This window comes from Scyliorhinus torazame, chromosome 7, assembly GCF_047496885.1.
Source record: "Scyliorhinus torazame isolate Kashiwa2021f chromosome 7, sScyTor2.1, whole genome shotgun sequence".
NCBI lineage: Eukaryota > Metazoa > Chordata > Chondrichthyes > Carcharhiniformes > Scyliorhinidae > Scyliorhinus > Scyliorhinus torazame.
In genome coordinates this window covers 94,106,294-94,228,189 of record NC_092713.1, presented here as the reverse complement: position 1 = coordinate 94,228,189, position 121,896 = coordinate 94,106,294, and the positions used below count along the sequence as shown (strand labels likewise).

At 46.8% G+C, this 121,896-nt stretch overlaps 1 protein-coding gene across 3 annotated transcripts; it reads right to left on the bottom strand.

Moving 5' to 3' along the window:
• Positions 1–496: 496 nt before the first annotated feature.
• On the bottom strand, positions 497–75,854 carry LOC140426386 (SERPINE1 mRNA-binding protein 1-like). 3 transcript variants are annotated; one of them, XM_072511082.1, is made up of 9 exons: positions 75,491–75,854; positions 65,734–65,890; positions 26,973–27,107; positions 26,487–26,570; positions 26,302–26,376; positions 23,216–23,396; positions 22,777–22,818; positions 18,839–19,051; positions 497–830 (listed from the first exon to the last, which is right to left on the bottom strand). In XM_072511082.1, the coding sequence occupies exons 1-9, from the start codon at positions 75,741–75,743 to the stop codon at positions 774–776; spliced, it is 1,197 nt and encodes a 398-aa protein (XP_072367183.1). In that variant the 5' UTR covers positions 75,744–75,854; the 3' UTR covers positions 497–773. The 3 variants fall into 3 exon arrangements, with proteins under 3 accessions (XP_072367183.1, XP_072367184.1, XP_072367185.1); XM_072511083.1 differs by having other exon boundaries at positions 22,777–22,821; positions 26,487–26,558; positions 75,491–75,853; XM_072511084.1 differs by having other exon boundaries at positions 22,777–22,821; positions 75,491–75,852.
• Positions 75,855–121,896: the final 46,042 nt, after the last annotated feature.

Sequence of the window (121,896 nt, the reverse complement as noted above, 5' to 3'; positions counted from 1 at the left end):
GGTGGTAAGATTTGAACTCGTACCTTTGGATCATTAGTCCAGGCTTCTGGAATACTAGCCCAGTAACACAACCACTATGTAATCGGATTCATAATACTTATAACAACACTTTAAAAACTGGTAAGAAACAATGCTCCATTAGCCAAAATATTGGGGAAGGGAATGGAGATGGGAAGGCATTGGAATCCTAGCTCTTGCAATGTCAAACCAAAAAGGACAATTTATTTGCCAAAAAATCTGAGACAGTTAGCACCTTTCCATTCTTAAACAGGGGTGCATTTCCTTGGAATTGCACCAGGTGAGTAACAGATCAGCAGCATTCTAAATTGCATTAGGAGATAATTCACCCAATAAAGGCAAGATGATTTGAAATGCTTTGAAATAAACCACCCTACTGGAATTCATTGATACACACTCTTCACACCTATATTTCAAGCTTGGAAATGCATCATTTTCAAGCAGCAATACAAAAAAGTATCAATCCATGAAGAATGAATAATTTCTGAAAATTTATTATGAAAACAGCTTTTTTTCCTCTGCTACCATTTACTTTATTGTGGATATAAAACCAGCTACCAATATTTGTTGCTTCTGTGTAGCAAGAGAAGTCCATTTCAACAATTCCTTGTGGACAGTTTGTAGGTGTGAATGGCATGGATGACAGTCTTTTTTTTCCATTTTTCTATTAATATAGTTGAGAAGGGTTCCTTAAGCATGCAAGCCTCATAGAAGGGGGCCCACCGAGGACTTCAGGCCAGGCTGAGAACATCCACTTAGGCCAGAGCTGGGAAAGCTTCTGGGTCATCGACATTTGGAACAGAGATGCTAGACTGCAAAATGAAAAAGAAATGTGATCAGAAAACTGTAACAGGTGTGAAAGAAAACTATTATAGAACACAAATTCAGAAACACTTTCAAGAAAACACTAAATGCAATCTTTGAGTCGCCCAGGTTTCCAGTGCTTTATTTCGCAAATCTGATCAGCAAATTTCACTGCAACTATCATACCAAGAACTTGAGGAAAGTAACAAGTGTTTATATAATCAATATCTCTGCAACAATTTAGTACCAATAAATGATCAGAGTGCATTACAATAACAAGATGAAGAAAAACTTGCTTGTACACTAACATTCCGAGCACCAACGTCGAGTAACGAAAATGTTAACCCAACAAGTTCATTGGCTTTAGTTTTTTTAAATTAATTTATGGGATGCAGGCATCGGTGGTTAGGCCAGCATTTATTGTCCATCCCTAGATGTCCTTCAGAAGATGGTGGTGAGTTGCCTTCTTGAACCACTGCAGTCCTTTGAGGTGTAGCTACACCCACTGTGCTATTAGGGAGGGAGTTCCAGGATGTTGCCCCAGCGACAGTGAAGGAAAGGCGATATATTTCCAAGTCAGCATGGTGAGTGACTTGGGGAGGGGAACCTCCAGGTGGTGGGGTTCCCAGGTATTTTTCTGCTCTTGTCCTTCTAGATGGTAGTTGTCGTGGGTTTGGAAGATGCTGTCTAAGGAACCTTGAGTTACTGTAGTGCATCTTGTAGATGGTACACATGGCTGCCACTGTTCGTCGGTGGTGGAGGGTTTGAATGTTTGTGGAAGAGGGAGCAGGAGCAATCAATTGCTCCTCCTTTCACAAACATTCAAACCCTCCACCACTGATGAACAATGGCAGCCATGTGTACCATCTACAAGATGCACTACAGTAACTCACCAAGTCAAGTCACAGGATACTGATTTATATATTTTGATGAAAATAAATTACACTGCCCACTCTTATTACAGGGAGCATAAGATGTGTGCTTTGTGCTGGATAGTGTTGGGCTTCTCGGGTGTTGTTGGTTGGCTGTACTCATCCAGGCAAGTGGAGAGTATTCCATTACACTCCCGACTTGTGCCTTGTAGATGGTGGACAGGCTTTTTTGGGGGGGGGGGTTTCGTCAGAAAGCAAGTTTCTTGCCATAGGATTCCTAGCCTTTGACCTGCCCTGGTAGCCACAGTATTAATATGCCTCATACAGTTCAGTTTCTGATCAATGGTAACCCTCAGGATGTTAATTGTGGGGGTTCAGCAATGATAATGCCATTGAATGTCATTGGGCAATGGTTAGATCCTCTCCTATACAAGATGGTTATTGCCTGGCACTTGTGTGGCACAAATATAATTTGCCACTCACCAGCCCAAGCCTAGATATTGTCCAGGTCTTGCTGCATTTGGACATGGACTGCTTTATTATTTGAGGAGTTGCAAATGGTAAACATTGTGCAGCAATCCGCAAACATCACCATTTCTGACCTTGTGATGGAAGGGAGGTCATTGATGAAGCAGCTGAAGATGGTTGGGCCTAGGGCACTACCCGAGGAACCACTGCAGTGATGTCCTGGAGCCATGATTGACATCCAACCACCACAACCATCCTCCTTTGTGCGAAGTATGATTCCAACAAGCAGAGTTTTCCCCCGATTCCCATTGACTCCAGTTTAGCTAGGGCTCCTTGATGCCATACTTGGTCAAATGCTGCCTTGATGTCAAGGGCAGTCACTCTCAGCTCAACCCGGGCATCAGCTACTTTGTCCATGTTTGAGCCAAGGTTGTGATAAGGACAGGAGCAGTGACCAAACGGAGTGCCCGTGAACAAGTCATTGCTGAGTAAGTGCCACTTAATAGCACTGCTGATGACTCCATCACTTTGCTAATGGATGTGGAGATGCCGGCGTTGGACTGGGGTGAGCACAGTACGAAGTCTTACAACACCAGGTTAAAGTCCAACAGGTTTGTTTCGATGTCACTAGCTTTCGGAGTACTTTGCTAATGGAGAGTACAGTGATAGGGCAGTAACTGGCTGGCTTAGATTTATCCTGTTTCTTGTGCACAGGACACATCCTGGCAATTGTCCATATTGCCGGGTAGATGCCAGTGTTGCAGCTGTATTGGAACAGCCTGGCTCGGGGTGCGGCTTGTTCTGGAGCACAAGTCTTCAGTACCAATGCTGGGATATTGTCAGGGCCCATAGCCTTTGCAGTTTCTAGTGCTCGGAAAGATCCTAGACCTGAATGCTTGCAAGTTCACCTTGAAAGTCAAGTCAGATTACTAATTTACATATTTTGATGAAAACAAATTAGATTGTCCACTCTTACTACAGGAAGCATAAGATGCGTGCTTGACTCAATTTTTCAAAAAAATCTGTTCAACCCAAGAAAATAATTATTAAAGATGCAATTTTGGTATTCCAAGTGTTAAAATATTAAGGCACTATTGAGCAGAACAGGAGAGTTATCCCCAGTGTCCTAACCAATACGTGTTTCTGAATCAATGTCACAAAAGCAGATGTGGTCATTATGATGTTGCTATTTGAGAGAGTTTGGTGTTTGCAAATTGGCTGTTATGTTTCCTACACGTGACTACACTTCAAAAAAGCACTTTCTAAAAATTAGTTCACGGGATGTGAATATCACTGCTAAGCTAGCATTTATTGTCGATTGAGAAGCACAATTCGCTGTAAAGCGCTTTATGATATCTGGTAGCTGTGAAAGGCTCAATACAAGAGCAAGTAAGCAGTAAGTCATGAGAACAAAGGGACTGCTGAGAAAACCAAGAAATCCGTGCAAGTTTCCAAGATGAAAACAAAAATATTATTTGTTTGAGAAAATGTCATCACTAGCACTGATGCAAGCTAAGCAGTGTGAAAACAGCTTTCCTACATGCTGAACGCCAATTGAGATGTTAAGAATGTAAAGGATATTCATTTGGATCGCAATTAACAAAAACAAGCTTGGTGCATATTCAAAAGTAGCAGAACATGCCTCAAAATCAAAAACTTCATGCTCACTAAATTCGAGCTCAACTTGCACCCCATACAATGAACTAGAAAATGAAAATGTTTTTACTATGGGCACCCAATGTCAGGCCAGGTACTAAATCAATAACTCTCCTCCTGTTCAATCCCAATAAGGGTCTTAACCCCATTTTAAGAGGAGCGCATGCTGCACCAGTGCAACATTCCATTTCACACACCAACAATCCAGTTTCTCCAAGTACAATTTTAGTACCAAATTATGGCCATTAAATAGACTGATGCTCATTTCAATGATGCACTTTACTACTAAAAGAGACTTTCACATCCCGGACCTGGATTCAAAAATCAACCTAGACAGGTGGGACATAAAGGCAATGAATAATTTTTAATACCAGTAGCCTATTTTTCATTTCCGTCTCTAATATAATAAATTGTGAAGAATTTTCAGAAATGTCATTAACAGCTTAAGCTGCATCACATCAGCCAGCAACTCTTGAATCTGAAAGCTCAGGCCATGAGGCCTAATATAAAGCGGCCTAATATGATGCACCTTTAACGTAACATGGCAGCATCAAAACACTGTTGTGTCAAACAAGGCACCTTGGTAACTAATCCAAGAGGGTTTTTACCTTCTTTGACCATACTAACATTCTTTAGCTCCTGAATAAATCTGCTAATGTATTGCATGTTTCGAGTAGCTCAGCAGTTCTTACTACATTCATTTTAAAAAAAATTTTTTTAAATTTTTTATTTTTTAAGAGGACCCAATTATGATTTTTTTTTTCCAATTAAGGGGCAATTGAGCATGGCCACTCCACCTAACCTGCACATCTTTGGGTTGTGGGGGTGAAACCCACAGACACGGGGGTAATGTGCAAACTCCACACTGCAAACTCCACACGGATAGTGACTCAGGGCTGGGATTCGAACCCAGGTCCTCAGCGCCATAGTCACAGTGCTAGCCACTGAGCCCCTTACTACATTCATGAGGAATTCGAATTGAACTTGCAAATTGACATGGCTGTCTGTTTAGGTTTTCACTCCATTGCCATGAACTGGATTTGAAGCCAGCTTACTGGAGGTGAAAAGATACTGTGCTAACCAACTTATGCTAGCCTTAATTGGGTTTTTTTAAAACTTGCATTGCGCGGCACAAAGTTATGACTGGAATCCTTTGGCATGGCTCAACAATATGCAAGGATTTTTGTATCTGATAAATTAGACTTTATTCAAGGTATTTGTTCAGAAATCACACCGACTCTCCTCTGATCTTTGCACAACACATACCATATCCAAAGCGGTTATATGTCTGCTCTCCTGGGAGTGAGGGCAGAGGAGGGCCAGGTGGGACATGTCTGCTGCCCAGACAGGGAGGCAACTGTGGCCATGAAAGAGGAGAGGGCTGGGAAGTGAGAGGGGGAGAGGGGCTGGGGAGGGAGGGACAGGTGCGTGTGAGGTGCGTGGCAGGGCTACCAGTCCTTACCGGAAGGGGCCTGCCCCATTGCCATGGCATTACCAGGGCTGGTAATTACCAGGATCTGCACTGTTACCATGGTGTTACCAGGGTATGGGGAGGGACTTTCTCCGTTAACATGGTGTTACCAGGGTTGGGGAAGGGCCTGGCACCATGGTGTTACCAGGGTTGGGGGAGGGGCCTGACTTGTTACCATGTGGTGACATTGCTGTGCGTTCTGCAGTTTAGCATCACCCATGCTGAAATTGACAACATGAAGTTGCTCTTCATTTGTTTGTCTTCAGAGCTGTGGAAGTTTGCAAAACCTAGTAAAGGAGCAATAAACAACAATCCATGCACATCTCTTCAGCATAAGGCCACACTTGTGGAAAATCATCCCAAGCAGGTTCGTATAATCAAGAGTTAGATCCACAGAATCACAAATAATATAGCCCAGAAGAGGCCCTTCGGCCCATCGAGTCTGCACTGAAATGAAAAACAACTGACCTACCTACCTAATCCCATTTGCCAATACTTGGTCCATAACTTGAATGTTATGACGTGCCAAGTGCTCATCCAGGTACTTTTTTTTAAAAAGAGTGTTGAGGCATCCTGCCTCTACCACCCTCCCAAGCACTGCATTACAGACGGTCACCACCCTCTTTTCCTCAAACTACACGACCCCCCCCCCCCCACCCACCCAAACCTCCTGACCCTGAACTTTGAACTTACGTCCCCTTTTAACTCACCCTTCAACTAAGGGGTACAGTTGCTCCCTATCCACATTCATCAATCCTGTACACCTCGGTCAGGTCACCCCTCAGTCTTCTCTGCTCCAAAGAAAACAACCCAAACATATCCAACCTCTCTTCATAACTTTGTTCCATCCCAGGCAGCATCCTGGTGAAACACCTCTGTAATTGCTCCAAAGCAATCATTCTTCCTATAATGTGGCGACCTGAATTGCACACAGTACTCCAGCTATGGCCTCACCAAAGTTCTATATAACTCCAACATGACCTCCCTGCTTTTGCAATCTATGCCCTCAATTGATAAAGGCAAGTGTTACCCTGCGGAGAGTGAATGCATCCTTATCATGTGCCAGGCTCAGCCCGATCCAATTCAAGGTGGTCCACAGGGCTCATATGACGGCGGCCCGGATAAGGTTTTTTGAAGGGGGGGGGGGGGGGAAGAGAGAGAGGACAGGTGCGGGGGAAGTCCTGCGAACCATGTGCACATGTTCTGGGCATAGACGAGGTTGAGGGGCTTTTGGCAGGGATTTGCGGACGTCATGTCGGAGGCCCTGCAGGGGAGGGTGACTCAGTCCAGAGGTGACAATATTCGGAGTATCAGAAGATCCTTTGCGTTAGCGATATGGCAGGGTTGCTCAGGTTGGAGAAAATAAAATTCGCCTTAAGGGGTTCGCTCTGAGGTGGCAGCCATTCATCGAGTTCTTTAAAGAAAATTCTGCGAGCGGGGGGGATGGAGGGCATGGAAGTGACGAATAAGGGTAGCAAAACCAACAACGGGAGGGCCGTGAGATGGGGTGTTTATATGGACCATGTTGGTTGGGGTCTGTGTTTGGGGGGGGGGGGGGCTATGTTATTGTGGGTTTTTTGTCTGTTGGATCGTTCCATTTGAAAGTGCCTTAATGAAATATTTTCTTTTTAAAAAAAAGATAAAGGCAAGTGCCCCTTTATTCCTCAGAACTTCCAGGTGTCAGGCCATTCATTGAATACATCCTTGTCACATTACTCCTTCCAAAGTATATCACCTCACATTTTTCAGGGTTAAATTCCATCTGCCACTTTTCTGCCCATCTGACCATCCCGTCTATTATCTTCCTGTAACGAAGACACTCAACCTCATTGTTAACCAGTGGCCAATCTTTGTGTCCCACACAAACTTACTGATCCTACCCCCACAGTCATCCATGTCATTTATATAAATGAAAACAACAGGGGACCCAGCACAGATCCCTGTGGTACACCACTGGACAATGGCTTTGTGACTAAAGCAGCCATCTGTCATCACCCTCTGTTTCAAAATTGGCTTGGCTGTAGGAAACAATCTTATCGTTACCCTGTATCCCATATGCATTTGCCATCTTTACAAGTCTCTCATGTGGACCTTGTCAAATACTTTGCTGAAATCCATGTACACTACCTTCATCTACACACCTGGTCACATGCTCAAAAAATGCATCAAATTTGTTACTCATGACCTCCCTCTGACAAAGCCATGCTGACTATTCCTGATCAAACCTTGCCTCTCCAAGTGGAGACAGATTCTCTCCTTGAGAATTTTTTCCAATAATTTCCCTAACACGGAGGTGAAACTCACTGGTCTGTAGTTCCCTGGCTTATCTCTACAACCTCTCAAGTGGTGGGACCACATTAGCTGTCCTCCAGTCCTCTGGAACCTCCCCCGAGATGAGGGGAATTAAAAATTTGGGTCAGAGCCCCTGCAATCTCCTCCCTCACTTCCCACAGCATCCTGGGACAACAGGCCTGGAGATTTGTCCACTTTTAAGCCTGCCAACACTTCCAATACTTTGTCACACCCTATGACAATTTGCTCAAGAACCTCAGTCTCTCTCCGCGAGTTCTATATCTACTTCCTCATTTTGTTGGGTGGAGCACAGACATGAAGTCTTCTTTCAACACTCTACCAATGTCAACACAGAGATTTCCCTGTTGGTCCCTACTCTTTCCCTGGTTTACTCTCTTCTCATTGATATACTTATAGAATATCTTGGGATTTTCCCTACTTTTACCAGCCAGAGCTTTCCTACATCCCCTCTTTGCTCTCCTAATTACTTCCTTAAACCCCATCCTGCACTTTCTGTACTCCACTAATGCCTCCATTGATTTGCTCCCCTTGTACTTGCTAAAAGCCTCTTATTTCCTTCTCATTGTATCCTGAATATCTCTGGTCATCCATGGTTCTCTGGACTTGTTACTCATGGGCAGCATGGTAGCACAAGTGATTAACACTGTAGCTTCAAAGCGCCAGGGTCCCAGGTTCGATCCCCTGCTGGGTCACTGTCTGCGGAGTCTGCACGTTCTCCCAGTGTCTGCGTGGGTTACCTCCGGGTGCTCCAGTTTCCTCTCACAGTCCAAAGACGTGCAGATTAGGTGGATTGGCCATGATAAATTACTCTTAGTGACCAAAAGAGGTTAAGAGGGGTTATTGGGTTATGGGGATAGGGTGGAAGTGAGGACTTAAGTGGGTCAGTGCAGACTCGATGGGCCGAATGGCCTCCTTCTGCACTATGTTCTATATTACGCCTGTACCTCCGCATTTCCTTTTTGAACACCCCCCCCCCCCCCCCACGTTCTTCTGTAGATTTCCTCACAAGTAACTCTTTCCAGTCTACCTTGGCCAGATCCTGCCTTATTTTACTAAAATCCACTCTCCCCCAATCCACAACCTTTTTTTGCAACTTGTCCATTTCTTTGTCCGTAACAAACCTGTGGTCGCTATCACCAAAATGTGACCCCACCAACACATCATCCACCTGTCCGGTTTTATTCCCCAGAATTAGGTCCAGCACTGCACTGTCCCTTGTTGGACCCTTTACATATTGGGCTAAAACTCCACTCCATCCAAGCCCTTAACACAGTGACAATCCTAATTAACGATGGGGGAAGTTGAAATCAACTAATATAATTACCCTATTATTATTTTTACACACCTTTGTGAATTGTGCATATATTTGTTCCTCGATTTCCGGCTGACTATCTGGGAGTCTGTAATAAGCACCTAGCAATGTTGCTGTCCCTTTTTTGTTACTAAGCTCTACCCACAAAGCTTCATTTGATACCCCCTCCAAGATATCATCTGACCGTACCGCAATAACTGACTCCTTAACTAATAATACAATGCCTCTTCCTCCTCTGGCTTGCCTGAAGATTCTATATCCCGGGACTTTAAGCTGCCAATCCTGCCCCTCCCTCAACCATGTTTCCGTGATGGCTACTGTATGACAATTTCACGTGTCAATCCTCTCCCTTAACTCATCCGTTTTACCTGTAATACTCCTGGCATTAAAGCAAAGGCCATCCAGCCTCGTCTTACTCGCTTGAAACTCATTATCGCTGTATTCCCCCTCACTTGTTTGCTTTTCTGTGCTATGCTGTGTCCTATTCTGCTAACGGTCTGCGTCCTCTCCCCCTGCCAAATTAGTTTAAACTCCTCCCAACAGCACTAGCAAACCCGCCAGCAAGAATGTTAGTCCCGGTCTGGTTCAAACGTAGACCGCCTCACTTGTACAGGTCTCCAGAAACTGTCCCAGTGGTCCAGGAATATAAAACCCCTTTCCTGCACCAACTTTTAAAAAAAATTTAATTAAGGGGCAATTTAGTGTGGCCGATTCACCTACCCTGCACATCTTTGGGTTGTGGGGGCGAAGCCCACGCAAACGTGGGGAGAATGTGCAAACTCCACACAGACAGTGACCCAGAGCCGGGATCGAACCTGGGACCTCGGCGCCGTGAGGCAACATGGCCTGCACCAACTCTTAAGCCACGCATTCATCTGCACTATTCTCTTATTTCTGTACCCGCTAGCACACGGCACTGGGAGTAATCCAGAGATTACACCCAAGACTTTTTAAGTCTACTACCTAACTCTCTGAATTCTTGATGCAAGACCTCATCCCTCTTTCTACAAATGTCATTGGTACCAACATGAACAATGACTTCTGCATCATCTCCCTCGCCCTTCAGAATGGCCCTTGACCCTGGCACTAGGGAGGCAACATACCATCCTGAAGTCTCTTTCACGTCCACAGAAGCGCCTAAATGTGCCCCTGACTATAAAGTCCCTTACAACTATTGCTCTTCTGCACTTTGACCCTCCCTGAATAGAGCCAGCCGTGGTGCCATGGCTCTGGCTGCTATACACACCCACCCACACCAGTATCCAAACGTGTATAGCTGTTAGAGAGGGGTACATCCACAGGGGATTCCTGCACTGGCTGCCTGCCCCTTCTAGCTTTGATGTGGCCACGTCTCCAAAACTCCTGTCTATGATGTTTTCCGTCTCCTGCATGCTCCCAAGTGCATCCAACTCCTACTTCAACCAATCCATGCAATGTGTGAGGAGCTACAATTGGGTACACTTAGAACATAGAAAAATACAGCACAGAACAGGCCCTTCGGCCCACGATGTTGTGCCGAACCTTTGTCCTAGATTAATCATAGATTATCATTGAATTTACAGTGCAGAAGGAGGCCATTCGGCCCATCTAGTCTGCACCAGCTCTTGGAAAGAGCACCCTACCCAAGGTCAACACCTCCACCCAACGCTACGGGCAATTTTGGACACTAAGGGCAATTTATCATGGCCAATCCACCTAACCTGCACATCTTTGGACTGTGGGAGGAAACCGGAGCACCCGGAGGAAACAAACGCACACACGGGGAGGATGTGCAGACTCCGCACAGACAGTGACCCAAGCCGCAAACGAACCTGGGACCCTGGAGCTGTGAAGCAATTCTGCTATCCACAATGCTACCGTGCTGCCCTTAAGAACAAATTAATCTACACTGTATCATTCTACCGTAATCCATGTACCTATCCAATAGCTGCTTGAAAGTCCCTAATGTTTCCGACTCAACTACTTCCACAGGCAGTGCATTCCATGCCCCCAATACTCTCTGGGTAAAGAACCTACCTCTGACATCCCCCCTATATCTTCCACCATTCACCTTAAATTTATGTCCCCTTGTAATGCTTTGTTCCACCTGGGGAAAAAGTCTCTGACTGTCTACTCTTATCTATTGCCCGATCATCTTATAAACCTCTATCAAGTCGCCCCTCATCCTTCTCCGTTCTAATGAGAAAAGGCCTAGCATCCTCAACCCTTCCTCGTAAGACCTACTCTCCATTCCAGGCAACATCCTGGTAAATGTCCTTTGCACCTTTTCCAAAGCTTCCACATCCTTCCTAAAATGAGGCGACCAGAATTGTACACAGTACTCCAAATGTGGCCTTATCAAAGTTTTGTACAGCTGCATCATCACCTCACGGCTCTTAAATTCAATCCGTCTGTTAATGAACGCGAGCACACCATAAGCCTCCTTCACAGCTCTATCCACTTGAGTGGCAACTTTCAAAGATGTATGAACATAGACCCCAAGATCTCTCTGCTCCTCCACATTGCCAAGAACTCCACCGTTAACCCTGTATTCCGCATTCATATTTGTCCTTCCAAAATGGACAACCTCACACTTTTCAGGGTTAAACTCCATCTGCCACTTCTCAGCCCAGCTCTGCATCCTATCTATGTCGCTTTGCAGCCGACAACAGCCCTCCTCACTATCCACAACTCCACCAATCTTTGCATCGTCTACAAATTTACTAACCCACCCTTCAACTCCCTCATCCAAGTCATTAATGAAAATCACAAACAACAGAAGACCCAGATCTGATCCCTGCGGTACGCCACTGGTAACTGGGATCCAGGCTGAATATTTGCCATCCACCACCACCCTCTGACTTCTATCGGTTAGCCAGTTCGTCATCCAACTGGCCAAATTTCCCACTATCCCATGCCTCCTTACTTTCTGCATAAGCCTACCATGGGGAACCTTATCAAATGCCTTACTAAAATCCATGTACACTACATCCACTGCTTTACCTTCATCCACATGCTTGGTCACCTCAAAGAATTCAATAAGACTTGTAAGGCAAGACCTACCCCTCACAAATCCGTGCTGACTATCCCTAATCAAGCAGTGTCTTTCCAGATGCTCAGAAATCCTATCCTTCAGTACTCTTTCCATTACTTTGCCTACCACTGAAGTAAGAATAACTGGCCTGTAATTCCCAGGGTTATCCCTAGTCCCTTTTTTGAACAGGGACACGACATTCGCCAATCCCCTGGTACCACCCCTGTTGACAGTGAGGACGAAAAGATCATTGCCAACGACTCTGCAATTTCATCTCTTGCTTCCCATAGAATCCTTGGATATATCCTGTCAGGCCCGGGGGACATGTCTATCCTCAAGTTTTTCAAAATGCCCAACACATCTTCCTTCCTAACAAGTATTTCCTCGAGCTTACCAGTCTGTTTCACACTGTCCTCTCCAACAATATGGCCCCTTTCATTTGTAAATACAGAAGAAAAGTACTCGTTCAAGACCTCTCCCATCTCTTCAGACTCAATACACAATCTCCCGCTACTTTCCTTGATCGGACCTACCCTCGCTCTAGTCATTCTCATATTTCTCACATATGTGTAAAAGGCCTTGGGGTTTTCCTTGATCCTACCCGCCAAAGATTGTTCATGCCCTCTCTTAGCTCCCCTAATCCCTTTCTTCAGTTCCCTATCTTGTATCCCTCCAGCGCCCTGTCTGAACCTGGTTTCCTCAGCCTTACATAAGTATCCTTCTTCCTCTTAACAAGACATTCAACCTCTTGTCAACCATGGTTCCCTCACTCGACCATCTCTTCCCTGCCTGACAGGGACATACATGTCAAGGACACCTAGTACCTGTTCCTTGAACAAGTTCCACATTTCACTTGTGTACTTCCCTGACAGCCTATGTTCCCAACTTATGCACTTCAATTCTTGTCTGACAACATCGATTTGCCCTTCCCCCAAACCTTACCCTGTTGCACGCACCCATCCCTCTCCATTACTAAAGTGAAAGTCACAGAATTGTGGTCACTATCTCCAAAATGCTCCCCCACTAACATAAGATCATAAGACATAGGAACAGAAGTAAGGCCATTCGGCCCATCGAGTCCACTCCACCATTCAATCATGGCTGATTTCAACTCCATTTACCCACTCTCTCTCCATAGCCCTTAATTCCTCGAGAAATCAAGAATTTATCAACTTCTGTCTTAAAGACACTCAACGTCCCGGCCTCCACCGCCCTCTGTGGCAATGAATTCCACAGACCCACCACTCTCTGGCTGAAGAAATTTCTCCTCATCTCTGTTCTAAAGTGACTCTCTTTTATTCTACGGCTGTGCCCCCGGGTCCTAGTCTCCCCTGCTAATGGAAACAACTTCCCTACATCCACCCTATCTAAGCCATTCATTATCTTGTAAGTTTCTATTAGATCTCCCCTCAACCTCCTAAACTCCAATGAATATAATCCCAGGATCTTCAGACGTTCATCGTATGTTAGGCCTACCATTCCTGGGATCATCCGTGTGAATCTCCGCTGGACCCGCTCCAGTGCCAGTATGTCCTTCCTGAGGTGTGGAGCCCAAAATTGCTCACAGTATTCTCAATGGGGCCTAACTAATGCTTTATAAAGCTTCAGAAGTACATCCCTGCTTTTATATTCCAAGCCTCTTGAGATGAATGACAACAAATCTATCACTTGCCCTGGTTCATTACCAAGTACCAAATCCAATATTGTCGGACAAACTACATACTGTGTTAGAAAAGCTTCCTGGACACACTGCACAAACATCACCCCATCCAAACTATTTGATTTAAAGAGCTTCCACTCAATGTTTGGGAAGTTGAAGTCACCCATGACTACTGCCCTGTGACTTCTGCACCTTTCCAAAATCTGTTCCTCCACATCTCTGCTACTATTGGGGGGCCTATAGAAAACTCCTAACAAGGTGACTGCTCCTTTCCTATTTCTGACTCCAACCCATACTACCTCAGTAGGCAGATACTCCTCAAACTGCCTTTCTGCAGCTGTTATACTATCTCTAATTAACAATGCCACCCCCCCCCCCACCTCTTTTACCACCCTCCCATATCTTATTGAAATATCTATAACCAGGGACCTCCAACAACCATTTCTGCCCCTCTTCTATCCAAGTTTCCGTGATGGCCACCACATCATAGTCCCAAGTACCGATCCATGCCTTATGTTCACCCACCTTATTCCTGATGCTTCTTGCGTTGAAGTATACATACTTCAACCCATCTCCATGCCTGCAAGTACTCTCCTTTGTCAGTGTTCCCTTCTCCCCACTGCCTCACTACAAGCTTTGGCGTCCTGAATATCGGCTACCTTAGTTGCTGGACTACAAATCCGGTTCCGATCCCCTTGCCAAATTAGTTTAAACCCTCCCGAAGAGTACTAGAAAACCTCCCTCCCAGGATATTGGTGCCCCTCTGGTTCAGATGCAACCAGTGTCCTGCTTGTACAGGTCCCACCTTCCCCAGAATGCGCTCCAATTATCCAAATACCTGAAGCCCTCCCTCCTACACCATTCCTGCAGCCACGTGTTCAGCTGCACTCTCTCCCTATTCCTAGCCTCGTTATCACGTGGCACCAGCAACAAACCAGAGATGACAACTCTGTCTGTCCTGGCTTTTAACTTCCAGCCTAACTCCCTAAACTCGTTTATTACCTCCACACCCCTTTTCCTACCTACGTCGTCGGTACCAATGTGCACCATGACTTCTGGCTGCTCCCCCTCCCCCTTAAGGATCCTGAAGACACAATCCGAGACATCCCTGGCCCTAGCACCCGGGAGGCAACATACCTTCCGGGAGTCTCGCTCGCGACCACAGAATCTCCTATCTATTCCCCATATCATTGAATCTCCTACTACTATTGCTTTTCTATTTTCCCCCCCTTCCCTTCGGAGCCCCAGAGCCAGACTCAGTGCCAGAGACCTGGCCGCTAGGGCCTTCCCACAGTAGGTCAACCCCCCCAACAGCATCCAAAACAGTATACTTGTTTTGAAGGGGAACGGCCACGAGGGATCCCTGCACTGTCTGCCTGTTTGTTTTCTTTCCCCTGACTGTAACCCAGCTATTCTTGCCCTGTACCTTGGGTGTGGTTACCTCCCTGTAACTCTTCTCTATCACCCCCTCTGCCTCCCGGATGATCCGAAGTTCATCCAGCTTCAGCTCCCGTTCCCTAACACGGTCTTTGAGGAGCTGGAGTTGGGTGCACTTCCCGCAGGTATAGTCAGCGAGGACACCGGTGGTATCCCTCACCACCCACATCCTATAGGAGGAGCATGCAACTGGCCTAGCCTCCATCCCCTCTTACCTTACAGAATATAGCTGCCCTGTGGACCAACTGGACCTCCGGCCTCCAACTATGCTCCCAGTCAGCTGCACTCTCTGCAAACTCCCGGCTCCCTTCACGCTCTTTGAGGAAATGTAGGAAATGGAAATTAAAGGATCACCTTACTCCCTCCTCACCTAACTCCCTCAGTCACCAAACTCTCACTATAGCACTCAAATGCACCAAATTCAACACTCAGTGCAAACAAAGTCTGCACTATAGGGGATCACTTTTATACTTCCTGCAGATGTAATTGTCCAGAATGCTGGAAGTGTCATGGACCTCCCACATCTCACAAGTGAAACACTTTACCCGCCAACAGACATTTCTAGCACTAATTAAATAAAAATACTTATAAAATCAAGTTACAATTACCATATGGTCTTTTTCCACTAGATTTCTACTATAAACATAAAATGAAAGGGCAACACGATGGTACAGTGGTTAGCACTGCAGCCTCACGGCGCTGAGGATCCGGATTCGATCCCGGCCCGTGTTGAGTTTGCACATTCTCTCCATGTTTGCATGGATCTCACCCCCCATAAACCAAAATGATGTGCAGGGTAGGTAGATTGGCCGTGCTAAATTGCCACTCAATTGGGGAAAAAAAATAATTAGGCGCTCTAAATTAAAAAAGGAAAACATCAAATGATAAATACAATATGAAATGAAATGAATGAAAATCGCTTATTGTCACAAGTAGGCTTCAAATGAAGTTACTGTGAAAAGCCCCTAGTCGCCAATTCCGGCGCCTGTTTGGGGAGGCTGGTACGGGAATTGAACCGTGCTGCTGGCCTGCCTTTGTCTGCTTTAAAAGCCCTCTGCCCTCTGGTTTAGTTACCCCTCTGCTTAGTTAATTAGTGGTTCAATTTTTTCAAATTTAGTGCAGTTTCCCTACCAGCCAATCAGATTACAGCTTTCCTGTGATGTCACTTTTTAACGGTTTTACTCACTGCTCTGCCCGCCGAAACTGTTCCCTGAAGACTCTCTCCACGCTCTTTACTGAAGCCTCGTCTCTCTCTCTCCACGCTCTTTACTGAAGTCTTGCCTCTCTTTAGTGAAGTCTCGCCTCTCTCTGCGCTCTTTATTAAAGTCTCGTCTCTCTCTCCATGCTCTTTACTGAAGTCTCGCCCCTTTCACTCCGCGCTCCTAATGAAGGTTCGCCTCGCTCTCCCTGCATTCTTGAATGAGGCTTGCCTCTCTCTCTGCGCATTTTAAAGCAGGCTCGCCTCAGGGCAACATGATGGCGAAGTGGATAGCATTGCTGCCTCACGGCGCCGAGGTCCCAGGTTCGATCCCGGCTCTGGGTTACTGTCCGCGTGGAGATTGCACATTCTCCCCGTGTTTGCATGGGTTTTGCCCCCACAACTCAAAAGATGTGCAGAGTAGGTGGATTGGCCACGTTAAATTGCCCCTTAATTGGAAAAAATTAATTGGGTACTGTAAATTTTTTAAAAAGAAAAAACGCACGCCTCGCTCTCTCCGCGCTCTTTACTGTAGGCTCGCCTATCTCTCAGTGCTTTTTAACGAAGGCTTGCCTCTCTCCCTATGGTCTTTAACAAAGGCTCGCCTATCTCTCCATGATTTTTATCGAAGGCTTGCCTCTCTCCCTATGGTCTTTAACGAAGGCTCGCCTATCTCTCCATGCTTTTTAACGAAGGCTTGTCTCTCTCCCTATGGTCTTTAACGAAGGCTTGCCTCTCGTTCCATGCTCTTGGTCACTCACCGGCAGTTTGTACCTAAGAATTTTGTTCGGCCGCCGTGGATCCGCCATTTTGTTCAACAACATGCAAAGATAACCAGACCAAAGTAATGTGCACAGCATTGATTTAAATAATTGTAATGATTGAATTCCAAACAATTCTCTCTCCCTTGGTTACGGTACAAGCTTCAACTTGGTACAGATGCTCAGAAATAAAAAGAATTTACATTTACATTTCATTTCACAACTTCAGGAGGTTCTTGGATTATTTCATTGGCTATAAAGTGCTTTGGGATGTTCAGAAATCGTGAAAGGGACTATATAAATATTTCAATGCACCCTACAGGCAATGAAATACTTTTGAAGCGCAGTCACTGTTGAAATGTAGCAATCAATTTGCAAACACAAGGTCTCGATTGCAACAAGGTAATGCTCAATTGTGAGTGGAGTACTTGCCTGCTTCTCTTAAAATAGTGCTATGGAGTCTTCCACGCCCAGCTGCAATGTCTAATATTGCATTCAAAAGACAGTGCTGCATTGATAGGGTTATTTTTTTTCTTTTTCAGCCTAGATTAGATGCTCAAGCATAGCATGTGGAAATTGAATCCACATCCTCCTGACACACAAATCTCGAATGATGCTCAGACTGCTAGTATTCGGGGTTCCAGCCAATTTGCCTGAGAAAACCCTAAACATCTGATGCATAGTTCCTTCTCCCCATCTCTCAAAAGGAGTTGGCTCACTTCAGAGACTAGCACTGGTATCTTGAATTTGTTTGTCACGGTTACCAAGGTACAGTGAAAAGTATTTTTCTGCGAGCAGCACATCAGATCATTCAGTACATGAAAAGAAAAGGAAATAAAAGAAAATACATAATAAGGCAACACAAGGTACACAATGTAACTAGATAACACCGGCATCGGGTGAAGCATACAGGGGTGTAGTGTTAATCAGGTCAGTACATAAGAGGGTGGTTTAGGAGTCTGGTAACAGTGGGGAAGAAGCTGTTTTTGAGTCTGTTGTGCATGTTAAAGACATTTGTATCTCCTATCCGATGGGAGAAGTTGGAAGAGTAGGCCGGGTGGGAGGGGTCTTTGATTATGCTGCCCGCTTTCCCCAGGCAGCGGACGGTGTAGATGGAGTCAATGCATGGGAGGCAGGCTTGTGTGATGGACTGGGCTGTGTTCACGACTCTCTGAAGTTTCTTGCGGTCTTGGGCCGAGCAGTTGCCATACCAGGCTGTGATGCAGCCAGATAGGATGCTTTCTATAGTGCATCTGTAAAAGTTGGTAAGAGTTAATGTGGACGTGCTGAATTGCCTTAGTTTCCCGAGGACGTATTGGCGCCGTTGTGCTTTCTTGGTGGTAGCGTCAACGTGGGTGGACCAGGACAGATTTTTGGAGATGTGTACCCCTAGGAATTTGAAACTGCTAACCATCTCCACCTCAGCCCCGTTGATGCCGACAGGGGTATGTACAGTACTTTGCTTTCTGAAGTCAAGTATCTAATCCAACAAACCATCATTCACATGTGAATCGAGACAGGTGCACGCAGCGTTCACGGCGGTCACCGTGCCTCCCTGGCCTTACCGATATCCATTTGGGTGCACATTCCAGCAGATGTCACCGTATCATGATTAACAGCAGAAACTGTAGCTCAATTTGTCTTTCCTCAGTCCAACACACTAAAGCTAATGGTACCATACCAACTGCTTTCTTGACTGAAGTAAATTCAGCAAGAACCATTTTTAAAAACCTAGTTCCTTCAGATCTCTAGTTTGGTACAATTTTGGACAATGCAATTAAACATTAATAACAATGTTTGCGTTTTCTAAATCTTACTCCTATCGAATGATAGATACCCAAGGTGCAGTTTATACCTTATCAGGCCTCATTCCACGGATGCTCCTACCGCCGCCGCTGCCGCCGCCGCCGCCGCCGCCACCACCACCACCACGTCCACGTCCACCTCGACCTCCTCTGCCACCACGGCCAGGGCGACCCAAATCACCAAAATTGATTTCCAGCTGGGAGGTTATATCATTTGCTGGTTTGCGGAAGTGATGTTCCAAACCAGACTCATCAGCAGAGACCTATTAAAAAGATATTCAGTTCTTATTTCACGCCTTAAATGCATTAATTAAATAAATCACTAAATGGAAACCGACTGCATGTCTACCCGCCCAAATTACATGCATATCAGTGCGCTCCATGAAATACATGATCCATCAACTCTTGGGCGAAATTCTCCGGAAACGGCGCGATGTCCGCCGACTGGCGCCCAAAACGGCACCAATCAGACGGGCATCGCGCCGCCCCAAAGGTGCGGAATGCTCCGCATCTTTGGGGGCCGAGCCCCAACATTGAGGGGCTAGGCCGACGTCGGAGGAATTTCCGCCCCGTCAGCTGGCGGAAACGGCCTTTGTTGCCCCGCCAGCTGGCGCGGAAATGACATCTCCGGGAGGCGCATGCGCGGGGAGCGTCAGCGGCCCTGACAGTTTCCCACGCATGCGCAGTGGAGGGAGTCTCTTCCACCTCCGCCATGGTGGAGACCGTGGCGGAGGCGGAAGGGAAAAGTGCCCCCCACAGTACAGGCCCGCCTGCGGATCGGTGGGCCCCGATTGCGGGCCAGGCCACCGTGGGGGCACCCCCCGGGGTCAGATCGCCCCGCCGCCCCCCCCCCCCCCCCCCCCCCCCCGGACCCGCCGGTAAGGTAGGTGATTTAATTTACGCCGGCGGGACAGGCAATTTATCAGCGGGACTTCGGCCCATCCGGGCCGGAGAATCGAGCGGGGGGGGGGGGGGGGGGGGGGGGGGGGGGGGGCAAACCGGCACGGTGCGATTCCCGCCCCCGCCGAATATCCGTGCCGGAGACTTCGGCAACCAACGGGGGCGGCATTCACGCCAGCCCCGTCGATTCTCCGACCCGGCCAGGGGGGTCGGAGAATGTCGCCCCATTTCTTTTTTTAAATTTCAATTAAGGGGCAATTTAACGTGGCTAATCACCCTACCCTGCACATCTTTGGGTTGTGGGGTGGGACCAAGCAGACACGGGGAGAATGTGTAAACTCCACACAGACAGTGAACCGGGACCAGGATCGAACCAGGGTCTCGCCGCTGTGATGCAGCAGTGCTAACCACCGAGCCACCGTGCCACCCCCAAGATCCTTCAAGCTACGTGGAGAACAAAAGACATGAAACTGTAGTGACTAAAAATAATTTTCCTATATTCCATTTTATTTTACTTCAAAAATCTTCAAGATAGTCTTAAGGTTTTGATGAGTGTAGAATTTTCAATGGAAATAGTTTACATTGGTTCTTCAGTATACTTTTATTAATCAGGTTTAAATTTAATCATTTGGAATTATTAGGTAATTTGAATGCAAACTGGGGGGGGGGGAAAGAGAGAGAGAGAAATATTTTTTTTAAATATAAACTTAAGAGTATCCAATTCTTTTTTTCCCCAATTATGAGGCAATTTAGCAAGGCCAATCAAGCCACCCTGCACATCTTTGGGTTGTGGGGGGGGAGAATGTGCAAACTCCACACAAATAGTGACTATGGGATTGAACCCGGGTCCTCGACGCCATGAGGCAGCAGTGCTAACCACTGCGCCACCGTGCTGCCCTAATTTTGAAAACTCAAAACTAATCTGTATTCGCAATTAAATTAATCACAGTCTAGAGCGTGTGCAAATATTCAACTGCTATACAGACAGATAGCTTTTAATTAGTTTAAATTGTACTTAAAGACAACGATTAGTCGGACATAAATTCAAATACTGAATATAATCCTTCACGAGAGTTTGGGTAGTGGGTAGGGGAGGAGAAATTGAGCGAGACCAGAGCAAGCCCAGAGAATTCACTTAGTGGGGCATTCTTATTTCAAGCACCTCAGTGACAGGTAGCAGAAGCAACTTGACTGAAGGCCCTGGAAAATGACAAAAATACAAAATGCAATTCTGAAATATAACGAGTAGAATTGCAGAAGAACTATTTGGCATATCCTTAGTGCGCCAGGATAACATCGTTAACACCACCATTTTCCAAAATGTATGAAGAAAACATGTGAAATCTGCGCAGAAGCTGAAGGAAAAGGATCCAACCGACTGGAAATGCATTTTTTGAAAAACAGTAACCAAATTGGAATTTGACTATTAACTTCAATTAAATGTACCTTGATGCTGAGGTAATAGGCAATTACAGGGCTTGTTTACCACCAGAAATCTATAATATGCAACTGAGTTATAATTGTGCATCATTTCGGATCCCAGCCCTGGGTCACTGTCCGTGTGGAGTTTGCACCTTCTCCCATGTCTGCGTGGGTTTCACACCCACAACCCAAAGATGTGCAGATAAGGTGGATTGGCCACGCTAAATTGCCCCTTAATTGAACAAATAAATAAATAATTGGGTGCTCGAAATTTTTTTTTAAAAATAATTGTGCATCATGACAAACTGTAGAGAGAGAAAAAGGAAGACCTTCAATCTCAAAAATTAAATCTATACTGATTCTCAAGACAGTAGATATGTATTCCCGTCACTGAACATATACTAAAGCTGCTAGATCAAAATATTGGGGGGGGGGGGGGGGGGGGGTTAACCAAAAGGTGTCACTACGTTTTTTTTTAATATAAAGCTAATAGATATTAAAGATGCAGGTACTTCAAACGGTTAAAATAAACTAACAGGGCTGTGACCGATACCCATCTCAGCGTTCAAGTGGGAAACAAATTCAAAAGAAGTTCTAAAATAATGTATTTATCTTAAAAATGAAAATGCTTCCCAGAATGTGTGACGGCAAAACCAAAAAGAGTAATACTCAACTATTGAAACAAATGCAATTTTGGAAATCCCGAGACTATTGCTTTCTTTGTAAATTCAAAACTCATCAAGGAAGAAGATGAGCTGTACTAGTTTTAAGCTCCATATTGACATGGCAACAAAAATAAAATGGGGTTTCCAAATGTCCAGAAGCAGTTAGGCCATCTAATGGTGAGGTTGCAGTACTACTACTCCACAAGCTGTATTGGCAGGGCCTGATTAAAGGCACACGCATATTAAAGAATTGCACTTATATTTCATAGCATCTTCAATTTGAAGCAACAACCTTCAAACAAATATAATGGGGAAGCCATGGTATTAATTGACCAGCTGTCACTTGCATTTCCCCAACACATTCTTAAAGGGGAACAGTACGGAATTACAAATTACAGAAGTTATAATGCATTTGGAAAAAAACATGCACACAAACTGAATTGTGAGCCTTGTGCAATTAAAGGCCATCACCAATTACCACTCATGATTAAATAGGCTTGCCAGATTTCAGCTTACTATGCAGTAACTTTCAAAAGAAAGAATCTGTTCAACTGTAATGCTGATAATCCAAAATTTCTTTAAATAAGCATTTTTAGTGTCAATAGATAGACAAACCCAGGGAGCTTTGCCAGGTTTAATAAGTGCTTTCAAACACTAAACCTGCCCACAGCACAAAGAACACAATGGACAGAACACAATGGACAAGTCTCCAACCATTCATTATGTGCTACATACTGATCCAAAAGGTCTACAGCACCAGCAAGTTCGAGCACTGTTCCAAACATGCTCTTTCTGTATGGTCACAGCTCTAGGAATGAAAATAGTTTCTACTGGTATATTTTGGAATGCAGTTTTTACTCAGCTGCAACTGGCCTTTCTACTGAATTTCAACTACTGCATAAATATCGTGCAAATTGACGGACTTGTAATATTCCAGCCAAAGTACAGCAACAGACATTTTTTAAAATTGGAAAATTACAACAGCATTGGAAATGAATTACCGTATATTCCAAGTTATGGACATCTGCTTCACTTTCAAAACGCTTCTAGTAAATGAAAATATAGTTTAAAAAATGAATACACACTTTTGGCATAGACAGCCAGATAAAAAATACAAGCTATTGTAAAAAGTATAGGACAATGAAAAATCAGAAGTAACATACTGCACAACTGCCTTTTATCATGCAATATTTCTGAACTATGCATCAATTGTAAGTTGTGGTTTTCACAACTACAAATTTAACTTGGTCCATTTCTACAAACTGACATTTTATGATTTGTAAACCAGTTGTATATCTACAATGACACATGCGTACCAAGTAAAACTATGGCATGGCAATATTACATTTTTCAAATAGAACAATAACTGCAAGAATATCTACTCATGATTATCTAATACAAGACCATTTAATTCCACAAACAAAGTTGTGCTATACCAACCTCCTCCGTTTTGGGCTTGCGCAAAACAAAACCCTTTTTCCACTGACTGCTATCGCAACCCTCATTAGGCTTGCGGATATTAAACTCCGCTTTTGCCCGTTCTTTATCTTGCATGGCTTTCCATTCATCCAGGGTCATTTCCTTTGGGCCTTCTTCTTTAACTTCTTCTACTTCGTTTTCCCTGTAGACAGATATGTATTAGACACATGATGCAAACAATAAACATGAATTAGAGCTGCAAATGTTTAAATGATTAGCTTGCATAGACCCCCTCAAGTACGGACATCAATTAACCATGGCTAACCTGTAGCTAGATCCTCATTCTTTAAATATTTACATTTCCACAAAGATAGCCATTTTAAGCAACCAAGCATGATCTCAGTACCTTGTTTTATATTAAGTCAGAAATGTTGACAATAACTCATCTTATCCCAAATGCCTTAAAGTAAAACACATTAGCCTCTTGTATGAATCATAATTTTATAGCACTGCTAGGATCCCATTGCCTCATCACATCTGTGCCACTACACCAGTTCCAGAACCTAAATCTTTTCCCATATCCTTTGAATTTTTTTTTTTTTTTTTTTTTTTAATGCATTTATCCACAATTTAAAAAGTATGTAGATTTGGCTTCCTTTTGGCCCTTATGGTCCAACATTTCAACCCTCTGAAAATTCGCATGTCCCCCAATTTCTGACTCACTGATCATTGGAAACAGTTTCCCCCACCCCTCCAATTTACTCTATTTTGAGCAACCGTTGAAACATCCCCAGACTGTCTACACGCTGTGTTAACAAAACCTCTCAACCCTGTACCATGGTCAATCTCTTCTGCAACCTCTCTCCAGGGTCGTGAGTCTTTCTATTTTTAAAAAATTTAGAGTACCCAATTATTTTTTTCCAACTAAGGAACAATTTAGCATGGCTAATCTACCTAATCTGCACATCTTTGGGTTGTGGGGATGTAACCCACGCAGAAACGGGGAGAATGTGCAAATTCCATACGGACAGTGACCCAGGGCCGGAATCGAAACCAGGTCCTCAGCGTCGTAGGCAGCAGTGCTAACCACTGCGCCCGATCGTGAATCTTTCTAAAGAGAGAAACATGCAACCTAAGCAATTGGTGTATTTCTTTAACACTACCAGAGTTTTGGTTCTCCATTTATAAAGCCAAATACCACATGCTTCTCAATTTATTTTAAGCAATGCTTCATTAACTCGCACTTGTTTTTGGATATTTGTGCAAGTCTCTCTATTCTTCATCATATAATGTACAAACGAGTTCAAACCTTCCACTCAGAATGCATCGCATTTCCCATACTAAATTTCCCCCGTCTGTCTGACCAAGTTGCTAATTTATCTATGCTTTGCTGAAGCCAATTAAACCACACTCCCAATTTATGTCCCGGGCAATTTCTGATCGACATACAAGTTCCATATGCATGCAGAGAAACGCAGCAGTTCCAAAACTGACTTGCTGATAAAACCACTATTTAAATGGTCTCCCTTTCGACTCGACCATTTTTGGTCCTTTGATATCTTCCTATACATGCCGACATTCCCTCTTGTGCCTTGCGCCTTAATCCATGCTGCCATTCCATCTCGCAGGCCTCTAGAATCTTATCCATTAGGCTGACTGGTCCACGATTACCTGGTTTATCTCTTTCTCCCTTTTTGAACAAAGGTTACATTGGCATCCCTCCAGTCCTCTGGCACAATATTATGTAAAGATGCTTGAAAGATTGTTGGGTGCTTTTACAATTTCCTTCTGCCTTCCTTCGGCATTCTAAGAGCATGGATCTGACCTGGTGCATTTTTACTCAATGTTTATAAGCTCTTTTTTCTATAGCTAATGTAGTTGGCCTACATTTCAACTATTACACCCTTCAATGCAGTATACATATATGATCTTAACCATTCCTTTACTGTTTCAAATTTAATCAGCCCTGCTCTACTACTTTACTTACAGGTGCTTTTAAAATCTTTGTACTATCTCCCTTTGCATTACCCGCCAGTCTTTCTTCAAGTCTCCTCTTGGCCATTCTAATCACTCCTTGTGCTTCATCTCTCTTCAATATGCTCAAATCTCTGTTGCATTAGCCCTAGATTTGTTAAAAGTATCATTTTAATTTTATTACTGAAAAAGAAACCACAGATTTCACAGCGCCACTTCCTGCATTACTTTATTGACCAATTTTCCAATACAATTGATCAGTGTTTATTTCTTTTGATCAAATTGAAATTTGGCTTGCTTAGAGTTAAGTGCCTTTATTATTTGGCTATTCTATTTATATTGCATCCAAGAGTTCGATGGTCATCATTTCCTAACATATCCTTCCAGCCTATTCACTTCACATTTCTTGCATGACAGAAACCAATCCCCCTCTTTGCCATTTACAGCTACTGGTCTGTTAAATTATTCAAATCGCCCATTAATATGGCCTTAGAATTTTCCTGCATTTTCACGTTTTCCAGCATATCTTAGTTACTTTCCGTTACCCTGAAGTTAAATATATCTTGTGTAACAGCTCCCTTACAAAAAGACAGATTCAGCTTTTGCACCTTTCCTTGGATCGTCCTTATTTCCAGTGCTGTATGTAGTGAATAACATTCCCACCCAAGTTCCCGTGCCTCTGCAGGAATTCAGCGCAAACCTGTTTAACATATATTCCCCCATCATGTTTTGTTGTTCTCTCATCTTTCCCAGTTTTGGGTGGGGCAGGGAGAGGTAAGCCAGCAAAATGCCCATGATTACCCATTTTCAGTTAACTAATCTCAATAATTTGCAGTAAAATAAATTCACTTTAGAAAGTTTTCTGCCCTCGAACTCTGAACCAGTTTGCGTGATTTACAAGACAATGAAGTTGAATTATAGAACCATTGCAGTACATATGAAAAGTTGAAGCTTAATTTTCAGTTCTACATACCATATACCATTTTCCAGGTGAAAATATTTTGTATGATTACATTTCGACCAGGTTTTTGTAATTCTTAGATTTCTACTTATTCCTGGGATTATTGTAATAGATTTTGGCAGGAAGTTTTGTTAGATTAAGATTTCAAAATCTTATACATTCTAAAACTCACTTGTTCTCAGAGTCGACTACTTGTTGCTCATCTCCTTCAGGTGCCTCTTCGGTAACAGCTGACTGATCAAGTTCACTGATAGGAGAGGAAAACAAATTTAGTTCATAGAGTCAGCATTCAGAGACAAAAAGAAAATTACATTTAAAACTGAACAAAAAAAGGAAGCAGTGTGTCCTTGTACTAACCCAAGTTCATCCTTCACCGTTCCCCAGTTGTGTGATCCACTGCCACCCCGTTTGTCCTCTGGTTTCAGGCCACTGGAAGAGAAACTATTCTCTCTATATATCTGCTGTATATGCATAACCACTCAATTAAAAACTCATTAGCATTTCTACAAGTATAGGCACCCTGCAATATTAGCACACTTTCTATTAATTCACAGCAATGACTTTATTTCAAGTATTGAATTAACTTACATTTACATTCTATCTCCAGCAGACAACTTTGTTATTGAAAACGGAGTACAAGTACTTAAATAAAAGCTACATACGCAAACTCATTTTATCTTTATTTGAATTGGCAAGTTACTGTCAGAGATTTTATATTCATCAATAACCATTTTGTTTGCCGCAGGATTATAATTCATTTTCAGATTAGCATTTTTGGTTCACAAAGCAAACAAGCACAAGCATTTTTTTTAATCACAATAGTTCATCGTTATATCAACTTACGATCGGTCGCTTCCACTATGCCTGTCAAATTCACGTTTTCCACGGGAGTCAAAACCATCACTTCTTCCTACACCACGACCACGGCCGCGTCCCCTTCCACGTCCGCGCAGCGGTCTTTCACGATCAAGAGGCCTACTATGGTAGATAGAACAATGAATTAGACAGAATACAGGAATGCACTATTCAGTGCTACATATAATATACATATAATAATTGTCACCCAAGTTGGGTGCATCACAGCAACGGAGCCAAAAACCAAAATGAAGCAGCTGAACAAATTAAACAAATAAATTTCTAGATTAAATGGGTAAAGTAATTTCCAGAACATAATGCTAGAATTGGACTAAACTCTCATCTCCCATGATGTGGTTCTTGGGTAGGTCTGGGACTGCATTTTTTAAAAACAAAACTTTGGTGTGACAATCTGTTCTTTTTATATGTTGGAATGTGATCTTAATCAGCGGATCCGGTCTTGTCGAAAAAGTCGAATTTCATGATTTACATGTCGTAGGAAAATAGCTTACCGTCTTGGGGCAAATTAAATTTGTAAATGCAAGGTTATTGAGATTCTGTAATTCAGATGTTGCTAGATTATCCATATTATTTACTCAACGGTTCTTCTGTGTACCTACAAGGTCAGAGACAGAAGTGAGGGGCCATAAAATGGCCGGTGTGCCTGTTTCGCCAAGGAACTGAAGACAACAATTTTGAGGAGAATTGCCCCATCTTCGAAAAGAGATGTTAATTACTCAAGTAATTCCACAGATCAAAGAAAGGTTGGAAATGACCTGGTAAATAGGTTAGGTTCATGAAGTAGCCATGTACAGGGTTGGCATGGTAAAGTTAATTAGTCCATCTTCATCTGGATCATCCTGGGGTGCCAAATTGCCATGGGTATAGGTTTCAGGGGAGGCACTTTGATTCTCCTCCGTGTTCCTGCACAAAGTGAATTCCTAGAGCTGCGAGTCCCCTCGGTTTGGTTTGTGGCTCCCTTGGTTTGGTCCTAAGTGTAAGGGCCCTCAAAAATCCTGAAAATGAGGGGGAATTAACAGAATGGGAAGTGATCCGTTAAGATTTATAGGTTTAAAGAATGACGGTTTGCAATATAGCATTCAATTGGTATTACTTGTTTAATTCCCGTAGTAACATTTTTTATTTAAAACTCAAAAAACTTTGAGACCCAATTCTCAATTGATAATTAGGAGTTTGTAATGTTAATAGTCTCCCTTGAGATCATAATACTGACATCACTCAGAAAGTAACCTATTATTACAAGTTTCTTTGATGGGGTGGCACGGTTGCACAGTGCTTAACAACGCCAGGGACCCGGGTTCGATTCCCAGCTCGGGTCACTATCTGTACGTTCTCCCAGTGTCTGCCTGGATTTCCTCCGGATGCGCCGGGTTCCTCCCACAAGTCCCGAAAGACATACTGTTAGGTGAACTGAGCATTCTGAATTTGAACATTCTGAATTCTCCCTCAGGGTACCCGAACAGGCACCGGTGTGTGGCTACGAGGAGATTTTCAAAGTAAATTTATTGCAGTGTTAATGTAAGCCTACTTGTGACACTAATAAAGATTATTTTAAAAATTCAGTCACTTAGCTCAGTTATGAAAAATGTACATCAAATGATTGGTATATACACTAAGAATGACAAATAGGCCACAACATTCCATTTGAAAATGCATTGTAAACTCCTATGTTCCTCGGAGAACTAGAAGTGTGGTGGAGGCAGGTTCAATAAACCTGCCTCCACCAGGTAAGCGTCAATACTTAGTACCTTTTACATCTGCAGATGGTACTATGATAAAGGTTTCCAAATATCAAGTACAATTGGTGCAAAAACTAATTCCTTTTTACTGGTGGCTGCATGATGCTATACATTGGCCACCAAGTGCAATTTAATAGACTAAAATGCAGATTAAGATTATTAGTTATTTTATTACTTTTGACCCAATGGTTTTGTTAACACTGTCTGGCTTACTCCTATGCTTGGATAAATAGTCTGCCTGAAAATTGCCTCCCCAGATTTCCTTGCTGGCTTTGTTCAGACTCTGGCACACAAGGTAGTTCCCGCCAGAGTCCTTGTTTTTTGATCCTTTTAGCTCAGTCCCGGGGGAAACTGGTTGAAAGCCGTGAAAAGGATAGTTGGAAAGAAGGGTACAAGTGGTAGCCCTTCAGCGGAGACGGAGAAGGTGCGAAGCTCGTTGGGAGCAAAGGTGATGGAGGTGACCTAGTCAGGTGGGGTCGCGCCTATCACAGTAGAAACGCTAATGGAGGTAACGACACTAGAGGTAGAGACACAATTCAGCAAGCACTTTTAGAGGTAAGGGAGGGAGATGATGGAGATCCTCAAAAGGTTTGTTGAGGATGCGCTAGGCCCAATGAGAGAGAGATTGGCAAGGACCCTGCAGGCAGTGAAGGAGCATGGAAAGCGGCGGGTTAATCTAGGGGTTCTATCTTTTTGTATGGCTGGTTCCAGCTTTAGGTACTTAGGCTCCAAATAGCTCAGGATTGGGCCCCGTCTCCGTAAACTGAACTATACGAGCTTGGTAGGTAGGGTCAAGATGGGTCTGCGGGTGGGTTCAGGAAATCAAGACTAACATTTCACCAATTTTTTTTGTTTTTGTTCCATTGTCCGACGTCTTTCTCCCCAAATGCTTTTTGGAGGAAGTTGAAAAGCTGTTTACGTCCATTTTATGAGTGGACAAAACCACGAGGATTCATAGGGCAGTCCTTCAAAGGGATACAGAGTAAGAGGGCTTGCCGTTGCCGAGCCTGATATTTTACTACTGGGCAGCTAATGCGGAGGAAGTGTTGGGTTGGTGCAGTGATTCGGGAGCACGTGGATGTAGTTGGAATCAAAATAGTGTAGATGGTCTGGTTCGAGGGCATTAGCGACGGCCTCGTTGCAATTCTCACCAGCAAAGTATTCGGCAAATCCAGTGGTTGCCTCCAGTTCAAAGATATGGAGTCAAATCTGACAGCATTTCAAATTGGGGTCAGTGTCGAAGCTGGCTCCCATTTGTGTGAACCATCTGTTCAGGCCTGCGAGACTGGATGTCATTTTGGAGAGGGTGAGAGGGGAAGGGGCTGGATAGAGTGGGTGATTTGTTCCTGGAGGGGCAAGTCTGGGCGAACTGTCGGCAAGATTTGGGCTCTCACATCTGGACTTCAATCAGATATTCACACAATTTTGCAACTTTGCGAAACAGATTTTCCCCGACATTCCCCGTGACGCCACCAACCTCTCTAATGGAGAGGGCTCTTTCAACAAAGAACAAAGAAATTTGTTTCCGGCTTGGGTCACTGTCTGTGCGGAGTCTGCACATCCTCCCAGTGTCTGCGTGGGTTTCCTCCGGGTGCTCCGGTTTCCTCCCACAGTCCAAAGATGTGCAGGTTAGGTGGATTGGCCATGATAAATTGCCCTTAGTGTCCAAAATTGCCCTTAGTGTTGGGTGGGGTTACTGGGTTATGGGGATAGGGTGAAGGTGTTGACCTTGGGCAGGGTGCTCTTTCCAAGAGCCGGTGCAGACTCAATGGGCTGAATGGCCTCCTTCTGCACTGTAAATTCTATGAAATGTACAGCACAGGAACAGGCCCTCCAAGCCCGTGCCGACCATGCTGCCCGACTAAACTACACTCTTCTACACTTCCTGGGTCCGTATCCCTCTATTCCCAGCCTATTCATGTATTTGTCAAGATGTCCCTTAAATGTCACTATCATCCCTGCTTCCACCACCTCCTCCGGTAGAGAGTTCCCTCTGCGTAAAAAACTTGCCTCGTACATCTACTCTGAACCTTGCCCCTCTCACCTTAAACCTATGCCCCCTAGTAATTGACCCCTCTCCCCTGGGGAAAAGCCTCTGACTATCCACTCTGTCTATGCCCCTCATAATTTTGTAGACCTCTATCAGGTCGCCCCTCAATCTCCTTCGTTCCAGTGAGAACAAACCAAGTTTATTCAACCGCTCCTCATAGCTAATGCCCTCCATACCAGACAACATTCTGGTAAATCTCTTCTGCACCTCTCTAAAGCATCCACATCCTTCTGGTAGCAGAATTGAACACTATACTCCAAGTGTGGCCTAACTAAGGTTCTATACATCTGCAACATGACTTGCCAATTCTTATACTCAATGCCCCGGCCAATGAAGGCAAGCATGCCGTATGCCTTCTTGACTACCTTCTCCACCTGTGTTGCCCCTTTCAGTGACCTGTGGACCTGTACTCCTAAATCTCTTTGACTTTCAATACTCTTTGAGGGTTCTACCATTCACTGTATATTCCCTACCTGCATTAGACCTTCCAAAATGCATTACCTCACATTTGTCCGGATTAAACTCCATCTGCCATCTCTCCGCCCAAGTCTCCAAACAATCTAAATCCTGCTGTATCCTCTGACAGTCCTCATCGCTATCCGCAATTCCACCAACCTTTGTGTCGTCTGCAAACTTACTAATCAGACCAGTTACATTTTCCTCCAAATCATTTATATATACTACAAACAGCAACGGTCCCAGCACTGATCCCTGTGGAACACCACTGGTCACAGCCCTCCAATTAGAAAAGCATCCTTCCATTGCTACTCTCTGCCTTCTATGACCTAGCCAGTTCTGTATCCACCTTGCCAGCTCACCCCTGATCCCGTGTGACTTCACCTTTTGTACTAGTCTACCATGAGGGACCTTGTTGAAGGCCTTACTAAAGTCCATATAGACAACATCCACTGCCCTACCTGCATCAATCATCTTAGTGACCTCCTCGAAAAACTCTTATCAAGTTAGTGAGACACGACCTCCCCTTCACAAAACCATGCTGCCTCTCACTAATATGTCCATTTGCTTCCAAATGGGAGTAGATCCTGTCTCGAAGAATTCTCTCCTGTAATTTCACTTGCAGTGTTGGAGGAAAGCAGCACTTTTGGTATTTATGGACGCATTTCTTTGATCTCAAGCTTGCCACAGTTATAGATAGGGGAGAGGGCAGATACTCTTGCCATTGCTTCCTTTGATAGCCCATAGGCGAATCTTGTTTGGCTGGAGGTCCTCATTCTCGCTCAGTGCAGCAGCTTGGTTCGGAGACCTGATGAAATTTTTACACTTAGGAAAAAAAATCAAGTACCTAATGAGAGGGTCGGCTGAAAGATGGCAGCCATTAATTTCCTTTTTCAGAGTTAGCCACCATCAGATGTGGGGGATATATTGTATGGATCTGGTTGAATACTTTATGTTTGTAAACTGAAAATTTGAATAAAAATATCTTTTAAAAAATTATGGTTGGATGATGTGGGAGGCTTCAGTGTCAATGGTGGGGGGGGGGGGTGGGAGGGGGCGCGGTTTAAGGTCAGGTGGGGAGGGGGGAGCAGTTACGGCCCATATTACATGACGAGGTGTGGATTGAGGTCTTGCGGAGGGTAAACTCCATGTCCTTGTGCACAAGGTTGTGTTTAATTCAACTCAAAGTAGTTTATTGGGCACACCAAAGTCCAAAATGAGTTGCCTTTTTGCCCAGTGCCTCAGTATGGCTGGGAGATCTGCTGGTATTCCTACACCTGAGAAAGTCAAGTGCCCTATGAGGGGAGCAATTGAGGAGTTTGACTGAAGAAAGCAGCTGTTCATTGTTTGCTTTAAGGTTTTGGTCATTCGTCATTTGTTTTTGTTTTTGGGGGGGGGGGGGGGGAGAAGAGGAGAGAGAGGAGACAATGTTTTAGGCTTTATGTTCATACCGGTGTTTCATTCTGTTTTGTTATTTTTGTATTATATAAAGTGAAAAATCTGAATATAATTTTTTTTCTTTTCCTAATGGGAGGTTTTCATGCAACAGATTAAGAGTACAGCATCTATCAGCATATGCCTAAGAAGATAATCATTCTAACATTTAAGGAGGAATTTTAAAAAGTATCAAGAAAATGATGGGTTCAGAGAAATGGAACTAAAAAATAAGTACCCGTGTTGTACAATCAACCTCGTTCTATACTTATATTGCTATGGTTCAGACCAGAATTAATCATCTGATACTATAGCATTAACAAAATCTCAATGCCAGAGTTGTCTCAATCATAAATGCAGCACACAAGTATTTGTTTTTTCAGTGATTGAAATAGGGAACCCATTACTACCCAGATGGATTTCTGTGAAGTGTCTCCTGAAATACTAAAAATACTATACGGTAGTGTTAACTGCTTTTGAAATGCTTAATCATTTTTAGGAGCTGTTTTTTTCAATTAATTGAAAACCAAGTGATAGCAGAGTATGTAGCAACAATACTTCAGCTGAAGCATTGAACCACCTGTATAATATGCCATTTCCTTGACAGCATCCTGCAATGATGAAGTACATTAACACGTGCATAGTGACAGGCATAAAATGCACAGAAGTTCAAAAGTTGGCACTGGGGCCATGGCTGTTAATTTTCACTGGCAAATATAACAGTAGATCCTGAATTGCAACCATAATATAAAGAAATTGTTGATTCAGCATATTAGCATAAAGGCAACTCGTCACCATGTTTTAAATAAAACTGTTGAAGGAATATATTATTTGTTTCATCTTTATGGTGATCACAGGATTGCTATGGCGTAGGAGGCTGCCATTTGGGCCATCGTGTCTGCACGGCTCTCCAAATGAGTATCATGACTTGGGTGTCATTCCTGCACCCCTACACATTTTGAATAGAAGTATCTAATGACGTCTTGAATGCCTTTATTGAACCTGCCTCCACCACACTTCCAGGCAAAGCATTGCGACCCAAACCACTGGGTGAAAACGTTTCCTCTCATCACATTTGCTTCTTTTGCAAATCACTTTAAATCTGTATCTGCTTGTTCTTGATCCTTTTACGAGTGGAAACAGTTTAGTCTCATCTACTCAGTCCAGCTCTCGAGATTTTGAACACCTCCATCAAATCTCCTCACAGCCTTCTTCTCAAAGGAGAACAGTCCCAATCTATCCTCATAACTGAAGTTTCACATCCCTGCAACAGTTCTTGTAAACCTCTTCTGCACTCTCTCCAATGAGTTCATTTTCCTAGTGTGATGCCCAGAACTGTACACAACACTCCAGATGAAGCCCAGTGTCTTGCACAAGTTCAGCATAACCTCCTTGATTTTGTACTCTATGCTTTACTAACTGCTATCCACCTGTCCTGAAACCTTCCATGCACATATATACCTAGGTCCTTCTGCTCCAGCACCTCTTTTAAGACTTTTACCCCTTATTTTATATTGCCTTTCATGTTCTTCTGACCAATGCATCACCCTACACTTCTCCGCAATGAACTTCATCTGCCACTGATCCGCCCACTCCGCCAACTTGTCTATGTCCTTCTGTTCTGCATTGTCCTCTTCAGTTTAAAATACTTCGTTTTCCACCATCCGCAAATTTTGAAATCGGCCCCTGCACACCAAGATCAAAGGGGGTCTTGTGGCATAATGGGCAATGTCACTGTCTGAGCCAGAAGCTCTGGGTTTGAGTGCCACCCCAGAACTTGACGGCCAAAGATGGTGCATTCAAAGCACAGCCAAACAGGTTGAGTGTGAATCTGTGAATCCTACCAACACGTTAATGAATGGCTGCGAGAGTGGGAGACACACCAGGTCAGCCACACTTGATGCAGAGCTGTCAGCATCTGGCGACAGACCTGTTCCATGAATAACTAGCTATGCGAACAGACAAAGGGCTGCCTTAGTGCACCACTAAAAAAAGTTGTTGTAAGACTTCTTATTGTGCTCACCCCAGTCCAACGCGGGCATCTCCACATGGTTATGGGCCAGGGTTTAGAGAATCCCAAAATGTATCATGGAGTTCACCTGACCCACAACTTTTAATAGATTGTGGTATGGGGAGCACACGGCTCACTCTACAGCAGTGTTCTTCAAAGTCGGTGGGCCGCGGAGCCATTGTCCGTGGCGCTCCAGATTGCGCAAATCCCCGCGCAGCAGGCGGCTTTTCATAACGCCGTCTGCACGCGGCCACGAACATGTTTTTAAAAAAAAAGTCGGCCGCACTGCGCACGATGATCGGGCACGCAGCGCAGTGCGGTCGCTATTTTTTTTTTTTTTTTTTTTATAACAGTTGCAGCTTTTTGTTTTACAAGTTCTGTAGTGGTTTTTAATCATTTAATTTTGATTTTTTTCATTTATTTTATTCAAAGTTCGGGGGGGTTTTATTCATTTTCCCCCCATTTATTTTACTCATTTTATTTATTTTTACAAGTTCGGGGGGGGGGGGGGGTTATTTGATAAAATTTTATCGGGAAAAAATGCAAAACTTTCATTTGATGGAGACTCCATACGTTCCGACACCAGAAGGCTTCACCTTCATCCAACAGGTTCCATTGGAGGAGCGTGTATGAGGACCAAAGGGACCCAAAACCATTTTTGTCAGCAGCAAACAAGGTAAGAGAAAATGGTGGGTCGCAAAGATCGGCCGGGTTGGGTCCCGAAGGTAGGCAAAAAATGGGTCCCCGGAAAAAAAGTTTGAAGAACACTGCTCTACAGGTATGGTACAGCAGAAATGGAAACTATTTTTTTAAAGCAAAACAATGTTTATTCTATGAACTCAAGTTAACCTTTCTAAAACAAACAGTGAACATCTTATCAACCAGTAAATCAAATACACCCCCCAAAGAATACAACACTAAGTAATCTGTATGCTGTCCTTTTCACCCAGAAGACTTAACAAACCAGTGGAACTGAGTCCACAAAGATCAGCCATGATCTCATTAAATGGCGGAGCAGGCTCGAGGGGCCAGATGGCCTACTCCTGTTCCTAGTTCTTATGTTCTTTAAAAAGAAGCACATCAGGGTTTACATTCAATACTGAAAACATTTATAGTTCTGAATTTGCTAAATGATCAAGAGATAGTCCTTCATGACAGAGCTCAACAATACAGCTGCTTTGGCTGACTTCAGCTGCAACACACTGCAAAACGAAACAAAACAGACAGACACACCCAAGCTTTTCTCAAAGTGAAACTAAAAAGCAGAACCAGAGCTCAGCTCCACCCACACGCTGACATCACTGCAGTAACATGAGCAGCCAAACATTTCTTAAAGGTACCTTTCTTAAACACCCATTTCTTAAAGGTACTCTCACATGACAACATCATGACCAAAAAACGCAGGCTGCGGCTGGATTTTATATTTTTAAAAACTGTTTTCCAAGATGGCGTCAGAGCGTGGCGACTCTCTGCGAGCTCTCCCCTACAGTTCCTCTTCCTACATCTTTTATAACCATTATTTATAGTATGTTCTATAATTATTATCTTATATTCTAACTTCTTATTATAATATATTCTATGTATTCATGTATGGAGCGAAACAATACTTTTCACTGTACCTCTATACACGTGACAATAAATAAATGCCCGTTTGAATGGCACCTAATCGAGCACCTTTAACATCCTTTCCCTCCAACTTTAAAGCACCTTCCTAACCTGCAACATCTACCACTTAGGCGGACCAGGGCAGCAGATGCATAGGAACACCACCACATGTAAGCTCCCCTTCAATATCCTGACTTGGAACTACATTTCCATTCCGTTTACTGTCACACAGCGTCAAAGTCCTGGACTTTCCTTCCTAACAGCACTGTGGATATACCTACACCATATGGACTGCAGTGGCCCGATGTGATGATACAACCATCACCTTCTGCACTGTAAATTATATGATTCTCAAGGGCAATTAGGGCCAAACAATAAATGGCCTAGCCAGCATACACCTGTGAATGAACACATTTATTCTGGAATCAGAATTTACAGTGCAGGAGGCCATTTATCCCATCGAGTCTACACCAGCCCCTGAAAGAGCACCCTACCCAAGCCCACACCTCCATCCTAGCTCCGTAACCCAGCAACCCCACCTAACTTTTGGACACTTACAGGGCAATTTAGCGTGACCAATCCACCTAACCCGCACATCTTTGGGCTGTGGGAGGAAAACAGAGCACCCGGAGGAAACCCACGCAGACAAGGGGAGAACGTGCAGAATCCGCACAGACAGGTGACCCAAGCCAGGAATCGAACCTGGGTGCCTAGCGATGTCAAGCAATAGTGCTAACCACTGTGCTATCGTGCCACCCCACAGTTTTTTTTTTTTAAAAAGCCTTTCCATGATTATCGACTATTATCTTCCCTCTGGCCCTCCATTAACTTTTTTGTTAAAGTTCATGGTTAAATTTTGCCTTTATGTTGGGGGCAATTACTCATACCCGTCCTCTGGAATAAAGGTCTTGAGCCAAATGGCTGGAGCAGAAACTGAACAGAGTTAAGCGGGTTAGTTTTGGTTGTCACCATTGATGGCTCTTTCCATCACTTTACTGTGATTAGGAAGCTGACAGGATAATTAAAACTCAGTTACCACCCTATTTTTGGGGAGAGTAAACACGCTGGAAAATTTTAAAAATCAGGCAGTTGCAAGTATTACCATGCCTCCACCTTTGTTAGGTCTATACTGTCAGTGGGATATACCCAGGGATGTTGATAGAAATCTCTGATGTTGACCAATAGTCAGGATTCTGTGACCACAGCTCTGTCAGCTTGCCTAGTTTTTGAGACAGCTCCTTCAACCAATCTCAATGCAAGGAATTTGTTGGGTTGACCGCTACAGTCGCATCCTTGTCAGTGTAGGCAAGTCCATCAAACTTCGTTACGGTCATGATTTCTTCCAACTGGTTTGACTGCTAGGTCCCTTTTACGGACCTTAAAGAATCAACGAGTGTGAGATTAGTTCCACAATTAGACCAGATTGGTATTGGTTGCAGGTTCATTTCCCTTGACTATTACTGATCCAGTCAATAAAGCGGGCGACATGGTAGCACAGTGGTTAATACGGTTGCTTCACAGTGCCAGGGACCCGGGTTCGACTTACGGCTTGGGTCACTGTCTGTGCGGAGTCTGCACAATGTCCCCTATCTGCGTGGGTTTCCTCCAGATACTCCGGTTTCCTCCCACAAGTCCCGAAAGACATGCATGTTAGGTGAATTGGACATTTTGAATTCTCCTTCAGTGTGCCCGAACAAAGCACAAAAGCACCAATGTCATTGGAGGCACCATCACCTCCATGTCACAATCCATTTCACCCAGAGCACATATCAACCAGACCTTTGTCAGAATTATCCTGAAACTCCTTGCTCAACACAACTCACTACCAATACTCCTAAACTGAGCAAGCCCCCTAAAGTCACTGTGAAGGTTGCGCACAGGACATCTTTTTAATTATGCACAATTTGTAAGTCACGCGCTTAAATTGCTCACCTGCTCCATAAAAGAAATCGGGAAGGTTTATCAGAACCACAGTTTCAGTTCAAGTCCCACAACCAACGCATGGAAAATAACAATTGGTGAGAAATATGGCCTTGCCAGTATTACCAATATTGTTTTTTTAAAAACCCAATCGCATTACTTCATAAAACTGTACTTCATAAGATGGTGGTGCTACACTACATGGTGGAGGGTGTACTGTGTGTGGACAATAACTCATCTCCCAGAATTATGCAAACTACCTTCTGGACTATAATTCAGTACTCAGCCAGACCAATTGTAAATACCAGCCCAGAAATTCCACTGAACATCCAATAACACCATTGAATTTGTCACTGGCTTCATAACGAGATTTTTGAAACCCACTCCTACTTGCGTTGTAATATAGTTCAAACTCCTTGCTAAAGCAAATAACCTACAGTACTGACTATCATAAAGATTTAAAGTGCCTAGGTGGTTTCAAATTTAAACCCAATGCACTTATCAGCAACCAAATGTTCCAAAATAGATATCCTGAATCACAATATTTACATAGTAATGTCCACATGATCAGACCTAATTTTATACTTCAGGTTACTGTTAAAAGAGCAGTCCACTCACTGATGGCAGCTGAAGCCAAGTAAACAAAGTAACTTGCTACTATAAAAGGCACAATCCCACTAAAGGTCAGAAGTGTTGAAATTTACTCCAGATTGAAGTCTCAAACAAAGCTCATAATAGCATTATGAAAGCTTAATTCCTGTCTCGGGTACTAATGACGAGTTTTCACTTCTTCTCAATTGCCAACCAATTAGCATTCTCTTCTCATGCAGTATAAACTGTTCCCTTTATTGTTGGTTATCTTGTGCAGCTGCCATGACGAGTGCAAGATAACAAGTTTTGATAACATGTCACTTTTCTCAGCAACATTCCAGTAAGAGCCTCCCCGAGCAGGCGCCAGAACGTGGCGACTAGGGGCTTTTCACAGTAACTTAATTGAAGCCTACTTGTGACAATAAGCGATTTTCATTTTTTATTTCATTATCTAAACTTCTAAAATTAAAAATAGTCACAAGTTATTCAGTAAAAGAGTGAAGTCGGCCACGCCCACCATCCATACAGTTGCTTGCTTTTTCAGAAAGAATAGAGTTCAGCTTAGTTCTTGATCATGGGAGCCCACTCCATTACTTGCCTGATTTCTGAACCATTAAAAAAAAAAAAATACATTTTAGAGTACCAATTCATTTTGTTCAATTTAGGGGCAATTTTGCGTGGCCAATTCACCTACACCGCACAACTTTGGGTTGGGGGGGGCGAAACCCATACAAACACGGGGAGAACGTGCAAACTCCACACGGACAGTGACCCAGAGCCAGGATCGAACCTGGGACCTCAGCGCCATGAGGCAGCAGTGTGAACCACTGCACCACGTGCTGCCCAATCTGATTCTGAACCATGAATGAACAATGTATGAACCCTTGCACCATGCTTTCAATTCAACTTACATGGGGACACTTGAGATTAAAGACTAAATCACATTCACTTAATGCAATCATCAGATTGTGTCTGGGCTCAAGTTGGACATTCAGCAAGAACCTCCTTATGAATTAAGAACAGATTCTCTCCTCTGTTCCTCCCCTGAATCTTGAGCAACACTTGTAAGATCACTTCTTGAGCCATGCAAAGCCATTAACTCATTGCTACATCCATAAACACATGAATTACCACATTCAGAAGGCTGGTACACCAATTTAAGATTATTTCTCAGCAATGCTGCTGAGAATAAAAGGATCTTGATGTTTGAAAGGGGTAGACAGCATTTAGGTATAAATTAACTCAATTTCATGGAATAATGAAATGAAAATCGCTTACTGTCACAAGTAGGCTTCGAATGAAGTTACTGTGAAACGCCCCTTTATTAACTCAATTTCATTAAATAACTGATCTGCATTGAGAGCGGTTGAGTGAGTTTTAAATTTCTATCTGGTGTAATTTCTTTTTTAATTTAGTGATTAACTAAAAATTATTCCGAGAGGTTAAGTTTTATTCTAATTTCAAAACAGTGGTATATAAGCTCTCTGAAAGCTGCTGCAGCTTGTTAATTAGGTAGCTAGCTAACTTAAACTGGTTTTTAGAAGCTTGCATCAGTGAGCATAAAAACAGGCCTTCACAGAGCTTTGTCTGCACAAGAGTGCCCTGCTTTGGGTGCACAAGATTGTAAATGGGGGTGTTATATTCTTTGTTATATACCTTTTTAATGGTTGGTTCCTATTTTGTTACAGGGGAAGTACGGGGAACAGTTGATTGGTGGCTAACTACCAAGTTATTCTATTCACTCCAATTGCAATTACAGTCAACGTTCCTGAATTTGCAGGAACAGAACCCCTGCGAAGTGGTAGTTGACTGTAAATAATAAAGTTACGACAGATCTGCTCGGATGAATGCAATACACATGTGAGAAGTCATGGATGAATCCATGCGTCCTAGGTGAACAAATCCATGTGTCCTCGGTAAACACATCAACAGGAAGTATCACCAACTGAGCTTGAGCCCCGGATTTCGGAACAAACAGCAGAGCGGAGACAGTGTGTGCATCTGCAAGGCAGAAGAGTCTTTCTTGCTTGCTAATCGGGTATCCATTTTAGATGCTGGTGTGGGTAATGATTCCCCGGGTTGTTCAGTGAGATCAAAGTTTGTGGCAGCATGAGTGGTTCAGCTTCACGGGAAGGGAGGAAGAGAGTGAAAGAGCAATAGCGATAAGAGATTCCATAACCAGGTATCAAACTGGCATTGCTGTGGTAGTAAACTGGGCTGCAGGAATGTATGTTGCCTCCCAGTGTCAGTCAAGAATGTCACGGAACGCAGAGGTTGTAGTTCACATTGGTACCAATGACATAGTAGGAAGAAGGAGGTTTAGAAAGCAGATTTCAGGGTCTAATTGAAGAAATTGTGTCATGCGAGAGTACCTTTAAGAAATGGGTGTTTTGTTCAGCCCGCTTTTGCTGAGAACCTTCAACGAGGCTAAGGAAAGGGGAACCCTTCCCCCGACGACGTTGAGGGCCTTGATCTCGCTCATCCTTAAGCGAGATAAGGACCCGTTGCAACGTGGCTCCGACAGGCCGATATCGCTCCTTAATGTAGACGCCAAACTGTTGGCCAAGATCCTGGCCACTAGAATTGAGGACTGTGTCCCGGGGGTGATTAATGAGGACCAGACAGGGTTTGTCAAGGGCAGGCAGCTGAACACGAATGCGCGGAAGCTCTTGAACGTGATCATGATGCCCTCGGAGGGAGGGGATGCAGAAGTGGTGGCTGCAATGGATGCGGAAAAAGCCTTCAATCGGGTGGAGTGGGAGTACCTGTGGGAAGTGTTAGGCAGATTTGGATTTGGCGAGGAATTCATAGGGTGGGTCAAATTACTGTATTAGGCCCCTGTAGCGAGTGTGTCCACAAACCGGCTGCGGTCGGAGTACTTAAGGCTGCATCGAGGAACGAGGCAGATGTGCTCCCTGCTATTTGCCCTGGCAATCGAGCCGTTGGCCATGGCGCTGAGGATGTCTAGAAACTGGAGGGGGGTAGTTCGGGGAGGAGAGGAGCATCGTGTTTTCCTGTACGCGGATGACCTGCTCCTGTATATTTCAGATCCGGTGGAGGGGATGGGGGAGGTCATGCAGATCCTAAAAGATTTTGGGGATTTCTCAGGGTATAAATTGAATGCCGGGAAAAGCAAGCCTTTTGTGATACATGTGAGGGGCCAGGAAAAGAGACTGGGAGAGCTCCCGCTCAAGATGGTGGAGAGGAGCTTTCGCTACTTGGGCATACGGGTGGCTAAGAGTTGGGATGCCCTGCACAAGCTCAGCCTAACGCGGCTTGTGGATCAGATGGAGGGGGACTTTAAGAGGTGGGACATGCTACCGCTTTCCATGGCGGGCAGGGTGCAGTCCGTGAAGATGACGGTCCTCCCCAGTTTCTTGTTCGTCTTCCAGTGCCTTCCCATCCTCATCCCCAAGTCCTTCTTCAAGCGGGTGAACAGGATTATCATTGGATTTGTGTGGGCAAACAAGACCCCGCGAGTTAAAAGATTGTTCTTAGAGCGCAGTCAGGGTGGGGGTGGGGGGGCCTGGCATTGCCGAACCTCTGCAGCTATTATTGGGCAGCGACCATATCCATGATTCGGAAATGGGTAGTAGAGGGAGGGGCGGCATGGAAGCGGCTGAAGGTGGCGTCTTGCAGGGATACTAGCTTGGGGACACTGATAACAGCACCGCTGCCGCTCTCGCCGGCACGGTACACCACGAGCCCGGTGGTGATGGCGGCACTGAGGATCTGGGGTCAGTGGAGAAGGCACAGGGGGAGGTAGGGGCCTCAGTCTGGACCCCGATACGAAACAACCACAGGTTCGTCCTGGGTAGAATGGACGGAGGGTTTCTAAGCTGGCACAGAGCGGGTATCAAAAAGGTGGGGGAGTTGTTTATAGATGGGACTTTTGCTAGCCTGAGGGCGCTGGAGGAGAAATTCAGGTTGCCCCCAGGAAATACCTTTAGGTACCTGCAGGTCCACGCTTTCTTGAAGAAGCAGGTGGTGGAATTTCCGCTGCTACCTGCCCACGGGATACAGGACAGGGTGGTCTCGGGTATGTGGGTAGGAGACGCAAAGGTATCAGACATATACCAGGAGCTGCAGGAGGCGGAGGAGGCCTCGGTGGAGGAGCTGAAGGGCAAGTGGGAGGAAGAGCTGGGTGAGGAGCTGGATGAGGGCCTGTGGGCAGACGCCCTGGGCAGGGTCAATTCCTCCTCATCTTGTGCCAGGCTTAGCTTGATTTAGCTGAAGGGGGGGGGAACTATATGGGTTGTGGATTTTTCTTGTAAATTGTAGTTATCCCACCTTGTTTTGTTATATTGTTAATTCATTTTTTAATTTTTTGTTGCCTTCTTTTAGTAGTGGTTTTGTAAAAATTCTGTAAAATTTTGAATAAAAACAAGTTTAAAAAAAAAAGAAATGGGTGTTTATCAGTGATGTCAGAGTGTGGGTGGAGCTGGGCTGTCTGTCAGCTTTTTACTTTTGTTTTAGGCTGTTTGCTGCAGGGTGTGTTTTTGGTTTCATTTTCAATGTTGGAGCTGAAGCCAGACACAGCTGGTGTACTGCTGTTCTCTCTGCCATGAAAAGACTATCTCTTGATCATTTGGTGAATTCAGAATTATAAATGTTCTCAGCAGTGAATGTAAACCTAATGTGCTTCTGTTAAAAGGTGTTTCTTGTCTTCTGGATGTTGTTTGGGATCTTATTAAGGATTACTTAGTGTTGTATTCTTTGGGGGTTTTATTTGAATTGATGGTTGCTAAGATGTTCACTGTATGTTTCAAAAAGGTTAACTTGAGTTCATGGAATAAACATTGTTTTGCTTTAAAAAATACTTTTCCATTTCTGCTGTACCACACCTGTAGAGTGGGCCGTGCTCTCCTCATACCACAATCTATTAAACGTTGTGGGTCAGGTGAACTCCATGATACACTTTGGGGTTCTCTAAACCCTGGCCCATAACAATTGAAAAGCAGGATCTCAAGAACAGTAATCTCAGGATTCTGCCCATGTTTAGAATAATAGAATCTACGCCACAGAGACAGGGCCTTTGGCCCAAACTGGTCCATGCCAATCAAAAGGCCCATCCAAACAAACCCCATTTGCCTGCATTTGGCCCATAACCTTCTAAACCTTTAGTGAGAATAGGAACAGGAGGTTTGAACATGTGGCTGGAGAGTTCATGTATGAGGGAGGGCATTAGATTTCTGAGGCATTCAAACTGGTTTTGAAGCAGGTGGGGCCTGTGCAGGCTGGATTAGGTTACACCTTAACAGGACAAGGGCTAATATCCTTAAAGGGGGATTTGCTAGTACTGTTGGGTAGTGTTTAAACTAGCTTGACCAGTGTTGGGAACCCTAGTAGCTCAAAGTGAAAGGAAGCAAAGCTGTAGCAGGAAGTAGAAAAGTAGCAAGCGAAATTAGAGGGGAGGCGAAACAAAGGCAAGCACATGAGCTTAGCATGTGAAATAATGTAAAAGAAAGCAAGTTAAGGGCACTCTGACTGCACGCAGTATATGCAACAAAGTACATGATCTAAAGGCACAAATAGAGGAAACGGGTATGATCTAATGGCCATTACGGAAACATGATAGCAAGGTGACCAAGACTGGCAACTGAATATTCAAAGATATTCAACATTTAAGATGTTCAGGCAAAAAGGGAAAGGGAGTCGTGTCGCACTTATAAGGGATGAAATCAATACATTAGTATGGGTGGATCTCAGATTGGAAAAACAAAACGTGGAATCTGTTTGGGTAGAGCTAAGACACGGCAAATATTAGGAGTTGTTTGTAGGCCAAACAGTAGTGGTAGTGTGGGATATAGTATTAATCAGGAGATTAGAGATATAGCATGGGTAATACAGAAATCATGGGTGACTTTGATCTGCAATAGGCTAGTCTAATGAATATATCTTCAAATTTGCAGGTGACACCAAGTTGGGTGGGAGGGTGACCTGTGAGGAGGATGCAATGATCCTTCTGTGTGATTTGGACAAGTTGAGTGACTGGGCAAATGAATGGCAGGTGCAATATAAACGCGAGGTTATCCACTTTGGTAGCAAAAACTAAGGCGGAAAACTATTGTCTGAATGGCCATAAATTCGGAGGGAGGAATGTGCAACGAGACCTGGGTGTCCACGTACAAGAGTCACTGAAGGTAAGCAGAAACAGAAAACACTGGACAATTGCAGCAGGTCTGACTGCATCTGTGGAGAGAGAAGGGAGCTAACATTTAGAATCTGGATGACTCTTTGTCAAAGCTGAAGAGAACTAGAAATAAGAGGTAAGCATGCAGGTAAAGAAGGCAAATGATATGCTGGCCTTAATTCAGAGAGAATTAGAGTACAGGAGGAGGGATGTCTTACAAGGGCTTGGTGAAGCCACATCTTGAATATTGTGTGCAGTTCTAGTCTCATCGGAGGAAGGATGTTCTTGTTATAGAGGGATGCAGCAAAGGTTTACCACACTGATTCCTGGGATGGCAGGACCTACGCATGAGGAGAAATTGAATTGGTTAGGTTTGCATTCACTGGAGTTCTGGAAACCTATAAAATTCTAACAAGACGAGACAGGGTAGATACAGAAAGGATGTTCCCAATGGTGGATGTGTCCAGAACCAGGGTCTGAGGATATGGGGCAGACCATTTAAGACAGAGATGAGGAGAAATTTCTTCATTCAGTGTTGAGCCTGTGGAACTCGTTACCACAGGAAGCAGCTGAGGCCAAGACACTTTACAAGAAGCACTTACATATAGCACTTGGGGCGAAGGGGACCAAAGGATGTGGATGGGGAGGGGGGGGGAGAAACAGGAATAGGCTATTGAGTTGGATGATCTTAAGGATGGCGGAGCAGGCTCAAAGGGCCAAAAGGCCTCCTCCTGCTCCTATTTTCTAATCCTGTGGATGACGGGTTTCAGGAGTGTTAAAGATGGTTTTCTAGAGCAACACGGCGGCGCAGTGGTTAGCTCGGGGACTGTGGCACGGAGGACCTGGGTTTGAATCCCGGCCCTGGGTCACTGTCCATGTGGAGTTTGCACATTCTCCCCCTGTCTGCGTGGATTTCACCCCCACAACCCAAAGATGTACTGGTTAGGTGGATTGGCCACGCTATATTGCCCCTTAATTGGAAAAAAAATTGGTTACTTTAAATTTAAAAAAAATTTTTTTTTTTTTTTTTTTTTTTAAAAAGATTGTTTTCTAGAGCAGTTTTGAAGAACTGACTAGAAAACATTTTTTTTAAAGATCTATTATAGGACAAAAAAAAGACTAATTAATCATCCTATTGGAAAACGATTTTGATCAAAAAGTGAGGGAGGGAAATGTGAGGGAGTTCAATCTGAAGCAAAGGAAATTATGACGGTTTTTGTGGTATCACCAGGATGAAGGATGGTACTTCCATAAAACTCTCCAGTTTCTTGACAGAGATTTCCCCCTACCAAGATGGTCGCAGGAAGTCAACCCGGAAGTCACACGGCAAACTGATGGAAACCCCCCCCCCCATCAGGAATCAGTGCAACAAGGATCAGTTGTGTAGCCCTGCTAGACTATACAAGCAGAGCACGGGGTCCTGTTGGCAGAAGTCAACTTGGTGAATGCAAGGAAGATGTTTTAGGGAGTGCAGTATTTGCTGTGTGCATATAATGTGTTTGCTGTTGACATCGGACTCAAACCCCAATTTGGATTGCACTTTTGCCTATATGTGAAGCTGTACTATTAATGGGACTACCGTTGTTATGTACTGTATCAGGTTTTCCCTGGGAAATGGATTAGCCTACCAGGTTTAAAAAGGAATATATCGTGTGCACGGCTTGGCTCAAAGAGCTAGGTGTTTATTTCCTTTCTTTTCTGTTTTACTGAGTGAACTCTACCCCACCTATCATGATTCCCAACCCATTGTGACACCACAGTATGCGGGACAAATTGCCATACAGCAAACACACCGAAGGTTCACCCAACTTGTTCCAGGGATGGTACACTGAATAATGAAGAGATGATCTCATTGAAAGCTACAAAATACTTCAATGGGGCAGATGAGAGTAGATGCAGGTAAGATGTTTCCCCTGGTTGAGGAATCAGGGGACACAACTTCAAAATAAGGGACTGGGATGAGGAGAAACTTTTTTTTAAATCAGAGGGTTGTGAATCTTTGGCATTCTCTACCCCAAAGGGCCGTGGAAGCCCACCATCAAGAATGTTTAAAGTGAGACTTCCGGTGGCGTGGGCGAGCAGGGCGGCCACAGCAACAAGAGCTCCCGCCGGTGGCCGCGATTCGCAGCTATTTTGGGGAAATCCCAAAGCCGTCACACATCCCCCGACTGTCGTTGGTCTTTGGGGCCGTCACGAGCAGCCAGCGGGGCCGGTGTAAAACCGGCGAAGAACCCCCGTCAGGCGGCGGGGGCTGAGGCGCTGGGCCCGGCGCGGCGTCGAGGTCAGAGCAGCGGGGGCGGAGCTACGAGGAGGCTGAGGCGGCAGGCCCAAGGCCAGGGCACTATTTAGGGAGGGTGCTCCACGTCGGATGGCTCCCACCTAGGAAGAAGAAAGAAGGTTGAAGCCTGGTCCCAAGTGAGCTCTCTGGGTGAATGCAGAGGAGAAAGAAAAAAGGTTTAAGGAGGTTTGGTGAAAGTTTTTTTTTCCCTCTCCCCCTTTTTTTTTTTCAAAAAAAGAATGTCAGATTGATGAAGGACAGGAGGGTGAAGGAGGAGAGAGGAGAAAAGAAGGAAGATAAAAAACAATAAGCCGCTAAAGGATGCGAAGAGCAGCGCCGAAGAAAGGAGGAAGAGCGGGTTCGCTGTCGGAGGAGAAGACGAGCAAAAGTGTTGACAGGATGGCGGAAGCCGAACTGCAAGGCGGGGCCGCACTACTTGCGGTGAGAAGATGACCGAGGTGATGGCGGTGGAGCTGGAAAAACAGTTTTTGAGGCACATGGTGGCCTTGAGGAAAGAGACAGCGGTCGTCTTGAGGTCATTGGTGGAGGAGACAATCGGCCCGATGAGGGTGGATGTGGCAACGGTATCGGCCGAGGTGAGAGAGCAGGGCGAGATGAAGAAAGAGGTGGAGGAGGCCATGTCACGACACAGCGACCAGGTCACCTCGATGGGGGACGAGCTGCGGAGGGTGGTGGAGGTTAACAGAGGACTCCGAGTAAAGCTGGAAGACTTGGAAAACCGCTCAAGACGGCACAATTTGAGAATTGTGGGCTTGCCCGAAGGGACAGAGGGCCCAAGGCCAATGCAATACTTCGCTAAGAAGTTGGCGGAGCCGATGGGGGTGAGCGAGAGCCCCACCCTGTACGAGCTAGACAGAGCTCATCGGTCATTAAGGCCGAAGCCCAAAGTGAACAAGCCGCCAAGGGCAGTAATTATCTGCTTCCATAAGTTTTGCATGAAGGAGAAGGTATTAAGCTGGGCGAAGCAGGAGCGTGAGGTGCTGTGGGATGGTACTGCGGTTCGTATCTACCAAGACATGGCGGTGGAGTTGGCAAAAAGACGAGCGCTGTTTTGGCGAGTGAAGGCGGCTTTGTACAAGGCGTGCAATTTGGTGTAGTGTACCCAGCGAAGTTGAAAGTAACATAGAACGACAAAGACTTTTATTTTGAGACAGCGGAGGCGGCTGAGGCGTTCGTGAGGGCAGAAGGCTTGGGACAGACGTGAAGAGCCGAACTGGAAGAGACTGTGGACTGGTGTTTGAGCAGCTGGAAAATGTACAAATGTTACAACTTTCTTTTTACTGATTTGTATTGAAATTTACTTCTCTTTGCATTGTTACAGAGTTCAAGTTAATGGCGTTCTGTGTTGCGACGGTTAAATGTTATGTTAGTGAATTGTAGGGGTTGGATTGTTGGGTTTGTTTTGGTGTTTCTTTCTCTGGGACTGGGTGGAAGGGGGGAGAGAGGTCTTGGTGGTGGGAGCCATCTGCGCTAGCTAACTAAAGTCAGTTAGTGAACGGGGGTGAGGTGAGAGGAGGGCTGCGGACGTTGGAGCCTGGATAGCAGGCTTCAATGGGCCTACGAGGCAAGCAAGAGGGGGTGGAGGGATGAATGTTGGGGGATGTTTTTGTAGGGGGGGGGTTCGATGTTAACAGTGGACAGGGGCGGGTCAGGCTTATGGGGCAGGGCCCGGTGGTATGGTGATGGTGGATAAGAAAGGTGGAAGAGACCCCCAGTAAGGATAGTCACGTGGAACGTGAGAGGGCTAGGAGATCCGGTCAAGAGAGCTTGCACATCTTAAAAGTTTGAAAGCCGATGTAGCAATGCTGCAGGAGACTCACTAGAGGGTGAAGGACAAGGTGAGACTTAAAAAGGGCTGGGTTAGCCAAGTGTTTCACTCCGGATTTGATGGGTAGTGGTGTTGGTCAGCAAAATGGTACGCTTACAGATGGAGAAGGTGGCGGCAGATCAGTAGGGTAGATATGCGATTGTGGCAGGGGCGCTGGAGGGGAGATTATCGGCACTGTTAAGTGTATACGGTCCCAATTGGGACGATGTGGGATTCGCGAGGAAGGTGTTTGGGGCTATTCCCGACTTGGACACGCATAGCTGATTTTTTTGGGGGGGGGGGGGGGGGGGGGGGAGACGGCGACTGGAACTTGGTGAGAAAATTGAAAAGGTAATTAAGGAATATGTAGGCTTCAAGTGTACGGGTGAGGTGTCGAAGGCAGTCATCTTGGAGGCTCTAAAGGCGGTGGTGAGGTACTTTCGTTTAAGGCCAGAGTGGACAAAGTTGGAGCGGCAGAGGGTAATAGATGAGATGTTGGAGGTAGATAGGAGGTATGCAGAGGATGGGGACCCGGCGTAGCTGGAAAAGAGGAAGAAACTACAGGCGAGCTTCGACCGACTGTCCACCGGGCAGGCGGTGCGCCAACTGAGACGAGCAAGGGGTGCAGCGTATGTTAGCAGGTCAGCTCCAGAGGGAGGCAGCGGCAAGGGAAATTCTTCAGGTGAAGGATAGGGCAGGGAAGTTGGTTGTGGCTCCAGTGCTGATTAACAAGGTTTTTGAGTTTTGAGAGAGGTTGTACGAGTCAGAGCCACCCAGGGGAGACCGTGAGATGCAGGAATTTCTAGATGGGTTGGAGTACCCGAGGCTAGGGGAGGGGGACAGGGCTACATTAGAAGGAGCAATAGTGGAGCAGGAGATAAAGGATGCGATTGGGAGGATGCAGTCGGGGAAGGTGGCAGGGCCAGATGGGTTTCCGGTGGAATATTATAAAAAATTCAAGGATAGGTTGGCACCCCTGATGGTGGCGAAGTTTGAGGAGGCGATAGAGATGGGGGTGTTGCCGCAAACCTTGGGGCAGGCATCGATTTCCCTGTTACTAAAAAAGATAAGGATCCGACGGAGTGTGGGTCGTATCGGCCCATATCACTTCTGAATGTGGACGTAAAAGTGTTGCCGAAGGTACTGGCGGGGAGGCTGGAGGAGTGCCTCCCGAAGGTGATAGGAGAGGATCAGACGGGGTTCGTGAAAGGGAGGCAACTGTTTTGCACATTAGGAGGGTTTTGAACGTCGTTATGGCACCGGCGGAAGGGAAGGAAACCGAGGTAGTTGTGGCATTGGACGCTGAGAAGGCATTTGATCGGTGCCTCCCTGCGATGTGTATAGGGTGACTTCCTATTTCCAGAACGTTCTAAAGATTCAGAACAGCCGCGACCATTAAACAACATCATGACGTTTGATGAGTTTGGGAATGTGACGGCAGTGCAGAGATTGAAGCCAAGCCAATCGCCCAGGCAGCAAGTTAGGCCGGTTTTCCAGCTGCTTGACATGGAGCTGGAGCCCGAGATCCATAGGCCCCTTCTGAGGGAGGCCTCGAGACCTTTGGTCTTCCGGGGTGGCAACTTCACTAAAAGCCTCGTCCCTGCCAGGTACAATGTGAGGATGCCTCAGAAGCAGGTTGCCGAGAATAGCGAGGGTGAGCGAAGTCTCGTAGGTGAGAAGGCAGGCCTTCAGGGCTCTAACGCCGACAGGCCACCTGGGCAACCACTGCGGCGGCTGACGCTGAATGACTCACGTGCTGTCTCCAACTCTCCAGAATTTATAGATTTCATTCCCGATGGGGCAAAAGACAGAAACCATTCAAACCTTGGCCATTATCCACAGTATGAGGAGCAACAGCAGAGCAGACGGAGGCCCATCTGCAACAGCCTGTTCAGACCCCCTCTCCTGGTGGAGAATCTAACCAGCAATTTTGTACAGTAAACCCCTCACGCTAGACCTGAACACAACCTCTTACTGCAGTGACCACTCTGTACTCGATAGGTCTTCTTTTATTACCTTTCTGCTCTGTACATTGACTCTGTAGTTTCGACATTTCGCCAGGTGTGACATAACATCTGGAACCCTAGCTAATAAAAGATCGAATTGCTGACAAAAAAAAAACAGAGAAGGCATTTGATCCGGTAGAATGGGGGTACTGGTGGCAGTGCTGGAGCGGTTTGGATCAAGGTTTGTGAACTGGGTAAAGCTATTATACAAGGAGCCGAAGGCGAGTGTCCGCACAAATAATATCAGTTTGAGATACTTTTCTCTCCACCATGGGACGAGACAGGGATGTCCTATGTCCCCCCTGCTGTTTGCATTTGCGATTGAGCCGTTGGCCATCGCATTGAGACGTTCGGGAGCATGGAAAAGAAGAGTGCGCGGGGGGGGGGGGGGGAAGAGATAGAGCATAGGATGTCCTTATATGCCGACGACTTGCTGCTGTACATGTCGGAACAGAGTGCGTCGATAGGAGGAATATTGGAGCTACTGCGGGTATTTGGGTCTTTCTCGGGGTACAAGCTGAACCTGGACAAGAGTGAGTATTTTGTGGTGTCTCGGCCGGGGGTGAGGGCAGGAGTGGGCGGGCTGCCATTCCGTAGAGCAGAGACTAGTTTTAGGTATCTGGGGGTGCTGGTTGCCCGGGGGGTGGGGAGAGTGAAAGTCGATCTGGCAAGGTGGGATGGCCTTCCTGTCACTGGCGGGTCAGGTACAGGCGGCTAAAATGAATGTGTTGCCGCAATTCCGGTTTATTTTTCAATGCCAACCGATTTTCCTGCTAAAGTCTTTTTTCAAGGAGATTGAGGGAAGGGTTACCTCATTCATATGGGATGGGAAGGTGGCCAGAGTGAGAAAGGTGCTGCTAGGGGAAGGCAGGCAGGGGGTTTGGGTCTCCCGAACCTGTTGTACTACTACTGGGCGGCGAATGTGGAGAAGATGCGGAGCTGGGTCAGAGGGGTTGATTCTCAGTGGGTCAGAATGGAGGAGAGTTTGTGCAGGGGGTCGGGGCTGAAGACACTAGCAACAGCGTCGCTCCCGATAGCTCCGGGGAAATATTCAGGGAGTCCGGTAATAATAGCTTCATTGAAAATCTGGAGGCAGTTTCGCCAACACTTTGGGTTGGGGACAGGGTCAAGGGAAATGTCGATTCGGGGGAACCACAGGGAGGTGGGATGGAAGTTTTCGGAAATGGGAAGAGAAGGGGATTAAGATGCTAAAAGATTTGTTTCTTCGGGGTCGGTTTGCAGGATTGACGGAGCTGGAAGCGAAGTATGGGCTAGAGCAGGGAGAAGTGTTTAGGTACATGCAGGTTCAGGATTTTGCCAGGAAGGAGATAGAGCTTTCCAGAGGAACCGGCCTCCACATTGCTGAAGGGGGTGTTGACGACAAGGGGACTGGAGAAGGGGGCAGTGTCAGCGGTGTACGGAGCTATTCTGGAAGAGGATAAGGCACCACTGGAAGGGATCAAAGCAAAGTGGGAGGAAGAGCTGGGAGAGGTTATAGAGGAGGGGGTCTGGTGTGAGGTGCTCCGGAGAGTGAATGCCTCCACCTCGTGTGTGAGGTTGGGGCTGATACAGCTGAAGGTGGTATATAGAGCACACCTCACGAGGGCGAGGATGGGCTGATTTTTTGAAGTAGAGGATGTGTGAGCGTTGCCGCGGGGGGGGGGGGGGGGGGGGGGGGGGGGGGGCGCTAATCACGTTCATATGTTTTGGTCCTGTCCAAAGCTAGGGGAGTACTGGAAGGAGGTGTTTCGGGTAATTTCCAAGGTGGTGTGTGTGAAACTGGACCCGGGTCCCCAGGAGGCCATATTCAGGGTGTCGGACCAGCCAGGGTTGGAAACGGGTGCGGAGGCAGATGTCATAGCCTTCACCTCGTTGATCGCCCGAAGGCAGATCCTGCTGGGATGGAGAGCAGCCTCTCCACCCAGTGCCCTGGCGTGGCGGGGGGACCTGTTGGAATACTTGACCCTTGAGAAGGTTAAGTTCGAACTGAGGGGAAGCTTGGAGGGGTTCTACAAGTCATGGGCACTATTTTTTATGCACTTTCAAGAACTGGATAACGTCGAACATTAGGTGGGGGGGGGGGCTGTGTAGATTAAGGGGGACTATGGGTAATCCCCGATTCCTTTTTGTCATTTGTTTCTGTAAACATGCAGGCTGATGTTTGGGGGTTGGTTGGGGGGGGGGGGGGGGGGGGGGGGGGGGGGAGAGATCGTTGTTATTGTTAAGGGGATTGACATATCTTGCTGATTATTGTTTATGGGTGTAAATGCGGGAGAAAATGTGAAAAAGGAGAATAAAAATATATATATTTTTAAAAAGAATGTTTAAAGTAGAGATTGACAGATTTCTAAATACCAATGACATGTCAACGGGGTATGTGGATAGTGTGGGGAAAAGGCACCGCAATGGACGATCGAACAGTGCAGGCTTGATAGGGCTGTGTTCCCATGATCGAAAATTCAAATCTAAAAAATTGTCAACCTTGGACCTAAGCAGGCATCTTTGAACTCAAAATTCAATATTTCTAAAGTCCTACATTTAATAGTATTATGTCACACGTGGAACTGGCTGAACATAGTAGAGTACAAGCAATCCATACACCAGATGCACCACCTCCCTACAATCCATGTCAAGCAAAACAAACCAAAATCCCGGTGGTTAAATTTATTTCAATTCAACTTGTGATCCCACCACTGTGCAATACACAGCAGGCGGCCAGTGACTCGATACAGATTGGATAAGCACATGACCATATCAAGAGATGGGGTGTACACTTTTTTTTTTTTTTTTTTTAAATGTAGAGTACCCGATTCCTTTTTATTCCAATTAAGGGGCAATTTAGCATGGCCAATTCACCTACCCTGAACATCTTTTTGGGTTAGTGGAGGCGAGACCCAAGCAGACACGGGAAAATGTGCAAACCACACATGGACAGTGGCCCAGGGCCGGGACTGAACCTGGGACCTCAGCACCGCGAGGCAGCGGTGCTAGCCACTGTGCCATCGTGCTGCCCTAGGAGGTTACTCTTTCAGACGATTGTTGTGTAAAACACCTGTACTTTTAACCCTCAAGCACAAATATTTAGTTTTAAACAAAAATATTTACAGTGCATTCCAGCAAAGCCACTGAAATTAGTTCTCCTGCAATGACCTGTAAGCATTAAAGTACAGAATGAGGGCATTTAGTACAAGAAGTAAATACCAAACGTTTATTCTCCACAAGAGCCTCCATCCTCCTTCATACATCTCACCCAATCAATATATGCTTCTATTCCTTCCTCCATGTATTTAACTAGCCTTTCTAAACTCCGACGTTAAAAATTATACAAAATCTCCATTAGCAAATAGAACATCTGGATTTTTAAAAACTGTACTTCCAGTATTCCACTTGTAATAAAAGTATTTTTCCCTGAACAAGCAACCACTAAACAAAATACATTTAAGTACCCTTACTCGGGGGCGGCACGGTGGTTAGCTCTGCTGCCTCACGGCGCCAAGGATTCGGGTTCGATCCCGGCCCCAGATCATGTCCCTGTGGAGTTTGCACATTCTCCGTGCCTGTGTGGGTCTCACACCACAACCCAAAGATGTGCAGGGTAGATGGACTGGCCACGCTAAATTGCCCCTTAAATTGGAAGAATGAATGAATTGGGTACTCTTAAAAAAAAATTTAATAAACTATAATTTCATAATTCACTTTCCTCATGCTGATGTACTGTACCTGCAAAGAATCACAACTGAACGTCTATCAAATACAAGTGAGCAGTGGTTCAAAATTTGAGTATGTTTGGCTGCTTGCCAACACCATCCCATGTGCAATCAGATTACATCCTTCATCAAGCTCATCAGAAGAATGACAAATCTATGGGATGCTGGAAAATAAGGAGGCCTCTAACATGCACTATTTAAGATGTCCTAATTAAACCGCAAGTTCATCCACTGAAAACTTTACTACAACTGACTAACCCAAAGTGATGTAAACTTCAAGCTCAGGTACATCTTGGCCAATTTGACTTGGACAACCTTCTTCATGGGCAATTCTTTGGGATGGAGGTTGATTTACTTTCACTGCAGTTGATGGGTTCAGAGTTGGAATGCGAAATCTACAGACTCTGCCACATGCAGGGTAGGTGGTGCTTGAAGGCTTGGGTAAGGAAATTATTTGGAGATCTGTGCACTTCCAATGTCTCGACTTTGCTTTTGCATACTCCCGGATGAACCTTCCCCATTTTGGTCAGTCAAAGCCAGGAACTCCCATGAATTGACAGCAATGTTTGGCCTCTTTAGGGATCACTCAAGGACATCCTGAAATGTTTCTGATGTCCATCTTGGAGTCTCTTACCACGTCATGAGCAATGAATAGAACAGTTGCTTTAGCGGTCCGGTGTCAGGCACATGAAACACAGGGCCCAACCCACGAAGCTCATTTTGCGTGATTTCACAGAATTTACAGTGCAGAAGGAGGCCATTCAGCCCAGCGAGTCTGCACCAGCTCTTGGAAAGAGCACCCTACCCAAGGTCAACACCTCCACCCTATCCCCATAACCCAGTAACCCCACCCAACACTAAGGGCAATTTTGGACACTAAGGGCAATTTATCACAGCCAATCCACCTAACCTGCACATCTTTGGACTGTGGGAGGAAACCGGAGCACCCGGAGGAAACCCACGCACACACGGGGAGGATGTGCAGACTCCGCACAGACAGTGACCCAAACCGGAATCGAACCTGGGACCCTGGAGCTGTGAAGCAATTGTGCTATCCACAATGCTACCGTGCTGTGATAGGTGCCTTGGACAATGCATAATTATGCTTGCAATTAAACCAACTGAAAGACTACTTTTGTAATATTCACAAAGCTGTAATTAGACTGGATTAAGTATTTAAAAAGTTTAGAACCAGTCTCATGAATTCACTGTAAACACCTTAAATAGGCATTACTTAAAGCTATTATTCACATCTATATTACCTCAATTTAATAAATTTGCTGCAGCATTTTTTCTAATAGAAATTAACATACTATATTTGACTGAAAACACTATTGTAAATGAATCCAATTAGTAACAGGTTAACATGTGACTACGTATTATAGGTCAGCCTGCTAAAGCGGCACCAAGATGTACAGAAGCAAAAGGGGAAAGGAAGAAAACAAATATGGCTCTTTCTCAAAGTGCAGATGCATTGATATCAGATGAGGACAATTGCGATCCACTGAGATTTACAGGTTTCTTAAATTCTACCGCAGATCGCACAGTGGGCTAAACAGCTGGCTTGCATTGCAGAACAAGGCCAGCAGCCCGGGTTCAATTCCATTAACGGCCTCCCCAAACAGGCGCCGGAATGTGGCGACTGGAGGCTTTTCACAGTAACTTCATTGAAGCCTACTTGTGACAAGCGATTATTATAGGGGCTGGTTTAGCACACTGGGCTAAATAGCTGGCTTTTAAAGCAGACCAAGGCAGGCCAGCAGCACAGTTCAATTCCTGTACCAGCCTCCCTGAACAGGCGCCGGAATGTGGCGACTGGGGGATTTTCACAGTAACTTCATTGAAGCCTACTTGTGATAAGAAGTGATTTTCATTCAGTCATATGGAGGGTCCTTAGCTCAGGTACAACCGAACAGCTCACATCCATGGATTGTACTTTTAGGAGAAATAAGTTACTGCAATGAATAAATTACTACTATTAATTTATTGCACGTTTCGCTCACTCCCATTTCACACTGTACATAGGGGTCCTTGTCTTGTCCAATTGCAAGAATAATGTACTCAAGATTTCTAATTGTGAAATGTAGGAGCCAGCACCCTTCGCAGGCAGCACAGTGGGGTTCTCAAAGCGCAACCTGCAAGGGTTGTGCAGGTGAACTGCTGGATGGTCCAAAATGCAATCACCAGCCACAATGTCATTTTAAAACGGAGATTTTAAAAGATCACGGTCTAGTTTCGGGAGCCGTTCGGAGGAGGCGGAGCAGTCTCTGTCAGGGAGAGAACCTGAGAACATCTAAGACACTCAGAAGGTAAGTAAGTGATTTTTACTCATTTTTACTTTTATACCTTTTTCAAATTGTGTGTGTCGGGGGGGAAACTGAAGTGACATCACAGAAAAACTGTGACCCGAGTGGCTGGTTGGGAATCTACACTAAATTAAAAAAATTAAGCATTGGTAACTAATTAAACATAATTACAATTTAGAGGGGTATCTAAGCCAGAGATCGGAGAGTACTATATTTAGCTTTCGCATTTAGATTAGAAATCTAGTGCTAGGAAACAGATAGTTAACAGTAACTTTAAATAAAATTGTTTTTTTTTTTGGGTTTTTTTTAAAACATAAAAAAAGTTTGTTAAACTTTTAATTTTAATTAATTGACACAATGTCAGTTAGAGGGGTGCAGTGCTCTGACTGAGATGTGGCAGGTCCGGAAGGCTTCCAGCGTCCCGGATGGCTTCATCTCCAGAAAGTGCACCCAACTGGAGCTCCTCACAGACCGCATGGTTCGGTTGGAGCAGCAATTGGATGCACTTAGGATCATGCAGGTGGCGGAAAGCATCATAGATCGCAGTTATATAAATGTGGTCACACCCAAGGTGCAGGCAGAGAAATGGGTGACCACCAGAAAGGGCAGGCAGTCAGTGCAGGAATCCCCTGTGGTTGTCCCCCTCTCGAACAGGTATACCCCTTTGGATACTGTCGGGGGGGATAGCCTATCGGGGAAAACAGCAGCAGCCAGAGCAGTGGCACCACGGCTGGCTCTGATGTTCAGAAGGGAGGGTCAAAGCGCAGAAGAGCAATAGTCATAGGGGACTCTATAGTCAGGGGCACAGATAGGCGCTTCTGTGGACGTGAAAGAGACTCCAGGATGGTATGTTGCCAGGGTCCAGGATGTCTCCGAACGGGTAGAGGGCATCCTGAAGGGGGAGGGCAAACAGGCAGAGGTCGTTGTACATATTGGTACTAACGACATAGGCAGGAAGGGGCATGAGGTCCTGCAGCAGGAGTTCAGGGAGCTAGGCAGAAAGTTAAAAGACAGGACCTCTAGGGTTGTAATCTCGGGATTACTCCCTGTGCCACGTGCCAGTGAGGCTAGAAATAGGAAGATAGAGCAGCTAAACACGTGGCTAAACAGCTGGTGTAGGAGGGAGGGTTTCTGTTATCTGGACCACAGGGAGCTCTTTCGGGGCAGGTGTGACCTATATAAGGAGGACGGGTTGCATCTAAACTGGAGAGGCATAAATATCCTGGCCGCGAGGTTTGCTAGTGTCACACGGGAGGGTTTAAACTAGTATGGCAGGGGGGTGGGCACAGGAGCAATAGGTCAGAAGGTGAGAGCATTGAGGGAGAACTAGGGAATAGGGACAGTGGGGCTCTGAGGCAGTGCAGACAGGGAGAGGTTGCTGAACACAGCGGGTCTGGTGGCCTGAAGTGCATATGTTTTAATGCAAGAAGTATTACGGGTAAGGCAGATGAACTTAGAGCTTGGATTAGTACTTGGAACTATGATGTTGTTGCCATTACAGAGACCTGGTTGAGGGAAGGGCAGGATTGGCAGCTAAACGTTCCAGGATTTAGATGTTTCAGGCGGGATAGAGGGGGATGTAAAAGGGGTGGCGGAGTTGCGCTACTGGTTAGGGAGAATATCACAGCTGTACTGCGGGAGGACACCTCAGAGGGCAGTGAGGCTATATGGGTAGAGATCAGGAATAAGAAGGGTGCAGTCACAATGTTGGGGGTTTACTACAGGCCTCCCAACAGCCAGCGGGAGATAGACAGATTTTGGAAAAGAGTAAAAACAACAGGGTTGCGGTGATGGGAGACTTCAACTTCCCCACGATTGACTGGGACTCACTTAGTGCCAGGGGCTTAGACGGGGCGGAGTTTGTAAGGAGCATCCAGGAGGGCTTCTTAAAACAATTTGTGGACAGTCCAACTAGGGAAGGGGCGGTACTGGACCTGGTATTGGGAATGAGCCCGGCCAGGTGGTAGATGTTTCAGTAGGGGAGCATTTCGGGAACAGTGACCACAATTCAGTAAGTTTTAAAGTGCTGGTGGACAAGGATAAGAGTGGTCCTAGGATGAATGTGCTAAATTGGGGGAAGGCTAATTATACCAATATTAGGCGGGAACATAGATTGGGAGCGGATGTTTGAGGGCGAATCAACATCTGACATGTGGGAGGCTTTCAAGTGTCAGTTGAAAGGAATTCAGGACTGGCATGTTCCTGTGAAGAAGGAGGATAAATACGGCAATTTTCGGGAACCTTGGATAACGAGAGATATTGTAGGCCTCGTCAAAAAGAAAAAGGAGGCATTTGTCAGGGCTAAAAGGCTGGGAACAGACAAAGCCTGTGTGGAATATAAGGAAAGTAGGAAGGAACTTAAGCAAGGAGTCAGGAGGGCTAGATGGGGTCACGAAAAGTAATTGGCAAATAGGGTTAAGGAAAATCCCAAGGCTTTTTACACGTACATAAAAAGCAAGAGGGTAGCCAGGGAAGGGGTTGGCCCACTGAAGGATAGGTATGGGAATCTATGTGTGGAGCCAGAGGAAATGGGCGAGGTACTAAATGAATACTTTGCATCAGTATTCACCAAAGAGAAGAAATTGGTAGATGTTGAGTCTGGAGAAGGGTGTGTAGATAGCCTGGGTCACATCGAGATCCAAAAAGACGAGGTGTTGGGTGTCTTAAAAAATATTACGGTAGATAAGTCCCCAGGGCCTGATGGGATCTACCCCAGAATACTGAAGGAGGCTGGAGAGGAAATTGCTGAGGCCTTGACAGAAATCTTTGGATCCTCCCTGTCATCAGGTGATGTCCCGGAGGACTGGAGAATAGCCAATGTTGTTCCTCTGTTTAAGAAGGGTAGCAAGGATAATCCAGGGAACTACAGGCCGGTGAGCCTTACTTCAGTGGTAGAGAAATTACTGGAGAGAATTCTTCGAGACAGGATCTACTCCCATTTGGAAGCAAATGGACGTATTAGTGAGAGGCAGCATGGTTTTGTGAAGGGGAGGTCGTGTCTCACTAACTTGATTTTCGAGTTTTTCGAGGAGGTCACTAAGATGGTTGATGCAGGTAGGGCAGTGGATGTTGTCTATATGGACTTCAGTAAGGCCTTTGACAAGGTCCCTCATGGTAGACTAGTACAAAAGGTGAAGTCACACGGGATCAGGGGTGAGCTGGCAAGGTGGATACAGAACTGGCTAGGTCATAGAAGGCAGAGAGTAGCAATGGAAGGATGCTTTTCTAATTGGAGGGCTGTGACCAGTGGTGTTCCACAGGGATCAGTGCTGGGACCTTTGCTGTTTGTAGTATATATAAATGATTTGGAAGAAAATGTAACTGGTCTGATTAGTAAGTTTGCAGGCGACACAAAGGTTGGTGGAATTGCGGATAGCGATGAGGACTGTCCGAGGATACAGCAGGATTTAGATTGTTTGGAGACTTGGGCGGAGAGATGGCAGATGGAGTTTAATCCTGACAAATGTGAGGTAATGCATTTTGGAAGGTCTAATGCAGGTAGGGAATATACAGTGAATGGTAGAACCCTCAAGAGTATTGAAAGCCAAAGAGATCTAGGAGTACAGGTCCACAGGTCACTGAAAGGGGCAACACAGGTGGAGAAGGTAGTCAAGAAGGCATACGGCATGCTGGCCTTCATTGGCCGGGGCATTGAGTATAAGAATTGGCAAGTCATGTTGCAGCTGTATAGAACCTTAGTTAGGCGACACTTGGAGTATAGTGTTCAATTCTGCTACCAGAAGGATGTGGAGGCTTTAGAGAGGGTGCAGAAGAGATTTACCAGAATGTTGCCTGGTATGGAGGGCATCAGCTATGAGGAGCGGTTGAATAAACTTGGTTTGTTCTCACTGGAACAAAGGAGGTTGAGGGGCGACCTGATAGGTCTACAAAATCATGAGGGGCATAGACAGAGTGGATAGTCAGAGGCTTTTCCCCAGGGTAGAGGGGTCAATTACTAGGGGGCATAGGTTTACGGTGAGAGGGGCAAGGTTTAGAGTAGATGTACGAGGCAAGTTTTTTACGCAGAGGGTAGTGGGTGCCTGGAACTCGCTACCGGAAGAGGTGGTGGAAGCAGGGACGATAGTGACATTTAAGGGGCATCTTGACAAATACATGAATAGGATGGGAATAGAGGGATACGGACCCAGGAAGTGTAGAAGATTGTAGTTTAGTCGGGCAGCATGGTCGGCACGGGCTTGGAGGGCCTGTCCCTGTGCTGTACATTTCTTTGTTCTTTGTTATAAAGAGAGGTTAGAATATTCAGCATTGGAAGACGTCTCACAACCAGACCAGCTTGCGTGTGCGCGGCATTAGTGGCAGAAATGTTGCAACGACAGCGCAGTTTTAAAAGATTTGATACTGTTACAACATAACTACAAGATCAGCTTTTCAACACTTAAGCGGCTGAAAACAAAGAGAAACTGACTGAGCCCAACATTGAGACTGAAGTTTTCAACCTTGGAACAAGACTTCTGTTGCGATTTTGTGCAGCTGCAAGCGAAAGCAAGTGAGGTAGGACCGGTAGGTGGTCTGCAGTCTTGATTTGCAGAGAACCTGCGTGCAGCTTAAACACATGCAACTTAAACACAACACGCCTGTTTAAGACAGAGATTAGCTTTCAAACATTGCTAGCGTGTCAATCATTGTCTGATGTTTTTAAAACAAAGATCAGGATTGCAAACTGTAATTGACAGTTATAAAGTCATGCTCAGGCTTCCTAATTGAACTCCACCTCCCATCTCTCCAATTTGAAGTGTACACCCGTGGTTCACAAATTGAGGTGGACAGAGTCCTTCCAGGAGATCTACAAAATAATCTGTATCTGCTTACTGACTTCACTCAGACCCAAAGTGCCTGAGTAACAGCGGTAACCAGAATAATTACAAGCTGAAAACGTGCCGTGTGGACGTCCCGGGAGTTGGATCAGAGCACGCTCGACTGCCTCGGATGGTGTGGGTCAGCATCATAATATGAGAATGGGAAGGAGCCAGTGATTAGAGCTGGGCAAATGTAGTTAGCAGCATTATTACATAGGCTATATGGCACAGAAACAGGCCATTCGGCTCAACCAGTCCATATTGATATTTATGCTCCACAAGCCTCTTCCTCATCTAAATCTATCATAACCAAATATTCCTTTCTCACATACATTTGTCCAATTTTCCGATAAACGTATTGATATTATTCACCCTGTAAACATATTGATATTATTCACCTCAAACACTATGTGGTAACAAGCAATTCCTTCACCGGTCCATATAGGACTTCTTGGTGACTATCTTATACTGGTGGCCTATAGCTATGCTCTGCCCCACAACTGCAAACTCTTTTTTTCTGTGTTAACTCTGACCAAAATGTTAAAAATTTGGAAGGCGTCCATTAGACCATTCCTCAACCAATTTCTCCCCCCAAGAGAGAAGAAATCCAGCCCATCAATCCTTTCTGATATATAAATTCATGTATTTCTGGTAGCATCCCATCCTTTGTAAGTCCCCATTGCACCCTCTATATCTTTTTAATAATTTGGTAGCCAGAATTGCATGCAGTACTCAAAAAGTGTGGTTTAACGACAGTTTGACACAGACTGAGCAAAACTTCCCTCCTTCTAAATTTTACGTCCCTTATATTATAGACAAGTATTTGGTTTACTTTTTTTTTTTAAATTAATTTCCACGCGTGTCCAATCCACCTACCCTGCACATCTTTTTGGGTTGTGGGGTAGACCCACGCAGTCACAGGGAGAATGTGCAAATACCGCAAGGATACCGGGTCCCTGGCGCCGTGATGCCAGTGCTAACCACTGTGCCTCAGTGCCGAGCTACTTTAGTCTTTTTTTTTTTAATGGCCTTGCGCCATTTAACACAGGTTGGCCTGTGGCGCAACCTTTAGTATATTTGTACTTGGAGATCTCTTTCTTCTGCTCTCTTATTTAGACTTCACTGTCCAAAATAATGTAATCTCCGTAAACCTCTTCACAAAATGTACTACCTCACATCTGTGTTGAAACTCCAATTGCCAATTATTTGTCCATTCTGCAGGTTTTTTCTTGTTATTTTGCTGCAGTGCTCCTCAGCATTGACCCTTCCAATTAGGTGTCATCCGCAAATTTAAAAATTGTATTTTTTATTCCAAAGTCCAAATGTTAATGTAAATTGTGAACAGTAATGGTCCCAACATTGAACACCACTTCTCACCTTCTGCTGCTCTGAATTACTCCCTTATGCTCTCACTGTCTACTTACTGTCTTGAAGCTAGGTAGCACTCCATTTTGCCATTTCCCCAACTGCATTAATCACCTGTAATCTATTGTTACTACACGTTATTGAAGGCTTTTTAAAAACCCAGATAAATTACACCTACTGCATCACCACTGTCTACTGTTACCCGTTTGTCAAGCAAGATTGGTTATTGCGAAATCCATGCTGATATTTTCAGTTTTTAGATGTTCTTCTATTCTCTTTAGTAGGGATTCCATTAGTTTTCCTACCACCAAGCTCACTGGTCTATACTACCATGGACATGTTCTGCCCCCTTCTGGAAGTGCATTAGTCTTTTAACACTACATGTGTTTAATAATCCACTAGAAAAACGAGTGGTAATGCCTCTGCTAACTGATCGAAAACTAGTTTTAATATATACGTTTAGAAGGAAGAAATGCTTCAAAATCAAAATGGTTTAAAGTGATTTAGGCTCAAAATGGCTTCACTGAGGTCACACAGTTCAAACAGACAAACAGGGAAAACTGCTGAATAGCATGAGAATTATCAGGTTAAAACTCCAGACACACACATTCGTTACTATATGCATCTGGGCAAAGTTCCTAGTTCAGTGGTCATGAGAACTGATAAAGTGTGGTGAGAATGAGATGATGGAGTCACCCCATACTAAAAATTTGATGGACAGCCATTTCTTTCGAATAAAATGAACTATATTATGACCCAATCACAGACAGAAAGGGGACAGAACATTAGCAATAACCATAAAAATAGGTGCAGATTATGAGCAAATTAATCCGGAATCATCTTTACTTCCTGTCTTTGACTATTTCCTGCGCTTTGCTCTGAAGATGCCGTTTTGTTTATTTTCAACTTCTCTGTATAGTGTATTTTAGCTTGAAGAAATCATCAAGAACTGTAATTTGTATTGAATTTGACTCAGTCATCTGTATTTGCTTGGACAAATCGAACTTTTAAAAACTCTGTATTTGCAAGCAAACTGACTTGATGAGACATCTACAAACTGACTGAATAAAGCTTGAATTTGCTTCATGCATGAAGCTCAGTTTTAAAGTTCTGTCGAGTGATATATAGTGCAGTGACACACAAGATATATTGACCAAAGTACAGATCCATCACTCTCCCCTAGATTCTTTTAAAGTACAAGCCATCCCGACCAGGGACCTTATCAAGAGTTTGATTCATTTATTCAACATATATCTTTATTATTTTAAATGCACAAAGCTCACTGTGCATAGTATTCAATGCCATGTCTACCATGCTACTTCTCCCCAAGGCTTGATAGAGCATCTGATACAGCAGTGTCATTTCATTTGGCAATTAAAGGTTTCAAATATTGTTCCACAAAACATTTCAGAAATCCTAAATGATTTGGAAGTTGGTGAAATTGTTCATTGATCACGTACCAAAATTTAAGTTTCAGGAACAAACATTTCCAGTTTTGGTTGTCTGTTGCTGCAAAGTAACCAGAATTGGCAAAAGAAGAAATGGAACTGTTGCTAGCTTTTCCAACAATATATTTGTGAAATATAATTTTCTGCAATGCCAGCAGGGACGAAAAAGTCCTGTCCGAAAGCATAGAATGATTTGAGTGCCTATGTCAAATATAAAGATGATAAACAGGCTCTGCAGGTGGCACTGCTACCTCATGTCGCAGACCCGGTTTCGATCCCGGCCCCAGGTCACTGTCCGTGTAGTGTTTGCACATTCTCCCCATGTTTGCGTGGGTCTCAACCCCACACCCCAAAGATGTGCAGGATTGGCCAGGCTAAATTGCCCCTTAATTGGAAAAAAGATGATTGGATACTCTAAATGTAAAAAAATAAATAAACAGGCTCTGTAGTAAGAGGCCTGTTTCATTAAGAGCATTGTTGAAACAAGCTTTGTAACACTTGCGTATTATGATTAGATACTATTATTTAGAAGAGAGTCTGGGATCACTAAACAATTTAAATAGGGGTCCTTTAATCATAAATATTTGTGAATCATTGCTATGCATTCTCTTACATTAGGCTGTATTACTCCTATTCTTCTCAACTGGCCAAACACCATTGGTTTGGAAGTGTAAATGATCCAACATTGTTACAGTTTACAATGAATACATGTCTCCAACAGCTGTAGGGGAGCAAATGTTACAAAAAACGAATAACACATCAACCAACTAGTCTCATCAATTAGATAAGATTTGGCAACCGTTTAATTGTTTTGAACACAAGTTGAAAATCTGAACAATTTTCACTCAGTTGGGCAAAGAATCTAACACTCATGTACACTGGAGTATATAAATAAGTGAGCCTTGACCATCCAAGACATGCAGAAGCATGTCCAGTTAAGTTGGTTTGACAATACTCTATAGAAGACTCAACCCGCAAGAGTAATAATTTCGCTCTGCAAACAACGGTGGACCTTATGGACATTCTGCACATACTTTTCAGTGGAGAATTCGCCCCCGTCAGCTTTTTCTTCAACAGGTCTATCAAAGCGTCGTTCACGAGGTGGTGGTCTCCTTTCTGGCCTCCTTTCACCAGGTTTCCCTTCACCTTGAGACTGCTGCTGCTCAGGCTTTCTGCCAACCCTTCTGACACCTAAAATGCAAGTTTGCAAATAAGAATGTGTTATAACCATAGCCAAGAGATTTACATGATTTGGTGGCAAGACAGATATAATTTCCAAGTAGACAATCTCAGATTTCAGAACAAAAGCAACCACCTCTGTAACACCCTCTGACAGTTTTAAATTAGAGGACTGCACTTTCCAGCTCTTCAAAATCAGTAATTTTCCTTTTCTTCAGTTGTCTACTAGGAATTGCAATACACCAAAAAATACTGAAGTAGGAATGAACTTGACTTTATATTGAGCCTTTCACGAAAGACCTTCAGGATTGCCTTTTAAGGTGTGGCAACTGTTGCACAGGCAAGCAGGACAGCACATATAAAATGTGCCCACAGCATGGTTCAACAGTTAGCAAAAGTTAAACAATCAGAGTAATCTGGTTTGGCAGTTGGTTAAGGCAATATCCTGCTTTGCTGGTTACACAGTTGAAATAGATAACACCAAAAACATTGCTCAGTAACACCCTGAAGCGTTAGCCTTGTGCTTTGGTTCTTCCATAGGACTTGAACCAACAATTGGCTGACTAGGGAGGAATGCTGCCACAAACACAGCACAAATGAAGTCTGCAAGAGGTAGGCATACACTGTTCAGATTTAAAACGAAATTCAAATCTATTGTCAATTAATGAAATGAAAATCGCTTATTGTCACAAGTAGGCTTCAAATGAAGTTACTGTGAAAAGCCCCTAGTCGCCACATTCCGGCACCTGTTCGGGGAGGCTGGTACGGGAATTGAACCGTGCTGCTGGCCTGCCTTGGTCTGCTTTCAAAGCCAGCTCTTTAGCTCTGTGCTAAACCAGCTAATTAGATCAACTTCAAATCTACCCCATACAGAATAAACATTCAAGGAATTCAAATGTAACCACTTTTCCTTGCACAAAAACAGAATTTTACTTTAAGCGAACATGTGCTTCCCAAATGGTAAAACCTACATAAAAACAAAAGTATAAATTTTGCATAACATTGCCTACTTTGTATGTTCGCATCCATTCAGCCTCTCAATCTGCTCCGTTATTTGACAAGATCATGGCAGCGTTTCAAGTTCTACATTCCTATCTTCCCCAATAACCTCGATTCTCTTAATAATAATTTTTATTATTGTCACAAGTAGGCTGACATTAACATTGCAATGAAGTCACTGTGAAAATCTCTAGTCACCAAACTCCAGCAGGTACACTGGGGGAGAATTTGGTTTTGGGTAATGAACCAGGCCAGGTGTTGGATTTGGAGGTAGGTGAGCACTTTGGGGACAGTGACCACAATTCGGTGACGTTTACGTTAAGGATGGAAAGGGATAAGTATACACCGCAGGGCAAGAGTTATAGCTGGGGGAAGGGAAATTATGATGCCATTAGACGTGACTTGGGGGGGATAAGGTGGAGAAGTAGGCTGCAAGTGTTGGACACACTGGATAAGTGGAGCTTGTTCAAGGATCAGCTACTGCGTGTTCTTGATAAGTATGTACTGGTCAGGCAGGGAGGAAGGTGCCGAGCGAGGGAACCGTGGTTTACCAAAGAAGTGGAATCTCTTGTTAAGAGGAAGAAGGAGGCCTATGTGAAGATGAGGTGTGAAGTTTCAGTTGGGGCGATGGATAGTTACAAGGTAGCGAGGAAGGATCTAAAGAGAGAGCTAAGACGAGCAAGGAGGGGACATGAGAAGTATTTGGCAGGAAGGATCAAGGAAAACCCAAAAGCTTTCTATAGGTATGTCAGGAATAAGCGAATGACTAGGGAAAGAGTAGGACCAGTCAAGGACAGGGATGGGAAGTTGTGTGTAGAGTCTGAAGAGATAGGCGAGATACTAAATGAATATTTTTCGTCAGTATTCACTCAGGAAAAGATAATGTTGTGGAGGAGAATGCTGAGCTCCAGGTAAATAGATTAGATGGCATTGAGGTACGTAGGGAAGAGGTGATGGCAATTCTGGACAGGCTGAAAATAGATAAGTCCCCGGGACCTGATGGGATTTATCCTAGGATTCTCTGGGAGGCCAGGGAAGAGATTGCTGGACCATTGGCTTTGATTTTTATGTCATCATTGGATACAGGAATAGTGCCAGAGGACTGGAGGATAGCAAATGTGGTCCCTTTGTTCAAAAAAGGAGAGCAGAGACAACCCCGGCAACTATAGACCGGTGAGCCTCACGTCTGTAGTGGGTAAAGTCTTGGAGGGGATTATAAGAGACAAGATTTATAATCATCTAGATAGGAATAATATGATCAGGGATAGTCAGCATGGCTTTGTAAAGGGTAGGTCATGCCTCACAAACCTTATCGAGTTCTTTGAGAAGGTGACTGAACAGGTAGACGAGGGTAGAGCAGTTGATGTGGTGTATATGGATTTCAGCAAAGCGTTTGATAAGGTTCCCCACGGTAGGCTATTGCAGAAAATACGGAGGCTGGGGATTGAGGGTGATTTAGAGATGTGGATCAGAAATTGGCTAGCTGAAAGAAGACAGAGGGTGGTGGTTGATGGGAAATGTTCAGAATGGAGTACAGTCACAAGTGGAGTACCACAAGGATCTGTTCTGGGGCCGTTGCTGTTTGTCATTTTTATCAATGACCTAGAGGAAGGCGCAGAAGGGTGGGTGAGTAAATTTGCAGACGATACTAAAGTCGGTGGTGTTGTCGATAGTGTGGAAGGAAGTAGCAGGTTACAGAGGGATATAGATAAGCTGCAGTGCTGGGCTGAGAGGTGGCAAATGGAGTTTAATGTAGAGAAGTGTGAGGTGATTCACTTTGGAAGGAAAAACAGGAATGTGGAATATTTGGCTAATGGAAAAGTTCTTGGAAGTGTGGATGAGCAGAGGGATCTAGGTGTCCATGTACATAGATCCCTGAAAGTTGCCACCCAGGTTGATAGGGTGGTGAAGAAGGCCTATGGAGTGTTGGCCTTTATTGGTAGAGGGATTGAGTTCCGGAGTCAGGAGGTCATGTTGCAGCTGTACAGAACTCTGGTGCGGCCGCATTTGGAGTATTGCGTACAGTTCTGGTCACCGCATTATAGGAAGGACGTGGAGGCTTTGGAACGGGTGCAGAGGAGATTTACCAGGATGTTGCCTGGTATGGAGGGAAAATCTTATGAGGAAAGGCTGATGGACTTGAGGTTGTTTTCGTTGGAGAGAAGAAGGTTAAGAGGAGACTTAATAGAGGCATACAAAATGATCAGGGGGTTGGATAGGGTGGACAGTGAGAGCCTTCTCCCGCGGATGGAAATGGCTAGCACGAGGGGACATAGCCTTAAACTGAGGGGTAATAGATATAGGACAGAGGTCAGGGGTAGGTTCTTCACGCAAAGAGTAGTGAGGCCGTGGAATGCCCTACCTGCTACAGTAGTGAACTCGCCAACATTGAGGGCATTTAAAAGTTTATTGGATAAACATATGGATGATAATGGTATAGTGTAGGTTAGATGGCTTTTGTTTCGGTGCAACATCGTGGGCCGATGGGCCTGTACTGCGCTGTATTGTTCTATGTTCTAATTCAGAATGTCCAAATTAAGAATTTTATCTATCTCCGCCTTAAAAATATTCAATGACACTGCCTTTTGTGGCAGAGTTACAACGTCGCACAACACTCAGAAAAAAACTTCTCATATCTGTCCTAAAAGTGTGACCCTAGTTATGGACTCGCCCACAAGAGGAAATGTCCTTTCTACACCCTCCTTGTCAAGACCATTCAGGATCATGTATACTGGAATAAAGTCGCTCTCACTCTTCTGAACTCCAGTGGAGACAAGTCCAGCCTGTCTAACCTTTCATCATAAGACAACTCACTCATTTCAGGTATCAATCTAGTAAACCTCTGAACTGCCTCCAGCATTTTTATATCCTGAGATAAAATGGCACACAATATTCGACATGTGGTGCCCTGTATAACTGAAACATAACATTCTTACTTTTATGCTCAAATTCTTGCATAACAACTTTGAGACTCTTGCACAAGAACACCTAGATCCCTCTACATCTCAGATTCTGCAGTAGTTTCCAATTTTTAAAATCCTGCGACGTGAACAACTTCACATTCCGCTCCATCTGCCAGATTTTTGCCCACTTATCCGACCAAACGATATTTGTCTGCAACCTCCTTACGTCATCTTCATAACATACTTTCCTACACATTTTTGTCTCATCTACAAATTTAGCTAACTCTCCTACCCATCTTGGTTTCATCTGCAAATTTAGCTAACATGTCTTCATTCCCCTTATCCATGTCATTGATATGAATTGTAGAAAGTGGAAGCCTCAGCACATACCCCTGCCGGATGCCACTCATCACACGCGGCAAGTTAGAAAAAGTCCCATTTATGCATACTCTGTTTTCTGCAAGCCTATCTTCTATCCATGTTTATATCAAGCCTATCTTCTATCCATGTTTATATATTACCACCTACTCCATGAGCTTTTATTTTCCACAATAACCGCTAATGACAATCAAATGGTTTGTGTCGCAAGAGTGTACATCTAAAGTAGTTTTTTAAAAAACTATTTTTATTCTTCTTTTGTACATTTTCGCCCAAATTTGCACCCACCAACAATAAACAATAATCAGTAATGAATATAATGTCAATCCCCATATCAATAACACGATCCCATCCTCCCACCAAACCCCAAACATTAGCCCGCATGTTAACATATACAAATGACAAAAAGGAATCAGGAATCACCCATAGTCACCATTAACACACATAGACCCCCCTCCCCCAACTACTAATGTTCGATGTTATCCAGTTCTTGAAAGTGCATAATGAATAATGCCCATGAATTGTAGAACCCCTCCACCCTTAGTTCAAACTTAACCTTCTCAAGAGTCAAGAATTCCAACAGGTCCCCCCGCCACAGGGTGGAGAGGTTGCTCTCCATCCCATCAGGATCCGCCTTCGGACGATCAGTGAGGCGAAGGCTACAACATCGACCCCCGCACTCGTTTCCAACCACAGCTGGTCCGACACCCCGAATATGGCCTCTCGAGGGCCCGGTTTCACATGCACCACTTCAGAGATTACCCTAAAAGCCTCCTTCCAGTAATCCCCCAGCTTCAGACAGGACCAAAACATATGAACGTGATTTGCAGCCCCCCTCGGCAACGTTCTCACACATCTTCTACTCCTTCAAAGAATCGGCTCATCCTCGCCCTTGAGGTGTGCTCTACGTACCACCTTCAGCTGCATCAACCCCAACCTTGCGCACAACGTGGAGACATTCACTCTCACACCAGAACTCCTCCTCCATACCCTCTCCCAACTCTTCCTCCCACTTTGCTTTGCTTTGATCCCTTCCAGCGCCTTCTCCTCTTCCAAAATAGATCCGTAAACCGCCGACACTATCCCCTTCTCCAGCCCCCCTGTCGTCAGCACCTCTTCCAGCAATGTGGAGGCCAGCTCCACCGGGAAGCTCTGGATCTCCGTTCTGGCAAAATGTCGAACCTGCATGTATCTAAACATTTCCCCCTGCTCCAGCCCATAGTTCACTTCCAGCTCCTTCAATCCTGCAAATCGGCCCCCAAGAAACAAATCTTTTAGTGTCTTAATCCCATTTCCATCCCACTTCCCTGGCTCAAATCTGTGGTTCCTCCGAATCGGCATTTCCCTTGACCCTGCCCCCAACCCGAAGTGTTGGCGAAACTGCCTCCAAATTCTCAATGAAGCTATTATTACCAGACTCCCCGTGTATTTCCCCGGGGCTGTGCTAGCATCTTCAATCCCGACCCCTTGCACAAACTCTCCTCCATTCTGACCCACTGGGAATCAACCCCTCTGACCCAGCCCCACACCTTCTCCACATTCACTGCCCAGTAATAATACATCAGGTTCGGAAGACCCAAACCCCCTGCCTGCCTTCCCCTCTGTAGCAGCACCTTACTAACTCTGGCCACCTTCACTCCCCATATGAACGAGGTAATCATTCCTTCAACCACTCTGAAAAATGCCTTTGGCATGCATTGGAAAATAAACAGAAATTGCGGCAACACATTCATTTTAACTGCCTGTACCCGACCCGCCAGTGACAGAGGGAGACCATCCCACCTCGTCAGATCAGCTTTCACCCTCCCTACCAAACTAGAAATGTTGTCCCTGAAGCCCCCACTCCCAGGCTCATCTAAAGTAGTTAAACTATCAATAATGTTGAAATAAGGTTTTCCCAAATTATCCAATATTGTCAATTGATGGCAATAACTACACTAACTCTATTGCCTAATAGGGGTACACCCAGCCAATGGTTAGACTTTTCTCTGAACTCAAGATAAGAACATTAGTGCAGTGAAAGGTCTAATCCACTGTGTGTCACTGTTTGATGATGGGAACCAACAAACTCAATTGGCCATGTGCAGGTGTAATCTGCCACTTCCAAAGTCAATGGCAAAGTTGCAGTATAAAATAAAGCCAAGCGCCAAAGTATGAGCATTTTCAGTTGCAGTTCCAACATATCAGAAACTGGTCCCAATATAAAATGCTTAATTTTTGTAAAACCGAAATTCACGAGAATGAGGTTTTCAGGAAAACTTTGTATTAATAAGTTAGACCACCTCACATTTTGATGTTTGCAGATACTATTGGACGCAACAATATAAAAACATGTATTTTATTGATCCAGATTTTAAAATGGCAGGCCAACATTATCTACTGTTACTTATGGTGCAGAGCCAATGCACACAAGTGAATATGGTTAAAGTTAAGAGATGACCAGTGTCTAAAAAAGCTGAATCAGCTGCTCTCGGGGTTAGAACAAATTTATCATTCTAAATACAGTTAAAATTCAGAGATATGAAGCAAAATTGATATCAGACAGATAATACAAACCCATATGACAACTATTTTTGGTACCCTACCTACAGAACTGATCCAAATTATTCACATGTCGAACCACCCAATTTTATTCGCAATAACTTCACAACGAAGCCATAGCCATTTGGTTTGGTAATGTTCAAGTCAGAAGACCATGAATTCAATCAAATCTCCACATACGACAATCAATTCGGAGTGCTATATTGAAGGAGGGTAGCATTGATAGCAATGGTATCTTTCAATGGATGATGAAGCCATTTTACCTGCCCAAGTAGGTAACCTGCTATTCAAAGTGAGAGAAATTCCTTAACCATTACCATCAAACAGATTAATTGGGGGCAGCACGGTGGCGCAGCGGTTAGCACTGCCGTCTCATGGCACAGAGGCCCTGGGTTCGATCCCGGCCTGAGGTCACTGCCAATGCGGAGTTTGCACATTCTCCCAGTGTGCGGGGGTCTCGCCCCCAAAACCCAAACGGATGTGCAGGGTAGGTAAATTGTCAATGCTAAATGGCACCTCAATTGGAAAAAAAAATAATTGGGTGCTCTTAAAGAAATTTAGAATGAAAAAAAAAGATTAATTGGCAATTTATCTCATTACTAAATTAGCATCTTGTTGTGCACATCTGCCTACAGAAGTTATTATAGTTCAAAGACTGGAAAGCATTCAAGGTCAACCCAAGAAAGTTAGATGTACTCAAAAAAAACTCTAAGCTCAAGAGGTGCTCCTGGAATACATATTACAAACTGAGCTGAAGCTCAATGAACTCCAGGATCTATTTACCATCATTTACTTGCAGATGTCCCATGCCATCCTTGCTCAAAGATAAGGTTTGAAATTTGAGGCCATTTAACATTTTAATTCATTCACATTACTTCTAATTCACATAATTAATTCACAAATTTCAAGTTTCAGAGTTCTGATGTAGCACTTAGTCACCAATGAGTTAACAGTGTGAAGTACCAAGGCCCAAATTCAAATGGAACAAACCAGCAGTACCTGGTATTTAAAGTCCAACTGCAACCCCATCATTTCATCAAGTCTTGCTCTTGAAAGTGTCACAATAAATGTGCAGGGTAGAGACCCAAAACAAACAAAATGGCATACAATTAGTTTTTATTTAAATATACAGACTACACAGCTAAAATTGAATGACAAATAGCCTTACACATTTGATGCTGAATTCTTCACACTGCTAGAAATATTTTTTTTAAATCCACATTTAACCAATAGAAGTCCAAGCGAGAAATAATGCATGAAAAGCTAGTTCACACAACAAAATATTTATCGAGTAGAAAATTAAGTAGACCTCCAATGTGCATTAATGGTTTCTTTCAATCAGTTATCAAACCAAACCCCTTGAGAAAAAAGGATCACAAGGAAAAGTGACAACCTCATCCGGTCTATATTTGTATTTTACAACTGACTTGCACTGTTTCTGTTCCTCTTGTAAACATTTCTGTAAGAACATGCTATTTCAGTACAGGTAGTACATAGGAACTCAGAACAGAGTAGGCAATTCAGCCCGTCAAACCTGCTCCACCATTCAATCAGGTCATGGCTGATCTCTTCCTGGTCTCAAATTCACCTCCCTACCTATTCCTCATATCCAATTGACCAGTTTTGCACTGGTTCTTGGACAAAAAATTAAGTGGCTCAACAAGAGCATAGTGTATCAATGATTATGTGTGCTAGCCATAACTACATACAACATTGTGACTGCTACAATCCAACAAACACAATTAGTATTGACACTGCATTGTGAATCATACTAGATGACAGATTACCCATGATCAATGCATCATATATTCAAACGTTAATTTAAAGTACAATTTTTAAAACCTGACTTATTGTGGGACAGGCTCAAGATTGAAGGGATGTACGTTCTAACATAGAAAGGTCAAAACTGAGTTCCACGAAAAAACATCAATATAAAGCACACTAGAAACTAGAGGAGAAAACATGGTCGCTGAGACACAAGATGGAGGCCATTGCACTGAAGTCCCTACAGCAAAAAGTTTTATTGTATTTGGAACCAAACAACAGCACGTCAAAATGTGGAAGATTTTGGGCGACACCCAAATGCTCACTTCTGCCCAAATCGAACTGATCGAAGCTCCACACCCCACGTGCTTCTCTGGTTTGCAAGCTAGCGTGCAAAGTAGGATGTGTCTACAAACTATAGACATGCAGACTCCACCTGCATGAACCACACTTAAATTACTCATTTAAAATACTGTTTTAAGACATATAGACTTAGTACACGGCAAATAAAAAGGTGGGTTTAACGTCTGCGAGAAAAGAGGCGTGAAGAGGTATCACCCAGTGATCACTCCAAGCCTGTTGCTCTGCCATGAGTGACGACGGAAACTGAAAGCACAGCGTTAAATTGTTTTAAACAAGTTGCATTCTTAAAAACCAACGCTTCGTCTCTCAAAATATTGCGAGACGTGAAGGGATTCAAACGTGCCTCACTGGTGTGCATTGAGCAACAGTTTTGAGGGTGAAGCTGAAACACGCGGATTTGCAGGGACAATCCCTCCCGATCACCACCCCGCCAATCTCTCCACTCAGGCAAAGGCCCAGCCCGAAGGGAGAAGCCCAACTCGGGAGTGCAGGAATAATGCTCGGGAATATCTTGCAATGGTCAGTTCTTCGCGATTCCCAACCACGTTATCGGCTGACATCAAGTAATAAAATTAAAACAACCGCAACACCTTTCCCCATCACCAACCCACCCCTCCGCCGATTAATGCATGCAATAAGAGCAGTCCCGCAGATGTGCCAATACCTTCTTTTCTCAAGGTCACAGGAGCCTGGGACTCCGGTTTAATGTCGCTGGACGTTACGGGTACTTTCCGGTCCTTCTGAGATTCCTTCTTGGGCTGCTGTTTGGACGCAGCCGTCTTGTTGTCTTTCTCCTTCTTGTCTTTCTTGATTTCAGCCTCCTTTAAAATCTCGAACGGATCGGACTCATCGTCAAATAGTTGGTCGAACCGATTGGTCACGACGCAGCCGAAGCCTTCCTGTAAGTTCCCGGGCATGATGGGCCCCCTTAAGTGTGGATTCTCCTCGGATGCTACAAGGCTACAAAAAACGCTCTGATCAGCCTCAAAATGGCCGGTTAGAGACGGTCTTCTTGCTCGCGCTGCATGATGGGCCGCGCCATCCGGGACAGACTAGAACCCTCGCGATGCCTGCTGGGAAATGTAGTATTTTCCTTTGGTCGCTTCCCCCTGCGCTTGCGAGGGGAAGACCACAATTCCCAGCGTACACTGCCTGCTCCCTCTTGTTGCAAACCCAGTGATACATGGTGCCAATGAAGCCTAGTGCAAAACAGGTGGACCCCAGCAGCCGAATCTGCGATGCACCTTACAAATAATTTTTAAAACTGTGCATACCAGAAATTGTACAAAAAAAAAATGCTGTTAATAGTTAACAGGTCAGGAAACAGAAAAAAACGTTTAGTCAATTACCTTTCATCAGAATTCTGATTAAAAATTGAGTATTTGACAGCATTTTCTGCTGTTTTTAGTTATTTTTTAATTCATTCATGGGATATGGACTTCACTGACTACGTCAACATTTATTGCCCATATTGAATTGCCCTTGAGAAGGTGGCGGTGAGCTGCCTTCTGAAACCGCTGCAATCCATGTGGTGTAGGTACATGGTGCTGTTAGGAAGAGAGTTCCAAGATATTGATCCAGTGACAGTGAAAGAACAGCGATATAGTTCAAAGTCAGGATAGTGTGTGGCTTGAAGGGAAACTTCCAGGTGATGATGTTGCCATGTGTCTACTGCCCTTGTCCTAAATGGTAGCAGCTGTGTGTTTTGTAGGTGCTGTCTCAGGAGACTTGCTGAGTTCCTGCAGTGCATCCTGTAGATGATGCACACTGCTGCTGGTATGCAGAGTGAATTAACTATGGCTTTAATTGACTTACAACAAAACTGGCAGTGTGCCCCAGAATGAGGCAGTGTGAAAGGTCGGCAGCCTATATACCCAGGCCCTAGGGGGAGGAGCCATGGGCAGAGCCAAAACCGTACAACATGTAATATAGTGGCAATACTGTACAACACGTAATACTGTGGCAGCACAATACAACACTGGTTTCACCACAGCTACCAATGTGCAGCATGGAGGGAGTGAATGTTTGTGGTACCAGTCACGCAGGCTGCTTTGTTCTAAATGGTGTCAAGTGTCTTGAGTACTGTTGGAGCTACACACATCTAGGCAAGTGGCGAGAATTCCATTAAACTCCTGACTTGTGTTTTGTAGAAGGCAGAAATGCTTTGGGGAGTCAGAAGGTGGGTTACTGCCGCAGGCCTCCTAGCCTCTGACTTGCTCTTGTATCTACAATATTTGTATAAATCATCCAGTTTTTTTGTGGTCAATAGTAACCCAAGAAATGGTAGTGGGAGATTCTGCTTTGGTAATGCCATTGAATGTCAAGGGGCGATAATTAGATTCTCTCTTATGCTTAAATGTTACTTGCCAATCGTCAGCCCAAGCCTGGATATTGTCCAGATCTTGCTTAAATATCTGAGAAGTCGCAAATGGTGCTGAACATTCATCAACGAACATTCCCACTTCTAACCTTATGATGGAAGGAAGGTTATTGATGCAGTAGGTAAAGATGGTTGGGCCTAGGATGCTACCCGGAGGAACTTCTGCAGCAATGCCCTGGAACAGAGATGATTGACGTCCAACAATCACAACCATCTTCCTTTGTGCCAGGTACGACTCCAACCAGCAGAGTTATCCTCTTGTTTCCCACTGACTCCAGTTTTGCTCGGACTCCTTGATGCCACACTTGGTCAAATTTTATGTCAAGGACAGTTACTCTCACATCACCTCTTCATAGAATCCCTACAGTGCAGAAGGAGGTCATTCAGGCCATTGAATTTACACTGAACCTCTGAAAGGATATCCTCCCTTGGCCCAAACCCCACACTATCCCCGTAATTCCAGCTAGGGCCAATTTAGCACAGCCAATCCACCTAATATGGACTATGGGAGGAAACCCATGCGGACACGGGGAGAAAGTGCAAACTCCATATAGACAGTCATCAGAGGTCGGAATCGAACCCGGGTCCCTGGCGCTGTGATGTAGCACTGCTAACCACTGTGCCACCATGCCGCCCAACTCTTTTAGCTCTTGTATCCAGGTTTCATCCAAGGCGGTAATGAGGTCAGGGGCTGAGTGATTCTGGTGGAACCCAAACAGAGTGTCAGTGAGCAGATTATTGCTGAGTAAGTGCCGCTTGATAGCGCTGTTGATGACCCCTTTCATCATCTTACTAATGATAGAGAGTAGACCGATGGGGAGTTTTGTAAGGGCCACAAAGAATCCAGCACGAGTTTTAAGGATACAAAATAATAACGTGTATTTACTATAATAATATATACATAACAGTAGCAGTAACTTCCCTTGCTACCTTCTCCTTCCTGCTGGTTCCTGAACTGGCCAGCTTATTTATACTAGGAGTTTCTCTGCCCCCCTCATTGGGGAAGTTCATACTCCCATAGGATTGTGGGATAGTCATTAGTCCCCAGACAATCGTAAGTAGGCAGGTTATAACATCCCTCCCCCCCAAAGTCCAAGGAATCCACCGAAGACCCTGGCGAAGGAAGGCGTCAAACGCGGCGCTGGATCAGGCGGCGTGTAACGAGACGGAGACCGGCGCTTCCGTGATGAACGGCGCGGTTGTACATCCACGGCCTGTGGACCCGAGGATTCCCCCTCTGATTCATCCTGTGTCTCCATCTCGGAGTCAGAGTCTGCTGCCTCCGTCATGTCAGCGTCTCTATCTCCATTCGGTCCCGTAACGACCTGCGCAGGCTTCGAGTGAGGCACCAGTGGAAGATTTTGAGGACTACCTTCCCTTGTCTCTGGTCTTTGCGGCTGTTGAAATGAGCTCCAGGGGCGGGGAATCTTTTGAGGGGATGATCTTCTGGACCGGACGTGGTCTACATGTTTTCGCTGGAGACGACCCTGGGCTTGCACTTGGTAAGATATAGGGCCCGTTTGGCGAAAGATTACACCAGGAACCCATTGGGCACCACCAGCAAAATTCCGCACGAATACTGGGTCACCGGGCGCAAACTGCCGAATTGGACGATGCCGAGACAATCCCTGTCCCTGCCGTTCTTGTGTGCGGCGTACTTTTGCGCCAATGTCCGGGAAGACCATACTAAGGCGGGTGTGAAGTCTTCGGCCCATTAGGAGTTCTGCGGGAGCTACCCCAGTCACTGCATGGGGGTGGTCCTGTACGTAAACAAAAAGCGAGCCAGTCTCGTGTCCATTGATCTGGAAGACTGCTTCTTTAGGCCTCTTTTGAATGTTTGCACTGCACGCTCTGCCAACCCATTTGAAGCCGGGTGGTAAGGGGCAGTGCGGATATGGCGGATGCCGTTCATCTTTGTAAACCTAGCAAACTCCTCACTCGTGAATGGAGTGCCATTATCCGTGACCAGCACCTCGGGGAGGCCATGCGTACTAAATGATAAACGCATCTTTTCAATTGTTGCGCAGGACGTTGTCCCCTGCATCTTATGCACCTCCAGCCATTTGGACTGGGCGTCAATTAGTAGAAGGAACATGAATCCCTGAAAAGGGCCTGCGAAATCTGCATGTAAGCGTGCCCAAGGCCGCCCTGGCCATTCCCAGTGATGTAGAGGCGCGGCCGGCAGAAGCTTCTGATGCTCCTGGCAAATGGAGCAGTTTTGGGCCACCTTCTCAATGTCGGTGTCGAGGCCTGGCCACCAGACATAACTCCGGGGCAACATTTTCATCTTGGTCACGCCTGGATGCCCGTTGTGCAAGTCTGATAATATCAGCTCCTTTTTCCGGGACAACCACACGCGTCCCCCACAAGAGGATGCCGTCTTCCACGCTGAACTCTGACAGCTTGGAGGAAAGTGCCCGCAACTCGCCTGGGAGGTGTCTATGCTGCCCACCATACAGGACTATGTGCCGAACCTTTGACAAGACTGGCTCCGTCTGGGTCCACTCACGGATCTGTGATGCCGTGACAGGCAAGGTGTCCATAAAATTTAGGGTTGCAACCACCTCACCGGTCGTGGGGGTCGACATGGGGCCGGTCGATAAAGGCAATCGGCTCAGTGCGTCGGCATTTGCTATCTGCGTACCTGGTTTGTGCTCCAGAGAATACTCATATGCAGCAAGCAACAAAGCCCAGCGCTGGATCCGCGCAGAAGCAGTGGGCGGTATTGGCTTAGCCTCTCTGAAGAGTCCCAGCAGGGGCATATGATCAGTCACGATAGTGAAATGGCGGCCGTACACATACTGGTGGAAGCGTTTCACCGCGAAAACCACTGCCAGGCCCTCCTTCTCAATCTGCGCGTACTTTTTCTCCGCTGCAGTCAATGTGCGGGAGGCGAAAGCTATCAGTCGCTCGGCCCCGTTCTCCATCTTGTGGGACAGGACAGCCCCAATACCATTCGGGGATGCATCACATGTGACGAGCAAAGGCTTTCCCGGATCATAGTGGGTTAGTAACCCAGACGACGACAATTGTTGTTTTACCCGCCGGAAAGTGGTTTCTTGCAGCTGACCCCAAACCCAGGTGTGATTTTTCTTTAGCAGCAGGTGCAAGGGGGCCAGCGTAGTTGCCAGATTGGGGAGGAACTTCCCGTAATAGTTTACGAGACCGAGAAAAGAACGAAGATGCGAAGTGTCAGTCGGGGTGGGGGCATGTTGAATTGCACGCACCGTCTCTGCGACAGGGTGCAGACCCTCGCGGTCCACCCGATAACCTAGGTAGACTACTTCTTTTGCCTGAAATACGCACTGTGTGTGACGTAAACGGACTCCAGCCTCCGAAAGGCGTCTAAGGACAGCCTCCAGATTTTCCAAATGCTCTTGCTCCGACGTCCCTGTAATCAACACGTCATCTAGGTAGACAGCCACACATGGTAAACCTCTCAAAATGCCCTCCATAACACGTTGAAAAATTGCGCAGGCAGAGGATACTCCAAAGGGCAACAGTGTATATTCATACATGCCCCGGTGTGTTAATTGTTACATATGGTCGGGAGGCAGGGTCCAGCTCCAACTGCAGGTAGGCGTGACTCATATCTAATTTTGTGAACGAGAGTCCACCTGCAAGTTTCGCGTAGAGATCCTCTATGCGAGGCATTGGATATCGGTCGAGTCGGGAAACCGTATTCACTGTAAGTTTGTAGTCGCCACACAAGCGAACTGTGGCATCTGGCTTCATTACAGGTACAATTGGTGCTGCCCAGTCAGCAAAACGGACGGGCCTGATAATACCCAAACTCTCCAAACGAGTGAGCTCCCCTTCTACCTTCTCGAGCAAGGCGTAAGGCACTGGGCGCGCCCGGACATAGTGCGGCGTGGCTCCTGGTTCAACTTGGATACGGGCTACGGCCCCTTTTATTTTCCCCAAACCAGGCTGGAATACCTCTGGGTATCGTCCTAGCACCTCAGTCAACCCTCCAGAAACTGTTTGGAGGATGTGCTGCCATTGCAACCGCAAATGGCGCAACCAGTCCCGACCCAACAGGCTGGGCCCATGGCCACGCACTACGATAAGTGGGAAACGCCCCTCCTGGCATCCATAGACAACAGGGGTCATTGTAGTTCCTGCAATGTCCTGTGGTTCCCCAGTGTAGGTGGCCAACCTGGCCTGTAAGACAGTTAACGTAAGGGTCTGTATACCCTGCTTGATGCGGTCGAATGTCCTCTGGGCGATCACGGAGACTGCTGCTCCAGTATCCAACTCCATCTCCAGCGGGTGGCCATTGACCCGTACCGTCACCTTAATGGGGGCCACACGGGGAGCTGCCACACAATGCAGCTGCAGGCAGTCGTCCTCCGTCTCCACGTCCTCAGGAGTGGTCGCCGCAGGTTCATCCACATGGAAGGTACGGCCTCTGGGCTGGTCCCAGTTTCGGTGGGAACGACGGCGCCTCTGGCGTCCCCAGGACCGCCGTCCGCGACGGGGTCGGCGCCTACAAGTCTGACACGAACATGGCTCCTCATCCATTGGCTCTGGAGAAGGCTCCCTTCGGGGAGGAATGTCCAATGGCCACTGGCGTCGGTCCGGTCGTTGCCTCGCCCAAGGTACCGCAGGAGTGCGGGAGGACGTTTTTGGGCGGAAAGGGTTGCGCCCCAAGGCATGCACTTCCATTCCCTGTAGCTCCTGTACTCCTCGCTCTGCGCTCTCTCGGGACAAGACTATTTGTATTGCCTGTTGAAAAGTCAATGTTGGCTCCGCTAACAACTTTCTCTGGGTTGCTGCATTGTTAATACTGCAAACCAAACGGTCGCGTAACATTTCTGACAAGGTCTCGCCATAGTCACAGTATTCCGCAATCCCGCGTAGCCTGGATTTAAAAAAAAAAAAAAAAAAAAAAAAAAAAAAAAAAAAAAAAAAAAAAAAAATCGGCAAGGGTTTCTCCAGGGGTCCTCTCAGCGGTATTAAACCGGTAACGCTGGACTATCGTGGACGAGGTTGGGTTAAAGTGTTGCCCCACTATATTCACAAGTTCGTCAAACGTTTTGGTGTCCGGCGCAGCTGGGTACGTAAGGCTCCTAATCACCCCAAACGTATGCGGCCCGCAGGCGGTGAGCAATATGACCACCTGGCGCTCCTTTTCAGTGATATTGTTTGCCCGGAAATAGTAACGCATCCGTTGGGTGTACTGGTTCCAGCTTTCCAGCGCAGCATCAAAAACATCCAAACGTCCGTACAGAGGCATGGTAATATAGAAAACAACTTCCAACCTGTATCCAACAAAAATCCAGGGAGGTGGCTTCAGCAGTGTAGACGCTATTCACTTTAACCCTCGTCGCCAGTTTTGTAAGGGCCACGAAGAATCCAGCACGAGTTTTAAGGATACAAAATAATAACGTTTATTTACTATAACAATATATACATAACAGTAGCAGTAACTTCCCTTGCTACCTCCTCCTTCCTGCTGGTTCCTGAACTGGCCAGCTTATTTATACTATCGGCCCCGCCCCCTATGGCGCAGCTCCTTCATTCCCCCTCCCCCTCTCTGTCCCTTTTTCCCACCGGCGCCCACATTTCTTCGTGCCCCCCCCATCAAGGGGAGAGAAATTCCCCATCTAATGTTACTATATAATAAACCTCCCATTTCCCACTTTACATTTCTGCACCACCCCCAACCTCAAACTCTCAGTTCTAGTCCAGTTTCTCTTCTTGAATGAAGGTCCATGCCTCATCCGCCGTTTCAAAGTCGTAGTGCTTGCCCTGATGCGTGACCCACAATCGCGCCGGCTGCAGCATCCAGAATTTTATTTTCTTCCTGGGAAGCACCGCCTCGGCCCGATTAAAGCTCGCCCTCCTTCTCGCCACCTCCGCACTCCAGTCCTGATGCGGTATCACCGCATTCTCCCACCTGCTACTCCGTACCTTCTTGGCCCAGCTCAAGACAGCCTCTCTGTCCGTGAAGCGGTGAAATCTCACCACTATCGCCCTTGGTATTTCACCCGCCTTTGGTCTTCTCACAAGGACCCGGTACGCTCCTTCCACCTCCAGGGGGCCCGTTCGGGCCTCAGCTCCCATTAGCGTATGGAGCATCGTGCTCACACAAGCCCCAACATCAGCTCCCTCTGTTCCTTCGGAGAGACCTAGAATCTGTAGGTTCTTCCTCCTCGAGCTATTCTCCAGGGCTTCCAGCCTTTCGATGCACCTCTTATGTAGCGCCTCATGCGTCTCCGTTTTTACCACCAGGCCCTGTATCTCATCCTCATTTTCGGCTGCCTTTGCCTTCACTCCACGGAGCTCTATCGCCTGGACCTTTTTTGTTTCCTTCAGTCCCTCGATTGCCAATAACATCGGCGCCAGCACCTCCTTCTTTAGTTCCTCCACACATAGTCAGAGGAATTCCTGCTGGTCCGGGCCCCATGTCGTCTGGGCTCCATCCGCCGCCATTTTGCTTCTCCCTTCTCTTCTCTGCCGCTTCTCCAAAGGATCCTTCGCAATCTGGCCACTACCTCTGGTCTTTTCCATACACACACGGGGGTGGGGGGGACCTTTCTTCGTCACCCCACACTGGGTTTTGGCTGAAAAGATTCCGCTGGGGCTCCCGAAAAGAGCCCAAAGGTCCGTTAGAACGGGAGCTGCCGAAACGTGTGGCTTAGCAGTGCATCGCCGCAACCGGAAGTCCCCAAAGGCCTTTTTCAAGCGGGTAAATAAGGTGATCTATGGTTTTGTGTGGGCGGGTAAAACCCCACCAGTGAAGAAGGTGATGCTGGAGCAGCCGAACTTTAGCAACTATTACTAGGTGGCAAATATAGCCATGATTAGGAAGTGGGTAGTGGGGAGGGGTCGGTATGGGAGCGAGTAGAGGCAGCATCTTGTAAGGACACGAGTTTTGGGGCATTGATCACAGCACCTCTGCCGTTCTCGCCGGCCCGATACTCCACAAGCCAGGTGGTAGTGGCGGCCCTGAGAGTCTGGGGGCTGTGGAGGAAACATGAGGGCGGAGGCAGCATCGGTTTGGGCACCAATCTGTAGCAACCATCGGTTTGCCCCAGAGAGACTAGATGGAGGGTTTCGGGGATGGCAGAGAGCAGGGATCGGGAGGATGGGAGATTTGTTTATAGATGGGAGCTTCCCCGGTTTGAGGGAGTTAGAGGAGAAGTTTGAGTTGACGGGAGGGAATAGATTTAGATATCTGTAGATTCGGGACTTTTTGCGAAGGCAGGTTCCAACCTTCCCGCTCTTACCGCCACATGGGATACAAGATAGGATCATTTCTAGAGTATGGGTGAGATTTCTAGAGTATGGGTGGGAGAGGGGAAGGTCTCGGATATCTATAAACATCTCATGGAGTCAGAGGAAACGCAGACAGAGGAGCTAAAGCACAAATGAGAGGAGGAGTTAGGGGTAAAGATAGAGGCCGGTCTCTGGGCGGATGCGTTAAGCAGGGTCAATACGACCACATCATGCGCCAGGCTCAGCCAGATACAAGTTAAGGTCGTTCACTGGGCACACGTGACGGTGGCCTGGATGAGCAAGTTTGTTGGGATAGAAGACAGGTGTGCAAGGTGCGCGGAAGGGCCAGCGAACCATGTCCACATGTTTTGGGCTTGTTCGAAGCTTAGCGGATTCTGGCAGGGGTTTGCAGATGTCATGTCCATGGTGTTAAAAACAAGGGTGGCACCGAATCCAGAGGTGGCGGTTTTCGGAGTGTTGGAAGACCCAGGAACCTAGGGGGCGAGAGAGGCCGACGTCTTGGCCTTTGCCTCCCTGGTAGCCCGGAGACGGATACTGTTAGCATGGAGGGACTCGAAGCCCCCAAAATCAGAGACCTGGGTCAATGACATAGCGAGCTTTCCCAGTCATGAGAAAATCAAGTTTGCCCTGAGAGGGTCAATGTTAGGATTCGTCCGGAGGTGGCAGCCGTTTGTCGACTTCTTTAGAGAAAATTAACAGCCAGCAGGGGGGAGGGGTTAATCTAGATTACGGTTTTAGGAAGGTGGGACCTGTGAGGGAGGTAGAGGATTGTTGCGCTATGTTTATAGTTGGTTGTATATGGTTTACTTTACAGTTATAAAATCACAAATGCCTTAATAAAATATTTTACAGAAAAAAAGATGGGGATATTTGTGGAGTTTCCACCTCCTGTTAGTTGTTTAACTGTCCACCACCATTCACAACTGGATGTGGCAGGACTGCAGAGTTTAGATCTGATCCATTGGTTGTGGGATTGCTTAGTTCGGTCTGTTGAATGCTGCTTATGCTGTTTGACATGCAAATAGTCCCGAGTTGTAGCTTCCCCAGGTTGATACCTAATTTTTAGGTCCCTGGTGCTGCTCCTGGCACGCCCTACCATATTATTAATTGAACCAAGGTTGATCCCCAGCTTAATCATTTTTAAAAATAAATTTAGAGTACCCAATTCATTTATTTTCCAATTGAGGGGCAATTTAGCGTGTCCAATCCACCTACCCTGCACATCTTTGGGTTGTGGGTGCGAAACCCACGCGGGCACGGGGAGAATGTGCAAACTCCACACGGACAGTGACCCAGAGCCGGGATCGAACCTGGGACCTCGGCGCCGTGAGGTAGCAGTGCCACTCACTGTGCCTCCGTGCTGCCCCCCCCCCCCCCCCCCCCACTTAATCATAATTGTAGAGTGGAGGATATGCCAGGCCAGGAGGTTAAAGTGGTTGATTACAGTTCTGCTGATCGTGCACAGAGCTTCATGGATGGCCAGCCTGGAGTTGCTAAGTCTGTTCCAAATCTATCCAACTTAGCATACTAGTAGACACACACAACATGATGGATGGTATCAATATGAAGATGGGATCTCCACAAGGACTGTGCAACAGACTCTCCTACTGATACGGTCATGGACAGATGCATCTGCTGCAAGCATAGGGCAGCATGGTAGCACAGTGGTTAGCACAGTTGCTTCACAGCTCCAGGGTCCCAGGTTTGACTGGCTTGGGTCACTGTCTGTGCGGAGTCTGCACGTTGTCCCAGTGTCGGTGTGGGTTTCCTCCGGATGCTCCGGTTTCCTCCCACAGTCCAAAGATGTGCAGGTTAGGTGGATTGGCCGTGATAAATTGCTCTTAGTGTCCAAAAAAAAAAAGTTAAATGGGGTTTCCTGGGATACGGGGATGGGGTGGAGGTGGGGGTTAAGTAGGGTGCTCTTTCCTGGCGCCGGTGCAGACTCGATGGGCCGAATGGCCTCCTTCTGCACTGTAAATTCTATAATTCTATGTTTCTATATGAACTTCTGAAATAGGAGAAGTAGGCCATTTGGCCCCTCAAGCCTGCTCCACTATTCGATAAGATCGTGGCACATTGGTGAGGATGAGGTCAAGTATGTGTTTCTGTTATGTTGATTCCCGCAGCCACAGACCCAGTCCAGCAGCTCGGTCATTTAGGACCTGACCAGCTTAGTCAGAAGTGCTGCTACCAGGCCACTCTTGGCGGTGGGCATTGAAGTTCGACACCCAGTGCTTCCTTCAAGCGGTGTTCAACATGGAGGAATACTGATTCATCAGCTAGGGGAGACATGTCAAAAAGTACATGGTAAATCAGGAGGATTCCTTGCCCATGTTTAACCCAATATCATCATGAGATTTCATGGGGTCCAGAGTCAATGTTGAGGACTCCCATGGAAACTCCCTCTGTGGCGGGACAGGGCATACCCAGGGATAGTGATGGTGGTGGCAGGGACATTATTTGTAAGGTATAATTCTAAGGGTATGTTTTTGTCAGGCTATTGCTTGACTAGTCTGTGAACTTGAGGAATTCTCTATCACAGAAAGCGGTTAGGGCCAGTTTGTTGGATATATTCAAGAGGGAGCTGGACGTGGCCCTTGCGGCTAAAGGGATCAAAGGGTTATGGAGAGAAAGCGGGAGTGGGATACTGAATTTACATGAACAGCCATGATCATATTGAATGGTGGTGCAGGCTCGAAGGGCCGAATGGCCTACTCCTGCACATATTTTCCATGTTTCTATGCCTTCAGCTGCCCAGGCCCTAGAATTCCCTGCCCTTACTCTGCCTCACTCTCCTCCTTTAAGACAGCTCTTAAAACCACATTCTTTAATTAAGCTTTTAGTCATCTGCCCTAAAATATCTGTCTGTGCCTGGGTGTCATATTTTGTTTTGGAATGTCTCTTGGTAAAGGTGGTATATACATCCAAGGTGTTGTTGTTGTCTGGTCTGACCCCCAAATAGGCTTGGAAAGGGAACATGCAGTGTTCACCAGTAGGCTTGAACCCTCGGTGACCAGTATAGTGACCTATGCAGTGCATAGAGCACCTTAACAACACCGATAATGTTGTCTTGAAATTGGATGTTTAATTAGATTTTTTACGTAAATATTGATTGTGTTGCTGTTAGTGGCATTAGATTAATCCACATCACCTCTGTTGGTTTATTTAATATAGACAAAACTGGTGAAACAGTAATTGCAGACTACCTGGGTCCACTTGTTTTGCAGTGACCTTGATTGCAACAAAAAGACAATGCAGTGCCCTCCTCAGTTTCTTTTGCAGGCACAAGGCAAGCACCTAAACAATAGTAAAAGTCCTGCAATAACAATGGAATTACTTGTTCTGATTTATCTCTAACATTAACATTTCTGTATGTCATGATATCCACATCAGCATATCATGGTGCAATCACACACACACTGATGGACAGGTAGTTGGACCAACCAGCACACACATGCTTGTCATGATATCCACATCAGCATATCATGGTGCAATCTCACATACACTGATGGACAGGTAGTTGGACCAACCAACCAACACACACACAACATCGCAGCCAATCACCAGTGAGAGCACACGCACTATAAAACAGGGAACACCACAGTTCCCGCTCATTCTACCAGGAGATAGCTCAGAGCACAGAGCTCCCAGCGTGCCACTCAGCCATAGACCATGTGCTGAGCGCCTCACCAAGATAGTGATAGGGCTGGGTCCACAGGTTAGCTGGTGAAGCACGTACCCCAGCCAGCAGTTGTCGTTGTTTAAGACAATAAAACAGAGTTGTACCATCTACAGCCGTTTTGGATCATTTGTGCATCGGAACACCCAACACGACACTGTACTCCCATGGGTACTAACTAGCCCAAGTATTCTAGTATTTTCTGTTTTGCATAAGATAATTAGAGGTGAGGGATGTTGGGTTATGTAATTTGGAATCACACAAACTTGATGCAGTTTTGAATAAAAGATGCTGCAGACTTTGAAGTGAGTTCAATGTGTTTTATTGAACTATTAGCACAGTTCTCAATGAGTTTGACTCTCTGCTAATCTAAATGTAGTAACTCAGTCTAACTGAACCAGCCTTGCTCTAAGTCACATGCTGGGGTGTGATGCTGAGGATACGCTCTGTCTCACTCTGTAGATGTTGGTCTGTGGAAAGAGGCGGGGTGTGAGTGCCTCATCCCTTTTATAGTGAGATATGTTTTCCAGTTTTTTTTCTCCAAAAGTGACGTCAGAGGGAAGCTGTGATCGGATTGGTTGATAGCAAATCTGCCCCAAATTTTTTTAAAAACACAGCTAAACTCGTAAACTTAAATTAAACTAATTAATTAATTAGTGATGGCTGGTCAGGGGATGTGCTTGAGCTGCTTGATGTGGGAGCTGGCAGATCCCATTGCGAGCTGCAGCGACCACATCTGCAGTAAGTGTTGGCTGCTCGAAGAGCTTCGGCTCAGAGTTGATGAGCTGGAGTCTGAGCTTCAAACACTGAGGCACATCCAGGAGGGGGAGACTTACCTGGACACTGTGTTTCAGGAGGCAGTCACACCTGTCAGAGTAAGTAGTTTAAATCCTGCCAGTGGCCAGGGACAGCAGGATGTGACTGCAAGTCAGGCAGGTAAAGGGAACCAGCAGTCAGGAACTCAGGAGCCTCAGCCCTTGACTCTGTCCAACAGGTATGAGGCACTTGCTCCCTGTGTGGATGGTGAACAGGGCTGCAGGAAGGATGAGTCAGCTGACCAAGGCACCATGGTTCAGCAGGCCATTCAAGGGGAGGGAGTAAATAGGCAAGTTGTAGTTGTAGGGGATTCTATTATCAGGGGGATAGATAGTATCCTTTGTGAGCAGGATAAAGAGTCCCGCATGGTATGTTGCCTGCCCGGTGCTAGGGTGCGGGATATCTCTGACCGGCTTGAAAGGATACTGGAGAGGGAGAGGGAGGATCCAGTTGTTGTGGTCCATGTCAGTACCAACAACATAGGCAAGTCTAGGAAAGAGGACCTGTTTAGAGATTATAAAGAGCTAGGATTAAAATTAAAAAACAGGTCCTCAAGGGTCACAATCTCTGGATTACTGCCCGAGCCACGTGCAAATTGGCATAGGCAGGCAAGAATAAGGGAAGTTAACACGTGGCTGAAAGAGTTGTGTGGGAAAGAGCGGTTCCTTTTCATGGGACACTGGCATCAGTTTTGGGACGGGGGAACCTATATCGTTGGGATGGTCTCCACCTGAACCGAGCTGGGACCAGTGTTCTGGCGAAAAGAGTAAATAGGGTGGTATTTAGGACTTTAAACTAGAGATTGGGGGGGGAAGGGAAAGTCAGGGAACCAAGAGGTGAAGTAATCAGTGGGAAGCGTAGCTGCTTAGGAATACAAAAAAGCACGAAACGACAAAACTCAGGAGAGGTTACGATAGTCCCCATCCCACAAAATATGACACAGTGTATGGAAAGGCTCAGTAAACCAAGGTCCACCACACTAAGAAAACAGAAAGGGACGGTCAATAGAGAATTAAAAGTGCTATATTTAAATGCGCGCAGTGTACAGAACAAGGTAGATGAGCTTGTGGCCCAGATTGTGACTGGCAGGTATGATGTGGTAGGCATCACAGAGACATGGTTGCAGGGGGTTCAGGACTGGCATTTAAACATCCAGGGATTCACAACCTATCGAAAAGACAGAGAGGTGGGCAGAGGGGGCGGGGTTGCCTTGTTAATTAGGAATGAAATTAAATCAATAGCACTAAACGACATAGGGTCAGATGATGTGGGGTCGGTGTGGGTAGAGTTGAGGAACCACAAAGGCAAAAAAACCATAATGGGAGTTAAGTACAGGCTTCCCAACAGCGGTCAGGACCGGGGGCACAAAATGCACCACGAAATAGAAAGTGCATGTCAGAAAGGCAAGGTCACAGTGATCATGGGGGACTTCAATATGCAGGTGGACTGGGTAAATAATGCTGCCAGTGGACCCAAGGAAAGGGAATTCATTGAATGTTTACAGGAGGGCTTTTTGGAACAGCTTGCGATGGAGCCCACGAGGGAACAGGCCATTCTGGACTTAGTGTTATGTAATGAGCCAGCCTTGATTAAAGATCTTAAAGTAAGGGAGCACTTAGGAGGCAGTGATCATAATATGGTCGAATTCAATCTCCAATTTGAAAGAAAGAAGGCAGAATCAGATGTAAAGGTGTTACAGTTAAATAAAGGTAACTACAGGGGCATGAGGGAGGAACTGACGAAAATCGACTGGGAGCAGAGCCTAGTGGGAAAGACAGTAGAACAGCAATGGCAGAAGTTTCTGGGAGTAATTGAGGACACAGTACAGAGGTTCATCCCATCGAAAAGAAAGGTTATCAGAGGGGGGGATTAGGCAGCTGTTATAACCTGCCTACTTACCATTGGCTGGGGACTAATGACTATCCCACAATCCTGTGGGAGTATGAGCTTCCCCAATGAGGGGGGGGGGGGGCGGAGAAACCACTAGTAAACTCCTAGTATAAATAAAGCTGGCCAGTTCAGGAACCAGCGGGAAGGAGTATGTAGCAAGGGAAGTTACTGCTACTGTTATGTGTATATGGTATAGTAAATAAATGTTATTACTTTGTACCTTAAAACTCGTGCTGGATTCTTCGTGGCCTTTACAAAACTGGCGACGAAGGTTAAAGTGAATAGCTGTCTACACTGCTGAAGCCACCTCCCTGGATTTTTGTTGGATACAGGTTAGAAGTTGTTTTCTATGCCTCTGTACGGACGTTTTGATGTTTTCGATGCTGCGCTGGAAAGCTGGAACAAGTACACACAACGGATGTGTTACTATTTCCGGGCAAACAATATCACCGAAAACGAGTGTCAGGTGGTCATATTGCTCACTGCCTGTGGCCTGCATACGTTTGGGGTGATTAGGAGCCTTACGTACCCAGCTGCGCCGGACACCAAAACGTTTGATGAACTTGTGAATATAGTGGGGCAACATTTTAACCCAACCCCGTCCACGATAGTCCAGCGTTACCGGTTTAATACCGCTGAGAGGACCCCTGGAGAATCCCTTGCTGATTTTCTATCCAGGCTACGCAGGATTGCGGAGTACTGTGACTATGGTGAGACCATGTCAGAAATGTTACGCGTCTGTTTGGTTTGCGGTATTAACAATGCGGCCACCCAGAGGAAGTTGTTAGCGGAGCCAACATTGACTTTTCAACAGGCCATTCGAATAGTATTGTCCCGAGAGAGCGAGGAGTACAGGAGCTACAGGGAATGGAAGTGCATGCCTTGGGGCGCAACCCCTTCCATCCGAAAACGTCCCCCTGCACTCCTGCGGTACCTTGGGCGAGGCAACATCCGGACCGACGCCAGTGGCCGTCGGACATTCCTCCCTGAAGGGAGCCTTCTCCAGAGCCAATGGATAAGGAGCCATGTCCGTGTCAGACTTGTAGGCGCCGACCCCGTCGCGGACGGCGGTCCTGTGGGGCGCCGTCGTTTCGACCGAAACTGGGACCAGCCCAGAGGCCGTACCTTCCACATGGATGAACATGCGGCGACTACTCCCGAGGATGTGGAGACGGAGGACGACTGCCTGCAGCTCCCAGTGTGGCCCCCATTAAGGTGACAGTACGGGTCAATGGCCACCCGCTTGAGATGGAGTTGGATACTGGCGCAGCAGTCTCAGTGATCGCCCAGAGGACATTCGACCGCATCAAGCAGGGTATACAGACCCTTACATTAACCGACTCACAGGCCAGGTTGGCCACCTACACGGGGGAACCACTGGACATTTGACCTCTGTTGTCTATGGACGCCAGAAGGGGCATTTCCCACTTATCGTGGTGCGCGGCCATGGGCCCAGCCTGTTGGGTCGGTTGCAATGGCAGCACATCCTCCAAACAGTTTCTAAAGGGTTGACTGAGGTGCTAGGACGATACCCAGATGTATTCCAGCCTGGTTTGGGGAAAATAAGAGGGGCCGTAGCCCATATCCAAGCCGAACCAGGAGCCACGCCGTGCTATTTCCTGGGTGCGCCCAGTGCCTTACGCCTTGCTCGAGAAGGTAGAAGGGGAGCTCACTCATTTGGAGAGTTTGGGTATTATCAGGCCCGTCCGTTTTGCTGACTGGGCAGCACCAATTGTACCTGTAATGAAGCCAGATGCCACAGTTCGCTTGTGTGGCGACTATAAACTTAGTGAATACGGTTTCCCGACTCGACCGATATCCAATGCCTCGCATAGAGGATCTAGGATCTCTACGCAAAACTTGCAGGTGGACTCTCATTCACAAAATTAGATATGAGTCACGCCTACCTGCAATTGGAGCTGGACCCTGCCTCCCGACCATATGTAACGATTAATACACACCGGGGCCTGTATGAATATACACTGTTGCCCTTTGGAGTATCCTCTGCCTGCGCAATTTTTCAACGTGTTATGGAGGGCATTTTGAGAGGTTTACCACGTGTGGCTGTCTACCTAGATGACAGGGACGTCGGAGCAGGAACATTTGGAAAATCTGGAGGCTGTCCCCTTTCGGAGGCTGGAGTCTGTTTACGTCGCACAAAGTGCGTATTTCAGGCAAAGGAAGTCGCCTACCTAGGTTATCGGGTGGACCGCGAAGGTCTGCACCCAGTCGCAGAGAAGGTGCGTGCAATTCAACATGCCCCCACCCCGACTGACACTTCGCATCTTCGTTCTTTTCTCGGTTTCGTAAACTATTACAGGAAGTTCCTCCCCAATCTGGCAACTACGCTGGCCCCTTCTGCTAAAGAAAAATCACACCTGGGTTTGGGGTCAGCTGCAAGAAACCGCTTTCCGGCGGGTAAAAGGAACAATTGTCGTTGTCTGGGTTACTAACCCACTATGATCCTGGAAAGCCTTTGCTCGTCACATGTGATGCATCCCCGTATGGTATTGGGGCCGTCCTGTCACACAAGATGGAGAACGGGGCCGAGCGACCGATAGTTTGCCTCCCGCACATTGACTGCAGCGGAGAAAAAGTACGCGCAGATCGAGAAGGAGGGCCTGGCAGTGGTTTTTGCGGTGAAACGCTTCCACCAGTACGTGTACGGCCGCCATTTCACTATTGTGACTGATCATAAGCCCCTGCTGGGACTTTACAGAGAGGATAAGCCAATACCGCCCATTGCTTCCGCACGGATCTAGCGCTGGGCTTTGTTGCTTGCTGCATATGAGTATTCTCTGGAGCACAAACCAGGAACGCAGATAGCAAATGCCGACGCACTGACCCGATTGCCTTTGTCGACCGGCCCCATGTCGACCCCCACGACCGGTGAGGTGGTTGCAACCCTAAATTTTATGGACACCTTGCCTGTCACGGCATCACAGATCCGTGAGTGGACCCAGACGGAGCCAGTCCTGTCAAAGGTTCGGTACATAGTCTTGTATGGTGGGCAGCATAGACAGCTCCCAGGCAAGTTGCGGGCATTTTCCTCCAAGCTGTCAGAATTCAGCGTGGAAGACGGCATTCTCTTGTGGGGGACGCGTGCGATTGTCCCGGAAAAGGCCAAGGAGCTGATACTAAGAGACTTGCACAATGGGCATCCAGGCGTGACCAAAATTAAAATGTTGGCCCGGAGTTATGTCTGGTGGCCAGGCCTCGCCACCGACATCGAGAAGGTGGCCCAAAACTGCTCCATTTGCCAGGAGCATTAGAAGCTTCCGCCGGCCGTGCCCCTACATCACTGGGAATGGCCAGGGCGGCCTTGGGCACGCTTGCATGCAGATTTCGCAGGCCCTTTTCAAGGATCCATGTTCCTTCTACTAATTGACGCCCAGTCCATAAGATGCAGGGGACAACGTCCTGCGCAACAATTGAAAAGATGCGTTTATCGTTTAGTACGCATGGCCTCCCCGAGGTGCTGGTCACGGATAACGGCACTCCATTCATGAGTGAGGAGTTTGCGAGGTTCACGAAGATGAACGGCATCCGCCATATCCGCACTGCCCCTTACCACCCGGCTTCAAATGGGTTGGCAGAGCAGTGCAGGCATTCAAAAGAGGCCTAAAGAAGCATTCTTCCGGATCAATGGACACGAGACTGGCTCGCTTTTTGTTTACGTACAGGACCACCCCCCCATGCAGTGACTGGGGTAGCTCCCGCAGAACTCCTAATGGGCCGGAGACTTCGCACCCGCCTTAGTATGGTTTTCCCGGACATTGGCGCAAAAGTACGCCGCACACAAGAACGGCAGGGACAGGGATTTTCTCAGCATCGGCCGATTCGGCAGTTTGCGCCCGGTGACCCAGTGTTCGTTCGGAATTTTGCTGGTTGTGCCCAATGGGTTCCTGGTGTAATCTTTCGCCAAACGGGCCCTATATTTTACCAAGTGCAAGCCCAGGGCCGTCTCCAGCGAAAACATGTAGACCACGTCCGGTCCAGAAGATCATCCCCTCAAAAGATTCCCCGCCCCCGGAGCTCATTTCTACAGCCGCAGAGACCAGAGACAAGGGAAGGTAGTCCTCACAATCTTCCACTGGTGCCTCACTCGAAGCCTTCGCAGGTCGTTACGGGACCGAATGGCGATAGAGACGCTGACATGACGGAGGCATCAGACTCTGACTCCGAGATGGAATCCTCGGGTCCACAGGCCGTGGATGTACAACCGTCGCGCCGTTCATCACGGAAGCGCCGGTCTCCGTCTCGTTACACGCCGCCTGATCCAGCGCCGCGTGCAAATGGTGTCCGGCCTGCGGCCAAACGAGTCCGACGCCTTCCTTCGCCAGGGTCTTCGGTGGATTCCTTGGACTTTGGGGGGGGGGGGGAGGGAGGGATGTTATAACCTGCCTACTTACCATTGGCTGGGGACTAATGACTATCCCACAATCCTGTGGGAGTATGAGCTTCCCCAATGAGGGGGACGGAGAAACCACTAGTAAACTCCTAGTATAAATAAAGCTGGCCAGTTCAGGAACCAGCAGGAAGGAGTATGTAGCAAGGGAAGTTACTGCTACTGTTATGTATATATGTTATAGTAAATAAATGTTATTACTTTGTATCCTTAAAACTTGTGCTGGATTCTTCGTGGCCCTTACAAAAGCAGCCATGGCTGACAAAGGAAGTTAGGGAATGCATCAAAGCAAAAGAGAAAGCCTATAATGTGGCAAAGAGTAGTGGGAAGTCAGAAGATTGGGAAGGCTACAAAAACAAACAGAGGATAACAAAGAGAGAAATAAGGAAAGAGAGGATCAGTTATGAAGGTAGGCCAGCCAGTAACATTAGGAATGATAGTAAAAGTTTCTTTAAATACATTAAAAACAAACGGGAGGCAAAAGTTGACATTGGGCCGCTCCAAAATGACGCTGGTAATTTTGTGATGGGAGACAAGGAAATAGCTGAGGAACTAAATAAGTACTTTGCGTCCGTCTTCACAGTAGAAGACATGAGTAATATCCCAACAATTCCAGAGAGTCAGGGGGCAGAGTTGAATATGGTAGCCATCACAAAGGAGAAAGTGCTAGAGAAACTAAGAGGTCTAAAAATTGATAAATCTCCGGGCCCAGATGGGCTACATCCTAGAGTTCTAAAGGAGATAGCTGAAGAAATAGTGGAGGCGTTAGTTATGATCTTTCAAAAGTCACTGGAGTCAGGGAAAGTCCCAGAGGATTGGAAAATCGCTGTTGTAACCCCCCCTGTTCAAGAAGGGAACAAGGAAAAAGATGGAAAATTATAGGCCAATTAGCCTAACCTCGGTTGTTGGCAGGATTCTAGAATCAATTGTTAAGGATGAGATTTCTAAATTCTTGGAAGTGCAGGGTCGGATTAGAACAAGTCAGCATGGATTTAGCAAGGGGAGGTCGTGCCTGACAAACCTGTTAGAGTTCTTTGAAGAGATAACAAATAGGTTAGACCAAGGAGAGCCAATGGATGTTATCTATCTTGACTTCCAAAAGGCCTTTGATAAGGTGCCTCACGGGAGATTGCGGAGTAAAATAAGGGCCCATGGTATTCGAGGCAAGGTACTAACATGGATTGACGATTGGCTGTCAGGCAGAGAGTTGGGATAAAAGGTTATTTTTCGGAATGGCAACCGGTGATGAGTGGTGTCCCACAGGGTTCAGTGTTGGGGCCACAGCTGTTCTCTTTATATATTAACGATCTAGATGACGCGACTGGGGGCATTCTGGGTAAGTTTGCCGATGGTACAAAGATAGGTGGAGGGGCAGGTAGTATGGAGGAGGTGGGGAGGCTGCAGAAAGATTTAGACAGTTTAGGAGAGTGGTCCAAGAAATGGCTGATGAAATTCAACGTGGGCAAGTGCGAGGTCTTGCACTTTGGAAAAAAGAATAGAGGCATGGACTATTTTCTAAACGGTGACAAAATTCATAATGCTGAAGTGCAAAGGGACTTGGGAGTCCTAGTCCAGGATTCTCTAAAGGTAAACTTGCAGGTTGAGTCCGTAATTAAGAAAGCAAATGCAATGTTGTCATTCATCTCAAGAGGCTTGGAATATAAAGGCAGGGATGTACTTCTGAAGCTTTATAAAGCATTAGTTAGGCCCCATTTAGAAAACTGTGAGCAATTTTGGGCCCCACACCTCAGGAAGGACATACTGGCACTGGAGCGGGTCCAGCAGAGATTCACACGGATGATCCCAGGAATGGTAGGCCTAACATACAATGAACGTCTGAGGATCCTGGGATTATATTCATTGGAGTTTAGGAGGTTGAGGGGAGATCTAATAGAAACTTACAAGATAATAAATGGCTTAGATAGGGTGGATGTAGGGAAGTTGTTTCCATTAGCAGGGGAGACTAGGACCCGGGGGCACAGCCTTAGAATAAAAGGGAGTCACTTTAGAACAGAGATGAGGAGAAATTTCTTCAGCCAGAGAGTGGTGGGTCTGTGGAATTCATTGCCACAGAGGGCGGTGGAGGCCGGGACGTTGAGTGTCTTTAAGACAGAAGTTGATAAATTCTTGATTTCTCGAGGAATTAAGGGCTATGGAGAGAGAGCGGGTAAATGGAGTCGAAATCAGCCATGATTGAATGGTGGAGTGGACTCAATGGCCGAATGGCCTTACTCTCGCTCCCATGTCTTATATCACCCCTGAGTGTCCTGACTGCTCATTGGTCATTTCCTATTCTATGTGTTCATTAGCTGCATGTTTGCATATCATGACAAGGGAGATCAATTTGGTCCATATTAATCCATTTATCAGTAGCCCGAGAACCCCCAATTGTTTTCACCTCCAGCATATTTAGGGGGATCAACAAGTGTTGATCGCTCTATGCATGGAGAACATCCGGATAGCAGTCATTTTAACTAGTCTGAACTTAGTCTGCTTGCCCTACCCTCACAGTATAACTGAAAGTAATATTCCAGAATTATTTTTTTTAAACCATTTCCTTCAGCATTCAGATCTCTCCTATCCAGGTGTAAAATTCAAGATTGCTCAGTCTTTCCATATATTTTAGACCAAAGATTAGCCTGTACCTCCTCATTGCACTGCCTCCAGTGCTGGAACATATCCATTCACTTCAGTAATTAGAATTGGACTCCGAACAAGCATTTGCTTTTCATTAAGAAATACACATACAACCTTGATCTGACTAAAACATGTATACTTTGATCGTGACATCATCTGATTGCTGTTTTGCATTAGTTGGACATGTTTTGGGTAGTTTATTGAGGTTCCTAGCACTCTTTCCTTTTTATCCTTACTTGGTTAAACATCATCCATGGAGCATGTGATTCCTATGATTCCATCTTGTCTATGTTATCTGCAATACTTTGCATTTGGTTGCATTCAATTTCATCTGCCATTCAACAGCTCTGCGAATTAGAATGTTGTGGGTTAAGTCCAGGACCCAAGCACAAACAAATAGGCCACAATCCAGTGCAGTACTGAGGGAGTGCTGCATTGTTGAAGAATTGAGATGAGTCACTAAGCAGGTCCTATTTTGGCACTATTTTAAAGAGCAGGCAAGTTATCCTTGGTATCATGGTCAATTTTTAGCTCTCAAACCTCTCTCTTTTAGCTCATCACATGTTAAATGGAGACACCATAATGCTATTCCATCACCGTTCTCCATCTATATCAATGATTACCTTTGGATTTGAAACGTGGTTTTACATCCGATGCCCTATCTGCCGCTAACTCGCACCATTTATCCAGGCCGGGGAGCAGCACCGATACATGCTGACTTGCCTGCACCAGTGGTTGGGTTCTTACATGGCCAACATCTCCTGCAGTGGGACTTGAACCCAGAGCATTCTGACTCCGAGATAGGGAGGTACTGCCTGAGTTTCAAGACTATTTATTTTCCTCAAATCAACATTACAAAAGAAGATTAGCTGGTCATTACGACATTGCTGTTTGTGGAAACTTGCTGTGCACAAGTTGGCTGCTGCATTTCCTACTTAACAGTGACTGTACATTAAAGCTGGCCATTGGCTGCAAAATGCTTTGGAATGCCCTGAAGTCCAAGTGTTAATTTTTTTGTTTTTGCCCACATAGTTATTTCATGTAACTCATTCTATAATTTATGAGCTGTTCATCCTATGTCAACTGTCCTTCCCGGTTTGGCATCTTGTTGCTTTGAGCTGGAGTTCAGGGTCCCGATATTGATGAGGATGTGGGGAGGGAATGGAGGGACAAAACCCTTAGCAGCATGGAACCCAGGAAGTGCAGGTAACTTGAAGGTCCTGCTGAATGTAACAGCAGGATCTCGGATTGTTGCTTTCTGTATCCTGCATGGAAACCAGTTATAGACAGAGAAGCTGACTAGCTGTTGGGTGGAAAGGCCTGTGCTGCAAGGCTATCCAGGGGCGGCACAGTGGTTAGCACTGGGACTGCAGCGCCGAGGACCCGGTTCGAATCCAGGCCATGGGTCACTGTCCGTGTGGAGTTTGCACATTCTCCCCATATCTGCGTGGGTTTCATCCCACAACACAAAGATGGGCAGGGTAGGTGGATTGGCCACGCTAAATTGTCCCTTAATTGGAAAAAAAAAAAAATAGGTTACTCTAAATTTATTTTTTTTAAAATGCTTTTTAAAGACTTTCAAGGGAGCAGAGTGGAGGGAAAGAAGGAGAGAGTGCAATTGTGGGAAGAGATCTGCACTGTAAATTCTATGAAATCTATGAAATCAGAGCTGAGTTGGAGAGAGATCGGAGTGTGGGCTGAGGGGAGAACAGAATGTGGATTCAGGGACTGGGGCAGGTGCACTTGTGCTCCTCTTGACCCACAGCAGTGTTAGAAAGGCAATTACTACTGGCTCCAACCTTCCCACTTTTCTCCAGCTTGCCCAAGGCAAGAAAACGCAACCCACAGCCATTAAATCGCAAAGCTTCCACGTAGCCTCAGTCACACGCATAAATAATGGATTCGGTTTCCATACTTTTGAAATTTATGGGCGTGATCTTCCCAAAAGTGAACAAAGTCACCTAGTGAGTGCGTTTAACCCAGTGTTTCCTGGCACTCACGGTCCCAAGAAATACATGATTATTCAACGTGACTCACATTGAATAAAGGGCCTAAACGGGGAATACACGACCGAGGCCACACATAGCCCGGCTTTTACAATGGGGAACTCCATTCACCGGAACTCCCCACTGTAAAGAGAGATCGGGATGCCATTTAAAAATGGTGACCCAATGTCCAATGTCCCCAAAACAATCCCTGATCTAACCGCCCCCCCCCCAACGCAATCAGAGAGGATCCTCGGCCCCCCACATACCCACCCCACCACACCCATGCCGGGTAAGCCCGGCCCGATCGTGCGCATGAAACCAATGCCAGTTTGGCAGTGACAGGCAGCACCCAGGTGGCACTGCCAGGGTGCCAGGCTGGCACTGTCTGGGTACCCAGGTGGCACCAGCAGTGCCAGGGCACCACCCTGCCCAAAGGACATGCAGCTGGGGGCCTCCAAACCCCTTGGAGCCCCCACACATGCCATTCAGTCTGGTCCCTATTGCTGTGGAATGCCAAACGGCGCTCGCCCAAGGTCCTCAAGGCGAAGGGGTTGATACCCAAAGCCTCAGGTATCTCTGGAATCTGCACATTAGTGACGCTAGCTGTCGCGTTCCAATATTCAAATGTCAAAAAGTGATCACGCCCATTGTGGGCGGGATTCACATTGCAATGTCTCGCAAGGTCATGTTGAATCCTGCTAGGCATTGCGAGCCGGGTAGATCCTGGGAGTGGTGTCTCCCAGCTGTCAATGGCCACATTGTGCCATGGCGAGCTGCTTTTCCGGTGCAGCGTGGCCATTGGATTGTGCCCCATATCTCTCTCTGTCATTGAGAGTGCAAGCTGGAGCATTGAGTCAACGTTTCTTCCAGACGTCCACCACCTGTCATTATTTGAACATTGGACTGCCATTCAGGGACAGTAAACCAGTGGCACAGATTGTAAAGAGCAGCTCCCTTATAGCAATAGTCCAAACCTTGGTTTTCAGTTTTAGATTTCACAGCACATGGACAAAATCCTGGAATTTGATTTGCTGAAATGGAAGTACAAAATTCAATGTATTCAGTCTTTGTAAAGTGATACTAATCCGTCAAGCTGGAATGCTTAAAAGCAAAATACTGTGGGTGCTGGAAATCGGAAATAAAACCAGAAAATGCTGGATAAGCTCAGCAGTTCTGTAGACGGGTCATACATTTTTGAGGCAATCGCCAGGATTGTTTTGAGGCAATCGCCAGGATTGTGGGAATCGAGATGGACTGTGCCCATCTGTGGCTGTCTTCGGGGTGTCAGACCATCCAGAGTTCTGGACAGGAAAGCAGGTGGATGCCCTGGCCTTCACCTCACTGATAGCCAGGCAGAGACTTCTGCTAGGCTGGAAGTCGGCAGTGCCACCCAGAGCTTCGGAGTGACACTCAGACCTGGTGGAGTTCCTGAGACTGGAGAAAATAAAATTCGCGATAAGGGGATCAGAGGAGAGATTCCACAAAACGTGGAAGAAAGGTTCACAAATCTCTTCACAGACCTGTTTGCAACCAGCAACTAGGAGGGGGGGGGGGGGGGGTAGGTAAAGAGAGAGGAGAGAATAGGACTTCCCGCCCGCCCCACCCCACACCAGCAAAACAAAGACAGGCAATCTGTAAACAGGGTGAAGGGTCCTGGCAATGAATGTAAATATGTGGGTAAAACTGGGTGTAACTCTTGCTACTAAGCGGCAAGATTCCCAGTAAAAGCCCTTCCAAAAATTGTATGCTAATGTAAATAGGATTGAACTGGGACCTCTGTCACAGACATGGTGACAGCTTTGGGCCCATTACGATTGTGTTCCTATACTTTTTCTTCCTGCAAAATTCTGTTATGAATGCAAAATGCCAAAAAAATATTTTTAAAAGGCTCATACAGACTTGAAGTGTTAACTCTGTCGCTACAGATGCTGCCAGACCAGAGAGAGTTTCCAGTATTTTTTTTTTTTTTTAATTCTAATTTAAAAATAATGTTTTTATTAAGGCATTTGTATATATACACATCAAACACAACCATAACCAAAAGGAGAGCAAACAGGAATTCACATTGCAAATAAATATCTAACGCTCCACCATCTACCCTCCCTGCCGCTACACTCCACCTCCCCAACCTCCTTTTAACCCCAACAACCCCCCTCTCCCTGCTGACTTCTTAACTATTCTTGAAGTAGTCGATAAACGGTTTCCATCTCCGGGCAAACCCCTCCACAGTCCCTCTCAATGCAAACTTGATCTTTTCCCGAGGAATTCCACAAGGTTGCCCCCGGTTTCGGCGGTCCCGAGTCCCTCCACTCCAACAAGATCCGTTTCCGGGCTACCAGGGAGGCAAAGGCCAGCACATTGGCCTCTCTCGCCCCCTGGACTCCTGGGTCTTCCGACACTCCAAAGGTTGCCATTTCTGGACGCGGGACCACCTTCACATTCAACACCTCAGACATAACGGCAGCGAACTCCCGCCAGAATCCCTCCAGCTTCGGACAGGCCCAAAACAGGTGGACATGGTTCACGAGCTGACCCGCACACACCTATCCTCCACCCCCTCAAAAAACCTACTCATCCTGGCCACCTTCATATGTGCCCGGTGGACGACCTTGAATTGAATAAGGCTGAACCTTGCACAAGAAGAGGATGTGTTCATTCACCTCAAAGCCCGCCCCCCCACAGCCCAAGACTCCAACTCCGTACCCAACCCTTCCTCCCACTTGTGCTTGACCTCTCCTCTAATAGGGTGCTTTCCCAGTCCATTAGCTCTTTGTAAACCGCAGACATTCTGCCTTCACCCACCCCTGTTTACGAAACCACATTGTCCTGCACCCTGGGGTCGGCAGGTCGGGAAAGGACGGCACCTGGTTCCTCACATAGTTTCTCACCTGAGAGTACTGGAAGCCATTCCCGCTGGGCCGCTCATATTCCTATATCAGCCCCTCCAAGCTCAAAAAGCTGCCCCCAATGAATAAGTCCCCAAACCGCTCAATCCTCGCCTCTGCCACTCCCGGAACCCTGTCTCTAGCCCAGCTGGAGCGAACCTATGATTGCCACAGATCGGTGCCCAAACTGAGGCACCCTCCAGCCACAGGTGTTGCCGCCACTGTCACCACACCCTCAGGGCTGCCAATACGTCCGGACTGGAGTACCTGGCTGGCGAGAACGGCGGAGGTGCTGTCAACAGTGCCCCTAAACTAGAGTCCTTAAAAGAGGCTGCCTCCATCTGTTCCTATACCGACCCCTCCCTATCACCACTTCCTTACCATGCCAAATTTGCTGCCCAGTAATAGTTCAGCAAATTTGGCAAGGCCAGCCCGTCGCACCCCCCACCCCCCTTTCCCAGGTCCCCACTCTAGCAGCACCTTCTTCATCTGTGGGGCTTTACCCCACACAAACCCCACGATCAGTGCATTAACCTTCCTAAAAAAAGCCTTTGGAATAAAAATCGGGAGGTTCTGGAACACAAATAAAACCCTTGGGAGAACAGTCATCCTCACAGACTGCACTCGCCCCGCCAACAACAATGAGAGCACATCCCACCTCTTAAAATCCCCCTTCAGTTGCTCCACCAGCCTTGCCAAATTTAATTTATGTAGCTGCTCCCGTCCCCAGGCCACCTGGATGCCCAGATAGTGGTGTGGGGTAAAGCCCCATGGATGAAGAAGGTGCTGCTAGAGTGGGGACCTGGGTGGTGGTGGGGTGGGGGGGGGGGGGGGGGGGGGGGGCAGGGTGTGCGACGGGCTGGCCTTGCCAAATTTGCTGAACTATTACTGGGCAGCAAATATAGGCATGGTAAGGAAATGGTGGTGGGGATGGGAGCAGTTGGAGGCAGCCTCTTGTAAGGACTCAAGATACCTGAAACTCGCCCCCACTACCTTGAACGACAGCTCATCCAACCTCATCTCCTGCCGCCTCGCCTGGATTAGGAAGACCTCACTCTTCCCCCAGGTTTAGTTTATACCCAGAAAACCGGCCGATGCTCCACCCCCCCCCCCCCCGCACTATCCCCTGCCAACCGCTTGAGGCTCTAAGTGTCATTGCCAAAGGTTCTACAGCCAAGGCAAAAAGCAGCGGGGAGAGTGGGCATCCCTGCCTCGTCCCACGATGCAACCTAAATTATTCCGAACTCACCCAGCTTGTCCGTACACTTGCTGCCGGCACCCGATCCAACAACCGGCCTAATCCGTAAACCCCTGCCCAAACCCGAACCGGCCCAGTACCTCCCACAAATAGTCCCATTCTACCCAATCAAAGGTCTTCTCCGCGTCCATAGCGACCTCTACCTCCACATTCTGTCCCTCCGGGGGCATCATTATAACGTTTAACAAACACCTAATAACCAGTCTAAAAAGCCTTATTCCCTCCACCCTGGCCTGGGGGGGGGGGGGTTCCCGAATCATATAGCTTCTTGTAAAAGTCCTCAAATACCCCATTCACCTCCACCGGGTCCAAGACCCTATTTCCCCTCCTTTCACCTTTCCGATATCCCTCACAGCCTCCTCAGCCGGTGTGCCAACATCCTACTCACCTTTTCCCCATATTCATAGACTGCCCGTTGCCTTACCTGTAGATATCGCCGAGTACTCCGAGCCGACCAACACTGCTTTTTTTTTTTTAAATTTAGAGTGCCCAATTCATTTTTTCAAATTAAGGGACAATTTAGTGTGGCCAATCCACCTAGCTTGCACATTTTTGGGTTGTGGGGGCGAAACCCACGCAAACACGGGGAGAATGTGCAAACTCCACACGGACAGTGACCTAGAGCCGGGATCGAACCTGGGACCTTTGGCACCATGAGGCCGCAGTGCTAACCCACTGCGCCACCATTCTGCCCTTTCACCAGCGAAGTCTTAGCCATCACAAAGTAGTCGATCCGGGCGTACACACGATGTACATGAGAGAAGAACAAAAAAGTCCTTCGCCCTCAGCGTTCCAAACCTCCATGGGTCCACTCCTCCCATGTGCTCCATAAACCCTTTCAATTTCCTCACCACCACTGATACCCTCCCCGACCGTGGACTCGACCGATCCAATTTCGGATCAATAACCGTATTAAAATTCCCCCCCTCCATTATCAGAGTCCAGGATCTAACGCAGCACCCGCCTCATGAATTCAACATCATCCCAATTGGCAGCATAAACGTTCACCAGGACCACTGGCACCCCTCCAATTTCCCACTCACTATTACGAACCTTCCCCCCCCCCCCCCAGGTATGCTACTATATTCCCCACCTCAAACGCTACCCTGTTTATTTATTAGGACCGCCACCCCATGGATCTTCATATCTAATCTGGAGTGGAAGACCTGACCTACCCACCCTTTCCTTAGTCTGGTCTGATCCCCGATCTTCAGGTGTGTTTCCTCAAAAATGCCACATCTGCCTTTAAGCTCCACAAATGCACAAACACTCGGGACCTCTTCCGGCCCAGTCAGTCCTCTCACATTCCATGTGATCAGTCTGGTCGGGGGACACCCCATTCTCCTCCCCGCCGATCAACCATAGACCAGGCCAGCCCCCGGCCCTCCAGGCTCGGCCTCGGATGGCCACAGTAATCGACCCCTCCCTCCTAGCATACATAATAATAATAATAATAATCTTTTATTGTCACAAGTTCTCCCAGTGAACCAGAGAAGGCACAGTCAGAGTGAGGAGCATCGAAGAGTGAGTTTGGGAATTTGAAGCTAGGTGGGAATTCGAAGCTGGGTGGGGAGGAAGTGCTTATCACAGGTAAGTGATTTTTCGTTTCATTTGTCTATTTTTTTTTAAATTGTTTTGTTTTTAGGCATTGTAGTTGTACAAGTTAACCTCAGGTTTAAGACCTGGCAGGAGATCCCAGACCCATGTCATGCTCCTCATGTGCAATGTGGGAGCTCAGGGACATGTCCACTGGCCCTGGCTCCTTCACGTGCAAGAAGTGTGTCTAGCTGCAGCTCCTGTTAGACCGCTGGACGGCTCTGGAGCTGCGGATGGACTCACTTTGGAGCATCCGCGATGCTGAGGACGTCGTGGATAGCACATTCACTTGAGTTGGTCACACCGCAGGTGAAAATTACTGAGGGAGATAGAAAATGGGTGACCAAAAGACAGAGCAAGAGTAGGAAGGCAGTGCAGGTGTCCCCTGCGGTCATCTCCCTGCAAAACAGATATATCGATTTGGATACTGTTGAGGGAGATGGCTCACCAGGGGAAGGCAGCAGAAACCAGGTATTTTGGTACCGTGGCGGTGCCCGGTCTGCACCTGGACAGTACTGGAACCAATGTCCTAGGTGGGGGGTGTTTGTTCGTGTTGTTCGAGAGGGTTTAAACTAATGTGGCAGGAGGATGGGAACAGATGCAGGAAGTCGGAGGGAAGTAAAATGAGGACAGAAACGAAAGGCAGCAAGGGGGAAAGTGTAAGGCAGAGAAGCCATAGTCAAAAATCAAAAAGGGCCACAGTACAGGGTACAGTGACTGAGGAGAGCTCAGTGAATAAGCACAGTAATACTAAAAGGAATAAAACGGGAAGTATAAACATAAATGGAAAGTGACGCAGCAGGTTATTACATGTAGAGATGGGTTCTACGGTAAGGAAAATTAGGAGAAAAATTTAAAGGAAAAATAACTTAGGAGAGGTTACTGATAGAGGTGTTAGATTCAAAATGAAGGTATAAAAGCCAACATAAGGGTACTTTACCGGAATGCTCGTAGTATTCGGTACAAGGTAAATGCCTTGACGGCGCAAATCATCGTGAATGACTATGATTTAGTGGCCATTACTGAAACATGGTTAAAGGACGGTCACGACTGGGAGTTGAATATCCAAGGGTATCAAACTATTCGGAAGAACAGAGTGGATGGTAAGGGAGGTGGTGTAAGTCTGTTATTTAAGGATGACATCCGGGCAATAGTAAGGGATGACATCTGTGCTTGGGAGGATAAGGTTGAATCCATTTGGGTGGAAATCAGGAACAGCAAGGCAAAAACGTCACTGATAGGAGTAATCTATAGTCCACCAAATAGTAACATTATGGTGGGGCAATAAACAAAGAAATAACTGATGCATGTAGGAATGGTACAGCAGTTATCACTGGGGATTTTAATCTACATGTCGATTGGCTTAACCAGGTCGGCCAAGGCAGCCTTGAGGAGGAGTTTATAGAATGTATCCTAGAACCACATGTAATGGAACCTACAGGGAATAAGCGGTCCTAGATCTGGTCCTATGTAATGAGACAGGATTGATTAATGATCTCATAGTTAGGTATCCTCTCGGAAGGAGCGATCACAATATGGTGGAATTTAAAATACAGATGGAGGGTGAGAAGGTAAAATCAAGCACTAGTGTTTTGTGCTTAAACAAAGGAGATTACAATGGGATGAGAGAAGAGGTGGCTAAGGTACACCGGGAGCAAAGAATGATGGTGAAACAGTTGAGGAACAGTGGAGAACCTTCCAAGCGATTTTTCACAGTGCTCAGCAAAAGTTTATACCAACAAAAAGGAAGGACGGTAGAAAGAGGGAAAATCGACCAAGGATATCTAAGGGAGAGTATCGCATTGAAGGAAAAATCATGCAAAGTGGCAAAGATTAGTGGGAGACTAGAGGATTGGCAAATCTTTAGGGGGCAACAGAAAGCTACTAAAAAAAGCTATAAAGAAGAGTGAGATAGATTGAGAGAGTAAACTTGCTCAGAATATAAAAACCTATAGTAAAAGTTTCTATAAATATATAAAACAAAAAAAAGAGTGGCGAAGGTAAATATTGGTCCTTTAGAGGATGAGAAGGGAGATTTAATAATGGGAGATGAGGAAATGGAACAGGACTTTTGGGTCGGTCTTCACAGTGGAAGACACAAATAACATGCCAGTGACTGATGGAAATGAGGCTATGACAGGTGAGGACCTTGAGACGATTGTTATCACTAAGGAGATAGTGATGGGCAAGCTAATGGGGCTAAAGGTAAACAAGTCTCTTGGCCCTGATGGAATGCATCCCTTGAGTGCTAAAAGAGATGCCTAGGGAAATTGCAAATGCACTAGTGATAATACCAAAATTCAGTAGACTCTGGGGTGTACCGGCGGATTGGAAATTAGCAAACATGACACCACTGCTTAAAAAAGGATGTGGTCAGAAATTATAGGGTAACTATAGGCCAGTTAGCATAACGGTAGTAGGCAAGATGCTGGAATCCATCCTCAAGGAAGAAATAGCGAGGCACCTGGATGGAGATTGTCCCATTGGACAGACGCAGCATGGGTTCATAAAGGGCACGTAGTGTCGAACTAATTTAGTGGAATTTTTTTGAGGCCATTACCAGTGCGGTATACAACAGGGAGCCAATGGATGTGGTATATCTGGATTTCCAGAAAGCCTTTGACAAGGTGCCACACAAAGGTTGCTGCATAAGATAAAGATGGCGTTAAGGGTAAAGTAGGAGCATGGATAGAGGATTGGTTAATTAATAGAAAGCAAAGAGTGGGGATTAATGGGTGTTTCTCTGGTTGGCAATCAGTAGCTGTGTTGTCCCTCAGGGATCAGTATTGGGCCCACAATTGTTCACAATTTACATAGATGATTTGGAGTTGGGGACCAAGTGCAATATGTCCAAGATGGCAGACGACACTAAGATGAGTGGTGAAGCAAAAAGTGCAGAGGATACCGGAAGTCTGCAGAGGGATTTGGATTGTTTAAGTGAATGGGCTAAGGTCTGGCAGATGGAACACAATGTTGACAGATTTGAGGTTATCCATTTTGGTAGGAATAACAGCAAAAGGGATTATTATTTAATTGATAAAATATTAAAACATGCTGCTGTGCAGAAGAACCTGGGTGTCCTAGTGCATGAGTCGCAAAAAAGTTGGTTTACAGGTGCAACAGGTGATTAAGAAGGCAAATGGAGTTTTGACCTTCATTGCTAGAGAGATGGAATTTAAGACTAGGGAGGTTATGCTGCAACTGTAGAAGGTGTTAGTGAGGCCACACCTGGAGTATTGTGTTCAGTTTTGGTCTCTTTACCTGAGAAAGGACGTACTGGTGGAGAGTGTGCAGAGGAGATTCACTAGGTTAATCCCAGAGTTGAGGGTGTTGGATTACGAGGAGAGGTCGAGTAGACTGGGACTGTACTTATTGGAATTTAGAAGCATGTGGGGGAATCTTATGGAAACATATAAAATTATGACGGGAATAGATAGGATAGATGCGGGCAGGTTGTTCCCACTGGTGGGTGAAAGCAGAACTAGGGGGCACAGCCTTAACATAAGGGGAAGTAGATTTAGAACTGGGTTTAGGAGGAACCTCTTCACCCAAAGGGTTGTGAATCTATGGAATTCCCTGCCCAGTGAAGTAGTTGAGGCTCCTTCATTAAATGTTTTCAAGATAAATATAGATAGTTTTTTGAAAAATAAAAGGAATAAAGGGTTATGGGTTTGGGCGGGAAAGTGGAGCTGAATCCACAAAAGATCTCATTGAATGGCGGAGCAGGCTCGAAGGGCCAGATGGCCTACTCCTGCTCCTAGTTCTTAGAAGTAGGCTTACATTAACACTGCAATGAAGTTACTGTGAAAAGTCCCTAGTCACCACATTCCAGCGCCTGTTTGGGTACATAGGAGGGAGAATTCAATGTCCAATTCACCTAACAAGCACATCTTTCAGGCCGGGTACAACATCCAGAACTTCACCCCCATCTTAGAGGGCAGTCTTGACTCGGTTGAAACCAGCTCTCCACTTGGCCAGTTCCACACTCAGACCCTGGTATACCTGGAGCTCATTACTCTCCCAGGTATATCTCCTCACCTGCCTGTCCCACCTCAAGATCTCCTCTTTATCCAGGAATCGATGTAACTTCACCACCATTGCCCTTGGCAGTTTGTTTGCCTGCGACTTACTCATCAGCACCTTATGCACCCGATCCACCTGCAGGGGCCAGTCAAAGGCCCTCCTCCCCCAATAGCTTCTCCAGCATTTTGGCTGCATAAGAGCCTGCGTCCGCTCCCTCGATGCCCCCGGCAACCCCACAATCCTCGAATTCTGTCTCCGGGAGCAGTTCTCCAGATCCTCCACTTTCCCCTTGAGCCGCTGCCGAGTATCCCTCAACATCCCAATTTCGGCTGCCAACAAAGTAAGCTGCTCCTCATGCTCCCCCACCATCTCCTTGCCCGACTTTGGGTCTCCAGCCTCAGCTCTACACGATCAATCCCCGCTTTCAGTGGGTCTGCCATCTTCGCCAGGTCCTCCAGCGCTTTCCTTCACTGCTGGCAGAACCTTTCATTCCAAAAGTCCACCAGGTGCTCCATCGACCATTAGTCTGGTAGGGCTGACCACTTGCTCTCTGCCATCTTTCCCTGTGTCGTAGGAAGAGTTTCTTCCTCTTATCAGTTACTTCTGGTCCACTAATCCATTCACCGGTGGAGTATGGTCTTCCTCCACCACTCCTGCATCTTTTCCCTTCAAAACATCCGCCTGTTAAATCGGGGAAAGGACCAACAAAACCGCCTCTTGCGGGAGCTGCCAAATGTGGGACCATTCACACCATGGCATGGTTTTGAACTTTTGTTCTCCAGAAAATTTAAAATCACGTCTGGTTTGACTATTTGATTGCTGATGCTCAGAAATGACAGTAAACACGTACCTAAACAATTAAAGGTGCCCAGAGGCGGACTTCCAGGTGCGGCAATGATCAGCTAAGTCGCACGTTTCGGCAGCTCCCGGTGGAACGGACTTTTGGGCCCAACGGCAATTTTAACGGCTAAAAGTACTGTGCGGTAAACCAGAAGGGAATCCCCCCTGGATACGGATGGAAAAAGGAGAGGAAAGTGGCCGGATTGCAGTGGATCCTTTAGAGCAGTGGCAAGGAAGGCAAGCAAAAACCAAGATGGCGTCGGAAGGTGGCAGTTTAATATGGGGCCCTGAACAACACGAGTTTTTGAAACGCTGCGTGGAAGAGCTTAAAAAGGAGATGGAGAAGGAGCTGTTGGCCCCGATATTACAGGCGATTGAAGGGCTAAAAGATGAGCAAAAGACCCAGGAGCGGGAGCTTCGGGTCGTGAAGGCAAAGGCTGCCGAGAACGAGGACGATATACAGGGCCTGGTGGTGAAGACGGAGATGCACGAGGCACACCATAAACGATGTGTGGAAAGGCTGGATGTGCTGGAGAATAATGCGAGGAGGAAGAATTTAAGGATTCTTGGTCTTCCTGAAGGTGCAGAAGGGGCGGACGTCGGGGCATATGTGAGCACGATGCTGCACTCGTTAATAGGAGTGGAGGCCCCGACGGGTCCGTTGGAGGTGGAGGGAGCATACCGAGTGATGGCGCGAGGACCGAGAGCAGGAGAAATTCCCAGAGCCATAGTGGTGAGATTCCTCCGTTTTAAGGACAGAGAGATGGTCCTCAGATGGGCAAAGAAAACTCGGAGCAGTAGGTGGGAGAACGCGGTGATCCGCGTATATCAAGACTGGAGTGCGGAGGTGGCGAGAAGGAGGGCGAGCTTTAATCGGGCCAAGGCGGTGCCTCATAAAAGGAAGATTAAATTTGGAATGCTGCAGCCGGCAAGACTGTGGGTCACATATCAAGGGAAGCACCACTACTTTGAAACGGCGGATGAGGCGTGGACATTTATTGTTGAAGAGAAATTGGAATAAGCGGGTTATTAAAAAAGAACGTTTGAGACAAAGTGGTGGGGCGAATATGGGGGGCGAAGAGGGGGGAAAAAGGGGGGGGAAAAGAGATGATTTTTATGTTGTTAATCCTGCGACCCGGTAACTTTTCTCTCTTCCACAGGTTGTGGGGGAGGGAGGAAGGGAGGTGGAGGAGCTGGGGGCGTTGGCCATTGGGGGCGGAGCCAAAAGGGAAGCGCGGGCTTTGTTCCCGCGCTATGATAATTATGGCGGGAATAGGGAAGCAGGAAGGAGGGGGCGTCGCACGGTGCGAGCCGAGGTCACGGAGGGAAGCCGAGGTCGGCCAGAGTTTGCTGACTTCTGGGAGCAACATGGGGGGGTGTAACTACGCTAGTGGGGGATCTAGCAGGGGGGGTGGGAGGGGGGATTTACTGGGTTGCTGCTGCTGGGGAGAAGGGGAACTGGTATGGGGTGGGGTGGGCGGGGCGGGAGGGCACCGCCTGGGGGGGACACAGCTGCGTGGGAACCAGGTGAGGAGCTGGATAAAAGGGGATGGCTAAATCGACAAGGGGGGGTGGTAAAGAGCCCCCCAACCCGGCTGATCACGTGGAATGAGAGAGGGCTGAACGGGCCGATAAAGAGGGCACGGGTACTCGCACACCTTAAGAAACTTAAGGCAGATGTGGTTATGTTACAGGAGACGCATTTGAAACTGATAGACCAGGTTAGACTACGCAAAGGATGGGTGGGGCAGGTGTTTCATTCGGGGCTAGATGCGAAATACAGGGGGGTGGCTATACTAGTGGGGAAGCGGGTAATGTTTGAGGCAAAGACCATAGTGGCGGATAGTGGGGGCAGATACGTGATGGTGAGTGGCAAATTACAGGGGGAGGCGGTGGTCTTGGTGAACGTATATGCCCTGAACTGGGATGATGCCAACTTTATGAGGCGCATGTTAGGACGTATCCCGGACCTAGAGGTGGGGAAGTTGGTAATGGGTGGAGATTTTAACACGGTGCTGGAACCAGGGCTGGACAGATCGAGGTCCAGGACTGGAAGGAGGCCGGCAGCAGCCAAGGTGCTTGTGGTAGTATGCATTAGGGGTCATGTGGGACTGTGAAGCTGTGATGTCATTGGCTGACAGATCCCGGGTCCTGGTTGGATGTTGACCTCTAGCTCCGCCCTGAAGGTGGAGTATAAGTACCAGGAGTCCTCCCCCGCAGGCAGTCTACTACTGAACTGCGGGGGAACAGTCACGCTTAATAAAGCCTCATCGACTTCACTCTATTCGTCTCTCGGAGTCTTTGTGCGCTACAATTTATTAAGCGTGACTAAAGGACTATGGAGCTCAGGATCATCCCGGAATGCCCGAGGATCAGCCCCCACGCAGTGAACGCAGCAGCAGCTTTCAAGCACTGGCAGACTTGTTTCGAGGCCTACCTCAGAACGGCCACCGGCCAGGTCACAGAAGACCAAAAACTACAGGTCCTGCACTCGAGGTTAAGCACGGAGATTTTCTCCCTCATCGAAGACGCAGAGGATTTCCAGACGGCGTTCGCAGCACTAAAAAGTCTCTATGTTCGCCCAGTAAACCAGATCTACGCTCGCTATCGACTCGCAACGAGACGGCAAAGTCCCGGAGAATCAATAGATGAATTCTACGCCGCGCTACTAATTTTGGGACGGGCCTGCAGCTGCCCGCCGGTGAACGCAAATGAACACACGGACATGTTAATGCACGATGCTTTTGTGGCAGGTATGAACTCCTCCCAAATCCGCCAAAGACTTCTAGAAAAAGAGTCGCTAGGACTCTGAGGCACGGGCCCTAGCAGCCTCCCTAGACGTGGCCGCGCGAAATACCCGCGCCTACGGCCCCGACCGCGTGGCAGCCCATTGGGCTCCGTACGCACCCGTCGCGATAAACCCACCCCCCCCCCCGGACACCCCACAGGCTTGCGCGGTTCAAACGCCAAGTCGCACCAGGGGAGCCCGCTGCTATTTCTGCGGCCAGGCGAAACACCCCCGGCAGCGCTGCCCGGCCCGCGCAGCGATCTGTAAGAGCTGCGGGAAAAAGGGCCATTTCGCGGCTGTGTGCCGGTCCCGGGAGGTCGCAGCTGTCCCGGGAGAACAGGGAGCCCTGCACGCCGTTTACGCTCCCCAACCCCCCCAGCGCCCCATGTATGACCCGCCAGCACTACCACTCTGGGTCCCGACCACCGCTCTCCCCGGAGAACAGGGAGCCCTGCACGCCGTTTACGCTCCCGAACCGAACCCCCCCCCCCCCGCGCCCCATGTATGACCCGCCGGCGGTACCACTTTGGGTCCCGGCCACCGCTGTCCCCAGAGAAGAGGGAGCCCTGCGCATTCCTAATGCTCCCCAACCCCCCCAGCGCCCCATGTGCGACCCGCAGGCGCCGCCATTTTGGGTCCCGGCCACCACGAGGGGAGGAAGGGCGTCGCCATCTTGGACCACCCCAGACCTGTGCGACGCAGGGGGGCGGCCATTTTGTCCACCCCCGCCGCCATCTTGTGACCCCCCAGCCATGTGCGATGCATGGGGGCAGCCATCTTGTTCACCCCCGACGCCATCTTGGACAGCAACAACGGACCCCAGTGTCGACGGCTCCACGGGGTTCGAAGAAGACGCTCAACCATTACAACCACGTCTGGCTTCAATGACGCTGGACCAAGCACGGCCCCGGACGCTCCAGACGACGACGACAACGGTGCTGATAAACGGGCACAAGACACCATGCCTGGTCGACTCCGGGAGCACGGAGAGCTTTATCCACCCCGACACGGTAAGACGCTGTTCTTTGACCATCCGTCCCAGCGCACAAAAGATTTCCCTAGCTGCAGGATCCCACTCCGTACAGATCAAAGATCTGCATAGTTACCCTAACGGTGCAGGGGAGGGAGTTCAAAAACTACAGGCTCTACGTCTTTCCCCAACTCTGCGCCCCCACATTACTGGGATTAGACTTCCAGTGCAATCTACAGAGCCTAACCTTCAAATTCGGCGGCCCAATACCCCCACTCACTATCTGCGGCCTTGCAACCCTCAAGGTGCAACCCCCATCCTGGTTTGCAAACCTCACCCCGGATTGCAAACCCGTCGCCACTAGGAGCAGACGGTACAGCGCCCAGGACCGGACCTTCATTCGGTCCGAAGTCCAGCGGCTATTAAAGGAAGGCATAATCCAGGCCAGCAATAGTCCCTGGAGAGCACAGGTGGTAGTAGCAAAGACAGGGGAGAAGCAAAGGATGGTCATAGACTATAGCCAGACCATCAACAGGTACACACAACTAGACGCGTACCCTCTTCCCCCGCATATCCGACATGGTCAATCGGATTGCCCAATATAAGGTCTTCTCCACCGTGGACCTCACCTCACGTCCGCCTACCATCAGCTCCCCATCCGCCCAAGTGACCGCAAGTACACAGCCTTCGAGGCAGACGGGCGATTATACCATTTCCTAAGGGTCCCATTTGGCATCACAAATGGGGTCTCGGTCTTCCAATGAGAGATGGACCGAATGGTTGATCAACACGGGTTACGGGCCACGTTCCCGTATCTCGACAATGTAACCATCTGCGGCCACGATCAGCAGGACCACGACGCCAACCTCCAAAAATTCCTCCAGAACGCTAAAGCCTTGAACCTCACGTACAATGAGGACAAGTGTGTTTTTAGCACAAACCGGCTAGCCATCCTGTGCTACGTAGTGCGCAATGGGATAATAGGCCCCGACCCCGAACGTATGCGCGCCCTCATGAAATTTCCCCTCCCGCACTGCTCAAAAGCCCTAAAACGCTGCCTGGGGTTCTTTTCATACTACGCCCAGTGGGTCCCCCAGTACGCAGACAAGGCCCGCCCCCTAATACAGACCACGACCTTCCCTCTGTCGACAGAGGCTTGCCAGGCCTTCAGCCGCATCAAAGCGATTATCGCAAAGGCCACGATGCGCGCCATCGACGAGTCCCTCCCCTTCCAAGTCGAGAGCGACGCCTCCGACGTAGCTCTAGCGGCCACCCTTAACCAAGCGGGCAGACCCGTGGCCTTTTTCTCCCGAACCCTCCACGCTTCAGAAATCCGCCACTCCTCAGTGGAAAAGGAAGCCCAACCCATAGTGGAAGCGGTGCGACATTGGAGGCATTACCTGGCCGGCAGGAGATTCACTCTCCTCACGGACCAACGGTCGGTAGCCTTCATGTTCGATAATGCATAGCGGGGCAAAATCAAAAACGACAAGGAGGATCGAGCTCTCCACCTTCAACTACGAGATCTTGTATCGTCCCGGAAAGCTGAACGAGCCGTCCGATGCCCTATCCCGCGGCACATGTGCAAACGCACAAATTAACCGCCTCCAAACCCTCCACGAGGACCTCTGCCACCCGGGGGGTCACTCGGTTCTACCACTTTATTAAGTCCCGCAACCTCCCATACTCTTTAGAGGAGGTCCGTACAGTCACAAGGAACTGCCACATCTGCGCAGAGTGCAAACCGCATTTTTTCAGGCCGGATGGTGCGCACCTGATTAAGGCTTCCCGTCCCTTTGAACGCCTTAGTCTGGATTTCAAAGGACCCCTCCCCTCCACCGACCGCAACATATACTTCCTTAATGTGGTGGACGAGTACTCCAGCTTCCCATTCGCCATCCCCTGCTCTGACATGACCGCGGCCACAGTCATTAAAGCCCTGAACACCATATTCACACTGTTCGGTTGCCCCGCATACGTCCACAGTGACAGGGGGTCCTCTTTCATGAGTGACGAGCTGCACCAGTTCCTGCTCAGCAACGGTATAGCCTCGAGCAGGCCGACCAGCTACAACCCCGGGGGAACGGGCAAGTAGAGAGGGAGAACGGCACGGTCTGGAAGACCGTCCTACTGGCCCTACGGTCCAGGGACCTCCCAGTTTCACGGTGGCAGGAGGTCCTCCCGGACGCCCTCCACTCCATCCGGTCACTTCTCTGTACTAGCACTAACCAAACGCCTCATGAGCGCCTCCTTGTCTTCCCCAGGAAGTCCTCCTCTGGAACGTCGCTGCCGACCTGGCTGGCGGCCCCAGGACCCATCTTGCTCCGAAAACATGTGCGGGCGCACAAGTCGGACCCGTTGGTCGAAAGGGTTCACCTCCTTCACGCGAACCCGTCGGCTTACGTGGAGTACCCCGACGGCCGACAGGACACGGTCTCCCCGTGAGATCTGGCGCACGCCGGCAACACACACACCCCCCCGACACCAATCACCCCCTTCCTGCCACCGCCACACCCCGCAACCGCCCCCTTCCCAGGAGGATCGGTCCTCCTCCCAGGCCCGACCAGGAGTGAAGCCCAAGCTGAAACCGTAAGGCTCTCGGAGACGACAACACCGGAACAAGCACCACCACCACCGGGGCTGAGGCAATCGACACGGACGACCAGACCGCCCGACCGACTCGTGGCGTCGATCTAACACTACAATATGTGGACTTTTAACGAGAACATTTTGTCTTTTTTCCTGACGATTACTGTAAATAGTTCGAAACAAAAAAAAAAAAAACCTTGTACATACTGTAATAACATGCGAAAGTTTGCCTCCCAGGACCAGCCTTGTAAACCCTTACCACCATGCGAAGCATCACCCCGCCGGGTTCATTTTTAACAAGGGGTGAATGTGGTAGTATGCATTAGGGGTCATGTGGGACTGTGAAGCCGTGATGTCATTGGCTGACAGATCCTGGGTCCTGGTTGGACGTTGACCTCTAGCTCCGCCCTGAAGGCGGAGTATAAGTACCAGGAGTCCTCCCCCGCAGGCAGTCTACTACTGAACTGCGGGGGAACAGTCACGCTTAATAAAGCCTCATCGACTTCACTCTATTCGTCTCTCGGAGTCTTTGTGCGCTACAGTGCTTAAAGACTTTATGGAGCAGATGGGAGGAGTAGACCCATGGAGATTTAGCAGACCTAGGAGCAAGGAGTTTTCGTTTTTCTCCTATGTCCACAAAGTTTATTCGCGAATAGACTTTTTTGTTTTGGGAAGGGCGTTGATCCCGAAGGTGAGGGGGGGTGGAGTATACGGCGATAGCTATTTCGGATCACGCTCCACACTGGGTGGACTTGGAGATAGGGGAGGAAAAAGAACGGCGTCCACCCTGGAGAATGGACATGGGACTAATGGCGGATGAGGGTGTGTGTCTAAGGGTGAGGGGGTGTATTGAAAAGTACTTGGAACTCAATGATAATGGGGAGGTCCAGGTGGGAGGGGTCTGGGAGGCGCTGAAGGCAGTGGTTAGAGGGGAGCTGATATCAATCAGGGCACATAAAGGAAAGCAGGAGAGTAGGGAACGGGAGCGGTTGCTGAAAGAACTTCTGAGGGTGGACAGGCAATATGCGGAGGCACCGGAGGAGGGACTGTACAGGGAAAGGCAAAGGCTACACGTAGAATTTGATTTGCTGACAACGGGTACTGCAGAGGCACAGTGGAGGAAGGCACAGGGTGTACAGTACGAATATGGGGAGAAGGCGAGCAGGTTGCTGGCCCACCAATTGAGGAAAAGGGGAGCAGTGAGGGAAATAGGGGGAGTGAGGGATGAGGAGGGAGAGATGGAGCGGGGAGCGGAGAGAGTGAATGGAGTCTTCAAGGCATTCTATGAAAGATTATATGAAGCTCAGCCCCCGGATGGGAAGGAGAGAATGATGTGTTTTCTGGACCAGCTGGAATTTCCTCAGGTGGAGGAGCAGGAGAGGGTGGGACTGGGAGCACAGATCGAAATGGAGGAAGTAGTGAAAGGAATTAGGAGCATGCAGGCGGGGAAGGCTCCGGGATAGGATGGATTCCCAGTTGAATTTTACAGGAAATATGTGGACTTGCTCGCCCCGCTACTGATGAGAATCTTTAATGAGGCGAGGGAAAGGGGACAGCTGCCCCCGACTATGTCAGAGGCAACGATATCGCTTCTCCTAAAGAAGGAAAAAGACCCGCTGCAATGCGGGTCCTATAGGCCTATTTCCCTCCTGAACGTAGACGCTAAGATTCTGGCCAAGGTAATGGCAATGAGGATAGAGGATTGTGTCCCGGGGGTGGTCCATGAGGACCAAACTGGGTTTGTGAAGGGGAGACAGCTGAATATGAATATACGGAGGCTGTTAGGGGTAATGATGATGCCCCCACCAGAGGGGGAAGGGGAGATAGTGGTGGCGATGGATGCCGAGAAAGCATTTGATAGAGTGGAGTGGGATTATTTGTGGGAGGTGTTGAGGAGATTTGGCTTTGGAGATGAGTATATTAGATGGGTACAGCTGCTGTATAGGGCCCCGATGGCGAGCGTGGTCACGAATGGACGGGGGTCTGCGTATTTTCGGCTCCATAGAGGGACGAGGCAGGGATGTCCTCTGTCCCCATTATTGTTTGCACTGGCGATAGAGCCCCTGGCAATAGCATTGAGGGGTTCCAGGAAGTGGAGGGGAGTACTCAGGGGAGGAGAAGAACACCGGGTATCTCAGTATGCGGACGATTTGTTGTTGTATGTGGCGGACCCGGCGGAGGGGATGCCAGAGATAATGCGGATACTTGGGGAGTTTGGAGAATTTTCAGGATATAAACTGAACATGGGGAAAAGTGAGTTGTTTGTGGTGCATCCAGGGGAGCAGAGCAGAGAAATAGAGGACTTACCGCTGAGGAAGGTAACAAGGGACTTTCGCTACTTGGGGATCCAGATAGCCAAGAATTGGGGTACATTGCATAGGTTAAATTTAACGCGGTTGGTGGAACAGATGGAGGAGGACTTTAAGAGATGGGACATGGTATCCCTGTCACTGGCAGGGAGGGTGCAGGTGGTTAAAATGGTGGTCCTCCCGAGATTCCTCTTTGTGTTTCAGTGCCTCCCGGTGGTGATCACGAAGGCTTTTTTCAAAAGGATTCAGAAGAGTATCATGAGTTGTGTGTGGGCCGGGAAGACCCCGAGAGTGAGGAAGGGATTTTTGCAGGGATAGAGGGGGGGGGGGGCTGGCACTACCGAGCCTAAGTGAGTACTACTGGGCCGCCAATATCTCAATGGTATGTAAGTGGATGGGAGAAGAGGAGGGAGCGGCGTGGAAGAGATTGGAGAGGGCGTCCTGCAGGGGGACTAGCTTACAAGCTATGGTGACGGCGCCGTTGCCGTTCTCACCGAAGAAATACACCACAAGCCCGGTGGTGGTGGCTACTCTGAAAATTTGGGGGCAGTGGAGACAGCATAGGGGAAAGACGGGAGCCTCGGTGTGGTCCCCGATAAGAAATAACCATAGGTTTGCTCCGGGGAGAATGGATGGGGGATTTGGAACATGGCAAAGAGCAGGAGTAACACAATTGAGAGATCTGTTTGTAGATGGGACGTTTGCAAGTCTGGGAGCGCTGACCGAAAAATATGGGTTGCCCCAGGGGAATGCATTCCGGTATATGCAACTGAGGGCTTTTGCGAGGCAACAGGGGAGGGAATTCCCGCAGCTCCCGACGCAGGAGGTGCAGGACAGAGTGATCTCAAAGACGTGGGTGGGGGATGGTAAGGTATCAGACATATATAGGGAAATGAGAGACGAGGGGGAGATTATGGTAGATGAGCTGAAAGGGAAATGGGAAGAAGAGCTGGGGGAGGAGATTGAGGAGGGGCTGTGGGCTGATGCCCTAAGTAGGGTAAACTCATCGTCTTCATGTGCCAGGCTAAGCCTGATACAATTTAAGGTGTTACACAGGGCGCATATGACTGGAGCACGGCTCAGTAAATTTTTTGGAGTAGAGGATAGGTGTGCGAGATGCTCGAGAAGCCCAGCGAATCACACCCACATGTTCTGGTCATGTCCGGCACTACAGGGGTTTTGGGTGGGGGTGACAATGGTGCTTTCGAAGGTGGTGGGGGTCCAGGTCGAACCAAGCTGGGGGTTGGCTATATTCGGGGGTGCAGAAGAGCCGGGAGTGCAGGAGGCGAAAGAGGCTGATGTTTTGGCCTTTGCGTCCCTAGTAGCCCGGTGCAGGATACTGTTGATGTGGAAGGAAGCCAAGCCCCCGTGTGTGGAGACCTGGATAAATGACATGGCAGGGTTTATAAAGCTGGAACAGATTAAGTTCGTCCTAAGGGGATCGGCTCAAGGGTTCACCAGGCGGTGGCAACCGTTCGTTGAATACCTCACAGAAAGATAGATAGAGGGAATGGAAAAGAAGAAGACAGCAGCAACAACCCGGGGGGGGGGGGGGGGGGGAAACCAGAAGGACTCTCAGGGATGTTAGTGTATAAGTATAATATGTATAGGCTGTTGTTATAGGTAATTGTATACTGGACTGCTGAATTGTATTTTTGGAGGGTATTTATTTGGGACAAGGCAGTTGCCATTTAGTTTTGTTTTTCAATTTTGATGTTGTTTATATATTATTTATTTCTTGTTTAAAAAACTGGCCATTGTTATTTATATTGTTATATTACTGTGTAAAAGATACACAATGTACTGTTATGGTTGGCCAAAAATTTGAATAAAATATATATTAAAAAAAAAGGTGCCCAGAGAATCAATGGGTATTAAAAACATTTATGTTTTTATGTACACACTAAAAACAGAAGACATTCACAGGCTCGTGTACAGCACTCACCAATCTCAAGTGACTCACAAGTGAAATTCACAGATGCTAATGCTCAACAAGTCAGACTGCATCTGTGGGCATAGAAACAGAGTTAATGGGGAGGAATTTTCCGATCCTGCCGAGGGCTGTAACGGAGACAGAAGAGATTGAAACCTGGCTAGCATGCTGGTTTCCCAATGTGTTCCCAGCGCTGGCTTTATTCACCAGGGTGGAGGACAGGTGGGAGAGAGATACTGCAACATCTCTCATGAAGGTTAATTAAAAGGTGCAAGAGCTCATTAAGACTTTGTTAACAGGCAGTGTTGAGAGTTTGATGAGCTACATGCACTGTCTGGGTGAAGGCGCTGCTACAATGTGCAGAGCCAGCCAGGGCCACACCAGAGGATTACATGGAACCCATAAAAACTTCAGCGATACAGTAGGGGTCTGGCTATGGGAGACAGGTTCATTTGCTTGGCAGGTGTCTGGCACAGTGCACTGTCAGCACTCAGGCACTGCCCACCTGATGTCCTAGGGGCAAAGCTGCCAAGAGAACGGGTCAGATGGACTGCTGGCAATGGGGGCAGGAAAAGGTTTTGTGCACAGTGAGGCAGCACCTTCTGTAGGAAAGGTGGAGTCCCAGGAAGGGGAGGTGTAGTGGTATTGTCACTGGATTAGACCCAGGATAATGCTTTGCAGACCTGGGTTCAAAGCCCACCACGGCAGATGGTGAAATTGGAATTAAAAGTCCAATGATGACCATGAAACTATTGTCGATTGTCGTAAAAATCCATCTGGTTTACTAATGTCCTTTAGGGAAGGAAATCTGCCGTCCTCACCTGTCTGGCCTACCT

What these genes read in the sequence shown, in the direction of transcription:
- LOC140426386 (XM_072511084.1), bottom strand. Translation starts at nt 75,743, where the DNA reads ATGCCCGGGAACTTACAGGAAGGCTTCGGCTGCGTCGTGACCAATCGG. An exon ending in GGCGAATTCTCCACTGAAAA is followed by an intron (nt 27,108 to 65,733) that starts GTATGTGCAGAA and finishes TATCTACCATAG; the next exon opens with TAGGCCTCTTGATCGTGAAA. An exon ending in GTGGAATGAGGCCTGATAAG is followed by an intron (nt 831 to 18,838) that starts GTATAAACTGCA and finishes TTCATTTTGCAG; the next exon opens with TCTAGCATCTCTGTTCCAAA.